Source organism: Pomacea canaliculata, linkage group LG6 (genome assembly GCF_003073045.1).
Source record: "Pomacea canaliculata isolate SZHN2017 linkage group LG6, ASM307304v1, whole genome shotgun sequence".
In the NCBI taxonomy this organism is placed as follows: Eukaryota; Metazoa; Mollusca; class Gastropoda; order Architaenioglossa; family Ampullariidae; genus Pomacea; species Pomacea canaliculata.
In genome coordinates, this window is record NC_037595.1 from 30,271,519 (window position 1) to 30,393,893 (window position 122,375).

Sequence of the window (122,375 nt, forward strand, 5' to 3'; positions counted from 1 at the left end):
ACAGGCACACAAGGCATGATGGGAGGATAGTTTGAAAAAGGGAAAAGGAGAAGCAGACAGAGACAAAGAAGACACTGGTCACAAAGTCTTTGCTGGGTTATTGATAAATATTTCGGAGTTTGGGAAAACTAAACAAGAACGGAAAAATACATAATGTCGTACACCAAGGGGAAATCAAATGACAAGGGGAATAAATTCCTTCTTTATATGTGAACATAGATACCTGACAACAAACTTGTTAGTACACTAGAGGCAAAGCATTGACTGTATCCTTCAGGCCAGAACCAACTAGTTGTTAGCAATACATCTTAAATATATTACGGGTTTTTCCCTTTTTTTTTCTTGAATTATGCATCGTATAATAATAAAGATATAATAAGAAAAGGACACCAAAGAAGGACAAATAAAGACGAAACCAAAGCAGACTCGACTGAGCGCAGCAGGACATCTCCGGAAGCGCGTGCACGAGATGCTGACAGATTGACCACGTGTCAGCAGGTCTCAGCAAACAGGACCGAGCAGGCAGACATGCAAACCCTCTGCACACACACACACACGTGCCACGATGCAGACCAGACGACATGCAGCCACCCGACCAGCCAACAACAAAAAGCCTGGAGTTGAGGATATGGGGAAACTCAACTGCAGCTTCAGGACGTCGATGGAAGAAGCAAACATGGCCAAGAAAACGCCCAGCAGTTCAAAGAATTTTTGTTTATTTTTTTAAATATCAGTCATTTCATCGCCAGGCTACTGGTAAAAGAACCAGAACCATCCTTCAAGACTGGATTTAAGAATCTGCAAGTTCTCATACTAAACCGTGATTGATTCACTGGCAGAACATTTTTTTTTCCTTTGATGTCAGAAGATATTTTTTAATATTTATGCTACTAGAAACCAGTTTATTTGAAGAATATAAAGCGGACATGCTGTGTGGTAACAAGCTGCACTGAGGCCAAAATAAAATTGAGGATTTCTTGAATTTTTCTGTGAACTGAATGACGGGGAAGAAATTTCATTTTTCAAAGCATAGAAGCCGCAAAATATTCGATGCTTCTTGAGAAATGTGTCACATGCCTTCTAAAAATAGCCGCGAGTGACAGTCCTAATCACACCTTCACTGAATGAATAAGAAATATGAAATGTCTTCTGTGAAAAGCGATGTTAACAAAACCCTGCGGCCATTGACATTAGATAAAGAGAAAAATATTCAGAGATGAAATTAGACAGCTGATAATACGCTTCAAAAAACATTTTTAACATGAAAATTCGGGTAAAAAGTCGACACAACTTAGAAAGGGTTAATTTAGTTTCACAAACTCCACATAATCCATATGTCCAGAAAAGCATTTCACAAAAACGTTTTATTAAAATGTTCAAAAAAGCGATTGATAAAACCTTCTGTCTTTTTATGTTTGTGATGTACATGACTTTTACCAACAAGATATCTTTCATGCCTCTGTCTTCTGTCTTCTGTAGGCATCTTTATACCTCCCTACACAAGCTCTTTTCTTCTGCTTCCTCGCATCTTTCACGCTTGTTGGGTCACGTGTTCTTTATCCCTCATTTACTTCATGTCAGTCGGTGTTTTATACTCGTCCTGTCGGCATCCTGAATTGTAACCCTGATGGTGATTGGGGAGGAGGAGGAATGTTTTACGCCGAGCCATCAACTAAGGTACATCACAGCAGGCAGTCAGCCCTGTAAACAGACGACACATGAACAAGAAAAACACCGTACCCGAGACGAGAGCTGAACCCATGACATCCAACCCTCACAGTACTGGTGACAGATGCTAACCCCTGCCTCACCCAACCGCCGTAAACATGAAGGATGAACTCTAACAACACTTACAATGCTTGATAGTATTGATTACAATGTTACTATGTTCCTTGGCAGCTAACACTAATATAAGATTAAAGGTAAAAGCAAAACCATGTTTAAGGCAGTTGTTTTTATTGACTTAAAATCTTTCTTCACCGTAACTACAGTTACTACAGTTGAGATTCACTGAAATACAAGACAATGATTCAATCTTCAAAAGTAAATATTTTGACGGACTAGTCAAAGAGAAAATCATCTGGCGTGTATTAGTGTGTGTTAGAGTGTGTTAGCGTGCATCGGTCTGTGTTAGCGTGCATTAGTGTGTTTTAGCGTATGTTAGCGCGGCAACTGATACAAGTTGGACATGTCCCGCCCCACTGCAGGCTAGACCATCTATCTCGTGTCTCTGAAGCGAAAGGCTGATATTATTTATTGATATTTCCCGCGTTAGAATGATGTATGCCAAAAATATTACCAAGGAGCATTTCGAACCCTCTCTTCACAGAAAAAACGAGTTTTCAACCTCGTGTGCGGCATTCTGCTTGGGCCTGCAGCTGATCCCGAGGGCAGGAGCCAAGCGCATGCGCAAACAGGCGCAAGTAGCTGTTCCGCTCTAAATAAGCATCATTTCCGGTTCAAGCCAGCTACTGACTGGCTGATCCAGGGTTTTTATTGCAGGGATCGCCATGCTGGCAACACCGGTCTTTCTCACAGACAACTTACCAATAAACCCTAACTACAGAATTAAACAACAAACTTTATCTGTCCCAAGAATCAGAGAAAGCAAGAGAACTAAAACACTATAGGGCAGCAGCTTTGTTCCCTTTTGGTTTATTTTAGGGGGTGGAGTTGGGAGTTCGGTTTGTTTGCTTTCATTACTTTAAAGAAAAATTAATTTGAGGTAATGAAGTTGCCATGTTTGCAAGGTCCTTCCTGACTATGCATCATTGCTTTGATCGGAGGGAAAAACACTTTCAAAGGCAAGTTACAGAGTCACCTTTCCCTTTGAGGCAATACTAATAAACAGTCAGGTTAAGCGCCGAGTTGTGTTAGCAAAACATCGCCTTGAATCCCGGCACAAGAAGCAGGATGACAAAAATGACAGAAGGTCGAAGGAGAGGTGGCGCAACCAACACTGACGTCAGACGAAATGTATTTTAGTCTCTTTCTTCCAATTTGTCCTCGCTTTATCGGACGGCGGTGAATTAAATCACAAACTCGGGCAGGCAGGCAAGCAGGCAGGCAGGCAGACAGACAGCCATCAGGCAGGCAGGCAGGCAGGCATATCATATCGATTCCCTGTCTCTAAACTGACGTCAACTTTTTTAACTCCTCGCTAAGGGGGTGGTTCGCCTCCAGCAAAGACTGATTCTTACAAGTACATATAACGATCAATGCTTACAAGTTTCAACACTGTTGCCCATTGTGTCAGCCGTTAAGGACTCGTTCCAGGAAATGTCCGAACTTTGACCGAAAATATTTTGCTTCCCTTTCATCTTCATCGCTACGCAACATCGCTTGTCGGCTTTTGCGCAAGTCTTGAACTTCTCCCGACCTCAAGGGAAGATTTCCGGAGAAAAGGCCGAGCCTGGAAAAATAAAATACCTTTGAAAGGCAGAAGAATGAATGGCAACTGTCTGTGCTCACGTTTGTTATCGCGATATCATCGGACACTTCTATGTGTTCACCGAAATTACAGAATGTGCAATAGCATCACTAAAGTCATTACTGTTACTTTCAATCTCCATCGACACATTGCTATGAGAGGACGAACCTAATAATCATTCTTTACTACAATGTTATCACTAAATTTATTTGACCATTATAATGTGATTTGACTAAGCTGACTCTGTGACTAGCTGCATCCTAGCTCAGTCACGTGGTTAGCGGGAGGATGCCTTGCTGCATTAGCTTAGATGTCTGCCTCCATCATTGCTTCTCGTGCTATTGTGAAGTTTGTGGAAGCTCATAAAAAAAGACCTTCTGCGTTTGTTTCTTTTTTGTGTTGATGTTTATACGAGTTTTTATGTCACTGCTAGCTTTATCTTCCCATCAGCTATCTTACTTTACATTGGCGGTCATCTGGCAGTTCCTCCTACCTTCACAAGCTAACCCTGAAATGGATTTGTCATGATTGTTGTAAACTGCTGACCTTCTTTAACGGCTTTGTGTTAAACCTTTGCTTCACCTTCCTCTCCCTTTTCATTAAAGTGGATGAAAGTACGTTTAGCCGGAGTTATGTATTTCCCATAGGTCTTCTCGGCAAGGCTCGGGCTTGATCCTCTCATTAAAAGCTGCTCTGTCTTAATATTGACAGTGTGACCTTTACATCAGCAGCCTGACAGGCGTCAGTCGATGAAACCCTTTGTTTTTCATTGGCATTTTATGTCTTCTTCGTCTTGTTTCTCCTCCCCTGTTTCTGATTGCTGTCCACTCGTATTTTTACTGAAGTTTACAACGAGTGGAAAACATTTTTGAAATCACTCCGCTGAGCTCAGTAAAGATTCTGCTAGCTAAGAAGGAACAAGTCTACAAACTGAGCCAAGTACTGAGAAAGGTCACATCCGGGACATCAGAGGGCCCACCATGCCCCCAATAAACGGATGGTCCTGGACTTCCCACTGGCGGCAGCCCTGACAGGGTTCATTCCTGATGCCAGGAAGTTTGATCTCACTCTGGGGTTTGTAGTAATCGTAGACTTGTATCTCGAGAAGCAAGGAAAGGTCTATGGGATAGGCTACTTTGTGCTGAGCACAGCTCAGTCATTGGGAGAACATATTGCATCTTGTCGACCTTTAACCACCGACAGGTCCCTGGATGACGTGCAGCAGCTGTGAAGGATGCAGCTGTGGAGGATGCAGCTGTAGGCAGCATGTCCTCGTTCCTGAGGGTATTTATAGATTCACGTCTGACCCCACTTCCCCAGAGGAAACACTCCGGGTCGGCCCCTTCTCCACGACAGTGCGGTCAATACAGGTTAGCTCCCCGGCCCGCTAGAGGTCGTTCTCGGCAGATGGCAGAAGGAGCAGGTCTCCATGTGTGTGCGTCGTGTTCAAAGGGGAGTGGGACCAGAGTGTTTGCTGCTGGCTTGATGAAGACAGGATCGGCTAACATGGAGAGTGTTTGTTGCTGGCTGCATGAAAACAGACTGGAGAGAGGGAGGCTAGGCCACGTGGTCTTAGAAATGCCTCTAAAAAATTTGGACATCACACAGATATCAAGAACTACTACACAGTCATTGTTCCTCCAGCTGCTGATTATTTTTCATTAACCTTGTTAGCTCACCTGGCAATAAAAAAACTGATGCTTTGTTGTTGTTTGTACATTTACACTGTATCTTTCACTTTATCAGCAGGTGAGCATGCAGTAAATTGGGATTTTATTTACTTACTCAGGATTCGTGAGGAAAATCAGATAAAAGTCACAATCTAGTGCAGCTAGTCCCACACTCTGTCTCTCTGCCTGTACCAATCCATTCATGCAAATCCTAATTCTCTATTGGTTCAGTCCATCTGCAAATTACATGAGAGCTAAAACTAAGCACATTATGAGAGAACCCCCGGCAGTTACTTAATGAAGCTGAGTCTGTCCCCTCCCCTTCCCCCCATTTCCTCCATCCTCCCACAAGGCCGACAGGAAGGCGAGTTGCAGGCATGGAAGTCCCAGACCTGCTTCCTGAGTCTCTCTGCCGGCGGGGAATCACACGGCGTGACAAGTGGCGCCGCCATCGTGCAGTCGGTGATCGAGTTTCACGTGTGAATGGCAGTCGTGTTTACCCGCCAACAGAATCACATCTCACTTACTTCCGGTCGCACCATGTGGCCCGGTCACGTGCTCTGCGCCAATCAGCGAGCTTGGCGAGACGGGGGGAGTCATACTAGAGTCCGTCTGTAAATAGTGGGAGTAGATGAGTAATCCACCAACACACACACACATACACATACACAGATTTACATACAAATACGCACTCACACGCGCGCGGACTCACTCACATACACACATGATAGAGAAAGGGGACGGCGGACAAGTAGACAAACAGACGGGCGGTCAATGCAGCATACAGTAGTTGATGACGAGTGAGCCAACTGGTCAATGCCTACATCTTGCTGTGTACACTTTGCATCAGTATCTTTTTATTGGAAACAAACAGCAGAATAATGCGATGGCGGGAGTGCTATTGAAGGGTCCAACACACTCCGGTCGACGGAATCTGATACGACATGCGATCTGTAAAGTTCAACAGTTCACATGGAGGCAATCCTTTTACCGAAGCTGCTTCGTGCATTTGCTGCAAAAATTGGCTCTGTGTTTCTTTAAGGGTGGAAACCACTCTTTCATGTCCATCGGAACTAGCACGAACGATCTGACGAACAGCACGCGGCGAACAGACTGATAAACAAGCTTGCAGGCAGACATACAGACTGACTGAGTGGTTGACTGATCCCACCACTCCACTAAACTTGTTTATCTGACCCCTGAACTCTATTTTCATCCTACTTTACAGTGTTATACAAAACATTACCTCAGAAGTCAGACAATGTCCATGTAGCAGCAGGCAAACTCAATGTTGTATTTTAGATGGAGAAAGAATTCAGTTGTTCCTGGCGCGCCATCTTTGTGCACCACCCTCTCCCAGCCCCGACATTGTCTATAGTTTGTGGTCCCAAACATTCTAAAAAATATTATTTTATCTTTCATCTAGCCATTCCAAACATTTAGTAACAGGTCGCACGGTATTGTGCAGAAAACGAACTTTTGTTTGTTGTTTACAGTAGAGCAATGCACGCTCTTCATGTCCTTTCACAGGTGGAGTTTTTTTAATTAACATCATCCTCTCTGAGCCGAGGGCTGACGAGGAAAGTTCTTCAGGTTTTCAGTTGATCCCAGCTGCACACAGCTTCTTCCCTCACGTTTCAGACACGTGGTGGCACGTGGCTTACCATGAGATAAAATAGTCCGCTCTCACTACCCCTCACTCCCTTCGTAGTCCGGAGTCCCACCAATTACCCCAGTAATTATAATCAGTCTGATAATGATGGTGATGAAAACAGCTCAGTGTGTTGTGACGGACCGGATTCAATCAGTGAAGAGGCGCCATCCATGGAAATCATTGATTTGCACCTGAAAATCACCTGTTAATCAACTGGTCTCAACTCATTGACTTTGAACTGTAAGATGTATCCATGAAGTGAAAAATTACCTTCTGTTTGTCTGCGTGTACGGCGAGGGGTTACACGTGCGGGTATGTGTATCTGTGTGTGTTTTTAGTTTGGGCAGGAAATAAATACATGTTCATATAAATTATATAAAATATAGTGTTCATATAAAAAATAGAAACAATATATAAAATATGGAAAAGATTTGTAAATGAGCGAGAAAAGTTTGTTAGTGTGTGTGTGTGTGTGCGTATGTCTGTGTGCGCGTGCGTCTGTCTGTGTGTGTGAGAGAGAGAGAGCAAGACTGGCGGCTACCCTTTGATCGTGCACCTTACATAATGAGTGCCACCTTTCCCTGATGCAGGCGTTGATGACCTCTCGGACCAAAGGGAATGTGGAGGAAGCAGACACGTGCGGCGCGGGCGTCCACTCTATGGCGTCCTGCACAAATTTTGCAGATGAGGTGGCCGGCTCTGGAAGACATTACTCGCTCCAACAAAGCCCACAAAAATTAACGGAAAAGGACAATCCTCATTTTATTCCGGGAAACGCTTTACACTCGATAACCCTGACAGGGAGCGATTGCACAGCCCACAGAACCGAGATTATTTCAAGTGAGTGTTTCATCACATTATCAGATGATTTAAAACTTCATCCCCAGTCTCACCTCCCTCTCTCCCTACTCCTCTCTCTCTCTCACTTCTTCTGGACAAATTCATTAAATTAGAAAAGACAAATCAGCGTCTTAAAATGTTGAGAAAGTCATTTATAATGAATGGCGAATGAAAGGTAGAAGTGCACATTCAGTTGTAGGAGCATGGTACAGAAACAAAAGCATCTTCGTGTTTGTCTGGTGTTGGAAGCCACTTGTGTGTCTGGCTTCCAGACGGTTGTACCTAATGGACTCGTGACCTGGCTGTGCTCCGGAAGCACTTATTGTAATGCCCTTGTTGACCTGACCAGTCCGAGGTGAGACTAAGTCTACTTAATTCCTGTCCTGGAAGAAGGCAACTAACTTTTAGTGTGAAACTACTGGAATTAGAAGAGAATCCGTGCATCGCTAGTCCAGCGTCGTCCATCTTCATAAGACTTGGACATTTAGTTCTAACACAAAAATGTAGTTCTGTATCCCGCTTCCTGAGTGGAAAGAATTCAGTACAGCCCGGATAAAAAAATAGATAAATGTCTATGTTATTAAACCATCGAAACAAATGAAGAAACAGCTTTAAACTAAAAAATAGTTTTTTAATTCTTATTATCATATATAGTAAAATTACTCATTTTATTGTTGATCGTTTTTGAAAGTTTGGTGAGAGCGGCTGGTATGTATATATAGTGGTAGATAGGTCTACAGTATGTATGCATGTATGTTAGTCTGTCAAGCTACTTACACATAAATATTTCCATATTGAGTTGGAGGAGCGGATCTGGACAGACTTGAGTGCAGCAGACGATTCCACTGCTCGCCATTTCTAGAGATAAAGTCTGGAGTGGAAACTGTCCTTGCTTGAGTCTGCACACCGGCTGTCCATCTTTTTTTTTAATAGCACTTCCTGAAAACTATTTTTGCCATTAAAGGACAATTTTATCCACATGGCTGTGTACCCTGGGGTGTATTGTTGACATTCAGTGTCCACATGGCACCAGGCGTCCTTACAGTGATCCTGATGGCATTCGGGGTCAGCAACACATCTTTCAAACTGAAGTGCCCTCTGGCCATTAATGACAGTCTTCTTACTAATTTGTCCCTTCTGCTGTAGGGAGGATCGATTAGAGAATCGACATTCGTGTTAGCATCTTTTAATGAAGACCAGGGTTTTCAGTGCAACCTGCATTATAGGTTTGTTATGTGTGGGTTGAAATACATGACAGATTGACTTAATGTGATCTCCATAATATCCACGCTTCGTCCGCTTTATTTGATTTTCCGTTTTCATTTTGTTTTCTCTAATACTCAGGTCCTTATTAGCCTTATTATCTTCTGGTCGTACAGGTGTAATCGTATAACAATGTACTCGCTGTACTCATCTAACAATGTACCAGGTTTATGAGGGCAATGTCGGCCTCCAGACGTGTTGATGGTCCAGTTTACAGCTGTTTAATGCTGATAGCAGCCTCGCTTTCACTTAAAGCTGTTTAGTGCTGAGAACATCCTCACTCTCGGCGATGAACACTCCCTCCATCTTCAGCTAACTTTTTTTTTCTTTTCTTTTCCGCATGACGCGAGTCGTTTCAAAGAGAAAGGTGGCTTACACCAGGAATTGCAGGCAAAGCAATCCGCAATATGCACCGTAAAGGATGACTCTTAAATTCCTTTCATTCTGCCAGCACTTTGCGCAGGGGAGGCCACTCCACGGCCAAAACCAGAGAGAAAAGCGAGGACCTGGCATCTTGTCTCTGGCTGCAGCCTCACACTTCAGGTCCTATTTTTACCCTGTTAAAAAATCTCCATGAGGAGAGAGCGTTTCCTCTCGGCATACATCATGATGAAATATCTTCAAGTCTCTGACCTACATTAAAGGTGAGGAGAGTTCACCGCGAGGACCTCAAACAGACCGGCACAACATCCGGGCAACCATCTGACGCGTCTTTAGCCTTTGCTGGGACTTACAGCAGCTTCAGTTGGCTTGACATCAGGTTGATGCTTTTATGTGCCTTGATTTCATCCGGTAACATGCTGCAACTGCATGCTCACCCTCTTCGGTTGATATTTAATTGTGTGTGTGTGCGTGCGCGCGCTTAGAATAAGAAGAAAAGGAAAAGAGGAAAATGAAGAAATAAAAAAGAATGAGGAAAAATGAAAGGCCTGCAAAAAAAGGATACATAAATAAATAATTAGATAATATAAATAAATCGATCAACAAAGAATGGACCTTCAACATATTTTATTATTAGGAACAACGAAAACAAGTTTATTTTAAGGCTTTAAAATCACGGAGCGAGATGCTAAGTATTTCAGGGTGGACCAATGGGTCCGGTGGCACGTTTAGTATCTGTTCATGGTTAGTATTGATATTTATTAAATTATTTTGGATATGAGCTGTGAAGCCTGTGATAGACGTGAGGTGGCCGATTTTTACTCTCCTTCTGCTGCTCCTTTTCTTCCATCTCTCCCTTCCTTCTACTCTCGTTTATTTATCCTTCCTTTCTGTAAATCGTGGCGAAGCCTAGTTAGTAACTGATCTAGCTGTCCTCATCCCATCAGTTCCCCGTATGTTGTCTGTTGGATCATCTCGGACTATGGTGAAGACATCGATTGCTGTCGATGTGTTAGAGGATGCCCCAAGGTCCTGCCCTGGTCTTGTCTCTGAACACACTTACTTAATTTGCCTGCCCTCTCCTTTAAATGCCATAAATGTGCTTGTGTTCACACCAACCGCTGTGCAATCAAAGAAAAGCTGAGACAATCATCGCATTTTTACAAGCCAGGAATTTGCAGTCGACATCAACATCAACATCAACATCCTTTGCTGGTTTAAGCCAAACATTCAACTGTCATGATAAGCTCAGTGTTAGCAATTTTAACAAATTAGTCTTTACAGAGGATTTTGGCTGCATTTTTGTGTTTCATTAAGGATCTGGTTATTGCATAACACTGAAGTCAATGAACTGCAATCAACGTGACCTGTACAGCTGCCGCAATTTCTAATTAAAGAATCAATACAGTTTTTTTCTGGTTTTTGCTGATGACAAAAATAGATTCTAGTTTTTAGCTTTTTTTTTTTTTGATTTTCAACCAAAATAATGTGAGCTAAAACTTCAGTTTAACATTGCACAGGGACAAAGAAATTCTGAGCTCGCGGTATTGCGCCTCGCGATAAGAAGAGGCCGGGGATTGGCCGAGATGAGCCACATTAAAATTGTATGACTTTTCGCCTTCAAGATCAGTATTCCACCTTACATAAAGTAGCCGTTTGGAAGTTCAGAGGTTAGGTAAAGCAGCCTGCCAGAAGTTCACACATCAAACTCATGTGCAAGTGCGAAATGCGTCATAAGACACGTGACTTATTGAGCCATGCAGGAAGATGTCTTCGTGTAACAGTGTGTATATACATGTGATACACATAAAAATGTCATGTTTTCATACAGAAAAAGCCTCGACGAAGGGTGTGGATAGATGTTGATGGGTGGAGATAATATTGCTGAGCATGCGCAGCTCTGTAGGTCTTGGAAAAGAACTGTTCTAGGGACTTACAAAACAAGGTTTCTGGGTGGCAAAAAGAAAATGGAGTATTAGTCTATCCTACTCTGATATATCTAGTCATGGAGTATGGCTACTTAACTGACTTAATTACCTCTAGTGTGCTTGCTTCTAAGTCTAAAGGATGGTGTGTATTGTCTGAGGTGATGCAGATATGTAGAGTGCAAAATGCAAATGCCTGACTATAACCAACACCACCGGCCCTCACCCGTGACCCTCGTCCCTTTACCCCCTTACCTTTTTCATCCCTGTCCCCCAGATGCCCCAAGTCCATGTCCAGCATTCCGCTATTCTTCCACACAACATCAACAACAAAGTGTGACCTGTCCAAGCAGTCAGTAGGAAGGATTTATTGCATAATGTTGTTGTTTTGCCTCGTGCGGAGGAAGTTCTGGATGTGATGAACTGTTTGCGACCTCGTGCAGCCAGTTGCGAGCTGTGTGCCAAACATAGCTGAACATTTTATTTTCCCATTACTGACTTTTATCTTCTGGGTGTGACGTGGAAGTAGCCATGTTTGTTGCCGGGACCTTGCCAGCCATCACGTGACAGCTCTGTTTGTGTGTATGTGCGCATGCGTCACTATTCATCACTAACGTTCACAGCTGGACTCCAACAAATTCTCTAGTGAACATGAACATCATAAACGGTTTAAAGATCGATCACTAAGAATGACCAGATGGGTAATGAGCGAGTTTGTCAAGGACTCACAAAGTCTCGATACAACATACCAGGGCGTGTGGACAGTTAGAATGAATAGTTTACAGACACAAACTTTATGAGATATTTTATGATTTCTTTGTCAACAGGTGATACCAAAAATCACTCCTTGGTGACAGAGGCAGTGTTCCAACCAATAAAACTCGCATATTTGTTCTTTCTTTCTATCGTTCCTAGTCTTTCTCTGGTTTTGTTTCTGTTCCAGTCTAAAGCTTTTACCGTATATTGTCTCCATTTCCCAAACCAAGCTTTGATTTCGTGAAAATAAGTATGACCGTTTGGTTTGGTTACTAATGAACGACCACAGAAAAAAAGGAAAATCCTTCAAAGTTATAGGCAGACATAGAAGTCTTGTAACACAAGATTAATGGCTAATCATCTACTTCATAATTTGCTTTGAAGTCTCGCATGTTTGGGAGGTGAAGGAGAAAATATAACCGACTTCTAGTCTCCTGGAAACCACCAGAGAGAAGAGTCTCCTGGAAACCACCAGAGAGAAGAGTCTCCTGGAAACCACCAGACACAAGAGTCGATCCCACAAGTCGACACAAAGAAACACAAAATCTTGTGTTGCTAGAATTTTGTCCTGACACATGCGGTACCAGACATCCAATATTTCAAGTTGTCATCAACAGCCACCTAGAGGTGAGCCAAGATGGCTTCTGTTGCTGTGCGGCAGCAGCTTTGGTCCTGGAAGCCGATAAAGGAATACAGAAGGAGGAGGCAGTGCCGTCAGCTCTCCTCCTGCAAGTAGCGGGATCAATGTCCAGCAAACACAGGGACAACAGGAGCTGCCATCAGCTCCAGGTAATTCCACGAGACTGGAGCCGTGGAGCTGTTTGCAGACCTGAAACACTCGTCAAAGCCGGAGTAAAGCGCTTGTCGCATGATGGAAGTAGTCAGGGCTCGGGTGTAAGGCAGTTAACACTGTTGTCATCATAGGATTTCATTGTTATTGATACTAAGCTTGTGAAGCTCGATATTATTGTCCATTTAATAGAGTAAACAAAACAATACAACACTGCACATTGTTCTTATGACGATTTGATGATTGCATTTCTAGTTTCCAAAGATTTGTATTCTATAGTGTGCAGATACAAACATAAAATACAGAAATAAAATAACACAATAATCCACAAACCACAGTCACACAAAAGAACATCTTACACATAAACAATATACTCATTTAAAATTCATCAGCTACACAGTGCTCACTAAATCTCTTGTCCAGCTCACACCTTCTACCTTGTACAGTCCAGAATCACCTGCTCAAACACACTGAAGGTGTAAAGATGTGTCAGTCTTGTGATTTACTTCAGTGAAAATCGTATTTTAAATAAATGGAAGTTCTCCAGAAAATAACCCGTTGTGTTATACTACCTCCGTTTTCAATCTTACATATAAGTTTATTGTCCCATTCATGAAGTTTGCTGAAATAATTCTTCTAAATGTTAAAATGAAATTCTAAAACTTAAAATAATGTAAATTTCCAAGTCTTTCGAAGACTTGTCTTATTCTTTTTTATTTCTTTCATCTTTGTACAAGTGTGAGCCTCTAACATTTGAATGAAAAACATTCCAAACGTGTGGAGTCTCAGCATGTTTTGTTTCGAGTCTTTGTAATAAATAATGTTTGTTTGTGCCAGCTGGCCCTAACACTGGTTCTGTATTGATATTGGTTCAGAGGGAAATAATAGAAAGGAATCTAGTCTTGAAAAAGAAACTAAGAGGTAACGTTTGTAGAGGAAGACGAGGAGTGGGGTCAAAGGTAAGACGTGAAGTGTGTCTGGGGCAGGAGTGATTTCATTATGCCCACAACAACTCACTAGCACCAGGCCACAGTCTGTGAGTCTAACAGACGGTGTATAGGGCCAGCAATGCCACAGTCTGCGAGCATTACAGACGGTTTATAGGGCCACCAATGCCACAGTCTATGAGCCTAACAGACAGCGTATAGGGCAAGCAATGCCACAGTCTGTCAGCCTAACAAACGGTGTATAGGGCCAGCAATGCCACAGTCTGTGAGCCTAACAGACAGCGTATAGGGCCACCAATTCCACAGTCTGCACAGAGACGGGAGGAAATGAGTTAGAGGAGGAATAAAAATCAAAGCTGCTTTTGTCACCCGGAAACGCTACCCACTTACGCGAGAACACGTGTTTGGGGGGCAGGAAGGCGACCAGGGGTCAGCAGCTTGTCTTGTGGACAATGGAGACTTGGCCGTGTTCCACGCCTTGTCTCAGCCACACGAGATCGGTATCGACCACGTGATCGATGGAATGTCCGAATTTCACTTACTCCGCTAAATTGGCGCAATGCATGCTGGGAGCTGCAGGCTCTGTGGAAACGGCACAGCTTAGTGATGTTGGTTTAATTCGTTTATTGTTTTTAGACTATAGTCGCATGAAAACTGGTGATGCAGACTATGGGTAAATATAAATGATGTTTGTTTGTTTGTTTGTTTGTTTGTTTTTGTTTGTTTGTTTGTTTGTTTGTTTGTTTGTTTGTTTGTTTGTTTGTTTGTTTGTTTGTTTGTTAAAGACATTGTCAAACGCATGAGTTTTATCAGCATTTCCACCGTAGAACCTATGAAGACTCATGTCCGCTGTCAAACTTGCATGATGGCCTCTGGACGTTCGTCTTGTCACTTTACTGGTCTGATTGTTTTTTCCGTTTTCTTGGCTCTTTTAACTGAAAACAAGCAGCAAATCACTTTAAACTTTTTGACAAATTTGGATCTGAACTTTATTTTTCTTTTGAAAGTGCCTTTTAACCTTTTATTGTTTACATTAATCGGCCACGACAGAGAAGACAAGAAAGGAGCAATGAAACAGAAGGAAAGAGAAACACAGAAAAAGGCGTTTTGTGACTTTTATATTTTACTGTGGAGGTGGAAAAGGTCTTGCAGTAATTTCCCTTAATTTGTTTTTCATCGGATTAGCAAGCTTTGATGTCTGCACCCGACGCACCACCCTGGGTATCAGGCATGGAGATGCACCGAGTTAACTCCCCTCAGTGGTTGTCGTGTGTGACGGATGGACAGACTGTAGTAGATTATCCTCCTGATTGCTGTCACACAGGAGACTGGCAAGTATGTTGATGTGTGCACATTTTCCCACTTTTTGTTGTTAAAACGAGAGACCACATGAAGTGTGGCTGCCAGGGCGGTTTAATGGTTTTATCTCGTTTGTGCTTGTTTGTTGTTCTGCCTGCCTGCTAGCCTCCCTCTTCTCCACTCTTCGTCTGTGTTTGCTGGCGTGCGTGGGTGTGGAAATTCGAGGGTTATTGCATGATGCTCACATCTGACTTGCATGAAGACGGCCTTGATAAGAAAGCCAAATATTGAAGAATCTTGTTTTTCTCCTTCTCATCCCATTTCCCATAATTCCAGCAAAGACATCAGTCTTCTGTGGCCTCGAAACCTCTGGAAAGCTAACAGAACAAACAGGAATGGACTTCATGTCAAGTTTTATTTAGATACCTGACTGGTGAGAAAAAGTCACACATCCTTACATTTGTAATCACGTGGTTGTGTCAGGTAAGTCTTCACAGGTTAGTGTCCAGGTAAAGCTTTGGCTGTTATACCAGCAGCTGCAACGGAGGAAGAAAAGAAGAAAAAAATTGGCAAATTTACCGAGATTTAAAGTTTGTCTAAGAAGGACAACACTGGTGAGTCATAAAATATACACTCACCTGAAAGTCTACTCTAACAATCAATGGTTGCAGATTGCTCATCTCCCGAGACAACCTGGGGTCGCATCCCCGAGACAGCGAGGTCAGTAAAGGTGACACATCAGGCGATAACAGGTATTGAGCAGCACTCCACCACTGCTCTCTCAGATATTTTTAATGGATGAATTTTAAACGCAAGAGGAAATGTGGATACAAGGCCAAAGACAATATTGTTACAGGGCAACTGTTCGATCACAATCTAGGTTCTCTCTTCCTCTGATCAATCGAACTCCACGAAACATTTACTCTAAAGATAGAATTTCCCTTCCATCCCTTCCTCGCCTCAAAAAAAAATAGCATCCTTCAACATCCGATGTTCTGAAAGATGCTCATCCGTCTCCTAGCAACTAGATGTCATCAGTGACCAGTCTGTCAGGAGGATGACATTTTCTGAGTCACTAGCCTGGTAACCTGCGAGATGAAGGAAGCCAGTGAAGCAGAAGATTTATTTGACACCAAAGTATCGACTAATCTGTCTGGCAATGCCAGGTCATGAACTCATGCGAAGATAAGTAGATAAAGGCAGCCAAACCTATTTATAGACCAATGAAAGTACAAGATAAGTCTGGATTGTGGGGAGAAATGTAAACTTTTATGTAGAAATGTTTGTAATCGTCCAACTTCTATTTTATTTGCCATTCCTATGAAGCTCAAACACCAGTGAATAGTTTCATGTGTGTTAAACAAATAAACTGTTCGTACCTTCAGAGGAGGGAGTATAAGTCAGTAATAATACTCTCTGTCATAATGCTGCCAACCTCTTTCGTCCAAAGAAAGAGTTGGTGAGGACAGTTGACAAAGAAGGTCCGATGTTGTGTTTTATTTTCTGTGGTGTAACAGCCAAGCTCATTGCATTGTGTGCTGTAGACCTGATGTAATCTGTGTTTGAAGACCTTTACCACTGTGAGTGGCAGCAATAACAACAACTAATGACACTTTCTGTCTGTCCCTGCCACACTTTCAGAAGTTTCGAGAAGTCGTAGACACTGGCTTTCAGTGCCAATGATTGGAGTCATTAGACACACAACTTCTTTCGCTCCTCATCCTCATCCTTTTCTTACTCTTCTGCCTGCAAAATGTTGCTCAGACATTAGCAGGTAATGTTAATTAAATGTTTCGAAACTTTGGACTGTAGACAAAAATTACAGAAGTATTTTCTCTTCCTCCTTTGCCTGTTTTGGGAAAATCTTTTATCCAAAATTTTTAAAAATGTTGGTTTATGTTTGAGATGAAACAAGTAGTAGCTCAAGCAAAGCTTATCAGCTCAGTCTCTAGGAAGTGACCGACGATAAAGGAGAGTTAGTTTAGATACTCATTGTGAATAAGAAGTTTTGTAAATAGAATCAGTAGTCCCTTTATTTATTTCTACAAAGAATGCTTGATGGTGTTTTTCTCATGATGAGAAATTCACTGACTACAAAGCAGAGTGACCAGGCTTTGAACTCACCGGGGCCTGTGTCAGTCCACTCACTCCATCTTCCCAGCAGGCAACAGGAAAGGTTAAGGGTAGGGGAAGGATGGGGATGGGATTCATGTTCCACACGGAGTACCTCAGACACCGTGAACCACGGGCAAAGTCAATCAGTTGACCAATTCCTTGAATTATCCTTTCGTAATTCAAGTAGTGATGACCAGATAGGTAAGAAATATTTTAAATATATTGTCCAAACACTAAACTACAACACCAGCTAAAACAAGGTAGATAAGTGTATAGGCACCAAAGAGTTAACAATCACATGAGAGGAAAGGGAGATAACAAAAACAGTGCTTCCTTCAAATGAGTTAATATTCTGAAGAAGGGAGACTCAGTGATTAAATTAATGTTCACAAAACTCCATCAGTGTTGAAGTAATTAGAATCTTCAGAAAAGAAAACAAGGGAAGGAGAGATGGGAAAGAGAGAGAGGGGGGCAAAGACTGGGTAGCACGAGGTTTTCTTTTGCTGTGGGAGAGGCTCCCTGTAACGACTTTCTTCACTGATTTCTTTCCTTTGCTGATTTGTGAGCTCATCGGCCATTTTGGCTCCTTTCTTTAATTCTCTGAGCTAATCAGTGCACTGGGCAAGGCGTTCCCCCGTCAAGCCTGGGTTTGTTGGGGGGAGAGTGAGGGGGAGACATGACACGTGACGTGTAGGGGGCAGCTAATTTCTGGAATGGATGGCGACTGTCGTGCCGCGGGGAATCATACACTTGCTCTGACTTCCTCGCCTTCACCTGCCTGCTGACCGGCTCCGGTGGCTGGCTCACCAACAACTGGCTGCCGGGGCCAACTTCGTCTTGATTGATCTCCAGTCAATACCACTCACCCCACCAAAGCGGGGCAACTCTTGCCTCAAGACCTCGCCAACGATTACTCTAAAGACGAGACGGTGTGAGCCAACAAGAGGTATGAATGATAGCTTGCTGTGAGCCAAGTCAGCTGTCTTCATCATACACAAGCACGCAGCAGGCTCACAACCTCCTTTGAGGTTGGACGATGACAGGTGATGTGAATAATGTCATCTGGCCATCATCTTCTCTCATTAATAGATTAGTTTGTAACATTTAAAGATATGATGACACGATATTACAAAGATCCTGTGTTAGGATGTTTAATGAATTAATGAACGACATATTCAAGCTGGGGGATGAGGTTTGAGAAGTCTGAAGAATTTTGTGTATTTTATATAGCTGAACCATTTTGCACATTATACCGCATCTTGTAAGTGGTGCAGTGGTCAACACAACAGTTTGTGAGAGGAACTTCATTCGATCTTTCCTCCTCCAACATTGTACAATCGATGCTCCAAGGTATTTCTTCCTTGTTTTCTTAACCAAAGTTTCTTGGACAAATGAGACAGGGACAAGACAAAAACTCATTCAGACAATACGTGAATGTGGGAAAACAAAATCCTATTTTTTAGCGATGGTCATGCAAAACATTTTTTTCACGAGATCCATTTTTTCTGTCGACTTCCAGAATGATCTTCTCTGGACGAAAAGTTGCTGGCGACAAATGTGAGGCTGAGGGTGGGAGATGTCTCCATCAGACGAAATGCATTAAGCACATCAGACTGAAGGACACATTTCATCACACGGCTTGATGTTGCTAAGTGATAGAAAAAAAAAACAGTTGATGAAAACAGATGTGTTAATGGACCCTGAAAAACTTCTTTCGATAATGATAAGGACATAATAAAAAACTACGATTCCTCCTTTAAGTTATTATAATTAATCTCTCTCCTGTGCTAGCTGTCTCAATAATTCACTTTTTGCTTCAAACATCGCACCAGAATGAATCATCGGATGGTCATTTTTTACTTTTAATGGGTGCTGCCGTTAAGACAGCTTCGACAATCTGTTATGAAACTGTTCTCCATAACTGTCAAAGTTTTCACCCATCACAGATGTTGCTTCCTATGAAACGGAGTTCGTAGTTACTTTATCTTTGACATAATCATTTAGGACATCTGTTTACCTATATTTGCAAAAAATATAATAATGTCTGTATATCTCATAATTTAAAGGCAAAAGATTTGTCCAATGTCTTAGGGAGAAATATTACAGCTGGCATCTTGCTGCCAACTCGTGTCTGGAATGTCTGCTGCTGTAGCCTCCTATAAACTTCCCCCGTAGACGAATGTTAGGGCGACATTTTTTTTTATTTCCACACTGGCTTCAAGAACCTCCTCTTGCAGCTCCAGTGCCGAGCCCGACTGTGTGCAGCCTTTTGTGAGAAGAAGTCTACTCCAAGGCGGAGGATCAAAGGAGGGCTGGGGGTCATCTAGCGTGAGAGAAACACGCGCCGGCCATTGAGGTTCACGGGGGCAGACGAACGCTTCCTGGCATCAGACCACGTGATCATCCTGTAGAGGCCTTCTGCACTTCAGTGTCTTTGTCATAGCAAGATGTGAGTGTGGTAGCGTGGAAATTGCACATTACGAGAACATGATTTCTGCTTTATGTTTTTGATAATAAATCCTACTTCCAACACTTAAGGTTCATCTGAGATGGGTGCTTGGGTGGGCGGTGGTTGTGGTCTGTAGAAACCAGTGAGTTGGAGCGAACTATGGACAGAAGACACGGCAATGACCCCTAGGGGCACACTTAGGAGGTCTTGTGGGTGATGCCGAGGTTACATCCTTCTATTCCGTCCAGATGGCCTTCTGGACGCACACCAGGGGCTCCCGGCAGTGTAGTGGTTACAGCACTGCTGGTCACCACTGCAGTCAGAGTCTCTAGGTTCGTATCTAGTCTCATGCCACTCTTTTATGTGACAGCTGTTCGCAGAGTAATTCTTAAGGCGTTTTCTGTTTCCTTTTGTCTCCATGTCACAGTGCAGAATCATCTCAAGGTGGAAACAGATAAGAGTAAAATACATGAACATCTAGAGTCTAAAGTTCTGCCTTCTTGTTACTCTGTCATTATATATCAGTAGTAAATGCACTCATAAGAACGCTATTGGGATCAAAGGCACTCCATGATTCTCCAACATGAAAGAATCCAGTTCCAACAAGGAATCAGAAAATGTCCAGTTCCGGGTGAAGTTTTTGTGACAAGGCGCTCCTAGAATTTTGCGGATGTCAACTGCTTGGAAAGGAATGGCAGATAATCAAAGGTTGATTTCTGATGTTGCTGTAGAACCATTATCTACACTAAAACATGAAAAGGCCAGAAATTAATGAACTGACAATTTCATTCGATAATAATCCTAACACTACCTCGGTCGCTGCCTGATGGTAAGCAGTCTTTCATCAACCTTTGGTGGATGTACATCTGCCGACTAATTACAGACATTTAGTTGTGACAAAAATAAAAACAGCAAAGCAAAAGCCATTAAAATTCAATAACTGTTAGGGGAGTAGAAAAGATCAAGCAATCAATCACTGAAGCAAATCATAATTAGCTGAACTCTACAGGCAAGGGACACACCGGAGGTGTACAAGACGGTTTGCTGAATGAAAGCTGTGCAGCATGTGGTCCATGGACTTGTGGACAGGCTTGGTCCCAGACATAGTGTCGAGACAGCGGTAGTTCCATTTGGAGTCTGCAAAGGTCAGCCCTGGGCAAGGATTCCAATGAAAGTATCCAGTGTAACTCGCTGTGTGTTGTGTCGTCTGCTCTTTCCTGACCACGGCGCTCCACCGGCACTCGGCAGTCGGTGGCCTGAAAGGCTAGTCTTCACCAGGGAGTCTGCCAAGTCTAAGACATGCGCACAGGAGGCAAGAGGTCAGAGCTTCCTTTCCGCCTCCATGGATGGTGTCCCGCCTGAGGGAAGACAGGCAATCACGTGAACACCAAGCACTTGATGCCAAAGACTTTTGTGCTGGGAGGTAAAATCTGAACCTGACCCGACCCCGACCTTGTCCTCCCGTCGTTTTCATCCCCCCGTGTCCTAAGTTCTTGATTGGCACCGATGCCTCTCATGGACTTGGTGATGGTGACTGAGGTGTCTAGGTCTAAGCACGTGTATTGTCGGCCTGTTTGGTCCAATAGAAGAGGGGGAAAGAATGGAGTGACCTTTCAAAATGAGGAATACAAAATATACGCTGAAGTATTATCATCAGCTACACAAGGGACATAATAGACACCCTTTACTATAATTAGAAGCCGTTCACAACGCCTCACTGACTCTAAAGGTCACACTGTAACCTCAGCTGAGAGGGAAATACGAGCGCTGCTGCAGAGCTGGACTTCCGGTGAAGTGTTCGTCAATCAACGTCAGCAGGTGAGTGCTGATGGCCACAGCTGAGCTCAGCGAGTTGAAGCAGACTCTAAGTGAGAAAGCTGGTCGGGTGGCCGGCAAGTCGAGTCAGCACCGAGGTAACCTGAGCTCAGGCTGGACTCGCCCTCGTAGTTCGGGGGGAGCAGACATTAAGTATGCAACATGCGTCCTGATCAGGTGTTGCCTCACCGCCATCTCCGGCTACACAACTCTCCTTCTCGCCCTCTGCCATCGATTGCTTCCTCATTCAATGAAGCTGCGCTTGTCTTGCTTTACATTAAGAGACAAAAGATAAGCGAGCGGGTTTCCAGAGAAAAGTTTTAGAACTGTTTTTTGTTTTGTTTTTTTTTTGTATTTAGTTTTATTTGTATGAATGTATGGACAGATTTGTTTATTCGTGTACCTATCGAATAATGCATGGAGTGCGTGGAAGAATGAATGGAGAGAAAACAACAAATTATGGATATTTTTTATCTACACATCTAACCAAAGGCATTGGCGGTTGGAGCTCTGACGTCACGGTTGTCGTCCTGTCACTGTCAGCTTCTACTCTCCATGACATCCATATTTTTTTGTAAGGAGAGAGGACGGGTGTAGGGTATCAGAAGAATTTATCAATCAGCTTTCATTTATTGCCATGGGCTAATCTTATTTTTGTCTTGACTACCCTGCCTTGTGCGTGTCTTTGCGTCGATTCTCCCCTGCTCCACATTTGTCAGTTTATCTGCCCCTGTTTCCATTCAACACGTCCAGAGACTGGAGCAGGTCTTTACGGTGGTGTTTCACGTGCTTGTACGCATTCATTCAGCAGCAGCAGGATTCATTTCCCCTCCTTTGTGCGCGAGGACCCTTGACACTTGGCACAGAGACAGCACTTCCTGCTGAAGACTCGTGGACATCCCCTAGTCATCAACTGTACCCTCCTTCAACCTCCTTTTGAGAGGATGTTAACTGGGGAGTGGGGTCAGTGGGAGGATGGCAGGTGACTGGGGAAGGGGAGCAGCAATCAGACGCTTGCACCTCGATGGTGTGGAAGTTGTAGGAATTGACTGCTTGCGGGTGCGGGTAGCAAGTAGCTGTTCTGCTTTCTTGCATTCTGTCCTTACCAGAACATGTACTAGCAGAGAATTTGTTTTATAAAGCTCAGCCTGTGCCTGTATGCAGAATTAACAGGCATTAAATCACTTTTTCCCCCAGTCCAGATGCTCAACTAGAGACGAATCAAGCTGTGTCCCCACCGCTGGTAAAACCCCGAAGAACAATGAATGCTCCAAGCTTTCTCAGCCAAACCTTGATACAACGAGCTCTACCCAGGACATTAGCAAGTGTTCAGACTCAATCATTAGCACGCGCTGTGCAACAGACTGTAACTGCATATTTATTGAGGTTTTGTGAATGACAAGCGAACATCAAAAGACTACAATATGTGGGCTGGGGTGGGCAAAGTGGCTGAAGGGGAGACTTACAGCCGGTCTTTTCTCTCATTGTTGAGATTGAGGTGATGACCTGTGAAATACGAGTCGGCAGGTAGTTGCTGTCATCACACAGGACCAGGAGGCTTCACAAACGGTACCAGAGTGTGCCAGGACTGTTTATCGACTGCTCGTCACGATTCTGTATTTGTTTCTAAAAGTGTCGCCTGAAGGCCCAAAGCGTGTGAGTATACAATACACAGTCAACAAACACCACTCCTCCCCCTCCTGCTCCCGTCTACTAAACAAACATCAGCAGCTTCCTGCAGGAAATAGAGCTCGTGAAAACAAACACTTCCACAATAATGACATTGATTTAGGCCTTAACAAAGTCAAGACCTCGTATTTTGTGTAAAATGTCTGTCACTGCTTCCTTGGTACACATTTATAGAAGGGAACGATTAAAGAAAGGACGATGAAAAAGGACGACTCTAGCAGCATTTAGGGCTCAGTTCTGTTCAATAAATCACGTGACTACATTCAGTTTGAGTTAGAATTTTAGTGTAACGCTTGAGATCCAAACTAGAAAAAGTAGGGAAATGTGTTAGTACACAAATATGTAACAAAACGTGGAATTTCCTGTCAACAAGATTGCAAGCTGTACAAACTGAAGTCTAGACTGGCCGCCAAAGCTTTTCATTTTCGACTACAAAAGCCATATTTCATGCAAAATTCAGATTTCCCCTCGTTTGCTGAGTACAAACGCTGAATTTCGCCGAAATTTCGAAACCATTGGTGCTAACCAAACAGCGCTGTGAAGGGATCAATAAATCAATTTGTTTGAACTTCCTTGTCCATCCTCCTCCCCCAGCATGCTTCGCGGAGCTTGGGACATGCGCAGTCTCGGGCTTCTTGTTGCTGACTTGTGTCCTGCCAGTGTCGCACCATTCGCAGTCCTTCCCAGCAACAGCAGCAACAAAATGCTGCAAACAACATCACAATGCTGCGTCCATCAGTTGCCTCGACAAACCGCGGCAACCACACGATGATGGAAGTGGCGGAGCGATCCTCTCAAGCTTTGAGCAAAGACTGGAGTGTGTTGGGTGGAGTGTACTCCGGCTAATGTCGAAACAAGTAGATGGTTTATTGGAGCAGACACACTCAGGCTTACAGCTTTCAGTAAATTTATGAACACACTGACATGCATAGAGATATAGCCAATCGACTGGCATTAAATAAAACATGAAATATGCATCGTGCGTGCGCACGCGGATGTGTATGCGTTTGTGTGCGTGTTTGTGTGTGAGTAGTCAATAAAATGAGAAGACAGGGAATGTGCCATAATGGAGATCAATACACCAGTGAAGTATATGAGTCATAAAACATACCTCAAGTTTGTGTGCACGTGCATCTATAAAACTGAATCTTTGTTTTAATTAAAAGCACGCTGGGTAAAAAAAAAAGAGGTTTATAGCCCCCTCATATACTTTAATTTTTTTTATCATTGTGAGAACACTGTTTTCCACATTCTCATTTGGATCATTATTGTTGGACTTTCCTGCTGCTGCTGCTGCTGCTGCTGCAGTTTGGGTTTTTTAAGGTCTATTTGTATGCAGCATTCGTTTTGAGGACCTGGGGTCTGCTGCCTACAAACTAACGAGGCTGTGAGGATGTCACGTGATGTCACCGATGACGTGGCCATGGACACCAACTGGCCTCCAGTGGGGCTGAGTCCTCGTCCCTTCCACGGCCTGCTCCATCCTGCAGCACTGTCTCTGTCTCTCACAGACTGACTGGAGTACTGCTACACAAGGATGTGTTTACTCCATCTTCTCGCCAGCTTCTTCAAAGAGCGGGATCGATCGTCAAACTCAACCCCAGTCCTCTTCTCTCTTTTTTTCTCTGTTTCTCTCCCTCTCTTCTCTCTGTCCAGTCCAGCAGACCGTAGTTTTTGTAGTTCTGTAGTCTACATCTGATTATTCTTGTATCCCGGTACGCTCTGTGTTTCTGTACTAACCCTTCGTTGCCCACTCGCCCCAGTCAAAGTTTCGTCTCGATAAGAAACCCTAGGCTGCTGGCATTGTTTTGTAATTCTTTGAAGTTTCAGTTCTCTCAAACCTTCCCGAAAGATTCAACAAAAACTTCCTCACTTCTTGTTTTTGTCACTGTATGCTCTTCTTGCAAACTACAACTACACTGTTTACCGAGGTTTTCCTCTAGTTTTCTATTGCTTTCAACCTTCCGAAAACCAAATAAATACTGCTACTCCTACTTCTACTCTTTTGCTGACCTGGCATCTTGTTTGCTACCCAAGTGTTAGGGTGACCAATCTCTTGGTGAAAATCTCTGAGTATGTCAGCTGACATTCACGAATATTGGTACAACACATCGCCATGTCAAGAGACTTTCCACTCTCTCTGACATTACATACGCTGACAAGGTGACTGTAGAAATGTGAAGTCTGAAGACATGTCAAGGCAAAACAAATTGCAACTACAGACATGTATTAGAATGGAGACCGTGCCGGCTGAGTGTCGATCCTCTCGCCTCTCATTCTGTAGTCGCGGTGTCGGAGGCTGCCAGTGATGCAGTGGAGCAGGATGCACACAAAATCGACAAGAGGGCTGGCGGGCCACGGGAGGGAAATTAGCCGAGGAAGGTGAAGACTGGCATGAAGCCCAGAAAAAGAAGAGATCCTGACACAACAGCCTGAGGAACTCCTGCCTCCCAGTTCTCACTCGCATCGGTGACTTGCTCGCCAGTGTCTACATCTGTATATCTGTTACACCCGTAACACACCCACAATATCCGACTTCACCATGAGAACTAATCACAATGTCTCACTGACAAGTCAGGATATGTTCAAGCCCCATACCAACATACATTTCTGTACAGAAATCTTTACTAGCTCTGAGCAAAAAGCCTTTTTCATTTCTTATTTTTCAAGAACATCGATTTTTTCACTTGTTTGGTTCATTTCAATACTTTGCTCAACTAGACATAAAAAATTGGAGGATAAAAGAAAGAACATTATCTTGCAGTCGGATTCTGTAGCTGCTCCTTTCCTGAGGCTGCTCAAACAAGTGTATGAAAGGCATGGAGCTGAGATTGGGGACCGATGGCGTCATTTCATGGACGGTTACATCAGATAATTGTTTCTAATATCGATTTCCGATTGTAACCACAGGTCAGGGGGACTAGTCACAGATTCGTGTCATCTTAGTGTCATCGCTGACGGCACTACACCATCCAGCTTTGCTGTCCAAGTGGGAAAACATAATATTGCCTGGTATAAGTAAAATATTGAAATATAAGACTTTTGTTTATTTTTTAGTATGTAGAATGTCTTCAACTTTGCGGATTTGTAAATTTTACTGAGACTTTAGCGACGAACCAGCTCCACCTGGAGTCGGGCCATGAAGTTTAAGAAAACCCACAATGAGTCAATGAGTGAGTGGGTGGGTTGGTGATGGAGTGAGTCAGGGGTCAGAGACTCAGTGAGTGAGCCAGATCCCTCAAGACAATCGCTTTTGAATTCTCACGGTAGTTTTAATAAATATTGAGACTCACTAATCCAGAGAAGTATTTATCAAATATTTACTGACAAAATGGCAAGGGATAAAGTTAGTTCCAAACAAATGGTTGCCTGTATCATTGTAAGGCTGAGTCATCCAAACTCACCTCCTGCAGGAATTAGTCCTCGATTTTTTCTGCTATGCTCCCCCACTCCACCATTCCAGATTCCTTTCTGCCACTCGCTTGGACCCTAAACTCGAGCCGATTGAATTCATTTTCTCATCAGCTTTGAGTACACCTCAGAGAAGCATCAGCCTCCCCCTGTTGGTATATTTCTCAGGCGGTGCCTCAGGGCTTGAAGTCGCCCACGACACATGTTCGTCAGATGGCGGGACCGCTGGGCGGTCGCGAGCAAGGAGGTTCGGTGCTGTTCCAAGACCAGACTGCCTGCTCTCACAGGAGATAAGGGTGAGGACAAAGATAGCTTGCCGATGTCAACAAAGGTCTGAGAAGTGATAGATCGCACGTGTTTAGGTCTGATTCTCTGAGTTCTCGTGTCCATCTTGTGTGACGATGCATTCACTTCTTGAGGTACCTTCTCTGTGGAAAATGTCTCTGAAAATGTCCACCACGTAAATGTGCAGATAGTTCTGCTCTTACAGTCGTGAAGATGGAAAGACATGAGAGAAATACATGACAACTGATTGTAAATGGTACAGGTAGACAATAAATTATACTTTATACTCTGGGGGACTGACTGCTATAATTCTGTGGAACGCTAGAGAAGACACGTGACGTAGTCTGACGACAGACTTTCCTCCAAAACACGCTTTTCTTCACGGCCCTGCGCAATCCCAGTAATGACAAGAGTCATCGATCCTGTCTTGACGGGTACGTGAGCACAAATCATCGCGAGATGAAATCGATTTGTATCTTCTCCTGATAACGAGATGTTGCCCCAACTTGTTGTCCGGACACACAGTGTGGATATCTGAGAACATTCCGTGACGTCGCTCGTGTACATGGGGGCCAAAGTGCAGATGGATGGACATTTCAGTCTTGGTAAGGACCAACTGCTGGAGGTCAACTTGACTTCGGAGAAGACAAACATGTCAGCACATCCGGTACTTGATCCTATAGGACACTAATAGATGATTGGATGTCACAGTAACATGCTTTAATTTGGCCTGATTATTTTAGAGCGGAAGTCTGTTTATGTCATCGTACTGACGGAAGTCTACTAGTCAATCTAACACAGTAACAACCGTGACAGAATACGTCAGTACAAGGGAGATAATCAAAAAAAGCCACAAAGAAGCTGAATTTTCAAAGACTTGCTTCGCTTGTCATTTCAATAATAATAATTAATAATAATAAACACAAAAAGTGTAATTAGGTTTTTTCAATTTCCCGGAACAGTGGCATCTGTTTGTTGTCTCCCCTAGACGAGTTTAAAGAGTTAAAAATGTAGCGAGATATAGAAAATGTGATTTGTTAGAGTGTTTGAACGAAATACAAAAAAGTAGATGAGAAAGAAATCTGAGAATGACTCAGCTGAAATAAACTGCGTGTGTGTGTGAGACAGACAGACAGACAGACAGACAGACAGACAGACAGACAGACAGACAGACAGACAGACAGACAGACAGACAGACAGACAGACAGACGTGTCAACATTCACAATATAACACTGAGCTCCATGATGACCATCACTAGAAAACATTCAGACATTTTTATAGGCGGGTACAAACGGATACAACGTAATGATGACGTAAAGCAGCGTTGGATATCGTCTGAGTATCTGCTGACGTCATGATAAAGCCAGTCAGCATGACGTCATGCGATGACGCGCTGTTGCCACACACTGCACTGTCACGACTGTTCGCAGCCATTCACAAGGTGTGTGCCACAGCTTTGCTGGAACATTCTCAGCTTTTAAACCTCCTGGAACTCTGGGATCGCCTTCGCCTCCTGCCTTTGTCTTCCACGTACTACGCTAACATTATCACTCATTATCACTCATTATCTTCTTGGTCATGCGCCGTTAAGCATTGTCCGGTCACAGTAATGAGCTTTGAAGAGGACAATGAAGCCTTTATAGTCTGTACGTACAGCTAAGTACATGTACTGTGGTTTGAATGATGCTTTACTCTTTTGGACTCGTTGACCTTGACATTACCATCCTGTCTCTCAACATCATCAAATCATGGTGGCAAGACTGGCTTGTCTGTTTTATTTTCAGAGGCAGTGGCTCAAAAAGGAATAATGTACGAGGTAATGTATAAGATGATAATAACAGATTTATTGTGTGTTAATTACGATAATATGTGATGGAAAGACAGGTGCTTCAGTATGTTTACAGGTGTGTCAAATAAACAAATGGTTGGACGTGGTCTAGCCTTGTATCAAGAGCTGAGTAGCGTCATCGAGTGACGGGACCTGCGCCTGACTCCCACCATGGCTGATGCCGGACTGCAACACAACTCGACAAATGGATCCTGGAATGTCTCCGACCAACGACAATCGTTTGCTGACGTGTTTCCGTTGAACGTTCGGGTGGGGATAGCAGTCGTCAGCGTGCTGAGCGGCGGCACGTCACTCTGTCTGCACGTCATCTTCCTGGTGACCATCGGCGTCACTCGCACCCTGGGGCCTCACGTCTACCACCTTGTTGCCAATGCATTTGTGGCGGAAATACTCGTCGCCCGTCGTTGTCTCTATGGAGGTAGCTGACATAACTCCATCAGCCCTCGTAGTGCAAGGACGATTAGAAGTTATTACCACTGACGCTGGCTTTAGAAGCCCTGGGTCAGGTAGTGTCATTGTAATGTACTTAACACGTGGACACAGATATTCCTTGACTTTGACAACACTGATTACAAAGAAGTGCCGGGTCTTTTCAGGTGATGAACATCCTGGCCTCCTCCCCGCTGTCTGACAGTCTGTGCACCTTCCTCGCCCTCCTGCGCCTGCTGAGCGTCAGCGTTCTCCTCACCTCCTACGCTCTTCTCGCCTTCTTCCTCATGATTGACATCAGCCATCCCAACTGGTTCTTCCTGACAGGTAGCACTGTACAGCTGTGGTGTGGACATTTAGTGATTGTCAGTCGAGTTCAGCAAAAACAAACACAAAAACTACGATTAGAAAATGTTAAAAAGTTAGAGAATGTAAAGAAACTATAGCAAAGTCTTAAAACATGCAGATTATATCACTGAGTACTTGTTATATTGAAGACAGAGAGAAAAAGAAAGAGCGACGTAGTAGTATGCGTACTCGATGTACTGGAGAACGAGAGAGAGACGGAGTACTAGGCAAAGAGAATACGGAGAATTGTCACAGACATATATGTAATTTTAAATAGTAATACCTCAATACGTCATGTTTGTTTTTCAATAACCAAAACAAATAGTGTTTGTAGACTCGCGACTCGTTTCACGCGGTGGCTAGAAATGACCTAGACCTGTTTGCACTTTGACCTTTACCTTCCAGGGAGAAAAGAGTTGAAGGCAGCAGCGGTGCTGATGGTGTGGTTGGTACCTGTGTGTTTTCTGACCATTCATCTCTCCGACACAGCGGTCTTCACAAAGTTCTTGATGTCCTGCGAGTTTGTAGACCACTGGCTGGAGTTCTTCATGGCGCTTTTCCTCCACCTGCCGTCGTGTGTTATCGTCTTCGTCTTCTACTTCATCACTCGAAGGTCATGTGACACAGCATGAGTTGTTGATTACTGTCTGATAATTAATTAATTATCAGAATTTTGAAGGATAAACTATTACGGTGTAATCAGGGATCAAGAGTCTGTTTACAAATGTGACCAGACACCTACATAGTCTAAACTTCTCATGAAATTTAACAATGGAACGAACAGCTGTCAGGCTGGCTCCTGTATGTCTCTCTAACTAAATTTGAGCAGTTATGTCCCCCTGTCCCCCAGACAGTGCAGGTTGCAAGGTGAGTTGAGAGATACCCCTAAATGTATCAGTTGACCTATCAGTTTTAATGACATAAGTGTACTTTGTTATGAAATGACAGATTTCACGACAAGTTCCTTAGCTTCATGGTCGGATTACGAGTGGACACGTGTCTGCTGCTGAAACATGAATCAAATACTCTGGTCTTCAACACCTTGCTGTGTCTCCTAGGAGAGTTTGCCCTCTGTCATGAACTGCCTCGAGTCATCAACCTACTGGTGAGTGCTCTCCCTTTCTTCGTCTTTCTTCCCTTCTACCTGTCAACGTCTTTGTGTTCACCTTCTCACCTTTCTACCTGTAGGAAAACATAACTACCGTGAGCATGGCATATTCATTCACTAATGTCATTCTATCATCAAGATGCTTGATTTAACAGGTAAAACCCTCGCAGCCCAGTAGACCAACAATAAATGGGTGAAGGACATGGGTCAGGAATGATTTTTTAAAATATATTTTCGGCATTTTTGCTTCCATAAAAGAGAGCTTTCTGTCTCACTACGCAAATGGATTTTTAGAAGTAAGCTTTACATGGTTTTTTTTTTTTTTTTTTTTTTGGTTACGTTCTGGGATAAAGAAAAACCATAAATAATTTACACAAACTACTTCCGAAGAGGTATTTTATGGTAGTAATATTAACTCTTGATAGAGCACACATCTTTGCTTGAAGTCCATATTTCTCCTCGTTCGTCAGAGCTTTTCAACTGACTCCGTGAGGTTGGCGGGCTTCCTGTTGTACTTGCTGCGAACGTCCATGGCCGCCCTCACCTCGCTCCTTGTCAACACCGACCTTCACAAGGCTGTCAATGTGTTGTTCTCGAGAAACAAGGGGAAAGTGCAAGATGTCTTTGACCTCGGCTCCACCGGTGGCGAAAGAGAAAACCTGGTGGAAAACAAAGAAGTTAATGAGCCACAAATTGTGCCCATCCTGTACCCAGACGGAGAGGACGGGACTGACCCGACTGTGGCGACATCAGATAACTACAGAGAAATCAAGTAGTTAACGGTCAGCTGACTCAGAATATCATGTTTATGGAGCCGTAGAATGGAAATCTTTCGCAGTTTTGTGGGCAATCGTGATATTGCACGTCAGAAACAAAATGACAAACTTTTATTTTTTTATTCTTTCCTTTCTATCTGTCGCTATTTTTTAAAATGGGAAGTAAGATAAACTGCAACAATACCATACAATGTCTAACAATAAGATTCTAATCTATAGAAGTACTCTATTGTTTTTACAAAAAAAGGAAGTAAAATATTTTCGACGGTTTTCATTTAAAAAGTCTATACGAATGTATCGAGTCATTGGATGTCCAGTGTCAATGAAGAAGCTTGCATGAAGCTGAGCAAGCTAATACTGAACTCATTACTACCAACTTAAAGTTTATTCTCTTAAACTGATTTCACCTTTATAAGGTTTTTCCAGACATGCGACATAAACAAATGTCACAATCAGTACAGCAGTACATTGTAGGCATCCAGTTGTCACAGTCACACCCGACAGTCAAACGCCAAATGTTGACTAAACGCTTTCTAGAAATATGAATTGTCTTCTTGAGTGATACAAGTCCACATCTTTGTAAACTTACAACAGAGGTATTTCTCTTCTAGAAAAATAACATCATTTGCCACAAAAGAACAATTAAACATCAATTAATTTTTCTAGCCAGATACATCTATAAAATTTATGTCAATGTCAGAATTGCAAACAAGTGATCTCCATTGGTGTGTGTGTGTGTTCGTGTGTCATTCACGCGCATAGATATGTTTCACAAATTGTTTGTGCATGTTGCATACACACAAAAGTAGAGATGTGTTTGAAATGTTTACTATGGCTGGCTGAATACAAACAATTTGTTTGAGACACCTACTCACATGACTCAGCACTGACGATCCTTTCTGCGCCTTGAAGTGAGTAAGCAATAATGTCTGCAGTAAACACACACGACAGCCAGTTGTTACTGAAGTATTCATGTTGACTGACTGACTGACCCCTTTACGGAAACTTTGACTTCCTAGTATGTCGACTCTTTCTTTCCGGTTGATTTGCGCGCTGACATACAAGAAACATAGATAAATCTTTCTTCCAACGGTGGTGTTGTGGTCGTTTTATTTGAGCACAAGCAGCCAAGTGTTTTAAGTAACAAACCCTCCCAGTCTCTTGTTATTATGACAACCAGTAAAGATTGTGTTGTAAAGCTTTGACAACACGTTGAGAATGGTGATACCATCACCAACATGGAGTTCACAGTCGGCGTGGTCTGTGATGTTCTTAACGCTGGTGTCTTACGAGGATGTCATTAACGGTAAGCTGACTTGCCCACTGGGTCTGCTCATTTCGGGGCTTCTTCTTGCTGTTGTTGTTTTTGTTGTCGTCGTCGTCGTCGTCGTCGTCGTCGTCGTTGTTTTATCATACTTTAACTATTTTCTTGAAATCGCTTTGAGATTGTCACTACATCAGCTAGGTACTAAGTGCAGACACTAATAATTTCGTCAATAATTTAACTATTAGAAAATAATAAAAATCGTTATTCTGGTATTCTTTTATCGTACAAGAGGCTTGAAGTTTACATCTGTAAGAAAGAACTTTCAAGAGATTTGATCATCGATGTATCAACATAAGACATTTTTTAGACATGGCATCGAGTTGTCAAAAGAATAACAAATCTTGAAACGCTTTCTCATCAGGCATGAAGACAAAGCCAGTGTATTCTCTACTGTGTTCGCCGGTCAGCACAACCATCATCGACACAGCTTACTACACAAACATTTCCTCTGAAGTCTGCGGAACGAACTGCCAGCCCTCAAGGGAGGCAACTGCTACACATACGGAGATGGTCTGTGCGGATTGATGCTCTCCCCTAGTGACGTCAGTCTGCCTGTACAGAAACTGTTACTCCGACAACGCCACCTGCGGGCACGAGACATTCAGCGCCATGTCACGAAAAAAAAGCATCTCCCTTTTGTTTCTGTGCTCCACCGGTAAATATTCCGCGATTACAAATATTTATATTTATTTGCAGTTGTATAATTAAGTACTCTGGTATCATTTGTAGAGACCGCGTTGTTTTCTGTATAAATCACAAACTTTAGGTCGCAAAAACCCAGCTATGTAGATGTTCTTGAGATGTTTTGTCTTTGTGCCACACTTGTATCCCTTCGTGTATGCTCTGTGATGTTTATGTTGGCAAGGGGAGGCGCTGGATCCATGTGAGCCTCTCAGTGGAGAGTCAACGGTCCTGTTTCGTAACTTTGGTGTCCTTGACCCGTTGTGTAACACGAGTTGTACGTGCGATGTGGAGGTCCCACACCTGGTAGAAGGAGGTAGCCTCCAGGTTACATATCTGATGTTTTCTGACTTCGAGAACAGCGGCAGAGCTTCTATCAATGCCTCGCTCTCTTTACCTGGATTGTCAGAGGCTTTCCTCAACGTCTCCACCTACCCTGTGACACAACATCTACCTGTCGTGACACACACACTAACATTTAGTGTCAACCTTGCATATTTCTGGACAAGAGGACCCATCTGCAAGATTCTGGCTTCGATTAGGTACCAACAGACAGTTGTGTTTTTTGAATGTATTTTGATTGAATTTGCACATAGAAAATAGGGATGCATTTATTTATGAATTACATTTATTTCGTTTATCTCGAATCCAATTTTTTAAATCTGTTTATCTAATGTGCCTCCCTGGTAAAGCTGCACCACACTACAGTCCGCATTACTTTCTGCTAGCCAAAATCTCTCTCTCCAACTTCTCATTTAGGTTCTTCAAACGATGACTGAAATTTTTTACTACCGATTCACAAAAAGCTGGACTTAAGACTTATCCAGGGCCCGGAACCTCACTTCCCTGCGACTCTCGAGTCACGTGACTACCTTTGCTTCTACCTTACATTACACTTAAAGATAGTGAATCCTCTGGTTATTCAAACCTGGGAATAAACTGGGAGACAACATAAAACTTGGATCTAGCTGTGATATAATGATTTTCATTGAATATTTTTTATGTGGAATATTTTGTTATGTGGAACTTTCCAGAAAAGCGTGCAAGGATTGTCTGCTATGGTTCGAGACACCCCTCTAGTACTGAAGTCTATCCTGATACACAACAAGAAGTGAAACATGATGGCGAGAATGGTTAGTTAATAACTATTCTTCTTCTGAAAGACTTTCGTAAATACACAGAGAGACATCTTTTATCAACAATCTCATAGAATATCGACAAATATTGAAAGCTATAAGTGGGACAAAACAGTAAAGCAAAGAAAACACTATAACAGACAAGAGATGAAGCTAAGCAGATTAGAATTAATCAGAATATATTGCAGTGATTTTTTTATGACATGATTATAAAAATGTTATGCACATAGTATGATCAGGAATGACCACAGAGAGTTTGTTGTGTCCAGATGAGCGGCTCTCTGGACATCTGCTGGTATTGCTGCCATCGTCGCAGGATTGTCTGCAGTTGCTGTCACCATCGGCCTTGTCATCTGTGCCACCAAACGGTTAGACTAGCAACTTTTGTTCTGTAAATGCTGACGATGTCACCTCAGTTTGTCTCAGCCAGAGTATCTCTGTGTAAACGAATTCACCAGAGTAAAAATTAATGTTCTCTGTCTTCTCCATGTTTCTATTGGACGAGTCTTCCTGTTGCTTTCTTCTTAATTATTTTTTGGAAGCAAAACAAAACCTGTTACAGTCTCTGTGATATTGATTGTACTTTACAGTCATCATAAGTATATATTAGAACTGTTTCTTACCTGCCTCAAATTTTGTTGGTTTTTTTTTTAATATCGTGAGTTTAAAGTGTTCTTTGTCTTCGCATCATTTTAGTTAAGGCCATCTTTCTGCTTTAAATATGTCTTTCTGTTTTCAGATGTGTCTTTTTTCGCCCCAGAAAGAAATTGTCGCTGTGTCTCCAGCCTCTGGCCACCCTGAGTAGTGACACAGGTGTGTCTCAGACGGGAGTGTCAGTGGAGTATCAGGTGGACACCAGCACCACAGACACCAGTGTGTACGTACATCACACACACTGACTGTCGGGACAATCACCTCAGCTTTCACTCACATCCCATATGACTTTGGCTGACATCAGACACCAAGATTTTGTTTCTTTTCCTCTCCGAACCCTTACTTGTCTTTTGTGACAATAAACTCGTCAGAACGACGACCATTTGTAAACAACATAGATTCTGCTTGAGTGGAATAGTTTCTCTTTGTGTCTTCAAGTACACTGTTAGATGTTTACATAAGTTAATACTATGTTTAAGCCGCTGTCATAATACCTTTGGTAGTTTGTTTATTTATTGTTTTTATACTATTGACCTAATTATTGTCGTTTTGTGGAAAGTAAGGATGCCGCAAATCACAAAATATACAAACTCGTTTAAGTGTTTCATCCAAAGTAATGTTCTTGTAATCATTATAGGAGACCAGTCCAACTCCCTGTGTGTGTATGTGTGTGTTAGATTGTGTGTGAGTGTTACAGTGTGTGTGCTAGTGTGTATGAGTCTGTGTCTCTATCCTTGTATCCCTCAAGTATTTTTGAAGACCGACTAGCCCTGGACAGCAATCATGTTGTACTCCCACTTGCTTGTTGCTGTAAGTGAAATAAGAACCAATTGACAACAAAGTCCTTCAACTTGTGTATTGTACTCGCACGGTCTGTCGCTGGAGCGAGGCTGGATGGCGCGTGGACTGCGTCTCACCACAAACACGCGCATGCACGCGCCTCAGCTCCACACACTTGTCTGACATCAGTAGTCGAGTGTCTGTTGACAAGATCCAGCGATTTCAACAGTTGGCTACTAGATAAGTAGGCTGCTCTTGACCAATGTTTTAGACCAAAGGAGAAATAAATTCACGGTCATTCTCGACTATTGTGTAAAGCTTAGTGAAAGTTCATTGTCTCAAATACAGAATTCATTAAAAGAATTAAAACTTAGCGAAAGAGTAAGCATAATGTTAAAACACTCCAACATGTCAGAAGTAGTTGCATAATTTAAGGACACTATCATTGCAGATAGACAGACAGACAGACGGACGGACGGAGACACGGACGGACGGACGGACGGACGGACGGACAGACAGACAGACGATAGGATCGCCGTGCATGCTGCTGCATGCATGAAAGGGAAAAAGTTTCATTCTGTGCCTCATCAACCGTTCATCAAGAATTACTGGGGGGTAGCGACAACGCCCACAGACGGACTCTATAGAAGCGGAAGTTACGTCACTGCTGGATAACTAGTGTCACAAAACATTTTATTGGTTGAAATCCCAGTGAAGGACAGAATTGCTCACATAACTGTGTCAAAACACTTCAGTCGGCGAGACGCAGGCTCCACAGTGACTATGGCGAGGGTAATAGGAGTCTGGATGCTGCTCTCCTTGTCCTCCCATGCTGTGGACATGGTAAGGTCTATTCATTTAGTTTATTTCGTTTGCTTTCTTTTATTTCATGATCTTGGATTTTATGGTGAAAACTATGATGTACATTAATGCATCATTTGAAAGGGAAGTACTAAGGATCAGTGGCACGGGACAAGAAAATGGGAGTTGGAAGGGCTGCACGATTTTAACGTTGAAGGACTAGTAAACTATTAATATATCATAGATTTTATAATGTATAATCTTTATGATTTGTTTGGTATGAAAGTATGAATACACGTTTCTTCGGACGAACGAACATCTCGCAGCTGTTTGAAATTTCTACCATCTTTGCCCTCCTGCTCCCTCCTACATACTGAATGTGTTATATATGTCTTACAGCGTTTTTGTGTACTATTTATGTATGTTTTACAGTGTATCAGTGTATCAGTGTGTCTGAGTAGAGTATTATGTCTCTTACAGTATATAGATATATCTTACAGTGTATAGTGTATCTCACAGTGTAGTATTATGTAAGTCTTACATTGTATTATTATGTCTGACAGTGCAAAAAGCAATTAACCCATGCCAGGTGATGCACACCGGAAGGATGACGAGCCTGTCGTTAGCACCCTCTCATAATGACACTACATGCTACAGTCTGTGCTCCATCAGACCAGCGGACAGACCAACGGACAGACCAACGGACAGACCAGCGGACACACCAGAAATAGGAAGGAGCGAGGTGTTCATACAGTGGAACTTTCTGGACAAGTCACGTGTCAACAATGTCATGTTCAGAGTCTTAGACGACAGTGAACACTCCAAGTTATGGACAAATGTGAATCGTTTCTCTCAACGGACATTGCAGCTGTACAACCGAATTATTCAGATCAAGTTTAACCTTTCAAACCTCAAGAGCATTAAACGGATTTTGATATCAGTGGAGTCCGGTAAGTTCTCTTGTCTTTTCTTTGTCTGTACATCATTACTTTACGTAGTTATTATAAGAGATGTGATTGTACATTTTCCTAAACAATTGCCCTTTTCGCCATTAATACACATTAAAGACAAAGGCGATGTTTCTGAACATGAAGCTGATAATTATTGTTACGTTGGCCTTAAATAAGTTTGGAGGAGTATATCTCCACTCTCCGTTAATTTAAAACTTCAATCATCACTAAACACCTGTTATGCTACATCATAACCCAGAATATAATTAATTTCTAACTTAAAAATAACTAAAGTTTACACAACAATAACATTTTTATAATGAAAGTATATAACATTCTATATACTTTCATTAATGGAATGGGGGCCAAGAAATGCAGTAAAAATACGATGTTTACAGACGGGGACCTCATCATGCGCTGTTGTGACCCACACAAGACACGGACCTGTGGACAGGACATGACAGTGGGCACGACTGTGTGGTCCACAGACAGCAAGAGGTCCACACTGTCATCCACAGTCCAGCCACACACACTTCCCGCAGGTCAGTAGCTTAGTTTGTAGGATAAACCCGCCCAGTCCGATAGGATAAGGAGGATAAACTGTAAAAACATGATGCCTGCGGTTATAAATGTTTAGATCGACAGATGCATGTATACATGGATGAATGGACGGATCAGCTTATGTATATGGATGTATATGAATGTTGTTTACTCATATGTATGTGCACGGTATTATATAGTGTTATAAGCATACAGAATTGTGTATATTTATAAGTATTAATATAAACTGATATGTGCATACCTACACCTAATTAGTGTGTGCGTGTTCCCGCCTATACGTGTTCTTGATTAAAAGAATGAATATTAAGTGTGTTTGCATGTTCATGATGGTCATGGTTTATCAGATCCTTATGACAGTGTTTTGAAAATTCCGAATATGCAATGTACTTTTCTATATGTACTTAACCCCTTTTCTATAACCACCCAATGTGCGTATCTGACTGTACTGAGACTAGTTTACACATTAACGTAAAACTAAAGGTAAAAAATGGAAACATTTTCTTCAAAATTTTCTTCAAAAGATTTCAGACTTATTTTAACCTTGGGTCTTAAAACAAACTTGGCAGTCCAATTACAAGTAAAATGCACTCTTTCTCTTTAACTACACAAATAAAAATAATAAAAATTGCCTTTTCCAGTTAATTATTAAAATAATCATTAAACACTGCAATCCAGCATTAATCTGGTCAACACCGAAATCAACATGTAATAAGGCTACTTCACTCTTCTCGCTCTTGTAGCTGCTGCTGGACAGAACACACTAAAGATGGTTCCCCTAACCTCACCCATCTTCATACTTTCTTATTTCTCTTTTATTTTAACGCAGATGGCAGTGAATCGTCGGTTCCTACAGATGGACTAAAGGCTAATGTTGGTGCTGTTGTTGCTGTTGTCACTGTTGCTGCGGTTGCTTTTTCATCCGCTCTATTCATCTTCGTTTTTAAACGACAGTAAGTTGAGTCGTTTGATGATTAAGTTCCCCTTTAGTAAATTTCTTCACAAAGAAAAATCTGAATACCGAATTCTTCGTGATTTTAGTATATTTCACACACACAAATAAAATATAGATATCCATGTGCCTTTCTAGTTTTTTACCTGTCGGGGAGTCTTACAGATGGTTATAAATGGCATGTGAACTTTATTTGTTTTGCAGCAGGAGACTGAAGCTGTGCTCAAAGTGACGACAAGTAACAGCAATGAAGGATGTTCACCTGGCTGGAGTGATGGGCATTTACCTGGCTGTACTCACACCGTGATCAAACTACCGTCCCAAGAATTCAAATTATTCCAAGTCTACATGCACAAGTGGAACCTCAGCAACCAAGGCCCTGCCATTATGAACAAGTGGAAGCTGAAGAAACAAGACAACATCCCGGTGAACAATGTGAAGTACCAGACTACATAAAGCAAGCATCAGTTTTTGCACACAAAAGCTATAAAGAAGCACTTATCAGAAAATCAAAAGCAGGTGATGAAGGTGCCGCCATGCATAACTGTGCAGAAGGCAGAGAGACTGCAACAGCTGCTGCGATTGGTCAACTGACAAGAGACGACTGTGACTACAACAAATTCTCAGCTGGAGTCGTGGGCGTCTTTATGGACATCTGGCAAGAAATCAGGCAATGGCAGGAGAGAGGGAGAATGTGTATAATCACCCAATGAAACCAAGTAACAGGACAGAGTGTCCATAGCAACGGCCAGCCATCTACAGAGCAGGACGCTGATGACGTGTACGACGAGTTGCACAGAGGGCGACGGATGGTTGTCATTGGCAACGTCTACAGCACCACAGGACCGAGGCAAGAGCCGGGAATGCTGGACAGCAATTGAAGGACTGATGTTGTCCTCAGTCGTCAGCTATTGTATCGTTGTCAGAAGCTGCAGAATAGTGTTTTACATGACACGGGGCACAAATGAAATGTCAGACAACAAGGTGACGGTCACTCTTGACATCAATGAGTCCTCATCATCAGAAGTGGTCATCATGCAGTTTGGCAGTGTTGCTTGTGTCTATCAGCGATAGACTGGGATAGGCAAAGGTCACTAATATACAGTGATTCTACAACTGTCTTTGAGAGCAGCATCCATTCTTATTATGTTTGTGTTTTTCTTTTTTCCTAAAGCGCTTTAAATGGTGGGAAACTTGATTGTGTTGTTGTTGTTGTTGTTGTTGTTGTTGTTGTTGTTGTTGTTGTTGTTGTTGTTGTTGTTGTTGTTGTTGTTGAAATGTAATTTTGTATTATAATATTGAATCACAAATAAAGTGTCATATTATAATCTCAGTCACAAAAAATATGTATCATAGCAGCAGATCAGAAGTTGGCTGCTCATCATCTCTCTCTTTCTTTTGAGACAGTTTGCTTATCTCACAACCTTACACAGTATTGGAGGTTCCTGTAAAAGACAAACACTAATGAGATCTGATCACCTTCACTGACTACCACTTGTCCTAGCCACGGCGAGAAGGGCATGCACGCAGTTTATTCTTTTTTCCCTCACTTTCTCCTCCTGCTTCTTTTCAGGCATCCGTCTCTCGCCTTTTGCTCTCTTTCTTTTAATTTTTCTCTCGTTTTCAGTTTTTTTTTTTTTTGGGTGGGGGGGTGTCTTTCTTCGTACTCTCCTTCTCTCTCTCTTTTTATGTCTTTGCGCTCGAACTCTTGTGTGTGTGTGGTGAGTGGGTGGGAGTGCGTGTGTGCGTGTGTGTGTTGTCTTTAAAATGTGCGAGACAGTGTACTCACACTAGAGTCTAGTATCACTTAGCGATTATTACTGGACACTAATTATAGAGCAAAAACAAATAAAGCAAACAAAATGCTTGAGGCTGTATGTCCGGAAGTGAACTTGAGGGTTAACAATCATCTCCCCTGTGACTGCCCGTCTCGGAAGTAGCACTTAACACGCGCTATTACTTGAGCATGATGCAAGGGCGCAGGCGCAGATAACTCGCCTTGAACACAATTACGACTGACACACACGACGCGTGTTTGCTCCCCTGGCAAAGCAGACATGGCTGTAAAGCTTCTCCTGACTTAAGTCTAGCAAGTTAGTCTTAGCTGGCTAAATGTTTTTTCGAGTAAATGCATCTGTCTTGTGTGAGTGATTATCTGTCAGACAGCGATAATAAAATGTTAGTAGGTAGGTAAGAAATGTGATAATAGACCAGGTGTGGGTAGACAGGTGAAGAACTTGATCGTTTTTGGTTTGCTACCTGGAATTCGTGTGTTGGGTGCAATAGGATAGTGAAGAATATTGAAGCATATGGTTGAATACTGTACAAAGCTCGACTTTGAGATGACCATTACTCGAGGCACTGAGGGTTACAGTGCACAGCGAGAACAAGTTTCAGCACATTATCAAACAAGCCTTTCTTCCTCGTTAACATCTGTCCTCGTCCATTTCTACTGCTGCTGTAGAGGAATATTGCAGTATCCACGAGTTAACTGCGTTATGTATGCAATTACTTAGGTTATAGTCTCACTAAAGCTCTCTATGTCTTTTTAATGTTTATTAGTTATGGTTAGAAGCATGAATCGAGACATGAAAAGACATCTTGAATGCCACTGACTCATGGTCATCATGACATGGTGGAGATACAAGCATATTTACGATGCAAAACAGCATGGTTCGACAACAATCTATAGGCAAATAAACATTTCATACAATTTGAAGCAAATAATATTGTCATAAGGCATATTCTCTATCGAAAGGGGCATGCTAACGTTTATATAGGTATTTTGTTAGACTTCCATTATCTATAAATATACACCTCTATAAGCTATGGTTAGAGAGTCAGAGAGAGTAACAAAAAGAAAGAATAAATGTCGCAGAAGTTGAAACAGTAACTATGTCTCAGGGGAAATAATGAGAAAACTTTAAGTATCAAAAGTATAACATGGTTACTCCCCTTTACCTATTGTAGCCGCTCACACGTACCTGTAGTACTACGTGCGTGGCATGTTTGCGTGTACATACACGCGTCTGTGTGTGTGTGTGGTAGAGTGCGTATACTTAAATGATGGATAATGTACATATTATATCCTGTTTGCCTGCTTCCATCTGTTGTGATTGAAACAATTGTACTCGTTACAACTCCATTTTGTAACAGTTGAGGTGAACAGGTAGGACACTCCGGAAACAAAGGTATTCCAGTCAACGATTAAAAAATTAAAATTTGGTCAAATTTATTACAGTGCTTCTTTGAACCGACATGAAGTAAAATCTTTTTCCTAGAAGTGCAGGCCAGTCAGTCCGCCATCCACGAAACTTCATTCACATTTCTGCCGCGAAGGCTGTCAACCACGTCTACCGCAGCAAGGGAGGCAATTCAATCCTTACTAAGAGGCTTATGCTCTCCCTTTGGTTCTCTTCATACAGATGACAACCACTAGTAACCTCCATTTGTGTGTCAGCAGCAAGTTTAGTCCATGATGTTTCAGGACAGTTTTCCGGTCCTTTAGTTCTCTCTCTACTGACCTTCGCCATGTTTCCTTTGGCGGACCCGCTTCCTCTCGCCATCTGCTGCCAATGAAGGGCTATGTTGGTTGATGCCTCTAGTTTCATTTTTCACACATGCCCTAGCTGTTTTTATCTTCTTTTTGGATTTTTGTGGTCATATTTGTACACCTGGCTCTTGTAAAAATTTATTTATTAGTAATTATAAGCCAGAATATCTTCACAATTTTTCTCAGTCATTTGGTTTGGAAGGTCTCTAGTTTCTTCTGAATTTGCTGATATCTTTCCAGCACTCACTTCCATAGAGGAAGACCGAAAGGATATTGTTTCTGAAGATTCTTAATTTTGTGCTCCTCCTTCGAGCTTTAGACTTCCAAATTTCTGTTATCATAGTAAAGGCTTGATTTGCTTTGATGTCTTCACAATATAGTTCCACACAACCATTGTACCAAAACAGGAAAACTCAAACCTGAAATCAATTCTCCAAGATAAAGTAGCACAATGATTACTGCCATCTCTACTAGTAAAAGAAAATGAAAAAGATGTTCTGTCTAAAGAAGAGAATTTTCCGCAGCTTATCATTTGAACCATATGGCACACAGTTTCCTTCCACAGTTTTATCAAAGTGAGTTAATTTATGCTTCCTGTAATTTGAAGGCTCCGTTATTAGTTGGGACCATTGTAGCATTTTGTACCCCACCCTCAAATCACGGATCTGGAGCAAAAAACTGAAAATACTGAGGACCTCTTTCCCTTTGTCTGACAAACACTCTGTCAGATGTGTCTTTAGTAACTCCTGGCCTGATCACCATCACCAGCAACTTTGACCTCTAGCTTGGTTATTGCCTCTAGTGTCTCTCTTGCTTGCTCACTGTCATAATGTTTTTGTATTAACTAAAATTATTATGGTTTTCTCCTCTTCTGCACCACAATGTCAGTTTGCGGAACAAGGCTGCTGAGAAATGTGCTGATCAGTCAGTAGATAACTAGAGACGAGCTTTCAAAGTAACAATGGCTAGAGTCTTGCCAGGCTGTGTGCTGCTCTTCTGGTGTTGGTCGTGCATTGCACAAGGTAAGTTTATTCCTCAATGTATAAAATGTTGGTCTCAATACAAAAATAAGTCTTTTTTTGTAATAAACGATAATCATTCATGACAAAAATATAAAGAGATAATAATATTAAAGGATCATTTGTACAGAGCATTAATCATACGGCTTTGGAGTTAAATATTCATTAGTTTCTGTTACCATGGAATATGTTTTGCTAAACTTCATTAATTTGTGATTATCGTAGCACTTCACTGCCACATCAGAAAATTAATGACCAGATGGTTCCGTACGTGTATTCCTGCTAGATTATTTTAGCGATTTCACTTCAATTTTGTAATTTTAGATGTTTTACTTAAATTTCTCTTTAACTTTTAATGTCAAATTTGTATTATTAACTTTGCCGACAAAAAAAATTTCCTACAACTAAGTGTGAAGTGCAAAGCTCAAAACAACTGGAAGTGTGAGTGTGTTTTATTTAAAAAAACATTTTAATGTGTTTTGTGGGCAGAAACCTTACCACAGTGTGTATCTCTCCAGTCAACAATACGGTGTGGAGCTGGAGAACATTTCGGATTCAGTTTGCATACTACGATGTAAGAGACCGCTGCACTCAGAAGCCCTGCCTGAGAAACCAAGACATTTCTCTGGTTCACTGATCTGCGAGGGTGAGACGTCCTCCACGTGCTACCGACTGCTACCATCAGGTGCCCTGGACGACATGTACAACACATGTGGGGATGAGTTCTGTAATCTCTGGGAGGTGGATAAGTCGATGTTTCCATCAATAGGTCCTGTCTGTGTGGTTTACACTTGTTCTGATGGTAAGCACTGCAAACACAATGGACATTAACAGCATACAAAGTTCTTTTATTGTGAATATATTTGTACTGGTGGTAGGGGCTGCACTGGAAAATAGCAGAGATTATTTTCTGAATTCTTTTAATATTGGATATTTTAAAAAAGAGGTCGGCACAAGTATTATTAATATGTTTGTAAAGTGTAGGGCCCAGACATACAGGGTTGTATGTTTTAACATGTGCCTTTGTACTTATCGTGACTATACAATATAAGTGTAATTATTATAAATACTGGGGTATTCATTATAAAGGACTATTCTACATTTTAAAAGTCTTTCCCCTGAAATTATAAAGCTAGGGCTTTCTGAGTAATACTTTGAATACTTTCTTATTGCTGCAAAATAAGAATGTCCAAAAGTATTTTCTGCTATTCACAATAAATTTAATAATGCCTCTACAGGAAGTAGCCTCACGATTGAATGCCAGCCGCTGCCAGCAGGGACATTCATCAAGAACTGTAAGATTTTTTTCGCATCTTTTCGTATCTCTAAGAGACAATAAGCCATCTCAAAATTAGTCTTAAATTAAGAATAGGACTGTCATTTTATTTGCAAACTACTCATATTATGTTTCATCTCGTTCCATTCTGCCTCTTTACTTTCACAGGCAGCAACTCCCTCTCACACATGTATGAGTGTAAGTTGTGTCCCATCTATTAATACCATCTGACACATGTATGAGTGTAAGTTGTGTCCCATCTATTAATACCATCTGACACATGTATGAGTGTAACTTGTGTCACATGTATCAATATCATCTGACACATGCGTGAGTATAACTTGTGTCACATGTATCAATATCATCTGACACATGTGTGAGTGTAACTTGTGTCACATCTATCAATATCATCTGACACATGTGTGAGAGTTGTGTCACATCTATCAATACCATCTCACACATGTGTGAGTATAACTTGTGTCACATGTATCAATACCATCTCACACATGTGTGAGTGTAACTTGTGCCACATCTATCAATATACTCTCACACATGTGTGGATGTAGAAAGGTTCTTACTAGCTTCTCACAGTGTGGGAGACACTAAACCAGCGCCAGAAATTTTTTTTTAATCCTTTCAATGCTATTATGCCATTGTAAGAAATTTTGTTATTTCTAATTATATATTTATATCACATACTTTTCTTGTATAATTTATTGTCTCTTTTAAATACACCTGCTAATAGTGTCCCATCTTTATGACACCCAGACAGCCTCTACTCTTTTCCACAGTTAGAGGCAGATACATTGCAATCTAGTGTAATTTGTAAAGTTTATATATGTTATGTTTGTATATGCATTTACAGCATCCTGTGAGTAAAAATATCTCATGGAACAAAATATCTAAATATTATAACGTTGCCTTAATAATTTTAATACAGGATTTTGAGTTTTATTTATTTATATTTGACATTTATCCCTTATCAAGCAAAACAATGGTCACAATAATTGGTCCTCCTCCGTTACCTCTCCAACATCACTATCGCCACTATCATATCCATCCATCCCTTCCTCCTTCCCTCCTCCTCCTCCTCTTCCTCATCATCATCATCCTCATCATCACATACAATAAAGCTTTTTTAATAAAATTAATAAATAAAATAGTGCAACACAGATAATCTGAACAAGTTAAAAATAAATTACATGCCCCAGTAAATTTTATCGACAGCAATGATTTGATGTTTATCAATAATATATCACTACATTAATACCTTTATTTTAATACAGAAACTATAGCTCAATAAATTTCTTCACAACAGTAATTTCCTGTTTAATAAATAGTTTGTTATCACATCCTTATTTTACTGTATCTGTTTTATTGCCCTTTAGTCGTTCTTTGACTTGAATAAAGCAATGTCGTGCTCAAGATAACTTTTTCCGGAATTCGCGATCACATTTTTTTTCCATTTTGGTTAAAAGTTTCTTTGAGTCTCCGATCTTTTGGTTGATTCTGTTTTCACAGACGTCAAGTGAAGGTATGTAAACCACATGTCTGTGTGATTTTATCTTCATTGTATGTAAACAAATGCAGTTATTTTTTCCAAGATTGTTTTGACAGGATTTTATTTCCTGTGTGGCTATAAAGATCCATTTGAAACCTGTCTTTACACAAAAACCACTGACTATCATTAACGATATACGTAGCATGGAAAAAATATATAAAACATCTTTATTAGGACTTTTATGTAAAATGAAAAACCTATGCAAACTCTTTTTTATATCCTTTATTTTTATTTTTTTTAATTACTTAAAGAGATTCAATTGTAATGTTATTATTTTTCTGTTATATCTCTGACTATGAGAAAGAGAATCCTGAAACCAGAAGCCACAAGACTTCAGTGATCAACCAAAGACAAGGGAAGAATGCAGGAGGGTACCACACTTCAGCCAAAACTCTGGGCAAGTTGCCATTGGACATGAGACCACTTCTTTGATGATTCAGGGTTCTGGCCAGTTTCACAGGGGGTATAACATGATAATACACAATGTATGATGTATGTATTAGCACGCTCACCTCTATACTTCCACTCGTGTATTTACACTATAAATACATGCAAGTATCAAATCAGTACAATCATGTATATCCATCAAATATATGTCTCAAAATAATACTCACAATGCGATTGTGGGATTATAAGCCATTCCACACCATACAATTATATATTCACATAGAAACAAAGACTAATCTTTAGCAAAGAGAAGGGTGTGTGCAATTTTTTTCGAGATGAAATGTTTACAAAGATCCATTTATTTTGGGCATTCAAAAAAAGTGCTGTTCAGTTTCAGGTGTATCAGGACAAAAGGCAGCTCAAACATTCTGAGTAAGTTAAACAGTGACACAGCTGATGATATTTAAGTAGATATACTCACTACCACATTGTCAGCAAAATATTGTACTTTTTATGACTCTTGAAAATATTTTTTATTACGAATGTGTAAATCTTTTCAATGTTATCATTACTGAAACAAATACTCCATATTTCAGAGCCATATGTAGGCTAAGAAATTTTATCGATAATTTTTCTACAATATTACATATAGTTTGTTTCTTGAAACCATATCAAATGCACGCAAAAATCTACATAAGCAGCATACAGATTTTTATGGTGAGGTTAATGCTGAGAATACAGGCTTGATCTCTAGAGCTGAAACCTCTCCTAAACCTTTCAGGATAGGCCACTGGGCAGAAATATATACTAAGGTAAAATATAATGGGATTTTAAATCAAATTTCTTTGTTTTTGTACATAATGAAACATAATGCTAAAAATACTAGTCTTACAAAAATATTTGTATTTGACTACTGAGGCACAAGTTTGTCTAAACTCTTGCCATTCATGCTTAGTAACTTTAAAGTCAATTTTATTTTCTATGTTAACTGCTCCACATTGCTCACCAATTAAAAGATATGTAGACTAACACTGCTAACGATGCTGTTATTTGTGTTTTAGTTCCAGTCGCCACGTGACCAGGATGAAGAAGAGAGGAAGGGCGTGTCGTCCAAAACATGTTAGAGGCCTTCAAGTCTGATAATCGTCCTGTCGACTGAGCCATGATGTGGTGAGAGAGGAAGAGAAGGTTCAGACTTTTAGAACAAAAACAATTACTAGAGATGGAGAGCGAGTAAGTGAGATAAAATGGAAGATGAATAGTCAATGGCTGGAACTGTCAGTCACTTCCTTCGTCTGCGTTATCACTCATGGCACACGCTCGCCGGACTTCTCAATTCGTTGAATCCATCAACACACACTTCCACAACCATGACGACCTCTGGCGGTGATGAGGAGCCTGTCACAAACTGCAGGCATCAAGTGTTTCCGGACACAATGTGGAAGCCAAACAGAACTTCATGTAGTGAAGGCGTGGTATTATTCCTTTTTACAAGAGAAAAGAGTTAATTTGTTGTGGAAACGGAAATAAATGTACATTTATGTTGGTGTGTGTTCACTTTACAGCAAGACACCATGTCAACTACATAATTTAGTAAAAAACCTCGTCAGAACAAACACTTTTACTGCAAATACAGAAGTACAGGATCTTGTGTACGCGCCTTTCCACTTATTGTGACCATCCACTATGAACCAAACTATGAACTAAACCTATGCTATTAAAACGTACTTTGTCAAGAAGAAAATAAACTTTTCACTACTGTTCCACTTCAGTTATAAAGTCCTTCTAGGAGATTTTTGAAAGCTGTTTTAATACTTTATTATCACATTGCGAGGAAGTCAGCAAACTAACGGAGCCTCTACGGAGATGACTTAGAGCTCCTTTCCTTCTGTCCAAAACTGTTCTAAATGTCTACTCTCTCTTTCATCTTTCATCCTTCTCCATTCCTAAACACCACTTCTAAGGCCTCACACATTATGTAGGTGTGTGTGGCAGTATGTGTGTTTGTGTGTGTGTTTTCCGTATCAAGCAAGACGGTGGTCATTGTCAGAATCCGTTGCACAATTTTTGGAGTCTTGTTTTTATCAGTTCTGCTTTTGCAGACGACAAGTATAGGTACATATTTGTATCTGTGTGACAGTCAGACACACAAAATTATTGTTCATCAGCTTACAACTTTATTTACACTAGAAACAGATTATTTGAAACTGCTAGGTTTTATTTGAAAGGCTATTTGGAATTTTCTTTAAACAAAAGCTAGTGAAATTTTATTGTGATCTGTTGAAATACATAGTGTACATGTTACAATACTCGCATTTTACAGTGTGTTGATGTTTTTCATGCCATCACACAATTTATGTTACTCTAAAAAATTGAAGTGATTAAAATGAGTTACAAACTTTAGTGTTTAGTAGGCTCCTCACCAGAAGAGAGAAAGATTGTTGTCTGTAAACACAGTTCCACTAAACTGCCCAGTGAAGTACGGCAACACACTTCAATCAAAACTTTAGGCGATTGGTCAGTTGTCGGAGATACAGGAAGCGATCATGTAAGGTTTAAAAAACCTCACAATAAAGAAAGAAAAACCAATCAGTCATTTAAAACTCAGCCAACTAGAGAACTGTTCTAACTTCCTTTCCTCACATGCTCAACTATCCACTTGGAGAGAGGAAGGGGCCTGTAAGCTGTTGCTTCTATTTCAGTTCCTAACCTCCCACCCCACCCTCCATCTCTTCATCCACCCCTCCACAGTCTGGCGGATGATGTTAGTCTTCTACATTGCAATTTGCTGGTTTGTTATGGTTTTTTGTCTCTTCTACAGCTGACACATGAATACTCCTCACTACCCCCCACACTAGACCCTGTCATCGTTGTGAAAGTTTCTTCTAACGAGATCATCTACTAAGTCCTTTACTGAATCACTGACGACATGTCATGTAGTGTATTCACTTACTAAAGCAGCCATGACAGAGACAATTTTTGTGTAAGTAATAAGTCCTTGCGTAGTTACACACCCAGACAGACACACGGGGACTGTTTTCTCTCTCTCTCTCCTGCTCTGTATGCCTCTGTACATGCGCGCGTGCGTGCCCCACGTGTTATTGTAGAAGCGCATCGAGTTCATGCTTTGCTATCTTATTGTTCATCACCTTTGCCCTCATCGTTCTGTCTGAGCTTGTATTGTCCCACCACAGGTCCCTTAACTCAGCCCACCCCGGGTTTTTATTTTTTATATTCCACGTATCAGACTAGAGACGTTTGGCCATCTCTCTTTCTCCTTCTCCTTCCTCAGTATTTGGAATGATCTGCCCCTTGTGTGTGTGTTTGTGTGTATGGTATTTATGTTGAACAATAACAACAGCTACTGACGGAGAGCGTGAAGGCGAAGTGTACACTGGTTAGTAAGTACACATCGCCATAGCCAAACTTCACCCAACAAAGTGCCTGTGGACATCATGCGGAAGCGGAAGACTTAAAGACTTAGTGAAGGCGTGGAGCTACAGACATGTTACAGCAGACGACAATCTACTTGTACTGTGAGGAACGGAAATAAGTGTAGGCTTATCTTTGTGTCCTAACATAAGAAAACTTAATACATGTCAGTCATCGTTACCTCCCCTTTGAAAAGTAACTGTTGATACATCCTGATGATGATGACAGTACATTAGCCGGAAGAAAGTCACTCAGCTCATGACAGTCTGTCACTTCCACTCAAGTCAGTAAGAAGATCGACAGCGACCATGGCGAGCCTCGTGACAGTCTGTGTGTTCTTGTCATTGTCTTTGTTTTGCTGTGGACAGGGTAAGTGTAATGTTTATCTTCTGTTTATTTAACTGGCTATTAACTAACATATGGTGTGTGGTTGATATTAGCATAACATCACCATAGACTAATGTACATTCAAGTAGGTACCCGGCACACACGCCTTCCTGCTGGTGAAAAGCGGGACATCGCACAAAAATCGCTCGTTTTCAATTCAAAGTGTATCATGGACTATCAGACAGGCCTGACGAGAGGGGGGGGGGGGGTCTGCTGCACCTGGACCCGAGGCTGTGAAGGGGGCCTGGCCTTGGTCAGTGGATTTTTTTTTCTTTCTTCTTTTTCTTTTCTTTGTCTTTTAAAGAAAGGTCTGGGAAAGAAACACACTCAAGCAATACATATGCTCCTCACACTCTCGACACCACTAGCAGCTCACGCCGACATCACGCACACACTTACACACAATTGCTGATGATACTTTACTTGACTCCGAGCCCCCAGCGCGCATGCCCAATAACGAACACAAGACAATTAAGTGTAATAAAGAAATTATTAATAATCGAGAGATTTTCAAGCCAGTTTACAAGATGATACAGTTCCAAATATTTCCGTTCTCTAGGTGTCCTGTTAAGGTCCCTACGCCTAGTGCAGGTATCGTGAGCCACCAACTACAACTACTACACACAGCACACTACACTCGTGTAACACACACTCGCCACTTATCTCGTCACACAAAGTCTCTTGTCACGTGGAGGACCCTCCGATGTTGTTGACGTCTGAGAATCCGTTGGTGTCGCTCCGTCGATCGTAGCGACCTCCTTCTGAGACTCTGGCACCGCTGTGTGTCATCATGTGTCTCTCTCGTAGCAGCCTCCTTGTGAGACTCTGGCACCGCTGTGTGTCATCACGTGTCTGTCTCGTCCTCTAGGCCGGACTGCTGTCTCCAGCTTAACAGCACCTACTGAGGACCAACACTTATCTACCAGTGATGGAGCGTTGTGCACTCTGTGATAGAGTGGGTCTCTACTCACTCCTGGGTCAGTTGTGCTGGAGCAGTCAATTCGAAGATGTTAAATTCGCGTCTCTGTCGATGTTCAACTCACACACGTACACACACTCTCTGTCACTACCTGAGGTTGGTGACCCGACTGACCTGTCCTATTCGGCAGTGTTTTATGATGATGGTAGGCTCGGCATAAAAGAGAACGTAGCTCGAACCACGTGCTCAATACCATGTACCCATACTGCCGAATTTTGTGACATTTCTGCCAGTCTAAGGGCAGCTGTGGCTCAAACTGATTTCGGATCAGATGCCCAGTTTACATTTATAAAACTTGGACAAAATGTTGCAGTTTATGATGACAACACTTTCCACTACATTTACGATTTTCCAAAATTGTTGTATTTTGTTAGAAAATGAAACAAAAAAAAAAACAGCACCAACTTCAATCAAATGGGGGCGAGAGAGACTGTATTACCTACCAAAATGTTTAAGAGTATTCACTTATTTTTTTATTTGGAATTGCACTTATGTGTGTTATTTCTCTCATTGCCATCAAGTCAAAGTGTGGGCTGACTGAATACTTACTCTTCATTTTTAACTACTATCTTCCTCCACTACGTGTAAAAAAGTAATTAACAGAAATTAACATACATTAACTGATATATATGTTTTTGTGTTGGTAATTTTTAAAAATCACAAGCTGCATATCTTACAAAAGATACCTTGCAAGTTGTAAAATAGAACAACAGTCTATAATGGCTACTTCGAAAAATAATGTTTTAGGTGTGTTTAGTAAATTAATATTTGAAATAATGTACTTGAAATCTGGTGTCGTCAGGGAAATCACGAATTTCAAACAGCAATATCTCCAAAACCAGTAAAGATAGAGACTCAGTTTTTGTTCTGTTTTTCTTATATTTTCTTACATGTAAACACAAAAATACTCATTTAAAAAAATTTAGTTTGTATGTAGTCAGAAACCTACTTAAAGTCAGCTAAAGAGGAGGCCTTAGAATCACCATAGTGTGTGAAAGTAGTCCTAGGGGGGTCTGTGTGTGTGTTGACTAATACCAGTAAAGTGGACATATTAGTAGTGTGTGAGTGTGTGTGAGCGTGTGTGAATAGTACCAGTAGTGGGGAAATGTGATAATGATGCTTTGGATGGAAGAACTCCATAACAAGTGGTTAGAGCACTCAACTAGAAGCAATGTCGCTGGCTCGAGGTCTGCTGAAAACTCGCCTCAGTCTCCCGACTTCAATTTAGTAATAATATGTATATAGGTATCTAAGTATCTACGTATCTATGTATCTATATATCTATGTATCTAAGTATGTATTTGTCTATGTATCACGGTTAAAGCAGTAGAAGAAGATGGCTGAGCTCCGCTTTCAAGATAACTACTTAGGTTCACTAACCTTTGACATTAGGCGATAGGAGTTGTAACCTTTACCTTTAATTTAAAATTGTAAATATAACTGTGTTACACATGTAATATTTGTCTTTTGTCTGTCATTCCTCAAATGTAAATGTACCTTTCTAGGAATTCACACAAAATACACAGTGCCCCTACTTTGTTTTTCACACAATCAACTCAGTGTCTCACCACAGCTTCAGCAGCCACTCGCCGTGAGTAGACCAAGAACATTTTACAACAATGTCTTCACAATAAACAGAGAAAAACAATGTAAGTCTTGTATTTAGTAATTGCACTCCTCTACCTTTACTCTAACCTCAGGAACAACTGTTACACTTGAATACATGGAAGTTTTAGTGAGTGGAGTTATTTACCTGACATGTTAACATCTCGCTGTGTTGTTTATTTTGTGGGCAGAAAACTTACCACAGTGTGCATCTGACAACGAGAAGCAATACAGAGGGAAGCTGGAAAACAACTTCAGGTTCAGTATGTTTATTCCACTCCAGGAGGTCAGCGCACTGACCTGACCTGCTTGAAGACACCAGGTCATGTCAACGATTCATTTATCTGTGAGGACGAGAGAAACAAGTGTTATCCAAGGCTTCCATCAAGCGCCGTTGATGATATTTACGATAAGTGTGATGATAAAACATGCAATCTGTGGCACGTGTTTACGAATGTTTCACCAGGAGTTCCCTTTTGTGTGGTCTACATTTACACTGATGGTGAGTATTGCAATGATAGACATGAGTGGTAGTAACAGCTGACAAAGAGTGAATATTGAGCTGATCAACTGACTGGTTGGCCTGTTGACGAATTTGAACATCAGCACCTGTTGCTGTTGTTATAGATATCTTATGTCAAGACACTGTCATTAAATTTTTGTAGTAAATCATTAAAGTGGCATATTTTATTCAGTTGAGTGTAGACAAAGAGTAAGATCCTGGACTCATGGAGAGCGATGACAGTATGACTGAGAAAGCTTCTGATGTTAATACAAACATTAGACACTAGGTTCAAATGCTGCAGTTTTCTGTAGGTGATTGATTCACAGATTATAACCCTTAAACGACAAGACAAAAACAGTAGTAATGAGAAGTCATAAGAAAATCTTTGAAGTGTAATACCGTGATGTGCTATGGTTGAGAAAAGATTAGTCTACATAAACTAGACCTTTAGACACAACACAACAAAGGATGCCGTATCAAATATTGAAGACGAGTGGGATTCTACGAACATAATTTTTTTTCCTGTGTCTTACAGTAAGTGAAGCAGTTGACCCATGCCAGGAACTAAAGTCTCGGAGGTTCAGGCGTCACGTGTCTCTAGTACCATCACGTGATAACACCACGTGTCACAGTCTGTGCTCCATCACATCAGCCAACAAACCCCAAGACAGAAACAGCAGCGTCAAGATGGAGTGGAACTTTGTGGACAAGTCCGACAGGAACCAGGTAGAGTACAGGGTCATGAACAACATCAACAGAGACTCCAAGCCCTGGACACCAATGTCCAAGTATTATCACCGTAGAAACGATTTTTCGCTGACAATTAGAACTCTCGAGATTCGCTTCAACTTGACTGACATGTCGAGCATCAGGCGGCTGTGGATTTCTGTGGAATATGGTGGGTGTCTCGGCTTTTCTTCTCAGCCTTCCAGTCATTGTTGCTCACTTTTCAAATATACATTCTTCAAAACAGCGAGATAGGTCGACACTTTTAATAAAGCAATAACTAAACTATTAAAAGTTAGTTTCTAATGTAAACACATCTTCATTACGGTGCCAGATAAAAATAAATAACTTTTACAGGTAGTGACATCATGGTGAGCTGTAATACTCGGGTGCGAGACATCACACCAGCCTTCAACACCAGTATGTCACTTAAGTTTTTTCTTTTCTTAAATATAATTATAAATCGTATTCTTTAAATGTTGTATCTGTATATATATAGATTGTAATATATATTTTAGTATTTCTAAGAGACAGCAACGTCCCTGTTATCTCTAATTTACATCTTAAAGAATTTTACCGTCGTTTTTTTCCAAGTACTAAAAATATTTACTGTTTCTGCCTCCTCCTGCATCTTTTTGTCTACACGCAAGGCTTCCATCTTACAAATAACAAATAACAAATAACAAATAACAATCTTTATTTGCGATGGTAAAAAAATAAGCAAAGTTGTGTTTATTTACATCTAGCCATCTAACCCTCGATCTTAAGAAAAGATTACTTAGTTATAAAACAAATGCACAGGGAAAATTAGAATATGTACAAAGATCGAGGTTGTTGTCTAAGTTGACAACATGTTTGACTAGTGAATGAGTAACACATGGTTGATGTACATTTTCATTGTTACACATGCTTTGATGTATGTTGTGTACATGTCTTTGAATGTAAACAGGGAGGTAGGTCTTTACAAGTTAAACTTCATTCATCTATCAATGTAAAAGACATTTAACATCCATCAGTGGTTATTTTTTTAATCCTTTCCCGCGACATCTTCGGTTTTATCGATGAGTGGGAGGCAAGCGACAAAGAGAGAGTTAGGTTCGGGTCTAAAGAGGAAGACATTGTCCTTATCTAAGTAAACATTTCAATTACTGTAAAACATTTTCAGTTTCTGTTAAATACACAAGCCAAGAAAGGAAGACACCCTAGAAAGATTTCATTCTCATTTTCCACTTGTTTAATTCTCCATAGAGATACCTTCACACTCTGCTCCTCTGATGCTTATTACAAACTAAATTTTGTGAGGCCGATCATGTGAACCAGTTTCAAATAAATAGCATGTTTAAGGGCATTTTGTCGATAACAGTGATTTTATTTTTACTAAATAAATTGTTAGTCAAGTATTGTTTTAAATATATTATTTAATTTTAAAAAACAGATGAACGAAGAAACTTCAAGCTTAATAAAGACGGTTAACACTTAAAAAAATAACTTCATAAAACTTCTTCATCATTTTATTAAATATCAGAATGTAATGCATCATGCTGCTTACTAGCGGCTGTTTGATCGGAATAAAACAAGGTGGTTGTCCTGACAATTTCATCGGAATCCGCGATCGCATTTTTCCAATTCCGTTGCAAGTTTCTGTGAGTTTCGACTGTTTTGGTGGATTCTACTTGTACAGACGACAAGTACAGGTAGGTTACACACACGACTACTGTGAGATTGGGATGCTTGAAACATTAATACATGTAATTGTTGTTGTTTTTCGTTGACTGATTTGCTAGGATTTGAGCTAAATTGCAGTGCTGAAAGTCATTTGTAATTTGTCTTGAGACATTTCATTTTATCACACAAAAAAATCCGTGAGAAATGATGTGAAATCGTTTATAGTGGTTTGATGTAAAATAGAAAATCATCACCAATTCTTGTGTGCGTGTGTGTGTGTGTGTGTTTGATTGTTATGCTGTAGTTATTTGAAGAGACTTATATGTAATATTATTCCTCTTCTATGATTCTAAGAGCCTTCTCAGTGACACACGACATGTCAGTGATCAATTGATGACAAGGGACAACTTCACCATGGTAACAGACTTCAGCCAAAACCTTGGGCGAGTTGCAAAATGGCAAAGATATAATATAAAAGATAATGTGATTTTTAATTTAGAATTTTGTTTTACTTTTGCCTAATGAAGCATGTGACTGAAAACATTAGCATGACAAAAGTATTTTATTTGCTTTTTATGAAACAGAATTTCGGCCATCCACTGACAAATGCCATTTATACTGTAAGGTATCAGCAGCGGTAGTGCACGGGTCAGTTCACTTGGTGTTCACTTTGTGTTCACTCTGTGTTCACTCTGCTCCACACACTCACCACTTACAACGTGTGTTTAGACCAGCACTGCTAGCGGATGCTGTTATTTTGTTACATGACTTATTATCCTGTTTGCTATTTTTTTAATTCAAGATCAAGTCGACACGTGACCAGGATGAGAGATAAGGCGTGTTCAGAGCGATGCCAGGAACGTGTTACAGTTCTTCAAGTTTGTGTAATCGCCATAGTAAAGAAACCATGTGTGTGTGTGTGAACTTGTATTTATGACGAAAACGACAATAAATAGTGATGGAGAGCGAGAAAGTGAGGAAAAGAAGAAAGAAGCAAAGCAGTGATTGCTGCAGCCATTAGTCACGTGTTCTGTCGGTGCTATGGTCGCCCACACTGGCCAGACTTTCAGTCCACTCATCTCACTAGTTGTCTGGCATACACACACTCTACAGTAATACAGTAATACACGTCAGTAAGTAAACAGCCATCACCAAGCTCCACCACAAATACTTTACTAAGATAAACTATTTACAATCAAGCTGATAGCGACTTTACAGAAGGTGACAATGACACGTGGGTCTCATGCAAAAAGTCACTTCATGGGGAGTATCAGGAGACGATGTTGTAAAACTAATAGCAACTTTACTAAAGGTAACCTCTTGACCCGCTGTTGTGATGCAACAAGGACACATAGTGTGAACCACAGGTTACAGAGGTCACAGGTCACACCAACCTCAAGTACGTGGACACCAAGCAAGTCTGTCTGTCCTTTCATGTGTTGTCGCTCTCAAGGAAGTATCAAAGATGTGTGTACATGTATATCTGTTATTTTCTTTTCTCTAACTGCTATCTACTTTCTCCTCCTGCTTGCCCCCCTAACCATACCCCCACCTCACATAATTACCTCTCTGTGAATGTATGTTTATATTGTTTGATTATATTGATTTCTGTATATGTGGATGAAATAAATATGTGTAGGTGGATGCATGTGTGAATGTTTATTTACATGTTTGTGTTTATTTACACATGTATGTGAGGATAAAGCGCCTTGAGGTTGTCCATAGGGGGTGGGGGGGTAGGGCGCTATACAAGACAACTGTTGTTCTTGTTGTTGTTGTTAGTAGTAGTAGTAGTAGTAGTAGTAGTAGTAGTAGTAGTAGTAGTAGTAGTAGTAGTGTAGTAGTAGTAGTAGTATTTATGTGTGAATTATCACTGTCTCGATTATTATCGGAAACCTTAAACTATGTAGCGTGAAAAACTATCATAAAAATAATCTAAATGTTTTGATATTTTTATGCTAAGCACATTTTTGATGTGTGCTTATTGATGTTTTTGTTATGTTTTCTTATGACCATGAATTTATTTGCAAGAACTGGACAGAGGTTAATCCACATTTATGTTAGTCGACAGGACCTTGGTGTAGATTGGCCATACTGAGTGTATGACTATTTGTATATATTTATTTTGCCCTATGTACCATAAATAATGTGTTCACATTGCGATGTATTTTTACTGCGGGTTTTAGTCGGCCGTGAACCCATTGGCTTTATAGTTTGTGGTACGGGTGTTGTGTTTTAGTATTTTGTCAAAGGCCCAACAACAATATACGTACATGGAAACACTTTAGGAAACTGGTTTGTGCTTTACGAGAGAACGTGCTTGTGACTGTGTGTGTTCGTGTGTGTGTGTGTGTGTCGTACACCATAAAATCAGTGTTCCTAATAATGAGTGAGTGAGATGCGAGCTTTAAAATGTTGAGATTCCGCAATAACAACAGACAGACCCAGGTTACACCAGTGTCTGGACCAGCATGAAGGAATTAATGTCAGAGGAAATGTCATGACTGCAGACATCCTTAGTCACAAACTAGTCAAGCTGCAGACATCCTTAGTCACAAGCTAGTCAAGCTACAGTCCATGCCATTTGCCGGAGGACTTCAGATCCTTGTCAAGAAGTTTTACTTGCATCGACTCGTTCTCATTCACACACACAAACACTTTTAATGCTATCATCCTGTTTATATGGCATGTAGGTAAGTATGATTAACCCTTTATGTGTCTGTTGTTATATCAGTTCCTTCAAGGATCTCTGAGGCACTCCTGTCCAAAAATTGTCAGGTTGAGCAGTGTTTGACACAGTAGCGCAGTAATTAGCTTGTCGACATAGTAAAGACTAATTATAGTTTGATTTCAATTGGGCTCCTTGGGTACAAAATTCCTGAAAATCAATTCACTCAATTCAGTCTAGGAAACAATTCTGAATTCCCGACCTCTAGCGCGAGTCTACGCGGACGAGGAAAGGGCCCTTGACCCCTGTGACCTGTTGCTTCCTGTCAGTCCTCACCCTACATCCTACTCTAAACTGTGCATCGTGTTTGTCTCTTGTCCTGGTTCATCTCACTGGCATTAACTGATTTGACTGATATCTTAATTTTACAGTCTGTTCTGGTCTTGACACTGGCAGATAGTATTCCTTTCAAATTCGATATGACTAAACTATTTTCACTCGCCAACCAACTTTTAGCCAACAAAAGCTGAAAAGAAAAACATCACGTGATTAAACCTGTGCTTGGTTAAGGACAGACAACCATATAGTATTAAAATATAAATTGTATGTGTATAATACTCATAATATAAACTAATGCTCATAGAGGAGAGTATGTACTCAGCATTGACTCAAAACCTAGGTCAGTGTTTAGTACATGAGAGAACAGAAAGATGGACGATGACAAAGGTGGTGTACAAAAGACAGATAGGTAACCGACAGCATCGACAGAAAAAGCTCGCTATAAAAAAAATCTACAAATGGACATCGGCATGACTGATAGAAAAGATGAGAGAGAGAGAGTGGCAGTAGGAGGACTGTGGTTAGTGGTTTGACTTCTCCCTCACATACACACACACATATACACACATTTATCTCTCCTATTTTCTCGTCTCCATTTATAGTGTGATGGTCACCACCGGCCTTAATGAACAGTTGCTTCAACCAGACTAATGGTCAGTGATGCTTGTCGTCATAGTTCCTGCAACACCCAAGTTTCAGACAAGCAAATGTTTGTTGTCGTGTAAACTTGACCCTGTTGTGAACTGGTGTAAGAGACCCACCTTCACACAGTCTACTCGACTTTTACATTGTGTACACACTTGGCTGTTTACTGATGGTTGTGTGACTTGTACACATCACGCATGCGCAGTCCACACCACGGAACATTAGATATAATTGTCATCGCTGTGAAAGTTTCTTCTAACGAATCAGCTACGAACGCATTGACTAACACAGTGACATGTCAATCCTATAAACCTATTTACTGAAGCAATGATGACAGAGAAAATTGTTGTTTAGTTACACATCCACACAGTCACAGTCACTCTCTCCTGCTTCGTGTGTCTGTACATCCGCGCGTGCGTGCGTGTGTGTGTGTGTGTGAGCGGACGTGCGTGAGTGCCCCACGTGTTCTAGTACAAGCACATCTCATACTAAATTAAAGCTGATAAAGCTGGAAGGCAAAGAGTTCTTCAAGAATTAGTCATCACTGGCATAGGAAAGGATGTTTCTGGATAATTAGCTTGTGTCACGACATTTAATCAGGAAAGTACTGTTGTGTAACAACTCCTAAACATTAAGTGTTGACACGTGGTGATGATGGTGGTGATGATGATAGTCCACTAGCCCGGAAGAAAGTCAGCTCATGACAGTCTGTCACTTCCACTCAAGTCAGTAAGAAGGTTGACACAGCGACCATGGCCAGCCTCGTGACAGTCTGTGTGTTCTTGTCATTGTCTTTGTTTTGCTGTGGACAGGGTAAGTGTCATGTTTATTTTCTTTTTAGTTAACAAGCTATAACTAAATTGGTGTTGTTGTTGGTGGTGTTGTTGTTGTTGTTGTTGTTGGTGGTGGTGGTGGTGGTGGTGGTGGTGGTGGTGGTGGTGGTGGTGGTTGGTGGTGGTGGTGGTGTGGTGGTGGTGGTGGTGTAAGCAAAACACCACAATAGATTAATGTACCTTAAAGAAGACTTCAGAATCGCCCTGGTGTGTGAAAGTAGTTGTAGGAGTTAGTGTGTGTTTGAATAACACCAGTGCTGGGAAAATATTAGTAGTCTCTGTCTGTGTGTGTGTGTGTGTGTGTGAATAATACCCATAGTGTGTAAATACTCGCACTATGGGTGTAGGAGTCCATCACACACTCGTGTACAGTAGTGCTAGTTACCGTCATTGGTCAGCGATATTAATTGTCATCTAAAGTTTGTGCCGACCACCTCTAGAAAGATAAGGATGCTGCACATCAAAGGTTCCATCACTGTTGTGTGCACTCTGTCTGATCAGTGGGCACTACAGAGATAATGATATTCTGTATGGAAAAACTCCATGACCTGTGTTGAGAGCGCTCAACTGGAAAGGTCATCAGGGCTTCTGCTAAGGCTAAATTCTTTGGGGTCCCAGGGACCCCTTCTTCAGATTTCTAAGGGGTCCCAGGCTAACTGTAAGGGGTCCCTTTACAATGTGAAAAAAAAATCAACAAATCAACATACTTTGTTCAACTGCCTTTCAGGCACACAAAGCACTGTAATGTCTAGTCAGAAACGGCGAGATTTCTGTGCCTAAAGAGTGTGCAAGCATCTGTGATGAGCTTATGCTCACTGTACTTGGGGTGCTCACTTTCTTTCCGTTTCTGAGACGATCATTCTAACCACGCTGTCAACGACATCTTGGAAATAAGTTAAATAAGCTGCACCTGGTGGTGGATGCGAGAGGATGTATGAAAGTATGGATGCCTCAGATGCCATCATTCAAGAGGAAGTTCTCGACCGTAACCTGGCAATTAATAGGTTAGTGAGAACTAGAGTTGTAAGAAACATCAACGAGAGGTGGCACATTGCTAAAAGCAGGGCCGTGCTTAGGGGCAGGAGGACGAGGCATCTGCCTAGGGCCCCGCGCTTTTGATTGATATGGTAACTAGGCATATCGAAAACCGTGTGATCGTGGCGTGAGGGCCCCGCACATACCCTTTGCCTCGGGCCCCGCGGGGGCTAAGAACAGGCCTGGCTAAAAGTATAAAAGTTGGGATGAAAAAAACTGGTGCAAGGTAGAAAAGCGAACCTCGGCATGGCGCCCTCAGCTCAGTGACATTCAGTGGATTCTGAATGTTACGTAAATCATGAGATGAAGGGGGATCGAAGGTGTTTGAAACTGAACAAATAAATTAAACGAGTTTCAGTTGCAAACTATATTTAGCAATTAAACGCCTTTCTCAGCCCACTAGTACTTGATGTAGGGTCTAAGAAAAGTGAGTAGTAATTGAAGACGACTGGCCGATGGCAGTCCGCACCTCGTGTACTCCTACCTTCCCTCGCACGGACGATACCCCTCATTTCTCCCCCGGTGGGAAGATATCGGCCTTTAGTGGAACTCTTCTTGGTAAGGGAAAACAAACTCAGTGCAAGGGAAGCTACTCTCGCCTTGCAGCAGACGACAACAATAGGTTGGTCTACGACAGACCTGGGCAAACGCCGGCCCGCGGGCCGGATCCGGCCCGCCTCCTGTCTCTGACCGGCCCGCCCACTGGCCCGCCCACTGGCCCGCCCACCAGTATATATACTATATATACAGTATTGGGTAAAACTGAGTTTACTATATTAGTCCGGCCCTCTAAAACCATCCCAGTTTCTCATGCGGCCCCTTGGGAAAATTAATTGCACACCCCTGGTCTACGATGTCAGACACTACACTTACCCAATTTTGTATCTGTTCTTCGCCCTAATTTGAAGGGGTCCCCTGGGACTCCATTGACGAAAATTGAAGGGGTCCTCTGAACTTTTAATGCGTACTGTACGCAATTTTTTGCGTAAGCAGAAGCCCTGGGTCATTAGCTCGAGGTCTAATGACAACTCGCCTCAGTCTCTCGGCTGCTAGTTGGCAGTAATAATTATATGTATCTATGTATCTATGTATGTATGTCTAAGTATATATTTGTCTGTGTATCTATTTGTCACTAACCTTTGACATTAGGCGGTAGGAGTTGTAACCTTTACCTTTAATATAAAATTGTAAATATAACTGTGTTACACGTGTAATATTTATTTTGTCTTTTGTCTGTCATTCCTCAAATGTAAGTTTGTAACCTGTGGCTTTCTAGGGATTGACACAAAATACACAGTGTCCTTACTTTGCTTTTCACACAATCAACTCAGTGTCTCACCACAGCTTCACCAGCCACTCGCCGGGAGTACAATAAGAACATAATACAACAATGTCATCACAATCAAGTCTTGTATGTAGTCATTTTAGCTTCTATTGCTTACTCTAACCCCAGGAACAACTGTTACACTTGAATACATGAAGTTTTAATGCTTGCTTTTATTTACCTGATATCTTAACATCTCGCCGTGTTGTTTATTTTGTGGGCAGAAAACTTACCCCAGTGTGCATCTTTAAATGAAGCAATACAGAGTAAAGCTGGAAAACAACTTCAGGTTCAGTATGTTTATTACAGTCCAGGAGGTCACTGCACTGACATGACCTGCTTGAAGGAACCAGGTCATGTCAACGATTCATGTATCTGTGAGGACGGGAGAAACAACAAGTGTTATCCAAGGCTTCTATCAAGCGCCGTTGATGATATGTACGATAATTGTGATGATAAAACATGCAATGTGTGGCAAGTGTTTACGTCGAATGTTAGACCACATGTTTCAATCTGTGTGGTCTACATGTACACTGATGGTGAGTATTGCACATGAGTGGTATTAACACTGACAAAGACCGAATATACAGCAGATCACCTGACTGGCTGCGAGGTCAGTTGATGAATTTAAACATCAGTTCATGTTGTAAATATCCTATGTCCAGACTGTCACCTAAATTTCCCAGTAAATCATTGAAGTAACACTTTCTTTATTTAAGTTTTTCCTCTCTCAGTTTTTTCTTTTCAAGACATGTATCATAACGATAAACAGTTTTATTTATATGTGTTTATGTTGGAAATAAAAGTTTTCGTTTTGTGCGGCTGATTGCAAAATGAGGAAAAGATTTTCCCTTCAGATATAATTTTGTGGTTCGTGTAAAAGGCAAAATTTACAAAACCATAAACATTTGCACACAGGCGTCTGCCGTCTACTTTGGCTTGTCTATATCACAAAGGAACAAAGAATGAATTAGTTGAAACAGTCACTCTTTATTAATATTAGCTACATCTTTCTGTGAGAGAGAGAGAGATACGACATCTCTAATGTCGATTGCTCATAGTCATTTTAACATGCATACTAGTCATACAAAGCAACATATTGAACAACAATCACATGTCCATTTTCATATAATATTATGTGACAATCAGACATTGAAATCTACACACACACTATTTAACTTGCATGTATCAGCTCTGTTATATTTCACATATTCCCGTCTATATAGGAGTGACCACTGTTACAGAAACATTAGCTAATCTCTACTCTAAGAAGTTCCTTCAATCTCATATTATTTGCTACATATTTTGCTAAGGAATGCAGTAACCCTCATTATTGAGAGATAAATACACTTCTATCCTTTGAATAGTCCGTCCCTTTGAAAGAGTTTATTCTTCTTCCTAAGAATTTCATATCATGGGGCTGATGAGCAGTAAATTCTCATCCTCTATGGTGGTTTTCCACAAACTGTGCAACCTGGTGAAATACTGTAGACGGATCCAACCATCTTATATTAGCATTCAGACCCAAGGTTGTTGTTTAGAAGTCTAGCTAAGGTGCTTCTATTCTACTATTGTTTATAATAGATAAATATTGTTCTTGAGTAAGCTGTCTTTAAATGATAGGAACCACTCGTATTTTGTGTCTTCCTCTATGTTTGAGTCTGTATTGTTTAAGGAAACATATGTGCGTGCATGTGAGAAAGATTATGTGAACGTGTTATGCTGTGTATGTGTGTGTTTTGTATGTGTGTGATTGAGTGTTTCTATATATGTGTATGATCGTGTGTGTATGCATTTTAATAATACCAGTATTGTAAAAATAGGAGTGTGTGTGTGTGTCGAAGCATATTACCTAGGCAACTGTGTCGATGTGTCCATGAGGTGTTGGCGATGGCACCAATGCCTCTACTCTACATTTTCCCAGACATTCTCAAGGAATATGTCTACTAGACGTTCACACCATAGAATGTCCCTGACCTCCAACAGGAAATGAAGCATAAAGTTCATCCGGTGAAAACTAGAGTTCATTGAAGCACATTATGTTACACAAGGTCCTTAAATCAATGATAAGAATTAAATCTTTGCACAGAGATGTAGGAAAATAACAAGACTTCGCAAATGGCCACACTTTGGTTATCTTTCTCTCTCTTTGTCTCTCTCTCTCTCCTTCGTACACACATACTTTCTTTCATTCTTTTGTTACCCTTTCCCCGCTGTACCCAGATACATTTCCATTACTCACGATTGTATTTAAGTAGGTAGAACATAACTTCTTGTGCTGTGTCTTACAGTAAGTGAAGCAGTCGACCCATGCCAGGAACTAAAGTCTCGGAGGTTCAGGAGTCCCGTGTCTCTAGTACCATCACGTGATGACACCACGTGTCACAGTCTGTGCTCCATCTCATCAGTGGACAAACCCCAAGACAGAAACAGCAGCGTCAAGATAGAGTGGAACTTTGTGGACAAGTCCGACAGGAACCAGGTAGAGTACAGGGTCATGAACAACATCACCAGAGACTCCAAGCCCTGGACATCAATGTCCAAGTATTATCACCGCAAAAAAGAATTTTCGCTGACTAACAGAAATCTCGAGATTCGCTTCAACTTGACTGACATGACGAGCATCAGGCGGCTGAGGATTTCTGTGGAATATGGTGGGTGTCTCGGCTTTTCTTCTCAGCCTTCCAAAGTCATTGTTGTTTACTTTTCAACGACACATTCTTCAAAACAGTGAGATAGGTCGACACTTTTAATAAAGCAATAACTAAACTATTAAAAGCTAATTTCTAGTGTAAACACATTTTCATTACAGTGCCAGATAAAAATAAATAACTTTTACAGATGCTGACATCATGGTGAGTTGTAATACCAGTGTCCCAGACATCACACCAACCTTGAACACCAGCATACCACGTGAGTTTTTCTTTCCTTAAATATAACTATCAATCGTGTCCTTTAAATGTTATTAGTTTTTGCTGATTTGCTTTCAATTTGTAAAAGTTTTGGTTACTACACATTGAATACTTTCCTTACTTGTTGATACTACTGTCCTTGTATTGTGCGTGTGTCCCGTTTGTAGCTGTATCTCAGTGTTTCTAAGCACCTAATCTTGATTTTACAAATAGCCTGTGAGCTATCAAACACTAACATTTATTTTCAGTAACCACACAGCATACCTGTAACCCCAAAATAAGAACACATTTGTTGCTTTGTTAAATGTACGGTATCTCTACATCTTTCTCATCTTAGGCGACCTCCACGGTTCATCCTTGCACTCGCTAAACGAATAATAATAATAATAATAATAATAATAATAATAATAATAATAATAATAATAATAATAATAATAATAATAATAAATAATAATAATAATAATAATAATAATAATAATAATAAATATAATAATGCATTTCTTCTATTGATGTCCCCGCATACTTATGTTCACGTGTTTGTTATTATTCTATTACAGGTGAAAATAAAACATTTCCTGTGATGTATGTTGTGGGTGCTGTTGTCGCGGTTGCTGCAATTACTCTTTCATCTGCTCTGATCATCGTCCTGTACAGAAGACAGTACGTAGTCTGTTGTACAGAAGTCAGTAACTATAGTCTTTATACAAAAGAAAGTGTGTATAGTTTTTTGTACTAAAGACCACATGGAGAGCCTTTTGTTGCTGAAGTCACACATCTTTAGCAAGCTAAATTGTTTCGTAAAGAAAAATCTGATTGCCAAATAATTTGTGGCTTTAATTTTTTTTAAACAAAGAAATGAACTAGTCAGCCACTTGCCTTACATACCTGTGTATGTAGACACCTGCTTACACGTGTCATGTGAGATGTGAATTGGTTTGCAGCAGGAGACTGAGAGCCACCCTGAGACCATCAGTGACGAGCCTGACAAACTCTCAGCAGGCTGCAGGGATGCACCAGGTCCACCTGCGGGCCCAACAATGCAAACAAGTCGAAGTCAGTATGCTCAGGTGGAAGGTGAACAAAATAACAAATTCAACAAGTGGATCCTGAACAAGCGAGAAAGAGTCACTATGAACAGGTGGAGCCTGAACGACCAAGAATAAGTCACTATGAACAAGTTGAGCCTGAACAAGCAAGAATAAGTCAATATGAACAAGTGGAGCCTGAACGACCAAGAATAAGTCAATATGAACAAGTGGAGCCTGAACGACCAAGAATAAGTCAATATGAACAAGTGGAGCCTGAACGACCAAGAATAAGTCAATATGAACAAGTGGAGCCTGAACGACCAAGAATAAGTCAATATGAACAAGTGGAGCCTGAACAAGCAATGACTCTCACGGCTGGAAGAGATAAAGACAGACTTTCCACTAAACACAAAGCAGGCGATACAACCATGTACCCGGGATCGAGAAACAGAAAGGCTGCTAAAGATGAGGCAGGTTACGATGTTGTACCTACTCCAGTTGACTTCGACTGCGTGGAATCTTCATCTTGCTCGTATGGACATTTGGGAAGAAAGCAGGCAACGGTCAGAGGTGACGAGAATGTGTATAACCACCCTGTGAACCAGGTGACAGGACAGAGTGTCCATAACAACGGCCAGGTGTCAGCACAGGGCGCTGAGGATTTTTACGATGAGCTACTCAGAGACCGGCGGATGGTTGTCATTGGCAACGTGTACGGCACCACAGGACTGATGGGAGCAGCACCAGACTGAGCAACAACAAGCTGTCCAGGAACAACAACAAGTTTACTGATATGAAATTCTGAAATTGTCAGTAACACACAAATAATATTTTGCACTAATTTTGGTTGTTAGGTTTTAAATGTTTAAGGGTATGTCTAATTTGTATGTAATATGACTTTTGTAAAATTGTACATAAAATAAGTAAAGCAGTGGCGTGCTGAGTTTACTGAGCAATGAGAAAAACAACAGTGTTCTGGGCTTCGTTGACTAGTACTACATCATTCAAGTTTCTCGTAGGACATTGTTAGTAAGGTGACACTTCTTGTAGTCATGGCGACCAACTGAGAAGCTGAGAAAAAATGACGGTACAGGTGAATATAGTCAATAAATAAATTTGTTATACTTTTCGTCCAGTAGGTAAAACTTCTTCAGTTTGTCAATACTTGGCGAGTAAACCCAGAGACACTACAAACCTCGTTTTAATAACAAACGGAAAAAAAACTAGTTTCCTCTTTAAAAATGCGGTGGAGACTGATTGTTCAAGAGGTATTACTGCTTACTGGCCATCACTGAGCTCCACATCTGGTGCACAGAAAGCGGTCATGGTTGAGCAAGGGTCTGCTTCCGGCTTAATTTATTATCTATCAACATTCCGCTACAGGCCACAGGAAGTAGGTGGAGCACGAGGACTGCACACTGCTTCCTTCTCGTGTTCGCGCCAAATACTCGAGGGCGTAGACCCGGAAGTAAGCGCTGCCGGTGACAGTTATCTCCCCTGCTCGCTGGTTACTCATCTTGGAAGAAGTACTCACTCGCTGTCGAGAATCGTGCGTAGTGTGCATGCACAGGCGAAGAACATGAGCCGCCAAAACAATTTGTTTCTAGGAAATCATACAGGATTAGTCACAGCTTGGAGTCGTGGGATTGAGGCCAGTGAACACTCCCCTTGCTCACCACTAAATGTACAAGAGTGCATCGGTCAAGAAAAATAAAAAGCTGCGAAACAAGAGGGTTGTGCTTTTTGTCTTCCATATCTGTGCCCAAAACACGTTGAACCACTTACATATCACGTGATTTAGATTATGGAACCTTTCGCATTTATTTTCCATCAAGTGTGTTTTCTACAGGATGCTGTTAGCTAGACACTTACCCATCCCTAGTATGAGTCCGTGAAGAACTAAGTAGCAAGTATCATTGTATGAAAACAGGACAAGTGTCCAGCGATGTCCCCGACAGTTGCACTCATGCACTGACAGCACCAGCTAGTTCATGGCAACACCATTTACTCCTTTCTGCGCTTTGATCCTGGTATTGTTTGTGACGAATTTACTTTAGGATGTGTACTTCTTAATAGCTTAGCTGTAAGTAGTAGGTAAGAATTAAAGTTTGTTGTTACAGGGAAGTCTTCTTGTTCGTCGTTGTTCGGTTGCTTTGTACATCCGCGCTTAGCGTTAATAAAACATCGCATAAGGCACTCGTCTTTTATTTCCGTTTGTTCGTGTTGTCTGTTCATCTGCTATGAAGTGTTGTAATCCCTAGTATCTGATCACGAGTGAGTCACGTGAGATTTCAGTGTTGAGGCAGACCGTCCAATGGTGGTTGTAGAGACCAAGGTCAGTGAGTGCGTCCTCCTGGTAACTGTGGACACAGGGCGCACCTTCATAACCACCCACCTCACACCACACTGACCATGCTCAGTATGTCACTACATTTTTAAAGGAAGGGACTAGAAATTTCTCAGCCATATTTAAATGCTTGAACAAAGGCATCGGGACGATTCCATTGAACAGAAGGGAGATAAGCAATCTAAACAGACGAGAGTGCGGAGATGTTATGTGTCGTGTTATTAAACTCCGCTTCATGAAACTCGTGATAGGGGTTGTTTTAGTTTGTTTGTTTGTTTTTGTTTGTTTTTCGTTGATTTTTTGGGGTTTTTTGTTTGTTTGTTTGTTGTTGTTTTTTTGGTTTTTTTTTTTAGGGGGGGGGGGGGGTTGGGGTTTTTTTTGTGCATTGGTTGAGGTTTATGTCCAGCACTTAGGGTGGATAGCATCGCGAGCCAGCCATATTCAGTCAACTCGTTTGTTCCTTTCACCTCTGAATTATAAATATTTCTGCATTTTAAATTGCTCATATAGGGTGTGTGTGTGCGTGTGTGTGTGTGAGAGACTGGTATCCGCACCTATGAGAACAGCATATGGTAAGACCACAACAGTTCACATGGCAGACTGAGCACTACTTTGTAGCAAGTGTTACTCACGCTCAGTGAGGTGTGAAGCGGCTGCCATGACGCACACAACAGGAAGACATGACAGCACAACACGGAATTAAACTTCCCTCTCTTTTTCTGTGTTTTTCCCGCTGAACCACAACTAAAGAGGAAGTGACGCAAGTCTAAGCTTAACATGTATACAGCTGCTGAAGATGTGGGCTTCCCAACTCACAATGTTCGTCATTTAGAAAGGGAGGAAAGAAAAACAATAAGGTATCACGGAAATAGTCATAGGGCTTAAAAGGCCACAAAATGCTGACCCCACCCCCTTTACTCTCCAGGGGTGAGGTGAGGGAGGACAATAGTATGAGATGGTGTGATATGGTGTGATATGGTATGATATGGATGCTGACTTATACTGTATATGAGAGGAGTGGAGACAGCACCGATGTGAATGGACTGATCAATGGATGGTGAGCTCCGTTCACGGCATACACTTTCTTATATTCCAAGTTTGGTATATCAATATCAACTTGTAATAAGACTGCACGAGACGCGTGGCTTGCGCGGTTTACCTGAAGACTGGGTGATTGAGGTTCCACTGATGGCTTTCAAGTGTTGAGGCGTGAAGGTGTTAGAGACATTAAAACTAAAAAGTCATAGAAGATGAGTTTTGTCAATAAACTGTACATGAAATTAGGACATGGAACTTCATTCTGTGTCTATTGATGGCACACCATGTGACAGTGTCACGATGCAGGCGTGGCAGCAGGTGGAGAATCCATATCGCGTTCTGCGACTACCTGCAGCTTGAGACGGTAACAACTCTGTGCACCTGACAGGTGTGGCTCCACCAAACTGGGTCAGTCTGGATTTCCTGTTGGTTGCTGCTAGAAAAGTGTTGACAAACTTGTTTAGTACTTCTATAAAATGCTCACCTGTTCTTTCAATCTTCTTGTGGGGGAGGGATAGGAAGTTGTCACAACCGATGGAATTCCAAGTCTGGTAAACTTTGTTCCATGGAAATACAACAGCTCGTGGTAATGCTGATTATAATTAAGGTTTGTGAAAACGACTGTTCCTCAACAATTATAGAAGGATGGTGGTAAAAATCTCGCTCAGCCAAGCTGGACTCGAACCTGCCGGGTACACTGACCATCGTGTGGCAAGTACAAGACCTCCAGTCCAGTGGTAGATACTTTCCATTCTGTGCAGGTGAGGCGGCGCTTGGCTCTCAGCACATTTTGACCTCTCACCTACAACCTGGGGTCAGACTGTACGAGAGTTTCTGTCTTCCTGTCTGCCCATCAAACCTGTGGTGCAGCGCTGGTGGTTTTGTGGCTGTGGTGGTCGCTGGTCACGATCGTGCTGTCGCCTTGTATTTTCCATCTTCGATCCACATTTCACAAGATCCGTGTTGCAGTGTGGAGACAGCAGATAAGGCTACGGCGCCGCGGGTGTCCTCATCAGAGGCTGTTCCTGTCTGCAGTACTCATAGTATCATAGAGGCTGTTGTAGTGCTTTGAGAATATTTATCACTGTAGTGTGCAGGGAGTGTGGTATGTATTCTGACTGTACTTTGTATTTCATGTGTAAACAGTTTACAAGCGCGCGTACATATATATAGAGAGAGAGAGCTTTGTTGCCTTTTGCATTTACTGGACTTGTTTTGGGTTTTTGTTTTTTTGTGTGTTGTTTTTTTGTTTTTTGTTTTTTTTTTGGGGGGGGTTCTTTTGTTTTGTTTTGTTGAGGTTTTTTGTTTGTTTGTTTTTTGTTTGTTTTTTTGTTGGTTTTTTTTGTGCAAAAGATACAACGCATGTGTATTTATACCATGCTTTTATCATTCTCCTATGTGTGCGCTATCTACAAACATACAGACTTATATACACATCTATACACACAATGTGAACATACATGTGTGCATATACTCTGTCTGTCTTTGTGTAAATGGGTATGTGACTGTGTGTGTGTGTGTGTGACTGTGTGTGTGTGTGAATGGGTGTAAGCTCGCTTCATTTTTTTTTTTTTTTTTGTTTCGTTAGCAATCAGTTTTTACTTTCTTGAAAAAATAATTTCAACTCCATTGAATTTTTCCTACGGTGTAAAACGCTATGAGTTTCATGTTTTTTTTCTTTTAGTTTCTCTCACTTTTCCTGGGGTCAGATATTTTCATGAGCAGAGGTCGTGTGGTACAGACACGCAATGACTAACGCGTTGTCAGCCCAGGACATGGCCACGTCCACCCCGAGTGTTGCAGCACCCAAACAGGAATCAGACGATGAGCTTGGGTGCATGTACCCGCCATGGCTGGTCGTCATCGTGCTGGTCGTCAGCGCTGTCATCGTGACGACGGCGGTGGGTAACGTCCTGGTCATTACGTCGTACGTCCGTGACGTGCGCGTGCGGCGTGACGTATACAGCCTGTACCTGTTACACCTGGCGCTGTGCGACCTGCTCGTCGCTGTGGTCAGCATGCCTCTCTACCTGGCCTCCACCGTGTGCCACCTCACCTGGCCCCTGGGGGCCGCCATGTGCAAGGTGTTCCTGTTGGAGGACTTCACCACCTGCACCATGAGCACCCTGGTGGTCGTGCTCATCTCCGCTGACCGACTTGCCCTCGTCCGCCTCGGTGCCCGCTACACCACGGTGCACACTCGGTGCCGTGCTTACGTCATGCTGGCCGTCTGCTGGGCAGCAGCCTTCCTCTTGTACTCGCCTGCCATCCTCCTGTGGGATGCCATCTCGGTGTCTCGGTGGACTCCCAACACGTCTGTGACACCGGGTTCTCCGCTAACTTCTACTTCACTCTTGTGACAGAAGTTCTCGCTTTCTCCGTGCCCTTCTCCCTTCTGACCATCATCAATGCCAAACTCCTATTTACCTTGAGGAACCGCAACAAGGTCAGGCATTCCGTGTCCAACGCCGCTACACGAAGCCGAGCAGGTCCTGGTCACCTAGGCAACGCCCTGCCATCAGTCTTTCAGGTCGGCGCTTTTCAGGAAAGTCAGGCTCCAAATGCCCCTACTTACCTGTCAACCAGATGCTGCTGCACCTGCACCAAGAAGTCCAGACCCAACTGGCTCCGGTCGACCAATCACGAGCAGCGACACAAAGGTAATAGAGTGGCCAGCATCTCTATTCTGCTGGTGGTGGCGCTGGCGATCTGCTGGCTGCCCTACTCCCTGGCCACCATCGTGAGGTCATCTTGTGGAGACTGTGTCAACACCTTCCTGTACGAGGTCTTCACCTGGATGCTGTGGCTCAAATCCTGTGTCAACCCATTCCTCTACGCTTTCATTTCTCCAAGGTTTCGAAGAAACAGTTTGCAGGTGCTTCTTGCAGTGCCACCTGTCAGGTTTCTGTTCAGGCGAAGGTAGGGCTTTGGTAGCAACTCAACTGTTCATTAATCTTCATTCTTGCAAGTTGTTAAAGGTACAGGCTACAGGTGCTGAGACTCTACACTACAGATGCTACTACCATTCTGCAGGCGTCTACAGTGGAGAAAGGAACAGCAGTGAAGCCATCATGGCTCCATGAAGACCATCTCCTCCAGGCTTTTGCTAGTGAAAGCAATTATCATCAGGGGCACTGGTATTTGAGTTATGGTGAGATATGGGGAGATGAACATGTAAATATAAAAATATAAAACTGATTGACTGGTGACAAGACTGTCAAGTCACTGTCATCATTGTTGATGAGACTTCAAGCTGTGAAATTCATTTTGGAGTAGAGACATATGTGAGAGAACATATGTGATGTTTTGAAACATTGTGAAATGTAGCACTTTCACACATCACCGGGTATGTGAAGCTTGTGTCGAGTGCAGTTGAACTTATTTTTGTAATAACTGACACGATGCTGCTGCTGTACACACTCTAGAGCATCTCTAATAAATAATAACTTTATTATTGCAACATATGATCAGTGCATATGTCCTTGCTACAGACACTATTTCTATCTCTAAATACACATTTTACAGGTGTTAGTCTTGCCCTCAGGTTTCTGTTTACTAAGACCTTGTCATTATCATGACGAAGACCTGATACCCGTCCTCCTTATTTTCTCTGTCAACATCGCCCCTATCTACATTATCACAAAGTCCAACACATTTTAATGCATTTTAATTATTCATTAGTTCTGAAATTCACCTGAATGTCCAAAAACCAGTCGTCGCGGTCATCTCACGATCCAGGCCATTTTTATCTTGTTTAATCTGTTTTCTCTGTTAATCTTGTTTGCGACAGCAACGTCTTTTTTATTTTATTTTTTTTTTTTTAGATGAAGAGCTGATAGAAACGGTCGAAGTATCGAACTGTTGAACACTAAACAGGACTGGGTACGAATATGAAGAGAGCAGGCTCACCGTGTACAGGACTTTTTTTTACTCTCCGAATCATCTTCTTCTTTGTCTCTTTTCATCTTTCTATCTTTCCTCTATTCCTCCACCCTTCTCTCTCTCTCTCTTTCCACTAGTCTTCTCTTTTTGAGATTAGACTGATGAAAGAGATGAAAAGTTTCTCTTATTAGTCTTAGTCAAAATAACTACACCTTATCTTCCCTGTCCTCATGAGTGCTGCTCTTTAAAAATAGTCCCGACTAGAAATATCATCTGACTGTCAATCATTTTTCCTCCTGTTCTTCTGTCTTTCTTTGCGTTTATACAAATTGCTCAGCTTTGCTAACGGGAGTGATAGTTTCCAGAGTGGTGCAAGGACAAGTGCACTTTGAACTCACTGTTTTCACAGACGATGCTCGCACCCGAGGCCTGCCCAGCAAAACAACCGGACTTCTGTGTCCATTGAAGACAACACATTAGTGTCTAACATTGCTTTGAGTGGTGAACGAGCTTTATCCACCATTGCTCACGTTTTGCAATTTTGTTTACTAACAACATTTTGTCAATATTGTCAAAGTCATTATTTTCTTCTCTTCTTCTTTCGCTGCTGCTGTTGGTGTGGTCGCATGTTGCTGGCGCTGCTGCCAGACTACAGGGACGTTACAACTACACACCTTGCAACACTTCCATCCTCAAGATGAGTTCTTCAGGAAGAAAAGCCTTTTAATTCTGTCATTGGCACTTTTAATGCACATATTGCACAAAATTACAGCAATTGTAACGATTTTCATGTTTTGTTCAAACTTTTATCTAGATTTTTTGAAACATGACATGCTGCTGTCGGCTTCTTTCATGTTAGCATTTAATAATAAGTTGTTGACATGGTCTGCCTGTTGTATTTAATAATCTGCAACTTGGGACTAAATTGCATGGTCATCAGGAAAGTGTCAGCTTTGTCATGTGTAAAGTGTGTTTGTGCGCATGCGAGAGGAATATGCATGTGTGTTAGATTGTGTGTACAATATGTTCAGCAAACACTCAGACTTCTGTCCGTGTCTCGCGCCTTTCATGTGGCCGCAAAACAACTCTGTGGGCATCACAAACACGGAATTCAGAAGTCAAAAAGCACAATTCAGACAAGACTTAGCATATGACTGTGAGTAAAATAATAGACGAGCCATGTAAGAATCACTACAGTTGGATGCTTCCCAGCATTCTCCAATACAGTATATTTTGGGGAAACCCGTCACTGTTTGCGTTGTTGTTCCCATCAATCATGCACATCTAGTGAACTATCCTTCTTGTTCTCCCCAATCACATATATATATAGTAATACATCAGATTGTTTTCCCCAATCACAGATATAAAGTGACACATCATGGCCTCTCAATGCCAGTCATGTTGTCACTACTTTATGAGAAGACAGAAGGTACAAAAGAAGGTAACATTACCACGATCAGTAAACAAGAGGACTGTTGAATCATCATCCACTAACTGTGGACACTATACCTGATCAGTGGAGATTGTTCGCTCGCTCTGTGTATGTGTGTGTGTGTGAGAGAGAGAGAGGCCAGGAGTAGGTGAAGGAGGATGGTTCACTTCATCATGCCCCCAGCAATGACACACACAGCAATGACAGTGACAACATCAAACGTTGACAGCAGGAGGGAGGTTGCGGCGCTGGAGTCACAGCTCCTTGCTGTTGCATGTTCACTAAAAACAAACCACAAGACAGAAAGCTTGAGGTTGTTCATCAGATGGGGACAAGACAGGAAATCACCTTGTACAGGACTTCACAACCTCATACAAACTTACTGAGATACTTACATCTAATTTAAGCAATAATTAAGGACTGGTAGATGAATACGTGGCCTTGACTGGGCTCCTAACCTTTTGACAGAATTACTTGCATCAAACTGTGTTGGACAGGTGGCTGTGGGGTCAATGTATGACGCGTGACCTGACGCTCTAACGTTTCAACAAAATAAATTTTAATTTTTTTTTTAAAGACAACAGTAAACATTGCCCTTAACCCTAATTAAGAACTAATTTTTATGCATTCTATTGTTGTTTCTTTCTCTTCTGGTGCCATCTAGGGCTGGTATTAATTCTGAAGATCTCCTAGTCGTCCGCTAGCTAATCTGAAGATCTGTCCTTCTACTACATCAAAATGATACTGGGATTGCTATTACTATTAGTAGTAGTAGTAGTATTCGGTTGGGGGGTCTAAAAATCGGCATAAGAAGGTTGAGGTGATCATTGGGACTAAAACAAAGAGGGAAGATTGATAAGCAGGACACACTCACTGACACACGGCTTTGAGCGCGCTGCACGTGCCGAAAACCATGGTGCCGTTGGTCAAGCAGAAGGGGAGAAGGTCGTGAGGACAGCTGTTGGTGGCGTTGTAGTTGACACAAGCATCTTCTGATGAAAGGCAAATCAGGAACAGTGTGTTTATACAGACGACACAGTCACAAGCTGATCCACTTTCTAAATGAGTCTTTCAATTATTTTTTTTTTGGTCTTTCAGCTTTCTCTTTGCCTACCATTCGCAGCACACTAGAGGACCAACATGCAATGGAAGGTGCAAACACAGATGAAACAAGTAATTGAGAAAATAATTTCAATAGTAAGAAATTTGTATTTGATGAATAGCGCACTGAATGGCTTTATTTACAACAAACTTAAGAAGCAATGAGATAATTCGCTCTTGCAAAAGGATCCATCCGACATTTGTCCAGCGGTACAAGTTGTTAAAACATCAGTTACTTTGTTTAATAAAATCTCTGTTACACACTTTTTTAAAATACAAGTTAGTTATGAGTATTAGTTTCAGAATCTTACTTGTGGTTTCCCCTGGACACAGCAGTCCCGTCTGGTCAATGGAAGCGTGTTCACTGAAAGTCATAGACATCGTGTCAGAAAATATTGAGATTTTATTATCGAACATTGTACAGTCAAACTACAATGACAACGACACGGATGCTGGTGTTGAACCACAATAAGAGTTCGGTAGTTTGCGAGAGGTCTAGCTTTTACTTAAAGACAAAGACTGTAGTCTAGAGAAGAAAGATGGGGGACGATAAGCAAGACACTCACCGACACACGGCCTGGAGCGCGCTGCACGTGCCGAAGACCCTCGTGCCGTTGGACAAGCAGAAGGGGAGAAGGTCGTGAGTACAGCGGCCGGTGGCGATGTAGCTGACACAAGGATCTTCTGAAGATGATAAAAATCAGAAGCAGTGTGTTTATACAGACGACACCATCACAACCTGATCCACTTTGTAATTTTTCTTGAAATTATTCTGCCTTCTCTTCCATCTTTTTCTCTTCTGCTTTTCGTACATAACACGCAGGGGAAGACCATCAGGGGACAGAAAGTGTAAACTGATTTAAAACAAGGATTAGAGAAGATAATATCAAGAGTGAACAATATTCGCAGACTATTCTCAGAAAAAGTGTGAATGATATAAAAACTCTTGTGAACTACAAAATCCAATCACTTTATTGATTAAAAAATTTTAAAAAATAGCAATAAATACAAAATTTGTAAAGCGCATGCTCACACTCCTAAGGAGGAAGGTCTTAGCGCTTAAAAACAAGAATGAAACATGGACAGCATACGAGGGACAGGAAAACAAATAACACATGAACTGTAAAAGAATAAACAACAGTACTAAACGAAGAATAAAATCAAATACAGAAAAATACCGGGTATACAGATATACACCTGGTGTCTGTCTTCAAATAATATAGGTGTGGGGAAGAAAGGTAGGCAAACAAAGTGTAACAAAGACAGACAGACCAGAGCTGTTTCACCTAAATACAGTCTACAGTGTAGGAGACACACGAGAACCACCGGGTGCAAGTGAGCGGGTATCTCATGTGTAACTAGAAGATGGCCGAGCTCAAACGAGTACACAAAGAGAAATACAAACAAACATGCAAAGAGCAATGTGACTGAGCTCTTACATTAGAGAATACTTTCCAACAACAGCTTTGGTCGTAAAGTTAATATATTCTCTTTACATTAAACAACTTATTGTCTTGTTTGCATGTGTTCTGCTTAGTGTAAGAGGGTGTCTGTATAGTTCAATATACATCTTATACAGCATTACTAATAGTTTTAGCCATCATCTTTCTGTAATTATAAGTTAATTTAACATCACAAAGTAGATATATATATGTGTGTGCTGCTTAATACTCGATGTTCTCACTCTTCATGTAGTACGATAAATGACTGAGGTCCGTTACATTAATACAAAATCTTACCTGTATTTTCACCTGGACACAGGTGTCCCGTCTGGTCAATGTGAGCGTGTTCACTGAAAGTCATACACATCGTGTTAGGTGGATTAAAATATATTGAGATTGTATGCGCATTGTACAGTCCAACTACAATGACACCGATAGGACAGTACTGGGATGCCCCTGTTCAGCCTTAATAAATATTTTGGTAGGCAGCTAATGAACTAGCAATAAATTAAAGACAAAGACTGAAGAAATATGGCAGACGATGAGCAGGACACTCACTGACACACGGCTTTGAGTAGACTGCACGTGCCGAAGACCATGGTGCCGTTGGTCAAGCAGTGGGGTATCAGGTCGTGAGTACAGCGGCCAGATGCGTTGTAGCTGACACAGTCACTCTCTGACAAAGACATTCAGGAAATTTGTTTTCAAATAGAGGACAAAATCCCTAACCGTCATTTTTTCCTTAAAATTATTCTTCTTTGCGTCCCAACGCTTTCTCTACTAACATTCGTAAGACACAGGAGAAGTAACATGTGATAGAACGTGCAAACTGAGATATAACAAGGATTTGAAAGGAAGCTCAAGAGTAAGCAAATAGGTAATTAGTAAGCAAATAAATACACTTTTTCAGGTACTTTTTCAGCTCGAACTAGTCTGAATGATGTGAAAGACTTGTGTAAACTACAAAATCCAGTTATACTGCTTATTAAAATACCAGTTACAAAGCAATACACCTGTGGTCTCTCTTGAAATAAATATAGGTGTGGGGGAGAAAGGTAGACAAACAAACGTGTGATAAAGGCAGACAGACCAACACTTTCCCACCTAAATAAAGTCTAAAGCTCAGGAGACCCAAACACCGTGTGATAGTGAACGGGAATCTAAGTGTGACTAATCTTTATTGACGAGGATAACAGAGTAAGCAAAAGTTATATTTCCGATTTGATAGCCCTTCTTAGAACGCTTGGGCTGTCGGTGGTGCAATGGTGAGCGCCTGTCACCAATATTGTGAAGATTGTTTGTTCTGGGTTCAGCTCTCGTCTCGGGCACGCTGTTCTTTCTCTGCATGTGGCATCTGTTTACAGGGCTGGTTGCTATGCCCTGATATAGCCTTAATTGCTGGCTCGGAGTCAAACACCACCTCCCATGCCACCCCCTTCTTTGAAGGCTAACAAGAGGCATTATCAAAGCACCAGTAGCATAATCTCACAGGGTGGAAGCGTAATCAAAGGTCTACTAAATATAGGTTGTGTAGAACAGTTGCCGAGATTGTTTAATTCTTGAGAGGAGAAAGGTTTTCCGTGCTGTAGTTTTGCTTATGGTTAGGATGTGTTGGGACCAACACAAATTGTTGTCAACACCTAGAATTGTACAGCTTTGGACTTCTGATACTTGTTGGGTACTTAGATGGATTTTAGGAAATGGGGCGGTGAGGTTTTGTCTCTTGTGCTGTGTTGTTATGAGCATAACTTCTGTTTTGAGGAGGTTGAGTGTCATGTAGTTTAGTTCCGTCCAGGACTGAAGCTCATCAGCACTTTGTTGTAAGAGATCCACTAGACTGACTAGAGGTTCAGTTTGTTTGAGACATGAATGTATTGTTGTGTCGTCTGCAAACACTTCGCATGATTGGAAGATATGAAGGGTAAATGTCGTTTATGTAGACCGAGAACAGTAAAGAACCCAAGAGCTAGCCTTGTGGAACACCATATTTCACTCAAACGGGATCCGACATTTGGTTTTTCAAGACGACTTACAGTTCTGTTCGAGAGAAAGTATTTAATGAATAGAATGAAGAAGTTGATAGGGTTTAAAGTTCGAATTTTGTATAAGCAGGCCATCATCAGTGATGTCAAAAGCTTTTGCAAAGTCTATAAATATTTTTACGGCCTGTAACTGGTCTAGCACAAAAAGTTAAACAAAAAGAAATGCAAACAAACAGGCAAAAAGCAGTCTGAAGCGTTTATGGATGAAGCATGGGATGTAACTGCAATATTAGATTAGATAATACATTCCAACAACAACATAGGCCGTAAAGTCGCTGTGTTCTCTTTACATTAAACAACTTATTCTCTTGTTTGCATGAGCTCTTGTTCAGGGTGTCTGTATATTTCAATATGCATCTTATACAGCATTAACCCCTAATAGTTTTATCCTTCATCTTTATGTAATTATAAGTTAATTTAAGATGACATGTTATATGTGTGTGCGTGTGTAGAGCTTAATACTCGATTTCACTCTTCATGAAGCGTGATAAATGACTGACAGAGGTCCGTTACATCAATGCAAAACCTTACCTGTATTTTCCCCTGAACACAGGTGTCCCGTATTGTCAATGTGAGCGTGTTCACTGAAAGTCATAGACATCGTGTTAGGTGGCTTAAAATATATTGAGATTTTATTCGCAAACATTGTACAGTCAAACTACAATGACAACACGACAGTACTGGATGCCCCTGTTCAGCCTTAATAAATATTTTGGTAAGCAACTAATGAACTAGCAATAAATTAAAGACAAAGACTGTAGAGAAGAAAGATGGCAGACTATAAGCAGGACACACTCACTGACACACGGCCTGGAGCGCGCTGCACGTGCCCAAGACTACGGTGCCGTTGGTCAAACAGAAGGGGAGAAGATCTTGAGTACAGTGGCCGGTGGCAGTGTAGCTGACACAAGGATCTCCTGAAGATGATAAAAATCAGGAACAATGTGTTTATCCAAACGACACAATCACAATCTGATCCACTTCGTTATTTTTCTTCAAATTACTGTGCCTTGTCTTCCACCTGAAGTTTTTCTTGAAATAAGTATAGGTGTGGGGAAGAAAGGTGGGCAAGCAAACGTGTAATAAAGACAGACAGACCAAAGCTGTTTCACCTAAATACAGTCTACAGTGTAGGAGACACAAGAAAACCACCGGGTGCAAGTGGACGGGTATCTCATGTATAACTAGAAACTGGCCCAGCACAAACGGGTACACAAAGAGAAATACAAACAAACATGCAAAGAGCAATGTGACTGAGCTCTTAACAGCGGTACACGGACGTTTCGCCGCCGGACGTTTCGGAGTCGGACGTTTCGGCGCGGGGCACTTCATTTCGGCATTTCACGCGGACCTTTAGCCGAAGTCAAGTGTGTGACGCCCCTTAGCTCACACATTTCTCTCGCCATTGTATCAATGTATCAGTGAATTCTCTCTCACTATCCCTCCTCATGTGAACCGTTAGCTCACACATTTCTCTCGCCATTGTATCAATGTTTTTTCTCAAAGCTGTTGCTCATAATCTGTGACAATCAAAGTGAACTGTCTGTGAAGTCTGTGTGTAAAATTTGTTTGAAATAAAGAATTATTGTGCAATCTAGTAGTTACTTTCATTCTTTGAGAAGTAAGCTCTCTCTCTCTCTGACATAATGCGGCGAAACGCCGGTTGGCAAAACGTCAGCACACGCTTAACAGCGTCGTAAAGTTAATACGTTCTCTTTTTTTTATTCAGCAACTCATTGTCTTGTTTGCATGCGTTCTTGTTAGTTTAAGTGTTGCATGTATCTTATACAACATTAATGTCTACTAGTTTTATCTATCATCTTCCAGTAATTATCAGTAACTTTAAGATCACAAATGTCCTCCTCAAATCACAAAGAATATTTGTAGTTCATTTTTTGTTCTGAATAAACTAAAGTAAACATTGTTACATTCGTTAATAGAGGAGGATTATGTGCCTTCTACTTGTGATTTGTATTTGTTTGTGTGTGTGGGTTTTTTTCTGGTGCTCAGTGGTTACTCAATGGTTTCCCTCTTCATGAAGCGTGATAAATGACAGACTGCGGTCCGTTACATGAATACAGAATCTTACCTGTAGTTACCCCTGGACACAGGTGTCCCGTCTGGTCAATGTGAGCGTATTCACTGAAAGTCATAGACATCGTGTCAGGTGGATTACAGAATATTGAGATTTTATTCGCAAACATTGTACAGTCAAACTAATGACAACGACACGACAATACTGGATGCTCGCGTTGAACCACATTAAATACTGTGGTAGCTGAAAGTACTAGCAATAAATTAAAGACAAAGACTGTAGAGGAGAAAGATTGGGGACGATGAGCAGGACACACTCACTGACACACGGCCTTGAGCGCGCTGCACGTGCCGTAGACCCTCGTGCCGTTGGTCAAGCAGATGGGGAACAGGTCGTGAGTACAGCGGCTGGTCTCGTTGTAGATACAACAGTCAAGATGTATTTGGGGGTATGCTGTGTGAGTGAAAAAGAAGCAGGGTATGATTTACAAAACAGTTGTCCTGGTCCATTCTCTTTCCTCTCTCTATATATATATAGTTCACTTATTTCTTTCTTCTCAGGTATTCAATCAGTCCTCTCAACGCAATGACTGGATTAAAAAGTGTGTAGACGCTGTCACAAACTGACATTTAGAGACAATTAGACACAAAAAGAATTCCACTACTGGCAAAGAGAATCAGCGGGGAGGGGCGGGAGACAAGACAGCAACATGTATACCAATACCGAGTCTAGCATCCAGAAAAGCACGATCACTGTATGGAATCACATCCAAATAATTAAAAATGAAGTATTTTCTGATTCTTTTACAAAGTGATGTATACTGAGGTGACTAACTCGTTATTTTTCTCGTCTGTGTGGGAAAAAATACAGTCTCTGTCCACTGTGTAACAGTGGAATACAATTATTCAAGAATATCGCATATTGCATGTATGCATCATCATCATCATAAGAGAATCGACACATCACTGTTCCGTGGCTGATGACGGTAAAGGAGGACGATGAAGATGATAATGATGTGGAGGGAGTGGTTAACCAGTACTAAAGAATGTCTGATCTTTCGAAACACGGTCCAGCTACACCAGTCCAGGAGCTACTGTCTGTATAAACATCTCAGTCTTGTCAACTATGGGCAACTAGTGTTCACAGCTTTAGTCAAAGAACCTGACCTGCAGTTGTCGCTGTGGGGTCACAAGCCTGATTCGTGTTGTCAAGAAAAGCATGCTCCCTGCAAAATAAACACTGTACTGTGATAAAGATAACGAGGACGATAAAGATTATGTTGTTTATTTACTCAAAGGATGAGACAAAGTCAACAATTCGCGTGCATTACCTTAACACTACCCGGACTATTTTGAGAGAGAACATTCAAACTAAATGTATTTTTTGAGTGTTGTAATGACATAAAGCCACTTACACACAGACTGCTCGCTTGGCCTCACATGACCCGCTGACCTTTGTGCCGTTAGTCAGGCAGAAAGGTGTTAAGTCTGGATTGCAGAGATTGGGGTTGAAGTTGTCACAGTCAAAGACAGTGGCATCGGTGTTGCACGCTGCTTGTACCTCCACCCCACACATCACTGTGTCTTTTGCGAAAGAAATAATAAATAGAAGAATAAACAGTGTCAACCTCTTCATTGCCTCCTTAGTTATTTTTATTTTTAATTTTATTGACAAGCAACAACGAAGTTTCAACTTCACGTATTTATAAATTACTTTCCTCAAGGGATTTAAAGTTCTTTTAAAGACAACTCATTGATTTATTTGTATGCTTGTTTTTATTTATTTCCACTAATAGTGGGTGAAAGATGGCAGAAGTTGTATGCATCAGTGTGCATAGATAGAAATGTCGTATTAGACGGTTAATACAGACAGAAGACAATCTTTGTCGTGTTTCAGAATGTTCTACAATAGAATGTAACTGAAAGCTACAAAAGCAAGTACATGTACTTACACAGCAGCACGAGGCCAGATGCGATGTACCCGGGTCTTGTCATCCTCGTGTCTGTGCAGCCAGCAGTGAATTCAAAGTATAAAAAGACACTGGCAGTGCTCTACACACAACTTTATAGTCTCGTGACAGACAAACATAAACATCGTCTGTACCAGTCCGTACACCCAGGCGCCCATCTCATCACACGGGGAATTAGAGTAAGAACAATAAATTATGTGGCCAGTAAAACTCCACTCGGCGATCTTCATTTCACTCAGTCATACTTTCTAGCTGCAAAAGGTGGGAGCATGTAAGGGTTAATATTCATATTTCTGACGAGAAAAAATTTTTGGAATAAATAATTTATCAAAATTGTAAAATAGTACAAATCATGGTTGCCCTGGTACAATAATAATTCCTTGGTGTTATTTTATTATACCTTAACTACTAGCTTTTTACCCTGTTTGTTTGTTTGATTAATTTATTGTTTGTTTGTTTGTTTGTTTGTTTGTTTGTTTGTTTGTTTGTTTGTTTGTTTGTTTGTTTGTTTGTTTGTTTGTTTGTGTCCTCCTTACACCCCGCACCTCAATCATTGAGTTGATGTCGAGGGTAAAGGCTGAGTAGCTCCAATATCAAGGATAATCAGCGCCAAAAAAATTTACACAGGGTTAAGGAAACTAATAAAATGGATTGCATGCCTTGGAGATCAGGCAGAAATAATTACAAAACTACTTTGTCACCTTTATTTCCTTATAATAAAGCGAGAAGTGCTGAGGAGGACGAGATGTCCATAATTAGACTTTCAATCAACGAAAGTAAAATGAAGGAAAACTGTAAAAAGTCGTTCTTAATTTTAACTGTATTCTCATTCCGCGTGTAAACCGTTTGATTTTGTTTTTGTATTGTATCATCTGATTGAAACTACAGGTAATTTGCACCCTGGGCAAAGCCATACCCTGGGATTAACGACGAGCTTTTGATGTAGAGGGCATTTAAATATACAGCCACATGACAGTCGGAGAGTCACTCGCTCGGTTGGTGTCATACAGGTGCCACCCTGTATGAACACTCCTGATGAGAAGAGGATTTCTAAACACTCAGGACCAGGTAAGGTCGGTACCTGCCAGTACCTGCAGCCGATGTACACGAGTGACGTCAGAGGGCGTGACTGGGTTTACTTTGTGACCTTTTGAACACCGCAGGTAGACACCCCTCTCTGATCGTTAATTTACCACCTCTAGAAAGAGACAAAGCGACATTATTAGAAGAGATGTTTACAATATCTACTGGGGTCACTTACTTTGGGAAGGTAAACTTGACGGGATGTTAGCGAGCACCAAGTGGCCCTTGACAAGGGCGCAAAGGACCGAGTGTGTAGATGCCATGTATACAAAGCACTTGCAGCGCCGCCATTTTCTTTCCTCCCACATAAACAAACAACATAGTCCGACTGGTGGTGGTGGTGGTGGTGGTTTGGTCATTTTAATATTTTGAGGAATATCTTTGATGTACACGTTTATTTCTGTAAATATAATTCATATTTATATAAATTAATAATTAATTGACGAAATATGTATGTTACTGTTTAGAACGCGACAGGAAGCCTTTTCTTTACTGGAGATGTCCGTCAGCTTAGTCTGCAGATGTACGAGAAACATATAGTGTGCGTGCAGGTGTGTTCGTATGTGCGTGCAGGTGTGTTTGTGTGTGCGTGTGTGTGTGTGCATCACTGAAGCCTTTCGATGACTAAAGTCAGTAAATGTGTACGCGTGGGAAGGCTGGTCACATCCTACACTTCATGATCACAAGCTACACAAAACACTTTACTAAGGTCTACTACACTTTGATAAATCATCCGTTCGTAAATTCACCTGCATGTCAAGCAATCAGTCCCCGTGGCTGTCGCAAGACTGTTGTCTTCAAGTAACATCGGGACACACTCACAAACATATCATCAGTCGTATCTTTATCATGCACGATGACAGGGTGAGGACCCCATGGATGTGCTGCTGCAAACATCCGACAAAGACTTGAGGAGACAAAGGTAGGAGAGCTTAAACAGGGGCACGTGTGACGACGAGTAAGGAAACAGTCAAGTTTGCATCCACCTCAATTAGAGAGAAATTTTACATCAAGAAATTTGTATCAAATTTTCAGACTGTTATTACATTACTCATAGTAAAAAGTCATTATCAGCAGTCACATCGAGCAATTAGGTTTATGTTTCTATCATACATCTCCAGGGTAGCGGGTCATTTTCTTCTTCTTTCCCGGTGGCAGGCGAAAATGCCGATGTTAGAAAACCAATATCTTGACAATGAAACATATTTGTGGAATTATTATTTTAAAATGAAGTTAACCCGATCATAAAGAAAACATGCAGCACTTGGGTGAGCCTTCAATACCATTAATGAAGGCGGATAACTGCTCGCCCTGACGCGATGACGCGACTGTCAGACCACGTGGGCTGCACACACACACCAGACTCCCTCCCCCTGCACTTCCTCCTGCCCTGTGTGGTATTATCGGCCGTGCCATCTAGCTCCTCGCCGTCTTGCACTGGGTGTGTGTGTGACTGCAGCCTGTGCCGGGTACGTGAGGCCAGATACCCATCTACCCGGTCTGATACCCTTGTGGTGATTCTGCGATAACGTACGCGCCATGCTTCAAGCCTCTACCTTGCCACACGGCATTAGGTCTGTTGTTTGTAGCAGACTTCTGCCTGTGAAACAATGGTCTGAGTCTGAGAACAACAGGACTTCATGCAAGGGGCAGCTTGACAGGGGCAGCAGCCATCTTGACATGGCGGAGTACAGATGGTCTGAGTGTAAACTCTGGTGTGTAAATGTTTCCAAGTACACACAGTCCACTGTGTGTAAATAATGTTACTGATGTCAATGTCGACTGTGTGCAAGGGTCTCAGTGTACACTTTCACCATGTCCCACACATCTACAAACGAGTGACGACGATGCCGGGCCATTGCACGAGAGGTCACGTTTGCCAACCTCGTCTTGTAATTGTGAAGTTTGGGTCGCACCCCCTGCGCTCGTGCGCTTCTCCTTTTTTTTCTTTCTCTCCTCGTTTGGCTACCGAGCCGAATAGAATAAAAAGAGTTATCATGAGGCAAAGCAAACTAAGATGGTCGATGACTCACGCGCACAATCACCAGAAACTGTCAAAAGTCTACAAAGGGAGAGAAGCAGCCATTGATTTCACGGAGCAGGTTAAAAACAGACACACAACACGTTTTTGCTACATTTTGTCGATCGTGCGACAGACAAGAACAACAAACACGGTTAGAAAGAAACACAAATCTGTGCACATGAGCATCAAGAGTAGATAACCATCACGTCCTCAGGGAGAAGACAACTCTGCACAAGCCTTTTGTTTCCACCCACAGAAATCCGATGAGTTGCAAACCCTCTACCCTCTTCCCCGCCACTTTTGCTCACATTTGTCCTTTTGTGTGATATTCACAGCATGTCTTCATGCTCGTACCGACAGATGTATGAAAGTAAAAACATCGATGGAAGTAAAAAGTTTTATTAGCTCCTGTTGTTGTCCCTGTGGTTAGTGACGTCATTGGACTGTTTTTGCGCGAGCAGCTTTTCCTTCGCGAACTGCCACTGTAACGTACTCAAACTTCCCAGCATGACTAAACGTCTCAGTTCAAACTTCCGATGGATTAATAAACATTTTCTTGGGTTTATTTATCAAAACAAGCTCAAAGTATATTGTGAGTTGCATAATTCTGCTTTTGCAATGTTGTAATGTTTCGTCCTTTACTTTTATTTCAAGTAAAATGCCAATCGAAGATTCACATGACCGAAAAGCTTTATTTTTCTTCGCTTCATGACGAGTCGTTTGGTTTCGCTGCTGTGCCTTCGAATAGTTTGCTGATATTTTCAAAATATCATCGGTCGTGGTATAGAATAGCGTACTATTCGAAGGCACAGCAGCACTCTGGTTGAGGCCTCATGTGCAACCTGATGCACGAAGAGGATTAGATAGATAGATAGACAGTTATGGCAAAATAACTAATGTAATGCCCTGCAGTTCTTATATTCAGAATCAGCAAAATTTCTATCCACCTCCTCCACACAAGACTGATATTGCTGGCTTCAGTGACTTGCAAGATATACTGGTGCCTATGCAAAGAGTAAAACAATGCATGACACACTGCACAAAACATTGTTTGAACTGCTTCACTTAAAATTTTGCCTTAAAATTTTACAGTTGCATCAAGAAAATATCAACTTTTGCAAGGAAGATAAACTCTCAAAAAATATGATTCACAATATTGTGGAAAAGTATTGTTCAGCAGGCACACCAAACAACACCCTGTCATTCCCCTCTCAAACAAAAGTTATTTGGGATATTCTCCACTGAGTCCTTGTCACCCATCTGTGAGTTTTCCATATACATCTTTATGACAAGTTAAATGAACTTGATGAGTACGCTTGGTGCAGGGGATGAATATACATCACACAAGACATCAGCACAAAGCCCAAGTTGTTAATATTTAAAAACAGGTGGGAACACACATTTCTTTGAAGACCAAAGGCATGCTATTTCTCTCTTTAACATAGCAAATAAACAACTTTTAAAAAAAAGCTGCCAATCTGCAGTAAAATATCACAAGATATCAGTAAAATCAGGCGCATCAGCAATAAGATCACTATCATTCATCTGCAAGATCTGACAAGCATACACCACCAGGCTGCATTGAACATGAAATCTCTAGAAGACAATGAATATATAATCTTCCTTTATTCATTTCCTCATTGTATATTTTTTCCCCATTCTCATTCTTATGTGAAGTAAACAGGTATGGCAACAAATACCAGACAACTCAGATAGCTCAATTTTAAAAACAAATTTTAGTGAACATTTTTACAAGTGAAGTACAATATCCTGCCATCATGAAAAGAAAACAGCACTTACCTTTCGTGTACTTTTTGCAGAATATCACGAAATGTGTCAATCTTTCGCATTTGCTTACAAAGGTCATGAACTCTTAGCTCCTCTTTGTGGCTTAGAAGTGCACTTTTCCTGTCAGGTAGAAACAGAGACAACATAACTGAACTGTTCAAACTCCTACTGGGCAAACTGTTAATCTGCTACATCTGGACATTGTTAGTCAAAAGCCAGTAGTGTAAAGGTATTATTGAATAAAGAAATTAACTAAGGTTCTGTGGTCTGTGATACTATAAAGCAGTCAAACATCCAATACCTAAAATTTTCCGCTCTTCTTCAGACTGAGGTATTTGCAATCCATTGTTTTCATCTTGTGACTCGGTCCCCAGATAAAGACTCTCAAACATTGCTAGCAACTTGACCATATCTTCACTGTCTCAACCAACCATTTAATATATTGCTAGCAACAGCTTATACAATGCCAGATTCTCAGTCGCATCATCCTTACACAAAAGGTATCTTTCCTTGCCTGTTTCATTTATTGTGGAATCTAAAATGATGTCAATTGCAAGTGCTGACATATATTTTATCTCTTCCAGACAAAAAAAGCACATTAACCCTTACCTTTCTGTCTTAGTAGTGCCATGGCAACATAGAAATGTGCACAGCCTTTGTAGAAATAGTGTTTTGTCTGAGCCATTGTCATCCAGGGGAAGGGCAGGTAACTCTTCACCACTTCTGAAGACATCTTGCTATGCCTGTCACGATATTTCTCTGACACCTAGAGACAGCATAAAGAGGATGAGGTTAATATGAGATCCAATATGAAACTCCTTTATCCCAGATGACAATTAGTAGCAGCTCAGCACAGATGCAAGGCTTAAAACCTCAAAGCATAACATTAAAAATATCATCAGACATGCATACTCGCCACACAAGACAGGTCCTCACACTCACACTTCAGACTTGTGTGATCACAATTCAATCGACACGGTAGCACTCAGAGGTCGTACCGCAGAGACAACAGCTTTAAGTTGTCGGTCCTGCATACAGAGACAGAATCTGTGGCGCGACAGAAGTTCACGGAACTTTCCTATTTTCACGCTGCAATGTTCTTGTACAAAAACTTCCATACCAGGCAGCTTAGCACCATCGTCCCATTCTCACATATCTAGGTCACACAAGTGTCCTGCGAGCTGACGTCATCCACGCAATGCATTATGGGAAGTCAACAATATGGCAGACGACATCGACGACGAGACACTTTTGGAAGCAACTGCGGCTGCGATAGCGATACTGCATAATGTAGCGGAGAGAGAGAAGAAGAAGAATGAAAGAAAAATGTGGGTGAGGGAGTGGGTAACGCGAAGGAGTCGCTTAGCGGCATAGTCATGTATTCTAAAGGAAATATCTTCGGAAGACTCACGAGAGTGTAGACGCTTTTTGCGAATGTCATCTTCCACTTTTAAATTGTTACCTGTCATGCCATTGCCCACAGCACGAGCGATTTCCGTGAAGGTATTCTAGCCTTATATCTGTTCGTGTAATCAGGCTGTGCAATGTCGAACAGACACTGACAATTCTCTCAAAGATAAGTCATGAGCGCACAGTTCTCCTCCGACCACATGGCCATTGTTTACAAAGTGGAGGTGAAAGGGAGCCAACTGTGTTCAAGCATTCCGATTGGCTACAAAACTTCAATGTAGGTCAGCCTAGCGAGAAAATAGAAACACACGCTATATCTTTATAGATATCTCTATACGTGTGCTATATCTCTATAGATATCTCTATACGTGTGCTATATCTCGAAACCTAGCTACTAGGCCTCTCTGCGTGCCGTGTGCACAACTGACTGAGGCCTTGCAGGGGCTGCTCACCCGCTAAGTGCCCGACATTGCAGCGTGAGAATAGGCCTTAACTTTGTGGTAGCCTGAGTGTTGGTATCCTTGCAAAGTCTACCATCAAAGATGATGCCCACATAATTAAATGTGTCCACAAAGTCCACCTCATAATGGATGACATTTATGGGACTTGACGAAAAGTTCCAATGGAAATTAAAGAACCTCTTTGGTTTTATTGGCATTAAGTTTTAACAAACTGTCACTGTGCCAAGCAACAAATTTATCCAAGGTTGTGCCATGGATGTCTACAGGCCTGCCAAGAAGAGAGAACAGTGCAGTGTCATCAGAGAATTTGACAAAGTGTTGTTATGTTTACTACTGGTACACAGGGTAAACAAAAGCAGGGATAAAAAAGCAGCCAGTGCACACTGTGATGGTGTCAGAAAATGCCATTGACAAGACCTCTCTGATGTATATCAGCCAGAAAGTGACTAATCCATGACACCAGCCTGGTCAAGGGAAAATATGTCAAAGAGTGTTCTAGATGGAAGATACAGCAAACATCAATATTGAATGGCTATAGCATCTCAAGGTGTGTATACAGAGTATGAAGGATAAACGGTTTGGCATCATCAACACCTCTACTGGTCTGGTAAGCAAATTGCGGTAGGTTAAGATATTTTTCAGTGCCATTCAGAATCTGATCGTCTAATTTCTTTCACTAACTCATGCCAAGCGAGAGGTAACTGCTACATACCCGACGAATACAGCTGAAAACGTGTTGCTTCCCCTTCAAGCGCCAACAAAAGCAGTGAACCTCTGTCTGTGAAACTCCCCTGAGACTATAAACCTTATTTCCGCAGGCGTCGTCTTGAAACCGAAAGGAGGCTTCATGGACTGATGTGGTGGATACTTGAACATATGAGCACTGATATTTGTATCAAAAAGTCCATAATACTGGATTTGGAATTTCACCAGGAGGCCCATGAACCCTCTCCGTTTGAAAGCCGGAAAAGCTGAGCGTTCATTGTCTCTGGGATGCTGTGAGCAGTCTCATGCCGATGACACTTTGGACGATAGCCAAAAGAAAAAAAAAAGTTATCATTGTGAAATCTAAAGTGTGATGTTCTTACTTGTGTGGCACGCATTATCCTCTTCCTTATTTTTCACTTTTAAAAAACCCGGCATAATTACTAACTGTAAGACAGAGTAGAAGAGTACATTTAAAAAACAACTACTCAGTTGACATCATGCTACTAGCTACTAAGTGTTTCACACAAACATGTATATTATATTGCAAACAAAATCTCCAGTGATGTTATTAGTCCCTTGAGCACCCATGATAGCTCTTGTAGATGTGTGAGACGAAGATACTTAAACTTTATACATTTTGAATTTAACACAAACTGGAATATAACCATCCTCAGAACTCATGGAAATGATGGAACAGATATGTATTGCAAAAATAGAAACTTTTACAACGCGTGCATCACTTTTATAACACGTGCAGCAGTCACGTGACCTACGTGCGAGTACCTGGGACAACATCTGATATACGGCAACTGCCCAACTGGAAAAAAAGTCACAACTAAACATGTATCTTAATTCACGTCTGTTTTTCTGTTAAAATCGGTAAATTAATCAATAAAAACTCGCAAACTCAACACTCATTTGTGTAACAAAATAATAGCTGCAGTATGTTCTGGTAACCAACTAGCAACATTGAGCTGAATTTTATATTTGACTCTAGTTGGTCTCATCCGTTTTATCGTTAAAACTGGCCTTTTCGCGGTATTTTCTTCATAGTAAATCGGTTTTGCTCTCAATGATTGTTATCATTACACAGAACACGCGATGCAGACAGACAGACCAACACACCAAGAGATATTCAGAGACAGCAACGGAGAGATACTCAAGGTACAGTGACAGCTCGCTTCACATGCAGAATTCTGTTTTACCGCGAAATACACTCATGATAAGCGCTGAACCATTTTCTTGCCTCACGAAGTGGAATGAACGTCACTAGAAGCATGTTTTATGTACCAAAACCAAACAGAATCGATGTTTACACGAGTGTAAAAGCCACCAGACCAGAACGAGAATCGTACGCGACTTGCCGATATCCTTGTGACGTCATCATCAGGGTACATGGAGTGCATGAGCAAAGCCACTTCACGGGTACCCAACCTTTTCTTGTATTGCAGCCTTCAATCTTACCACCCCTCTACACACAAGATACTGGTCATATATTAGTCATCATTCTCTGGGCTCGTCAAGCAAAATTAACTGGTCTTCAATTTCCTTAATGTTATTCATTGTTATGTTATGCCTTAGAAAGTAGATCGAGTGATTACAATACATTAGATATTTAGAGAACCGTGTCCATGCACCTATGAGAGAAACTAAAAGAGGGAGTGGGGCAAAGTTGCTATAGAGCCCTCCGCAACTCTTGAGAGTCTCACTTGCTGGCTGACAGGACCTTAAATCTTATCACACGATGCAACTTTCCCACACACCTCACCCGTTATAAAGCCATTCAAACTTGTTGACTTTCTCTGGGCGGTGGTAAGAGATAGTCGTACTAATGGTAGACGAGGCTGAGAAGGTCGCAACACCAGACTTGCCAACCGTCTCCCACCCTATCTCTGGTTATTAAATCTTAATTTTTAATAACATCAGAGCTTACTGATTAAATTTGCTGATTGTTTCCTTCTGAGTCTTAATGCACGATAAGTATGGGTCAGTCTTGGAACACCGAACAGCTCACTTTTCTGTCAGACAAAAAACTGCGTTGATTAGTTGTTTGGCTGACGATGTCCATTTTTAGACAGTTAATGTGATTTTCATTATCTTCTTTGGTGATTCAAGCACCTGTTTGTGTTGGTCTCTTGTTGACAGATTTATACCCCGCAGTGAAGAAGGGGTAGGCGAGCACAGAAAACGAGCCAAACTACTAATGATCTGGGAATTTCACGATGCAGACATAATGAAAAGCTTTTCTTGATAAATAACCAGTCTGTATCACTTACGATATAAACATAGTGCTACAGGAATTTGTTAGACTATGAAAATACAAAAGGAATCTTGCAAGCGACTTCAAATAGACTTTATCAAGATACTACAACAAAATAACCCAATCTAAAATAATAGTTAACTTTATCCTGTATACTATATCCATGACCTGAAGATACTAAAAAAATTAAATCACTGCTCGTTCAAAGAACTCACAGGCCCGGCTACTGATGAGAAGTTCTCATATTTAATAGAGAAAGACGTTGACTGTATAGATTCTTGCTTCTGGACCATCCCTGGTGGGGACTGATTATCAGGGTTGTCTAAGCTGTCTGCCCTCGCCAACTCCCATTAACGAAAGTAAAACAAAAAGAGTTGACGACCGAGTGGACTAAATTTCGCAAAATCGGGTGTGACTACTCACTACTCACAACAGAAATGACACGAAATGTAAGTTGAAAAATCAAACAAAATATTCAATACCCCACCAACGATTCAAAAATTTTTCTGACTTTTCGTTTAAGTTTCATCTTTCTGTGAATCACGGTTTTCAGACAAAGCTGTCAAAACATCGCGAGACCAGGGTTGTTCCAATGCCGTCGATCCTGGATTCATCGGAAAGTGACTGACATTCATCTGTGATGGGGTCTGCAATTTCTGACACCAATCGTCGCATGATAAACATTTGATGATGTTCAACTTGGGGACAAGATTCTGTCATCACAATCACCCAGGGGCAGTGTGTGTGTTCACGCTGTAAGATAAGCCATCAGACTCAAAATAAAGATTCAATTTAATTTGTTTGTGTATTTCATTGACCCTTTCACAATTCCTGCCATCTGTCGCTTCTACTCAGTAACAGGGTTATGTCACATTTTGTAGGTCCACAGTGAACTCAGCGAGGGTAAGCCTTTCCCCGGAGGCAACATGGGAAACTTAAGGACAAGCATCTTGTTTCCGGTTATAAAGCAGTGTCCAGACACCGCAGATGTGTTTCTACCCCAAGAGCCGTAGTTATAAAGCGATGGCAAAGATACCCTGGGGAAAAGAAACATAAAGTAGTTCATCGCGAACTTGTATTAACATCCGTGCAGTAGCTACAAAAACAAGACACCATCTCTTGAATTCCCCATGATAAACAATTTACTCTCGCTTCATACCTACAGCCCTGAGGATAACCAGTGCAAGTATATGTGTGCCTGGAACACGACTTCATTGCCGTCCTTGGCAAGGACATTCTTCACTTCAGATACCAATGGCTGCCATTGTATGACAATGGTTCATGCTTTCTAGCATTTGTATTTGCCCTTTCTCACAGGGGCACAACTTTTTAAATAAAGCTGTTCTGTCTGAAGTTTAATTTTATAAATAGTCGTATTCGTGGATTAACTTTAAAAACAATTTATTAGAGACATTAAGAGTCAAATGACTTCGGTGGAGGAAATTCTCCTTGTTTACAAAAAGCTTGGTTTTATTGCACATGTCCAACAATTTTATCTTACTACATTACCCCTTGTTATAAAAGCACCTCTTTTTCCTAACAAATCGGTATTTCTGTGAGAAGTTTACTAACGCTGTGTTATCAGACTTTGGCATTTTTTATTTATCCAGATTTGCCAGGAAGGCGAGGGGGTCCATGACTTCATCCTGACCTCACTGACCTGGAAAACCTTCTGAAGAAGTGGTGGCAATCTTTACTTTCTACTGGCGCAGAAATGCTTGCAGTTTTCCAGGTTGATGAAAACTCCCGACATTATACGGGTTTCCCCTGGGTTGAATGATCTTGTCATCGTCACAGGAAGGAAAAAACAGTGTGTGGAACAAGAATGGTCGTAATTAAGCTGTAAACATCTTGTGTTACTTAGTAGTAAACAGTACTCGTGTATCGACACTTTACAGCTTTTTATGGCTTGTGGTCCAGCACACCCAGAGATGACTGTTACGGCAGTTACTAATCATGCCACTCCGCTCATACCCAGTAGAGCAAAATAGGAAACAACTTGTCCTCACGCACCTGATGTCCACGATGAGTGCTTGATCCCCCACCATACCTCTAGCGAGCATGCGTAAATTGTCATAGACACACACACGAACACACTCACACACACACACAAATAAAGAGAGCGCAGGAGTGCCGTGCCTGGGAGTGAGAGAAAGGAATAAAATCAGGAAAGGTCGGGGGAGGAGGGAGAAATTTTGTAAATGGAGGGCCCTACCCACCATTCAACGCCACACCCTTCCCGGCTATAAAAGTTATCTAAACAGCCCAGATCGTAAAGTACTGCTGCTTCTCCGACTCTACTCCACCATCTGTGCAGTCTTCAGATCCTTCTCCGTCAGCCACACAACCCTTGTCTTCGCGTCCTTCCTTCAGTCGACAGTTGTCTCGCGTCGTCCTACACTGACATGGGTCCCAAGGCTGTCTTGGTGTTTGCAGCAGTTTGTTCAGGTAAGAAAGATTTATTGAAGCTTATAATACAGTCGAGTGAGGCACGTTCATTCTGAAGTATATTCGATGAATTCATGTATCTACCCATCCATCTTATTCGAATTCGTGCTTCGGAGTTTAATGAGAAAAAGAACAAATTGTCAGCAATACAAATTTGAAAAAACAGGGTTTAACTGGAACTCTAGCACTTGCGCTTTTTAACTTCTAGTATTTTGTTGTACAAAATTGTCGGTAAAACTACAATAAGTTATGTTGAATATGCGTCTTGTGCAATTTATGTAGTTCGCTGGTCTAAGATCACAAATCATCGACTGATATAATGCAGGATATTTAGTAAAACAAGTATTGAAAAATAAGTTTTAGAACTAAAATTCAAGATAATAAGCAAATTAATAATGTCAGTTGTACAACTGACATTCGCCATTTGAAAATCTAACGGTCTAGCGAAAAGATTTTGTAACATGACCCTAGAGCTCACGTTGGTGTGGGTGTGAATAGTTCCACCTCACTGTGAGTGATACAGACATTTAGGAACATACTCAAAGAACGGAGATGTTAAATGAACTAACCGTACATACAAATCTAAAATAAAACATCAATAAAGAGTGTTTCTAGAGATAAGGAAAGTTTAAATACGGTGTTCGTTGACGCGTGTCTACTTGTGGGACGAAAGTTACTTGTGGGCAGGTAAAGGTACAACGGAATGGCCATGATCGAACAATGGATGGTCCGTCCTACCTTTGCCTGCCCTCGAGTATCTTGACGGCAAACAAGTGCCAAGTCGTAAATGAAGTTTCAGCATATGGCAGTGAACAGAGCTTAACGAGCGGTTACCAAACAAGAAAAAAATGTAGCAGCTTCTAAAAGCAAGACTTGGGGTGGGGAACTTGGCTTCATTTGGTTGTAAGTTGGGACATCAGGTCTGCCATGTGACTCCCTTCCTATAGCACTTCATGTGTAGTCATAAAATATTGAGCACACTTCTCCCTATTCCTAAGTGCATACACTACTTGTGAGACCTCTTCCAGGCTGGCAAAATATCGATGAGTGAGAATTAAGGCCACCCAATACGAACAGTCTAAACATAACAATAAGAACAGTCTCAATATAGCAATACAGTCTAAACACAACAATATGAACAGTTTAAACATGACAATAAGATTATTGATCAAAATAAAATAATTTCAGGAAATCATGGATCATTCACACCCTCCTGATAATGCTATTCTGCTGTCAATCGTCATGTACTTTTATCACAGTTGTGAATATTGCCCATCAGTGAATATGACAGTATCATGTTAGCAACAGGTGTGAAGGTATTCTTCTGGTAATAAGCATGGTCCATGATAGTAAAAACCTGGCAAAGGCGTTGAGCAATGTATCTTACCAGAGTATCCTATCGGAGTAGTTTACCAGAATGTCTTACCGGACTATCTTATCCTCAGAAACTGTCCCCACTTCAGGATAGACTAGTCACTCGAAGAACGAATTGTTTCTCGTTGTTAGTTAAGCTTTGTTATGTTGTTAACAAGCTTTGTCATGTTGTTAACAGGCCTGGCCATGGTGAGAAGTCAGGCGATAATGGACTGTGAGAACTATAACCCTAACATCTGCTTTTCGGACGTCGTTCCGTTCTGTCTTCAAAATGGAACCATCGTCATCAGCATCTGTGAAGCCAAGCGTGCAGTGTGCAGGTGTGGTGGTCATCAGTATATGACTGATTTGCTATGACTTATATCCTACAGACAACTTGGTTGTTGTAATATTCTTGTCAATTTTGGTAGCAGCTTTGATAGTTCATTATTTTCGATGGTTAAGATGTCATTTTGTTTTATGAGTGTGCATGCGTTTTCATCTTGCAGAGAAAATGCTCAGTTAGATGAAACGTTCGCCGCATGCAGGCCACAGCAACCCAACTTCGACTGCGACAACTTTAACCCTATGGTCTGCAGCAAAGATACCATTCCCTTCTGCCTCACCGACGGAACAGCAATCACAGGCAGATGTGAGGCACAGAAAGCTGTTTGCAAGTGAGTGGTCCAGGGTGTGCTTGCTGCAGCCCTCTGTTTGCAGTCGTGAGGTTGTACAGACAGAATTTAAATGTCGATTATATTGCTTAAGAAATTGTCTTTGTCGTTACAACACGTCCTTGATATTGTCGAATCCTGTTGTCTTCCTTGCACGAAAACTGGTCTTCTAGTGGTGTCATCGGTGTGTAAGTGTTTAAGTCTCCATCTTGACTTAGTGTCATATCCCCCTTCACAGTTATTATACAGCTCATGTTCTTTACTTTTCTCAAAAGAAACGGCCCCATTTCTGACTGCACCACAAGGTGCTAATACCAATATTTCAGCAGAAAAACACTGATTAAACTATGACTTTTACTTTTTTTTTTTCAGAGAAGGCAAAACAATCGACCCCTCGTTTAAGGCCTGTGACAAAATTTCACCTAGAAGCGAGGATCTGGACAACGATTCCTCAAAACTGGCAGCAAGTCTGTCCACGCTTTGTCTTATTTTTATTTCTTTACTGCTTTAATCTCTTTTTCGTGTTTTTAGACTTCCTAACATAAGCATGCTGGGCCTGTGTTTAAGAGCGTTGGTGGTGGCGAAACTGATGTATTTCCTGTATACACCAGCTGCACTTGCAATGTGCTTCACACACCTCGGGACATGACTGGACAATATTCACTCAGTTTGTCACTCCACACAATTTTGCCCTCAAATCTTCAACCAAAAGCCGATTAACAAAATATGTCCATTATGTGTTCTTGGAAATGTCGCTTATCAATGTTAAAAATGCCTGTAAAGTGAGAATACTCTTAATTTCTTGTCATTACCAAAAGTAATGCTTTTCTTAAATACGAACTTTGTACATCAAGAATAAACTGACAACCTTTGATTTGTGTATTTTTTAAAGCTTTGATTTGACTGTGATGGGTCCTGTTTATCATGTTTCATGCTGATTGGCTGTTTTTCTTTTTTTTTTTTTTTTAAAAAAAGTTACGCACTATGGTTCTTCAAAAGTTTTTGGAAAACGGGAAATAAACAAAAAAGTATGGATCCCAATTTTTATATTCTTAAAATATACTCAGAGTCGAAACATTTTCCCACACAACTTTGTCCTCTAAATCATTCCTCAAGAATTCGAGGGCTTAGGAACTTTGCCAAGCTGTAAGATCTTTTAACATGAGCGCGCCCTTTACCCAAAGATGCTTTTTAAAATTTGGATGCAGATTACACTAGACATAAAGAGGATGAAATTCCCAGTGAAATTCAGAAAATTATGCCCTCATACAGCAAGAGCTTTCTTCTCAAATTTCACAAAATCTACACAACTTATGTGATTGCATTTATACTGAACTAATAAAAGTTGTTTGTGATGACTCAAGACCAGTTCCAAAGCACAATTTTGTTTACGTTTTCCATTAACTCTTGCAAAATCTACTGTATGGCAATGGCTAGCCTCCTCTTTTTGGTCTTCTGGTGTTTGCATTGAACTTTTTTTTTTAGAATATGACTGATGGAGAGGGTTAACAGAGCATTTGTGCAGCTTGTAAGACTGTGGATGTGGGTATCTGCATGCTGGATATAGAAATTTATTAATGAATTCTATTCATCTTTGATACTCCCTATACTCTAACTGGAGAGATAGCATAACTTAGTGGTTTGTGTACTTTGACTAAAATGAGGTCACTGAGATCTGCTTGGGCCTGTGGTTGGTTTACTTCCTCTGCTCACCCAGAAGGCTCTCAAGGAATGACTATGACCTGGACATGGGGAAACATATTCACTGTCCTTAAAGAACCCTTTGCCTTTTCCTATCTTAAAAACATCTGCACATATTTTTCCCATATATCCACACACTCAGACATGTATATATATTTACACACACATATATTTAAATCCATTATTTGTGCACGCACACTCATACAATTGTGCTCTCGTACCATCCTCCACCACTTGTATGAAAATGTGTTCATGATATCAACATGTCTCCTAATCTTTGCATCTGAATTGCTTAAAAAAAAAAAAAAAAATAGTTTCTGTAAATTCAACATAATCTAAAACTGCTTCATATATTCCTCTGTAATCTTTATGTTGACATGAGAACCTGTGAGGAAGATCAATCTGACAGCTTAATTATCTGATAATGATTACTTGAAAAAACTAGTGCACTTAAATCATCTTCAGAGCTTTGCAGGACTAATTCTACAAAATAATTAATAAAATTGTCTTTGGTCTCTATGCAGAAGCCACAGAAAGGAAAATTGGAGATAAAGGTAATGAAACATGTGGTCTAGAAAACATGAGCAAGATCAAACCATATGAAATGATAATTATTTGGTGTGTTTTTAGCCTGTAGCCAAGGTGCAGTGGATAAAGAGATTATGAATACAAATGAAAGAAATATGCATTTAATACAAAAGTTATGAAAGGAGTCCGAAATACACCCTGCCTTTCAAAACTGCGTACCTAAAATGCACTTGACAGACATGAAGGCATTAATGAAGTGAAGAAAATATCTTTGATTTCATTATCAAACATCATTTTATTTAAACATTTTCATACATTACATTTTCAAAACTTACCAGTGATAAAGTTTATATATAAGTCTCTAAATTTCCTTAAAGATAAAGTCTCGACTTCAGGCACAGAAAGCAAATGAATTCTAGCTGGAAGGGCTTTGCTATGGCCTTATCGTCTTCTGCACTGTTGTCAGCATGGTGAATCTCTCTGTTCCAAAGAGAGGCTTTGTAGGCAAGCTATAACGATTTTCAAGATTTTCTTTGTTACTGTCAGAGGATGTAAGTTTAGAGTGACTGGTCTTTCTTACACTATCGAAGATCATACCCTCTTCTTTTAGCTTTATATAACCTGCTGCATCTCCCCCCCTGTTTTCCTTGTTCTGGGCTTCATAGTTTCGACACCCTGTCTGGTTCAGCATTTTTCCACAATCAGGCCTGAAGCCAAACCTGCTTCGCTCAGCAACAGATCTTGGGCCACGCTTCTTCTGGTCACATTTCTGGGTACTTGCAACAGTGGCATACACTGGCCGATTATCTGTCATGATGGCCATCTTGTCCTCCTCGAGATGTCTTTTACTATTTTCATGCATGTACATCTCAGGATTAGTGCTCAGAATACCAGGGAAATGGTGTTCCAGCTGGTTTCCATTCACTTGAAAAGACCTAAATTCAGGTTCAGGTGGCAAATCATTATGATCAATAACAGACCTAGCAAACACAGGTTCTTGTGGAGGCTCTAAAAGAAAGCGAGACGATTGGAGATCTGGCATACTAGGTAAAATCATATTACTTTGTCTGTTGGGAGCTTCAGCTTTACAACTCTTTTCATAAGTTGGTAGACTTTTATAATCTGTCAGGTGACTTTTACCATCATCCACCATGACCGACGTGTGGGTGAATGTGTCAGTTAAACTCGTGTTTTTGAAACTCATTGTCATCTCTTCCAGATCCTGGAAATATATATATACAAACTGAGAACAATAAAACTAAGAATCCTTTTCCAAGTGACAAATAAAAAAATAATTTCATTGACCCAAAAATTACAACTATATGCTACTCTGACTTTAATCTTTAATTTCTGTCAGAATACCAAGAAAACCTGTTTTTGCTTAATTTCTCTAAAATTATTTAAAATAAACTTTAGCAACAGAAATATTCACTATTTCAATATTTGCTCAACCTGGAAAAAAGGCAAAATAACTCATGAAATTAAAAAGAAAATAGAAAAAAATGTAAACAAGGAGAAATTTTGAAGAAAAAAATAATTATTAAAGACTTATAATTAATGCATGGCAAAGTTACGACTTAATGTTTTCCCCATAAGCTCTAAGAATGATATTAACAGTTCTCTATTCCTATTTTGTTAGGTTTCATAATAGAAGGGCAAGTAGCACAAGCATTGAAAGAATATGAAAGATAGAAAAAGCCCTGGAAATATTGTAGAATTTTACAAGTTCTTTTTTGAAGGATTAAGGATTAAGCATTATTCTTTGCAAGAAATATTTATAACACAAACGATGTATAATTATCCATATCCAAGAGAAAAACCTTAGAAAATCCTTAATTGGTATCCCTCCTGTATGTTGCCTATAAAATTACTTTCTTGTACAGTGTACTTGCTAATGTTATTCAGAGATCAAATTTTTATTTCTGGCAGATAACTGCAGAAAAAAGAATTTACAATACAGGAATGACATACAATACAGAAATAAAAAAAGACTTTAACAAAATTTGAAAAGGAATTTGATACTCTATCAACTTTTGTGAATGTGTTTCATAAGTACAGTATACCATAATTAGGTGAATTCAAGTGAAACCCATGGAAATAATGTGGACGAAATGCTATTTATTTTTGGTATTAACAAGAAATAAAAATAAAAGAAACTAAGTAATATTAATAAAACTGAACTTCACTATTCTTCTGGCAAACTTTTTCAAAATAAATATAGATTTTTGAGGGCCATACCTAAAAGCGAATATTTATCCTTTTGTTAAAATCAAGTGGAACATGTGACCTGTATTAACAACAAACACATTTTTCAGAAATAATGGCTCTCATTCATTCATGCTGTTTCTTGAATGATGCAATAGTATCATTGTTAGTATACCTGACACTTTTGCTGTATAATTTTCTTTTTAAATCCTTTGTCCACAGAACTGTAAAGATGCTCAATTTTGGCTCCGACCATAAGATGGGTGAGAATCCTTTTTTATCAATACTGAATATGCATTATAGTTTCTTTATCTAACTTTGGAAAAGTTTCAAGATAGTTCTCTACAAAAAAGAATGCAAGCATAGACAGTCCCTGTAACCTATTTTTTTTTTTTTTTATTATGTGCAAAAGGGGGAAAGGGTTGGGTTGGGGGATGGGTGTTTACACCGAGCCAGCAACTGAGGCTGTATCAAGGCAAGGCAGCCAGCCCTTTAAACAGATGTCACATGCAGAGAAATAACAGCATGCCCATGATGAGAGCTGAACCCAGAACAGCCAACCCTGACTGTATTAGTGACAGGTGCTAAACATTGCACTACCAACAAGGAAAAGAGAAAATAAACTTCTTTAGGAAAAAGTATACTGTTACCAGTTGCAGATGGCAATGCCCTCTAATGGGGTTCATAAATTCTCTTTGAAGCAAATATACATCTTAAAGATTTAGCCACTTTGTGATGTCTGCATATAAATTATGAGAAACTATTTGCCTTACCTTAAGACTGTATGTCAACTGTGGAGATTTTGGCATCTCCAAGTCATCTTCATAGAAGTTGTTTACTTTCGAAGTCAGGTATCTGATGCTTGATGTGACTGGCTTGTCCATATTGTTGTTTCCTTGGGTAATCTGCTTGATTCCTGGGGTATGTAGAATAGGTGGCACTGGATCATCCATCTCCAGCCTCAGCTGTCTGGCCACCTTGCTTTTGTGGGAGCTGGATGATGCCTTTTGTTGCTCAACAGTTTCCTTTATAGAAGGGATCTGTTCAATCCCTGGGGTCATTAGAACAGGTGGTACAGGGCTAAGGCATTCTTCTTGGACAGACCAAAACTGAAAAAAACAGTTACAATTCAAAAGCAAATTGTTAAAAAAAAGTCTTGTTTTACAGCTCTTCATGAAGCTGGCAAACATTAAGAATCAGCCCATTATGAGAGAGGAAGAATAAAAGAGAGATTGTTAGAAGCATACTTTTTCAAAAATGTAGTAGTTTGTAAAATAATCAGGACACATACATCGGCATTTATTTTCTGCTTCACTTTGGATTCGGAGATAAACTCCTTCATAGATGGTATCTGCTTTATTCCAGGGGTGTGTAGAACAGGAGGAACTGGACTGTCTGAAAACTCCAATGCCTTTGCCAAATTTTTTTGTCAGGGGAATGCTTCAACTCCTGCACTTGATGACACAGAGGTGTCTGGCCAATCTTTGTGAATATGCTGCAGGTTGGACTACAAGTCAAGTCCTCTGATCTACCTGTCATTAAAATGGATACATATAAACCTGACCATCAAAAAATATGATTTTCTAAAATAAAGTCATCATAACTATAATCTAGCTCTACAAAACAGTTATTGTAACAATAAATAATCTTATGTACTTGAAAGCATACTTGTTTCTCACAATGAAAGCTCTGGTGACAAGGAAACAAAAAATGAAAATGTGTGTGCTGCTGCATAGTCTAAACTTACATTCTTGCTAATGGCTAAGAATAAAGCTTAAAAACAAGCCAAGTTTAACTATCAAAGACTATTTAATTTGAAGAAATAAAACAAGCGTTACACATACAGATGGAAGCTAGCATATGCAGCTACCACAGCCACAAACAAACACACAAGTATGCACACAGACTACAGAAATGAATGCCACTAATTATCAGCAAGATCTCATATCATTACATATAGTTGTGGTGCTTATTAGTTGTTAATAATCACATTCTGCAGGTCTGATTTCATAATTTGTTATTACTGTGCACCCTTATATAATGCAAATAGTCTTGTCAACATTTGCTACTATGAAACAGAAGAACAAGCTGTAACAACGTACAGATGCTTACCATAAATGCTGTTATTACAGTCTGGAAAAAGACTAGGGGTAACCATCAGCCCCTTGTTTTGGAAAGGGGTTGGTATAAAATCATGTTTAACATTGGCTCCCTGGTTCTGAGATCTGAAGATTACGTAAAATCACACATGAAGGTGGATGCATGTACATGCATTTCCTCCCCCAACACACACCTCCTCTCCAAACTAATTCATGTATAGACTTACTTTACAAAAAGAAAAAAAAATTTAAACAAATAAATTCTATAATATAGGTAGGGGAAAAACCTTTTCAACTTACTATAGCCCAGTTGTGGTAAGTCAATGATGATGATAACAATGACTGCTACTACTGCTACTAAGAGATGTTGAACTTAAAATATGAAACCACATGCATCATGATGCATCACACAGGCAAATAAATACAGCACCACCATTCCCACACACCTTTGTGAAAAGCCTGTGGAGACTTTGAAATCTTGCTGTAGCTCTGCCACTTTGGGATGTGATAACATGCTGAGTGTATAGCTACTAATGCCAAAATCCTCAAGACGAGGAGACATTTCATTAGACTGCTGTGGAGCTTTTTCAATAGGAGTGAATGTTAAAGAAAGTGTAAATACATAAAAATATAAAACAGTGTAGACATCATCATTATATAATTAATCAAACACAAACAAAAATGTACAGTATATGAATTTTGCTTTATAACTCAGAAGAAACAGATAGACTCATGGAATTCAAATTAAAATAATGATTACTTCCTCTTGCAATGAGCTATGTGCTGTACACATGAACTGTCAACTGCCTCCCCCCACCAAAAAAGTGAAACAATTCACTGTTGATAGCATCTTTGTAAAATATTTTTTCCTAGTTACAGTAAAAGCAATGACAAGTGGGCAACTACAAATGAAGAACAATATGATCTTCAAATAACAGACTTTACAAGTTCGTACATATGAGCTGATGTTCAATAATGAAAGAAGAAGAAATACCAGAAACAAAATCATTTTTAGATGGTTATTAAAAGGATATTTATTCTGATTCAGCTCAGTTTTTTCAGCATTTGTTTCACTTCCTTCAGTACATGAGCTTGTTTCTTCTGCAAAAATTCAAACACACGAGCAAAAAGTTTATAAGAGTCAACACAATTTTTTTAAATATTCATTTGTAACTGCAAATTTATAAAGTAACATTGTCATCATAAATAAATAAAAATTAATGGAATATAAAAAAAAAATTGCAAAACTAGAAACTGTATTTATTGTAAGTATTTAACCTTTTATTAAATAGTATTATTCTAAAAACTGTTAGCCTTCAGTAAAAACTTGTAATTTTAAATTGCTTAATTCTGAATGAGAACTAAAGAGAAATATGGTCTAATGTAGTAACCTGAGTAAACAGCCTTAATAAATTCAGAATTTACTTTTTTGAATTCTAGCACAAAGCATAATTCACAGCAAGGGATTACTATTTGCCACAGGAATAAGTATTCATCTGGTACTTTTGTACTGAAAATCAATATTTTTGGTTTATCTGCCAAAAATTGAGAAAGTAATGTTGGAAAATGATGTATGTTATTTATTTGGAATAGACATATCTCTACTGCAGAAAATAAAAAGAGAAATAAAAAAAAAGGAACAACTGTTTTAAGATCAGTTTATACACTGCATTTGAGAATGGTAGCTTTTGTACCTAGCAGCTCAATCTACTTAATCTACTAAGAAATTTCTGTGCCACATCAAGTCCAGGAACATTTATTTCTCAGCTTTAGCTTAGTATTGGCTGCTGAAAGCAGGAAGTGAAAAAATAGGCACGATGTGAGTCATGACAGACATATATAAGGCAGTCCTCGGGTTACGTCAGCCCATTTCATTTCATTATTAAATGTATGTTATTTGTGTCTTTTGATAACTACGTGTTAGGATAGGTGTTAAAATAGGATAAGTGCTTACAGTATGATATTTATGTACAGTATGTACGTATGTTCCGACTTACAGCGAAAATCGGTTTACGACGCGACGTAGGAACGGAACGTCGTAAGTCGAGGACCGCCTGTATATCCATCCTCTAAAATTATATGAAAAATTAAAATATACTTCAAATGCTGTCTCATTTTCCACTGAAAAATTATATATATAATTATCTAACTGTAATATTGGTTTAAATTCTGTTACTCATTCTTAATACTGCTCATGTTACAAGCTGCAAACGTATTAGTTTATATTACCTGTAGGTAGCAAGTAGCCATATTGCTGCAGGTAGCTTTGGATCTGAACAGTCTGAGTTTGCTGGATATCTATCAGCTCTTGTATAATCTGGAGGCTTGTTTCAAACTGTTTGCTTTTGTCTTTCATATCTCTTAATACTTCATGCCCAGATTTCTGTCAACACCAAAAATACACATAATTGGACAGAAAAGGATGAGCATACTAGGAGTTTGCTACCTATACCTACAAACTTGCACATGGACATTGTGCTCATACATGACAGGTGAAATAGAAGGAAAAAGCTCTGTTTCTTGTCTCCAGTCAGGTGCTCTAGCACTGATCTGAACACAGTCAGTCAATCAACAAAGAAGATGCATATTAAAAAAAATAAGACTAACATCAGTTACAGACAGTATTATTTAAAGAAGATAGCAGCCTGTCTTTTTTCTCAGAGTTGCAATACCATAATAATCAATAAGCTTGTCACCCTCCCTACTCTTTCCACAAGACTCCAATTCTTCTATTTATTGTAGAAATACTTCCAAGGTAACTAATATCTTCACTCTCTTGCTTGGAGCTTCAACTCCCCTCCCTCTGATAAAATAAAAGACCATGTACACAGCAATGTAATTTTACTAATGAAAATATTATCATTATTATTATCCTTATGTTTTATGCATACAAACAAGTGTCTGAAGTTTGATAATGTTAAATGACAAAATATCACCTTTTACTTTTGGTTTATTATAAAATGTGTTAAAAAAATGTCCCCCCAATGCCAAATTCTCAGACCCCAAAAGCAAATTTTCTTTAAAAATATTAGATTTACACATGAGATGGTAACTCTGTCTGGGACTACTTATGACTACTTTAATGAACATATAAATGAGCACATCTACAAATCAAACTATGACAACTTTTAAAATAAATCCTGTGCCTTGCTGTTAGCTTATTTTCTGATCCTAGCTTTCAAACAAAACAAAAAATACAAAAATGAGAAAACAATGTACCATTAAAGCTTCTATTTCCTTTTTCCACTCCAGCGTTAACTTCATTCCAGTGACATGCTGACCCTGACCATCTGTTGTTGACTGTCCCCCGGGCTCAAACCTCTGCTGCAACTTTCTCATTCCATCATCAACATCTCTGGCTAAGTGCCGCAATGCACTAAAGAACCTTGTGCTGCTCTGATTGCTAGATGCCAATGTTGACATTCTACCAAAACAGATTTAGTATAAAAATCAGTTCACTGTCTGTAAAACTAATTTCTGATAAAACACAGAGAGAACGTATGTTAAGTTTCTTTTGAAAATACGTAAGTAGTTATGCATCCTTCAGCTAAAATGGATTTTATAAATACATAAGGTAATAACGTGCTGCGAGCAACAAATACTGTCTTTGACTCTGTATACACCAAGGATAAATAAACACATTTGTGTAACTCTTCGTGTTATGACAATCCCCGTTTCTTCAGTAGAAAGACATATATTATGGAAGCCACGATTGAAATGTTTATTCTCAACGACTCATAAGTCACTAAGAATAAACATTTCGACCAAAGTTACAATCTGCAAATTTAAAACAATGTACATGTATTTTGAGCAACACTACCTAGGAATAGGTGGGACGGATGTTTTAAACTGTGCGCGGAAGGCTGATCGCCGCCATTGGTGCGTGTGTCCGTGTCACGTGACACAGTCAGGATAACTCCATGCAGTTGAAAAGCAGACGAAACTTTTGGAGCTCCAGCGTGATTTGATATGGACTTCTGATTCCATTTTACTGGAGACCAAAGGAAAAAGGTAAAGTTGAGAATTATTATGAATAGTTTTACAGAAACAAATGTTTTATAAATATGTGTCTCTTCTTTACACATTTTGGCAAAATTGTTGAACACGCGCTGGGTGGAACCGCCCCCTAGTTTAACGCAGGGTACATCGACACGTACAGACTGCATTGTAATCTGTAAAGTAAAATTAAAATAAATGAAAAATTTATTTCTTGATTAATCATAGCGATTACTCTTACAATTTAAAACAGTTCAGATGACTATAAGACTGTGCTGTAGGAAGTCATAAATATAGCTGCATGGGTAAATCGCAGTATTTGCGTATCTATAGGTTGACATGCAAACATTGTTTTTAGCAGATTTTAAATGAAGAAGAAAAGTATAATATGTAAAAGGTCCATCCTATAAGACTCTGCCTACTGCTTAAAGGCGTGAGGACATAAAGTTTTTGGAAGGTGGTTAATAGCTGCGGCTGTTGTCGCTAACCCACCTTCACTGTCGTAGCGCGAGGTTTCCTTAGCCTTCTGGATCAGCAACAAAATTCTAATCTGGAAATGTGATCCACTAGGCACAGGCGCCGAATAAGGTCGATGACTAAGTATCGCTGTGAGAATCCCAAAGAAAGCTTCAGCTGAAGGAATTGAGCGTAAAGCCATGAACTTAGACCCTCCCTTTCTTCCCGCCGCTGGTCAAGTCTTTCACAAGTACACACCCAAACTGCTCTAAAAGATGGAACTGTAAACCCAATTTCGCCAACGTGTACCCAGAGACACTACAAAACATTTAGCTTTAAGAGCTTATCTACAGAGACTCGCAAGCAATCAAAAAAGAAAAATAATATCTGGGCCAAAATGTCACTGTTGCGCTTAAAAGAATTCATTTACATAAAACTTCTTTTTAAACAGCAGATGTTATATATTGTCGTCTAGTTGTCTGTTCATATAAATCTCAGATCCTTATTATGTAAGTGATTTTAGTTCATTAAATAACATCATTATGACATTTGTGATAAAGTAAGCAGATAACCAGCCCTAAGGCCCGTCAAAACGTATACCTGGAAGGGCATGAACATATGTGTTGCTGCGAAATCAGTACTTTTCTCCTCTTCCTGCAAAATTTAAATACCTCGGGTTTTGCTGTTACAGAACAATAGACGAGAAACAGGGAAAGTCAGAACGATAGACGAGAGACAGGGGAAAGTCGGTAAATGGAGGTTGTTTATCTTCAGCTTTCACTGTTCTGAGCCTGTATCACCGTGGACTATACTGCGCTGGTTATATATTTATTGACATCGAAAGGTGTTATCTTATATGCTTCATTTATTAAACAACTCGTTTTTTCTGCTTCTCTTAAATTAAAGGAAACATTACATTCTATTCTGATATATTTATATATGTGTGCGTATATCTGGATGAGTGCACGCGCGCTCGTGTGTTTATGTGAGTTGTATGATGAATTACAAATATCATCTCTCTGCGTCCTGCTCGTCCGACGATCCGTCCATTTATGTATGTTTCTGCTTTTCAGTGCGTATAAAATGTATTCGGTTTGCATGTAGTATCATGCAGCTTATCATCTGGCTACAAGTAGACTATAGGTGTTGTGTTTAGTAATCCGGTCCTAGGACGAACTGGTCAAATCAGTCAGAAGTACCCGTGTGTCAAGTAAAGGTTATCTGTGACCGTCTCCAGGTCGGCAACCCGGGACGCAACACATCCGTGTGCATAGGTAGGCTTTGTACAAACTGTAATTCCTGCTGCAGCAAGTCCTGGCATGCTTGTGCTGCTCGTACCTTACACTGATTGCTGCCCGTTGTGTTCACCTTATCGCAGTGATAAGAACGTGTCGCTTCAACAACTAAGCACAGGATGCTTAAATTATATTTTAGTATATACGTTCTCCTGATCACGATTTCAATATCATAATCTGAAGGTTGACTGAGTTAAACAAGTGCGCGATGACTTGGAGTGTGCTGCACTTTTTTTTTTTTAATGAGGAGCACCTTTTGCGTGATTGTGAGTGAACAAATGTGAACTGAAATGATTTGGCGTGGTTTCGTGCAATTCTAAAAAAATAATAATAATCTCTAATTTAATCGAAAAGTCAATAGTAATTATTTGTGCGATACATTTGTCAAAGCCCGCTTAAGCACACCATCAACACAGTAATTAGTTTATAACCATTTATTTGCAACTTTTTTCTATTGAATAATTCTGTGGTGGCTAGAAGGGCTCAAACAGAAATATCAAGACAGATTCAAATGCATAATACAGTATTATAATAACAGAAAGAAAAAAAAAGCATAAAATAAAGAAAAAGCAATCAAAAAAACTTATTTCCCTAGATTGTTGTCATCACTGGCGTCTTCTTCTTTCAGCAGAAATTGTCTTCTACACCTCAGCCACGTCTGCGACGAGTAGTGTTAACCTGGACACTCAGATTCCAGGCGGGTTTGTTCTTCAACTGAGGCTGCCATGAAACTGTAAACAGTCTCCCCCAGTGCATTTTCTTAGCATACTCCAAGAGTGTTTCCGCTGAGTCCGTACAGCACAGGTGTCTTTTGCGACCAGGATACACACCAGTGGCTGCTGAATCAGGGCAAAAACATGAGACTTTAACTTTTGGCGACAACAGTGACCCATACCTATGTGGTGAGGGTGCATTACTCCGGATTTCTCGTGACCAGTTCGGTGCCTTGTGGTTTTGGCATCAGCCACACACAACCCTGGGGAAATGCAGCTACATTTGTCAGCAAGCAATGATTCACAAGTAAGGTGCTCCGTCGGTAAATTTTGTCACGACTGCACTGTCATTTATAGTGAATGTCTGTTGATATTATTCATAGTTGATGATAATAAGAGACTAAACGGATGCGGCTTTTAAGTTGACCACTATTCCATTAGTCAAAAACTAATTTCCCTCTGGGACAAAGTTGTATCTTATTTCACGTTTACTTTGAGTGAGGTGTTCAGGTCTTAGACGAAGCGGCGAAAAACCAAAAGATACTGACGATGTTTGGGTTTTGTCGATGGGTGGAAAGAATCCACTAAAGAGGAATGACTGTCTAACCGTTACAAATTATGTTTTATTAACGATACAAACATTTTCACAATATCTTCTGGAGTTTTTCATCAGTTAATGGATGCCTGAGATTATCACATATTTCACTCTATTTTTTTTTTTTTTTGATAGCCAACCGTCTCTGCGTCCGCTTCGACGTGGGGTGAGATCACCACAACAATCACCACAGGCGATCTCACGGACAGCATCAGCAGCAGCGACAGCGACATCGGGGGCAAGGTGGCAGCAGGGGTGGTCGTCCCTCTGTTGGTGTTGGCCGTTGGGCTGGCCGTGACGTATTACTGTTACCGCAAGCGCTTCCCCGTGCGCATGGTGATGGGCCGTAACTTCGGCAAGTTCAGTAACCCCAACTACGCCCGTCCTGCGCGACCCCACAGCCTGGTGAGAAAAGATGCCGATGATGTCTTTCAGCAGATGCAGCCTGTCAGCGTGTCCACCGTCAACCTCGAAAACGGTAACGACTATGAGAAAACCTACGTCAACGCTGCTTTCGAGTTCGACTCGCACGACGTCGATGAGGAAGAAGTCGAACGTCGGTTTCGCCAGCACAAGCCGTATCTTTTCAAAGCGGCGCGCGGAGACGAGGTAGATGGAGACGCTGGCAGCTACGACGGCACCGATGATGCAGCTGCGGTAGACGACGTAGACGAGACTGAGGTGAAACGCAAAAAGAATCACGGGAACGCGCCTCCGCAAGGCCCGGGTGACAGAGTTAGAGATGAAACTTACCAAAATGTTCTCCATGCAGGCGAGACCCCTACCGCCACGATAACCCACGAAAAGCGTCAAGGTCAAGGATATCTGTCTGAGGAATCAGCGTTCATCCCTGACGACTGTCAGCGAGAAAGCAAGAACTCCAGCAAAAGCTCTCAGGACTACGACGAGGAGGATGGCTGGAGTGACGACTTTTCGTCGGTCGCCTCAAACAGCTTTGACGAAGAATCACAGGCCACGGCTCCACCCATCAGTGTACTTCAACATGAGCTCAATAACGAAGAACGTTGGTCTTCAACGTCAAAAGTTCCAGAAAGTAGTTCAGTTTTTATTGACAACCCTGCAGTTAAACCTCCTGGAAATGCGTATGATTCGTCCATGACTGTCAAAGAGTTTCTGCAGCGCATCAAAGAGCAGCATGGTCTAGCAGGAGAGGGACAACAGGGGACGCTTTATGGAAGGAATCCTAGGTCTGGAAGCCTAGTTACTCGGTCTGATGTTGCAGCGTTGGCCAAAAGAAGGTCGCATTCTTTGGTCGGTGCAATCTATAGGGATGATAAGGCTGTCCCCGAACCTTTAATATTGACGCAGCAGTCATTAACATTTGTAAACCCCGAAGACAGTTATAACTCTTTTGCTGAAAGTAAACATGCACCAAACAGTTCTGTTTTTGCTACATACGACGATCTCTCGGTACTGGCTAACAATCATTTCAAAGATGAACGGATGAATGGTGACAACTTGCAAAGGAGAGATGGTGAGCTCGCAGCGGAGAACAGTTACAAAAATCCAAGATATTATACTGTGTCTCACGCCGAGACTGAAGTGAGGTCACAGTCACTCTCGTTTGCAGAGCTCGATGCCAGTCAGGTGGCCCTCACTCAAGATGACATCCAGGCCAGTTACAAGGAGACAGATAATTCGCAAAGAGGCAGTGAGTCCCTTCTTGACGCTTTAGAGAACGTCCACTCACCAGACCCTGAGCCATATAAGAATGTGAGTCTTGTAGAGCATGAACCATATGAGAATGCCCACATTCCAGACCAGGAACAATACGACACAGAAAATGTCAGACTTCCAGAGTTTGAGCGATATGAACCAGATAGCATCCACCTTCCATTGCCTGAGCCATTTGTCACAGAAAACATCCACCTTCCCCTGCCTGAGCCATATGACACTGAGAACATCCACCTTCCACTGTCTGAGACATTTGTCACAGAAAACATCCCCCCTCCACTGCCTGAGCCATTTGTCACAGAAAACATCCACCTTCCACTGCCTGAACCATTTGACATAGAGAGCATCCACCTTCCACTGCCTGAACCATTTGACATAGAGAGCATCCACCTTCCACTGCCTGAGCCATTAGACATAGAGAGTATCCACCTTCCACCGCCTGTGCTAAATGACACAGAGAACGTCAGTCTCCCAGACCCGGAGCCACATGACACCGAGATAATCAGCCTTTCAGAACCCGAACCGTATGTCACGAATGGGATACCAATGTCGCTCGGCTTTCTTCGGAATCCTTCAGACAATGTTTCCGAAAGCTATACAAATGCTTCTGTTCTCCTCCCTCAAAACCCCGACAGCAACGTTGGCTTAAGCCACGAAGAAGATTCTTCTAGAACACAGTCAGAGAAAAGCTTGGTGGGGTCAGATAAAACCGCATCGACCACAGACGAGGAGACAGAAAGGAGAGAAAGTGTTCCGTTAAGAACACTGACAGCTGAGTCGGATGCGTATAGTTCTCCTCAGATATCATCGGATGACTCTGACCTAGAAACTAATGTACCAAAGCAGATCGCACCCACTAGCAGTCGTCACGAGCCTCAGCGGAAGTTGCAGCTGGTTCCAGGAATCACGTTCTCGGACTCCTCAAGCGATGACAACGATGAACGGAAAAGTGAGGTAACTTTGACCCATGGACTTACTAATCCCTTACAGAAGGACCTGGACTCGAACGTGAAATCAAGGAACGATGGCAGTTATGTGACCCTAAGAGGACACACACCAGTCGAACCGACACGACTTGTTACTCGCAACAGACCTGTGGGTCTGGCCGCCTTGCGGTCGCTGGAAGCGACTTACCGGACCAAGGAAGGAGAAGATGACAACAACGACGAAGAGGAGTATGAGAAACTGACTTTTGACGATATCGATTCAGCACTGCAGGATTTCGGCGGCCCAGCTGCACGTGCGCAGCCAAAAGTCTCCGGCCACAATAACAATACCAAGAACACTTTTGTTTTTTCAGAAGACCATCCTGATGATATTGATGTTTGATAAGCATTATGCAGCAGCAACCTTTTTATATTTTTTGTTTGTTTTGTTTGTTTGGTTGGTTGTTTTGTTGGGGAGGGAAGGGGTGTCCATGTCTAATCGAGTATCGCTTCAAACTGTAAGAAAATAAGTTTTCAAAATAAGATAGGTTGAAATTACTTGTCTTAACCTTCACCTATTTATTAACGTATAAATTTGTGTCTACAGATGATTCATATATCTTATTTTTTGTTTTTCTGGATCTTCCGGCGAATTATTAGAATTAACATTCTAAACTGTGATAAACTCGCTGGCTTGAGGAATGTTGTCCGGTTAAAACCTCGTCAATGGATGGATAAGTGACAGTTTATCAGTGATCGTTGACTTGAACGACTAGAGTGAAAGCGACCCTTTACTTTCAACAAAAGTAGAAATGAATGATAGTTCGAAAAGTGGTTGTACAAACTGAGTAGTCCCTTTTGCCTCTTTATTGGACGACTACTTTTTTCTTCTAATTGTTTCGCGTAAAGTCTCTCTTTTAGTGGATATTTATTTTTTGCAGGGCTAAGAAACTAGGGGACAACTCTATAGTTATATTGGTATTTCTTCTATTATTGTTGTTGCTGCTATTGATGATCTTTACTCCAAACGTTTCAGATTTCTTGAGTATGAGGAGAACTGTTGTAACCCTTCTGTCGTACTTAACCTTACATAACTTATGACACGTCAGCACAGAAGATTTCGTGGGGTCTCACGTGAAGACGCAGCTGGTATTGGTGATCGAGCATCTCAGTTCCCTTGATATTCCATTGAACATGTTATTTGTAACACGGAGCTTGCGTCCATTCCCATGGAGGTTCATATACGCTCGGTTCTGGACAGGATGTGATAAACCTACATGAACTAAACGTGTTAACAGCACAAAAAAAACTTGTATGTGTAGATGCGTCTGACCAGCCGTCAAACAAAAAGACATTTAATGTCTTCATAAATCCCGTTTTATTATTCTTTTGAGATCATCACAAAACTGTGTGAGATTTATGTATGAACAATGACAAAAACACTTATCAGTTAATTATATGAAATCACTTTTACCTGAGAACAAGAATAAATGAATCACATAATCCTTGCCTTCTTCGGAAATGAAGAACAAACAACTTGAAAGAAGTCTTCGTTGTCTGAGTCAGTTCGAGTCTTTATCAGTGTGTTACATAATCTTAATAAATAGAAGGTTGTACCAATTTATATTGTGATTCTTATCGGATGTTATATAATATAACAAAGGTAGCGTTGACTAAAGCACAACATGTCATGTAGAGAGACTGAGGAGCCTTAAAATATTATTAGTGATTTTTTTTTTTATTTCAAGATTAGTCGTTCAGATCAGCTTGCATACTGTACACAACCTAGGGCTATGTGTTTAAAAAAAAAGCATAACCCTCTTACATAAAAATTTGTCATTTGTCCCACTATATGCCGGCGCCGATCGTGTACATGTTCATTAGTATGGTTGCTTAATATCTGCGTGCTTGCAGACGTGTTTGCGTGCAAGTGGTGTATTCAGCATTGTCAGCCTCTGGCCGTGCATGCGTTCTAACGTTAGATTCTAAAAACATAGCTACAGGTCATCGTTTTAATTAAATCTGATGATTATGTGCAATAAAGTATGTGAAGAACTCTTGTATTTCTGTCGTTATTTTCACTCACTCACTCACTCACTCACTCACTTTTATTATTTGTCACTGTCAGATTTGAACACACCACCTTTCAGTCTTCAGACCTCGTCGGTAGCCACCAGGCTATACAGCCGTTACCAACTAACGTGTCTAAAGTTCGTGAAAAAGTCAAGTTCGCCGTTTACAACAATGAACATATCCGCTGAACCGAGACGCACATGCCCCAGAACCGGTGACGTCATCGACAACGAGGCTGCTGTTAACGAAGATGACTAGTGCACGACGGACCACGAACACCCTGCTACTGTCCCCCTAGGTACCAGTCCAAACTGCCAGGAACACACACGTCATACTCAATGGAGTGAACAAGATCGGAGTGACAGACGGCAACAACCTACCCGATCCTCTCCCCTCCAGACATCATTGTACGCGTGGTCAGAGTTGCCTGCCCAGTCAATGGAGGACATCGAAAACGGACAACAGTACCTACAAAGAACACCAACAAGAAATAAGTGACAAGATGGCCGGCCCTCCACAGTTCATGACAATTGCTATCCCATAATGTCGAGGACTTTGTGTGGACGGCAAGACACAAGCAAGACAAGGGAGAGAATAAGTTCCACTGACCCAGTGACTACGCGACACGAGGTGTCCATGCTAACGGTCACCAGGACACAGCACGGGACTCACCCGTGAAAATATTTCACATCTTCAACTGCGACATCGACGGTTTGCTCGTGAAAACACACTATCCTGACTTTGTACAAAGCATTAACGTGTTTGTTATTGTGTCTTACAGACATTGCTTGACGTCAGCAGTACACTGCAATGTTTCTCTCACTTCCAACGATACTTCAGTCCTGCTTCGACACTTAACATCGCAAGGAAGAGCTGCCGGCCGATATCCTTGTTTTAGTAAAAAAATGTATTTAATAAGTTTTTGCATAGACTGCAGTGTACGGTTGACAATTTGATTTTATTGCAATTTGACACCGAGTTTAACGAGACAAGTTTCTGGACTTAAACCCACAGATGAAACGCAGGGTTCGGAGACAGACCAGGAGGAGATCGATCCTCGGCCCAGAACCGGATCCGCTGGGGTGGTATGGTTGCGGCACTAGGAGGACAAAGAAGACTAAAAAGATAAGTGGGTTTGTGTGCTGCTTCCACCATTTTGTAAGTCTATGATCATGTTGAAAGCACAGTTACATCTGGACTTACAGGTCTACCACAGAGACGTTAATATTCGAATACCACTTCTACCTACCGCAGCGTTCTCATGGCAACCTACTATTTCTACCTACGCATCTGGTTTTGTAACATCATTTCTCATCTCCATCTCTTCCCCAGAAGCACATTTTCCCGAGTTCCTCGACTATCTCACCGGAACATGGAGATGAAGCTGAGTTTGTAAGGTGGCCAGTGACAAATCACTGTCATGTGACCCCCAGCTTTCATGCTCGTTGACCAACGGTGACCTCGCCACCAGCTCTGTCCATTTTTCACGGTTCCTCAAAGCCCCATGGGGAGTTAATCACACCAGCGCTGTCCACACTTTCCACGTATCCTCCTCCCTGTATCTTTCCTCTTCTTCGGTATTCTCTTCTCCACTTTCCTTATTGTTTGGGCATCGTGGTGTTGATTCCCGAACAGATATAAATTATAGCAAATTGTATTGAAACAGATTTTTCAATGGTGTGATGAGACACGCTGGGTCATTAGTGTCAAAGTGTCAAATGATACAGTAAATTATTTAACACCTACATACAGCAAGGTACACGACAGTAAACCCAGACATTATTGTGACTGTCTGTGGTAAAGTTTGTTTTAAATATACATTATTTTTTCATAAAATAAGTAAACTATAAGCTAAACTACATCGTCCTCGTCATGTTGTCATTTTAAAATTTGGACTGACGTGTAGATGTTAAATTGTTACATATTTTTAAAAAGTTGATTTTGTCAGAGCTTTCTAGCATCAATGCTGTTAAATTACAATAGATAAGTTGATGTGTTTGGCAAAAATATGTCGGACTTCTCTATTATATTTTTATGTGAGATATGTTTGCCACATTCCACAGCTGGTCCATGCACAAAAAAACAAATTCCAAATTTCCGAACCCACAGTCCGAACACTTCCACTGTCACAACACATCTTATGTTCCTTCCGACCATTCAATTCCCCCTCCCCCCTAAAAAAAATCTCCAGTTGAAAATGACACCAAGTCTCCACTTGAATATAACACAAAGTTTCCACTTCTAGGTAACACAAATATGTCCACTTGAATATAACACCAAGTTTCCACTTCTAGGTAACACAAATATATCAACTTGAATATAACACAAAGTTTCCACTTCTAAGTAACACAAATATGTCCACTTGAAAGTAACACAAAGTTTTCACTGACACCGATGCTCTTCCTGAAGTTATTTCTAATTCAGCTCTGGTTGGTGAGCCCGAGGCGGATACGATGAATAAGCGAAGATCAAACAACAAAAGTGAGAAAAAAAAAACCCACAAAAACCTGGAGAAAAAAAGTCTTTAGCTAAATGGCAAGTTCAAAACTTAACTAACATTCTTCAAACATTAAACACACGCTCACCGAACAATCAACAAAGATACACACTCACCTCAACAGATAAATCTGGTCAGGATGTGTCCAGTCCAGTCAAGGCTAACTTCCAATTCTGTTCAGGAACTTGTTAAATAACACAATCTGGTCAGGATGTGCACAGTCCAGTCAAGGCTAACTTCCAATTCTGTTCAGGACTTGTTAAATAACACAAATCTGGTCAGGATGTGCACAGTCCGGTCAGGACTACAACACCAAGTCGTTCAAGTCTTGTTGCAAAACAAAACGTCCGGACACACTGATGACACCGAGGAGACTGTTACTTCTCCCCGCCCCGTCAAGGAAAAACTCACACAACAACATCCCAAACACTCAAACACTCTTTCCTTTGTTCTTTGAACAAAACAACCTATCAACACCAGTTGATTAAAAAAAAAAAAAACAACAAAAAAAACAAAGCCCGGCCGGCCATCCCTGTGTGGCGCGCACTCAGACAGTAATTGCTGTCTTTCAACCTCCCCCTTCCAGTTACTTTTTCCCTGTCTCCTTCCTAGCTCAAAAAAAAAAAAAAAAAACATTAAAAAATATAGCGCAGCAGGTTTGTGACATACCTCAATCTCATTTATTATTACTTTCTTTGTTTAAACGTCTGGTCAAACAGATTTCTCAAATCATGAAGTGGAGTCATGTCTGGCGTCCTGTCGGTAGAGGTTGTTGCTACTAATCCACTGAAAGACTTTGCAACTTACATATCTTGTATTATTTTAATTTTAACATAATGATTATTTAAAATTGGAACTTTTGTAGTTAAAAATAATTTTTTGTGCATCAACACTCTTGGCCAAACAGACAACAACAAAAAAAAAAAGGAAAAAAAGAAAACAATGTCTAAACTTTTGACTTTTACGGCTGAGTAAAACAATTGGATCACACGATCGTACAAGTAATATAAACAAATCGCAGCTAAATTATCTTCAGATAATTGCACACAATGTAAATTATTGAGGTGTGGTGGACACCCCCAGCACGAAGCTAGTAAAAGCATTTTACCTCTTGCAAATCGAAAAACTCCTCTCCTGCCGAAACACACACAGGTGCATAAGCACAGACATTAAAAAAAAACAAAACAAAACAAACAAAACCAAAATAAATAGAATGGTCAAGAACGAACTTGTCCATTACCAGCGATAAATATTTACTAACTTTAACAAAAAGTTCATTATTTGTTAGATGAACTGTATTCAGACTAAACGACCACTTTGGTAAAAGATTGAAGTCTCACTAGAAGCACAGAGTAAAGAAGTTGTGGGGACGAACATGTCGTGTGGTGGTAGAGAGAAAACAACACCAAATGCCAAGTAGATGTACAAAGGCCGAGGTGACAAGCCGCGGCTCACAGGCTTATCCTAGTCACAATATCTGCTTCCTTGGAGTAATTCTTTTTTAAAGGAGTTGCACATTTTGATAATTTCAAACCTAAAATGTATTCCTGGCAATAAAACCGTCGTTTGGCCTCGTCGAGCATTTATGAAATTCAAAACTGTTCAACAAATGTCGTTCCACTGTCATTTATTTATAATTTTACAAATCTTCAAACTCTGCGTGTGACTGTAATTGTAAGAATGAGTAAGCTGTGTCTCACCTACAGTTTTCAGGAAGAACATTACATTGTTGCAGTGACCATTTAAAATAGTCATCCTTTTTTTTTACATTATGTAACAAAATTATTTGATCACACACATAATTACCTCAGAAAACCGAATAATAATAATAATTGTTGGCAATAATTATCTCTTCTAGCGCAGAAGAGCAAACAAGTGAGCGAGTGAATGAGCGATGATATGTAAAACCTTTCCGTGAAAGGTGTAGGACTCGAGGTAATGTTGTATTGCTAACCTCTGAATGACAAGCATGACAGTCCTAACCCCATCGTCGTTTTTATCATCATCACCTTTCTGGTCATCCTACATTATTTTTTAATATATTATGTCCAGACTGTCAGAATTCTCTCGCTTAATCGTGACGTGACAACAACATCATCAACTTTCCCCTAACATGTAACAAGGACGGACTGTTGTTTATTCAACAAGATTTTTTTTTAAGTTAGCTTAAAAGTCAGTTTGTTACGTCTGACACGATAAATACCTTTATTGCAAACAAAATCAACTTACAGGGTGTAATACTTTCAGTATATTATTCCTTGCTATGCTCGGGGCCCGAGCACGGGTGAGTGCAAGACCAAGGTGGGTAGGCACCCAGCACATTTCAGCAACATGGCTGTCCTGACAGTTCCTATATTTCCGGATGGGTGACGTCACCGACGCCAGGAGTCACGCGACGGGGGAGTCTGCTAAGGGGGGTAGGTGGACAGGCAAGGGGGAAATGATTCACGACCAGCGGGACAACTTTGTCGTGCTAGAATGTGAGTCGCCACCCAGACTCCTGCCTGTTCTGGGCATTAATGCAAAGTTACCTGTTGTCTAGCAAGCGAACACGCACGCACGCAGATCCTTACAAATGAATTTCCATCGCTAACTTTTCTTGTTCAGATGTAAGTACCAGTCATGTAAATTTTTCATGGTTATGACAATATTTATTTACTGTGTGCTGCACTCGTCAACAAGAGTTATGCGTTAAAGCAAGAGTTGTTGTTGTTGGGGTGGGGTGTGTTTGGGAAAGCGGGAGGAACACACAGAGGGAAGAAAACTTCACTGTCTCAGACAGGCGGGAATCGAACACTGGTTCTGCGCGGTAATTAGGCTACTCTACACCGACTGGTAAGATATTCAGTGTCTGAGCGTTAGTCCTGATAAACGCGTGCTCAGGATGACTAACAATGAGACGCCGGCACCCTAACATTACCTCTAATACTCCACGGCAACCCATCCTCCACAGTGGATCTCCATACGACTGGTGCGAGGCAGGGCAAAGATTACCAACAGACTTGCTTTTGGCTTCATTGCACTTGGAATTTTGAGCTCAGAGGTTTGTAAACTTGTGTCAGAAAGTTGTTGCTTCTCTCCTCGACTGTCATCAGGACTGCGAGTGCTTGAACTTCGTGCTGTCCACGAGTCGTCAGGACACATTTTTGTCT

At 40.9% G+C, this 122,375-nt stretch overlaps 8 protein-coding genes and 3 long non-coding RNA genes across 20 annotated transcripts; 8 read left to right on the plus strand and 3 right to left on the minus strand.

The window, feature by feature from the left end:
• Positions 1-27,974: 27,974 nt before the first annotated feature.
• On the plus strand, positions 27,975-31,512 carry LOC112566800. Of its 3 annotated transcripts, none has more exons than XM_025243165.1 (6): positions 27,975-28,366; positions 28,614-28,987; positions 29,166-29,325; positions 29,752-29,959; positions 30,295-30,451; positions 30,925-31,512. In XM_025243165.1, exons 2-6 carry the CDS (start codon positions 28,940-28,942, stop codon positions 31,228-31,230), a joined length of 879 nt encoding a protein of 292 aa, XP_025098950.1. In that variant the 5' UTR covers positions 27,975-28,366; positions 28,614-28,939; the 3' UTR covers positions 31,231-31,512. The 3 variants fall into 3 exon arrangements, with proteins under 3 accessions (XP_025098950.1, XP_025098949.1, XP_025098951.1); XM_025243164.1 differs by having other exon boundaries at positions 28,625-28,987; XM_025243166.1 differs by having other exon boundaries at positions 27,975-28,161; positions 28,625-28,987.
• Positions 30,766-32,234, minus strand: LOC112566802. Its single transcript, XR_003099703.1, has 2 exons — positions 32,106-32,234; positions 30,766-31,113 (listed from the first exon to the last, which is right to left on the minus strand). It is a non-coding gene; the product is annotated as an uncharacterized LOC112566802 (long non-coding RNA).
• A 59-nt stretch (positions 32,235-32,293) lies between these two features.
• Positions 32,294-35,413, plus strand: LOC112566801. Its single transcript, XR_003099702.1, has 6 exons — positions 32,294-32,536; positions 32,919-33,212; positions 33,423-33,780; positions 34,273-34,371; positions 34,644-34,742; positions 35,114-35,413. It is a non-coding gene; the product is annotated as an uncharacterized LOC112566801 (long non-coding RNA).
• Positions 35,414-36,322: 909 nt separating this feature from the next.
• On the plus strand, positions 36,323-40,397 carry LOC112567125. Of its 2 annotated transcripts, none has more exons than XM_025243673.1 (5): positions 36,323-36,651; positions 37,173-37,559; positions 37,958-38,101; positions 38,947-39,070; positions 39,277-40,397. In XM_025243673.1, exons 2-5 carry the CDS (start codon positions 37,202-37,204, stop codon positions 39,299-39,301), a joined length of 651 nt encoding a protein of 216 aa, XP_025099458.1. In that variant the 5' UTR covers positions 36,323-36,651; positions 37,173-37,201; the 3' UTR covers positions 39,302-40,397. The 2 variants fall into 2 exon arrangements, with proteins under 2 accessions (XP_025099458.1, XP_025099457.1); XM_025243672.1 differs by having other exon boundaries at positions 36,325-36,651; positions 39,274-40,397.
• Positions 40,398-42,106: 1,709 nt separating this feature from the next.
• On the plus strand, positions 42,107-49,169 carry LOC112566779. Of its 2 annotated transcripts, XR_003099697.1 has the most exons (5): positions 42,107-43,644; positions 44,131-44,443; positions 44,880-46,941; positions 47,257-47,297; positions 47,927-49,169. It is a non-coding gene; the product is annotated as an uncharacterized LOC112566779 (long non-coding RNA). The 2 variants fall into 2 exon arrangements; XR_003099696.1 differs by having other exon boundaries at positions 44,880-47,297.
• A 10,973-nt stretch (positions 49,170-60,142) lies between these two features.
• Positions 60,143-67,879, plus strand: LOC112566868. Its single transcript, XM_025243277.1, has 6 exons — positions 60,143-60,629; positions 63,233-63,547; positions 65,300-65,662; positions 65,850-65,921; positions 66,478-66,580; positions 66,862-67,879. Exons 1-6 carry the CDS (start codon positions 60,569-60,571, stop codon positions 67,028-67,030), a joined length of 1,083 nt encoding a protein of 360 aa, XP_025099062.1. The 5' UTR covers positions 60,143-60,568; the 3' UTR covers positions 67,031-67,879.
• A 4,158-nt stretch (positions 67,880-72,037) lies between these two features.
• Positions 72,038-73,265, plus strand: LOC112566665 (histamine H4 receptor-like). Its single transcript, XM_025242962.1, is given in 2 exon segments — positions 72,038-72,597; positions 72,600-73,265. Coding segments are annotated over 2 exon segments (1,173 nt in total). The 5' UTR covers positions 72,038-72,081; the 3' UTR covers positions 73,257-73,265.
• A 1,689-nt stretch (positions 73,266-74,954) lies between these two features.
• LOC112566521 lies at positions 74,955-84,391 on the minus strand. Its single transcript, XM_025242739.1, has 13 exons — positions 84,219-84,391; positions 83,682-83,850; positions 83,434-83,492; positions 82,588-82,720; positions 82,322-82,374; positions 81,032-81,149; positions 80,764-80,816; positions 78,749-78,866; positions 78,488-78,540; positions 77,315-77,432; positions 77,060-77,112; positions 76,522-76,639; positions 74,955-75,928 (listed from the first exon to the last, which is right to left on the minus strand). The coding sequence occupies exons 1-13, from the start codon at positions 84,259-84,261 to the stop codon at positions 75,811-75,813; spliced, it is 1,206 nt and encodes a 401-aa protein (XP_025098524.1). The 5' UTR covers positions 84,262-84,391; the 3' UTR covers positions 74,955-75,810.
• An 11,731-nt stretch (positions 84,392-96,122) lies between these two features.
• On the plus strand, positions 96,123-104,957 carry LOC112566653. 3 transcript variants are annotated; one of them, XM_025242946.1, is made up of 7 exons: positions 96,123-96,417; positions 97,970-98,111; positions 98,280-98,447; positions 98,817-98,911; positions 100,670-100,699; positions 103,101-103,141; positions 104,244-104,956. In XM_025242946.1, the coding sequence occupies exons 1-6, from the start codon at positions 96,375-96,377 to the stop codon at positions 103,106-103,108; spliced, it is 486 nt and encodes a 161-aa protein (XP_025098731.1). In that variant the 5' UTR covers positions 96,123-96,374; the 3' UTR covers positions 103,109-103,141; positions 104,244-104,956. The 3 variants fall into 3 exon arrangements, with proteins under 3 accessions (XP_025098731.1, XP_025098732.1, XP_025098730.1); XM_025242947.1 differs by lacking the exon at positions 100,670-100,699 and having other exon boundaries at positions 104,244-104,957; XM_025242945.1 differs by lacking the exons at positions 100,670-100,699; positions 103,101-103,141; positions 104,244-104,956 and having other exon boundaries at positions 96,128-96,417; positions 98,817-99,316.
• Positions 100,949-108,939, minus strand: LOC112566652. 2 transcript variants are annotated; one of them, XM_025242944.1, is made up of 9 exons: positions 108,798-108,939; positions 108,197-108,401; positions 107,207-107,360; positions 106,012-106,078; positions 105,424-105,573; positions 104,991-105,103; positions 104,170-104,410; positions 103,652-103,987; positions 100,949-101,895 (listed from the first exon to the last, which is right to left on the minus strand). In XM_025242944.1, the coding sequence occupies exons 2-7, from the start codon at positions 108,398-108,400 to the stop codon at positions 104,235-104,237; spliced, it is 864 nt and encodes a 287-aa protein (XP_025098729.1). In that variant the 5' UTR covers position 108,401; positions 108,798-108,939; the 3' UTR covers positions 100,949-101,895; positions 103,652-103,987; positions 104,170-104,234. The 2 variants fall into 2 exon arrangements, with proteins under 2 accessions (XP_025098729.1, XP_025098728.1); XM_025242943.1 differs by lacking the exons at positions 104,170-104,410; positions 104,991-105,103; positions 105,424-105,573; ... (2 more) ...; positions 108,197-108,401; positions 108,798-108,939 and having other exon boundaries at positions 103,652-103,981.
• On the plus strand, positions 108,891-116,715 carry LOC112566651. 3 transcript variants are annotated; one of them, XM_025242942.1, is made up of 4 exons: positions 108,898-108,988; positions 110,586-110,703; positions 111,356-111,744; positions 112,168-116,715. In XM_025242942.1, the coding sequence occupies exons 3-4, from the start codon at positions 111,709-111,711 to the stop codon at positions 115,054-115,056; spliced, it is 2,925 nt and encodes a 974-aa protein (XP_025098727.1). In that variant the 5' UTR covers positions 108,898-108,988; positions 110,586-110,703; positions 111,356-111,708; the 3' UTR covers positions 115,057-116,715. The 3 variants fall into 3 exon arrangements, with proteins under 3 accessions (XP_025098724.1, XP_025098726.1, XP_025098727.1); XM_025242939.1 differs by lacking the exon at positions 110,586-110,703 and having other exon boundaries at positions 108,891-108,988; XM_025242941.1 differs by lacking the exon at positions 110,586-110,703 and having other exon boundaries at positions 108,892-108,988; positions 111,353-111,744.
• Positions 116,716-122,375: the final 5,660 nt, after the last annotated feature.

Coding starts and splice junctions, on each gene's coding strand:
- LOC112566800 (XM_025243165.1), top strand. CDS start 28,940: ATGCATTTGTGGCGGAAATACTCGTCGCCCGTCGTTGTCTCTATGGAG. Junction 29,960..30,294: donor TTCTACTTCATCACTCGAAG/GTCATGTGACAC, acceptor ATGAAATGACAG/ATTTCACGACAAGTTCCTTA. Junction 30,452..30,924: donor CTCGAGTCATCAACCTACTG/GTGAGTGCTCTC, acceptor CTCGTTCGTCAG/AGCTTTTCAACTGACTCCGT.
- LOC112567125 (XM_025243672.1), top strand. CDS start 37,202: ATGCACACCGGAAGGATGACGAGCCTGTCGTTAGCACCCTCTCATAAT. Junction 37,560..37,957: donor TTTGATATCAGTGGAGTCCG/GTAAGTTCTCTT, acceptor CGATGTTTACAG/ACGGGGACCTCATCATGCGC. Junction 38,102..38,946: donor GCCACACACACTTCCCGCAG/GTCAGTAGCTTA, acceptor ATTTTAACGCAG/ATGGCAGTGAATCGTCGGTT.
- LOC112566868 (XM_025243277.1), top strand. CDS start 60,569: ATGGCCAGCCTCGTGACAGTCTGTGTGTTCTTGTCATTGTCTTTGTTT. Junction 60,630..63,232: donor TTTGTTTTGCTGTGGACAGG/GTAAGTGTCATG, acceptor TTTTGTGGGCAG/AAAACTTACCCCAGTGTGCA. Junction 63,548..65,299: donor GGTCTACATGTACACTGATG/GTGAGTATTGCA, acceptor TGTGTCTTACAG/TAAGTGAAGCAGTCGACCCA.
- LOC112566521 (XM_025242739.1), bottom strand. CDS start 84,261: ATGACAAGACCCGGGTACATCGCATCTGGCCTCGTGCTGCTGT. Junction 77,113..77,314: donor GCGCTCCAGGCCGTGTGTCG/GTGAGTGTCTTG, acceptor TATGACTTTCAG/TGAACACGCTTCCATTGACC. Junction 75,929..76,521: donor GCGCTCAAAGCCGTGTGTCA/GTGAGTGTGTCC, acceptor GTTTGTTTTTAG/TGAACATGCAACAGCAAGGA.
- LOC112566653 (XM_025242945.1), top strand. CDS start 96,375: ATGGGTCCCAAGGCTGTCTTGGTGTTTGCAGCAGTTTGTTCAG. Junction 96,418..97,969: donor GTTTGCAGCAGTTTGTTCAG/GTAAGAAAGATT, acceptor TGTTGTTAACAG/GCCTGGCCATGGTGAGAAGT. Junction 98,112..98,279: donor GCCAAGCGTGCAGTGTGCAG/GTGTGGTGGTCA, acceptor TTCATCTTGCAG/AGAAAATGCTCAGTTAGATG.
- LOC112566652 (XM_025242943.1), bottom strand. CDS start 103,939: ATGACCCCAGGGATTGAACAGATCCCTTCTATAAAGGAAACTGTTGAG. Junction 101,896..103,651: donor AGTTGACATACAGTCTTAAG/GTAAGGCAAATA, acceptor ATATATTTCCAG/GATCTGGAAGAGATGACAAT.
- LOC112566651 (XM_025242939.1), top strand. CDS start 111,709: ATGCAGCTACATTTGTCAGCAAGCAATGATTCACAA. Junction 111,745..112,167: donor CAGCAAGCAATGATTCACAA/GTAAGGTGCTCC, acceptor TTTTTTTGATAG/CCAACCGTCTCTGCGTCCGC.